Genomic DNA, 142880 nt, shown 5'->3' with positions numbered 1-142880 from the left:
TTGGATACCTTTGTAAGGGAGCACCATTTGGTACCTATAGTACTATAGTTTAGAGGCCAGTCTAGAGTTTTAAAGGCTGTTAATAATAATAATAATATATATATATATATATATATATATATATATATATGTGTGTGTGTGTGTGTGTGTGAGAGAGAGAGAGAGAGAGAGAGAGAGAGAGAGAGAGAGAGAGAGAGAAACTGGAGATAGTGTTGATTTTTTTAAAAAATCTGAATGGTCTGTTACTGTTTTAGCTGTAACTTTAGTTTTCTATATTTTGTCTTTTTATGTTAAATTTTGACTTATATCCATACTGTTAGATACCTTGGGAACATTGTGACTGTGTTGAAAGTCTGGGATATTTCAAGGCGTTTTCAAACAAGCATATTACTTACTTTTAAAATTTATATCCCAAACTTTCAGCATAGTCACTATGTTCCCAAAAAAGACTTTTCAGAACTCTGCTTCTGTCATCTTGTATCACCGCTCTGAGGTCAGCCTTTCCAAATCTGATGCCTTCCAGATATTTTGGACTGCTATCCAATCTCAGCCCCAGTGAACACAACTGATGGGAATTGTAGTCCAGGTGGGCATCAGGTTACGAAAGGCTCTTTTAATCCAACTGCATTTCCAGTCTGGTTTCATGCACAGCCAGGCTAGGAGTTGAAAGAGGTGAAAGAGGGATGCTAGAAAATGGTGGCAATGAACCTGGAAGAGTAAGGATGATGGAGAAACCTGGCTACGAGTTTCTTTGCCTGATGGGAACATAGGCCTTAATTTTGAGTCAGACCATAGGCCCACCTAGTTCAGCATTTGATAGGGAGTTTTGGGTAGTAGCTTTTCGCAGTCCTTCCTGAAGTCTGAACCTGGGACTTTCTAACAGCTCTGCCACAGTACTGCCCTTCCCCATGTTTGTGACAGCATCACAGGAGATATGTCACTGCCATCATGTTACAACTGCCCACCTGTACCACCCGACCAGTAATACTGTTGGGAATCATTTTGCATGAAACTCTGTAGTTTGGCCCTTTGTCTTCCTTCTGGCAGATGCTTTCACCGTCCTTAGTATAGGCCACCTGTGCCATGGCTCCACCTGCAACACCAATTTATCTGCAGGGGTTCCCGCCTTCTGACTTCCCACCTCTGAAAGACTATGGGTGGCTAATTTCCATCCCCTGTGTCAGCTGTGGTTTTTCTTGGGTATTCACCGGCATTCGCTTCATCAGAAGTAAGCCCATTGTCTCAAATGGAACAGGTGTTTGGTTCTTTCCCCCAATGTGAATTTTTGTTTATGATTATATCATCAAACCCAATCAACTGTCAGTGCCAGATGAGAAGACCCTGCTCCTATCAAAGAGGAAAAGAAACCAGGCCTGTGAGCAGTGACAGTTGTTCACAGGTGAAGCATGAACTGCAGCCTCTTGCAACCTGCTCACCCCCTGCAAAAAAGATGGCCCCTTGCCTGTTTTTTTACAGGTGGAAGCTATCTTAGACATCTGTTGCCAGATGACCCCATTTTGTAGGGACATCCCTGATTTAGAGAAGCCATCCCGGTTTCTGATTTGATCCCAGAATGTCCCGTTTTTCCTTAGGATGTCTCTATTTTCATTGGAGAAATGTTGGAGGGTATGGAATTATCCAACCCCCAAGCCATCAGAAGGCAATCCTGTATAGGGAAGGTTTTTTAAATGTTTAATGTTTTATTATGTTTTTCATATATGTTGGAATATCTTACAGGGTTGCCCCAGACAAGTTGTGTGGTGTATAAATAGTAAAATCATCGTTATGGAATGGGACGTCCCTATTTTCATTGAAGAAATGTTGGAGGATATGTGTTGCCAGAGCAGAGAAAATGGAGGGTGGACAAAATAGCCAATCCCATTTAAATATGGACTGTGGAACAGGTGCTTTCCCCAAATCTGGGCAAATATTTAATATTGCATAGTCAAATTCTGGAATTCACTTTAACAAGAAGTCGTGATGGTCACCAACTTGGATGGCTTCAAAGAGAGGATCAGACAAATTCATGGAGGATAAGGCTTTCAATGGCTACTAGCCATAATGGCAGTGTTCTGCTGCCCATGTCAGAGGTAGTATGCCTCTGAATGCTAGTTACTGGGAATTACAAGTGCATACCCCCCAACATTTCTCTGATTAAAATAGGGATGTCCTAAGGAAAATCAGGACATTCTGGTATCAAATCAGAAACTGGGACAGCTTCTGTAAATCTGGGAAGGCCACCGGAAAATAGAGGCACCTGGAGGGTCTTCAAGGGAGGAGAGCGCTGTTGTGCTCAGATCCTGCTTTCAACCTTCCCATTAGCATCTGGTTGGCCAGTGTGAGAATAGAATGCTGGACAAGATGAGCCACTGGTGATTGAGCCTGGGACATTCTGCATGAAAAGAGGTGCTCTATGATAGAGCTATGGCCATTCTGCCAAAACCATGGGGAACTCAAAACAATGCCCATGTTATTACAATCTAAATAGCCAAGACCCTAAGAGCTCTTTGGATCCACCAGCCTTCTGAAGACAAGTCATGATCCAAGATACATGGTGTTGCCTGGTCTTCTGAATGCAAAAAGCTGGGAAGGCAGCACAGAAACCAGACAGAATGCAAAATATAAGACAACTGTTCTGGAAAGTGCCAACTAAGAAGATTTATCTTACAGATCAACATGTTTTGGAATGCAAATTCTTTCTTCAGAAGCAATCTACAAAAAGTTAAAATTATATAAGTCAACTATTTCCTTATTCACACCTGCCTTAGGCAGTAATTTGAATTGTTTTTCAACCTGTCTTTGGTTTTCTTTGTATTCACTTAAAAACTACCTTGAGACACACGTAAAAAAAAATCATGAATTAATGAAGAATGATAATAGTAATACAAACAAAATTATATACAATTGTATTTAGAATACTTCTATATTTTTAATTATTTGCATATTGTTCCTTTTGTGTTCCAAAATATGTTGAGCTGTAATAAATCTTCTTAACTGGCATTTTTGAGAGCAATTACCTCTTTTGCATAGTCTTTCCTGTCTTTGGAATGCCCTCCCCTCCAAAAGACCTGGATTCAAGTTTGTCATCTTTTCAGTGCCAGGTAAAGACCTTTTTATTTGCTCTGGCCATTTAAGGTGTTCTGATGTACATTTTTAACTTACTAGTGTGAATTTCAAGCTGTTTTAACAACTCCTACTGCTGCTAATGTTATAGGTTTTAATGTTTTAATGTGATAATTTGCTGTTTTAAACTGATAATGTGTAGTTGTTACCTGCTCTGCAAACCCTTTTAAAGAGTACCACATAAATATGTACGTAAAGAAATAAAGGTCTCATAGGACTCCTGAGCCACAGCATCTCAAGGTGTATTAGCATTCAATATGTTATCCACTATAATCTTAATCTGTTTTGGCAGGGATGCATTATTTATCCACCCCAGACCTCATTCCCCAGATAATGCTTTATATTTGCCCCCATTGAATTTAATTTTACTGTTTGAAGCTCTTGTTTAGATTGGTAATTTCTTATTTTTCTAACCTTTCCAGAGGATAGGTTTATAGATTAAAAAATGTGTGGCTCATCAGTTACTCAAGAAAGTCAAGATGTTTTCTCTTAAGGAAGGAGTTCTATGTGAGGGACATTTTTCCAGAAAGCTGCAAATATATTGTTAGCAGGGAAATGTGATTCCTTCTCCATCTAGCACTGGTCATTAGGATTTGAAGTGCTCTCTGGAATGCATTGCATAAGCACTGCAGGCTCTTATTGGACAGCACCTGTGACATTGTTGATGTCATACACCTCAACTTCTACCCATACCCATGCAATTGTGTGATCCTAACAGCAGTACTTTAACTGGAGAAAAAACGCTTTCAGAGGGGCAGTACCAGAGGGCTTGTTCGCACATGCATGTACATCACTTGCTTTCTCTGAATTTGATGATGCATCTGGCTCCATGAGGAAGCAGTATTTCTCTATTTATTTCAGGATTTATATAGGCAAGGCCCCCACCCACCCAAAGAAGCTCACACCAATATAAAACATAAAACAAATACTACAAAATGTACCATATGGCTAATTAATTCAGACTATAATAAAAATAGTAATATTAACAATAATTACCACCATCACCTTCTAGTGTTTAAAAAAAGCAGTTTAAAACAATTCAGAGCCCCACACATAGTAATTAAAAACAATTTGAAATATAAACACCTTCCAGGTCCATTTAAAAGCCAATAAAATAGGGGTCATGTGTACTTGGGGAGGGAATTCCACAAATATGTAGTCACCACTGAAAAACCCTGCTCACCAATCTGACAGGTCACAATGGCATGCCCATGATCAGAGACAGGTCCGTATAGGTGCAGGTGGCTCTTTAAATAGCCTGGTGAAATGAGGAGATATGAAGTTCTGTCTGTGGTGTGAGTTTTGGAAGGAAGGGTTCAAGTGCATGCCAGAACTTTAGGACTACATACAGTACCTAGAGCGGATTAAAACACGCTGTCGCTGTAGCACAACAAATCCACTTTTTAAAAACCAGGTATTTTTTGCGATTAGGCAAGTGACAGGGAAATGCACTGAAAAGTGATGGATTGAATGAATGACGAATGGGAAGACACCCTGCAGGCAAATCAGGATGGATGCTTGTTGCTGTGTAACTGCCCTGTAAACCAGTCAGACCGCCAGCTCAATAAAGAGGGGACTTGGTCTAACCACCTTGTAAACTTTGGGCATGCAAATAAGAATGAATGCCAAATAAACAAACCATCCAGAGGAGCCCCCAGGGCTTTTTTCCCCCAGCCAGAACTCATTGGAACACAGTTCTGGCACCTCTCAGGTGGGCACCATTGCCATTCTAAGAGAATGAGGGAGGTGTACATGGTGAATTCCAGCACCTATTTTTCTAGAAGAATAGCACTGAGGAGCTCACATATGCAGAATATTGCTTCAGGGAAGTGCCAGGCTTGTCGGAGAACTCACACACAGAATTTAAACCAAGAAGGAGGGCCCCCTTTTTGGTATTCTGCAGCAAACCCTCCATGCTTGAAGTTACTCCAGAATGTTTATGACACTCAGAGAGAATATGTTTTAATCACCTACTCCCATGCCTCCTTCTTACTTCTCCAGTTGTTAGGAGGAAATGCTTTTGCCTAGCTTTAATGGCAGCATTGCTTTTTATTTAATAAACAGCGGTATGACGCTTCTGAGAAAATTTCTCTGCACAAGCTACTGGCTTTTTGGAGCACCTACCGAAAGGGGTCAGTTAAAAAACAACAATAGGCAGCGGAGCTGGGGGTAGCCAGGCAAATTCAGCAGAGCAGAGACAAGTCTGCAGACAAGTCTACAGGGACCAGCTGACAGGGTCTAAGGAGACAAATATAGACCCAGAGAGGAAGAGCAGGCAATGCGAAGGAGGGAAGGGGGAAGGAAGGGAGATTATATATGTCGGCTGTCCCCAGAGTAGTGAGGGTGAACAGACAGCAGGCAGTGAAGCCTATCAGTGTCTCCCAGCTGGTGCAGATCCCCAGGGATGTCCCACAGGGTGTCTTGACAGCAAGGCTTTATCGGCAACTATTTTTCGGTCTCTCTCAGCTAACTGTACAGCTCCAAAAAGGGTGGGAGATCAGCTGCACAGAACCAGTGGTGTGTCCCCAACAGATGTGGCTGATGGTTCCCTATCTTTGCCCATTACTTGTCTCCCTGCATCCTTTCCCTGCTGTCTATGTATGACAACCTTTCCCACCCAGCAAATAAGCAGATATCTTTTGGTTGCATTTATTCTTGGCTCTCCCTTCCAGCCCACCTCCACATGTATCTTTGTTGTACTTAACTATATTGAATACTTTCCCTCCATTTGCAAATGCTTCTGACCTCATTCTGCATTTTGGGGAAGTGAGACAGACAAAGCACTGCCAGGCCCCTTGCCCATGTTTATTCAGAGCATCTGGCTGCGTATATGCCATACATTTAAAGGACATGGCTTACACCAAAGAATGGTGGGAACTGTAGTTTATAGCTCTTATATATAGCTCTTATATATAGCTCTTATATATAGCTCTTATAGAGCTACAATTCAACCCCCTAACTAACTACATTCCCCAGGATTCTTTGAGGGGGAAGTCATGCATCACTTCAAATGTGCTTTAAGGGTATGGTATATACACAGAGGGTTTTGCAGCCAAGTCACAGAAGGCTCAAGAGAACCACAATTTTTAACTCCCAAGAAGCTCTGTCCTATGGACTGGGATGCCTCCAGTAGCCTGTTGTGGGCCACCTAATAACCCTTGCTTCTTGAGACTTTCTCACCCCGCTTCAGGGCTTTGTTACAAAGGACAGGGTATTTATGAGTAGAAAAACACATGCATTTCATGACAAAAGCTCCACCATCTCCTGTGGAAGGGTCACAGGAAGCAAGGCTGGAAAAGAAGACATGTTGCCAGGCAGAGTAGGCGGGCAATTGTTCCGACTCAGCGCAAGGCTCCTTGTCCCATATGCAGCAAACATGAAGAGAAGCAAGAAACGCACATTTTAAACCATTCACCTTAAGATGTGGGTGTTTAAACATCAAACCCATTTCCAAAGCCATGTTTTAAAATAGCACATTCGATGCTCTGCTTCTGTCTCCTTACTTCAAAGGAGCCAATGGTGCACATGTTGCAGAGCCCCTCAAAACGTTGCAGCAGCACAGCAGCACAGCCAACAACAGGTCCAGTTCCAATGGAAGACCAAGTCAGGCATTGGCCAATGTCCCTAGGAGATCAGATGGGCCCCTCACTGGCCACTACAGATGTGCTGCCACTCAGCACTCTTTCACCTGGCCAAGGGGTGGTGTTTTAGCAGTGCATGGGCAGTGGTGCCACTTTGGAATGAGAGTCCAAGTCTGCATTTCATAAATCTGTTGGCCGGAAAGAGGGGAGGAGTGTGGCACTGGCAGCATTGTTTCAAGGACCCCATGAAGTCTGGTCCTGGCCAAGGATGCAAATTTTCTCTTATACACAAATTTTCTGGCCCAATATCACCAGACAGCTGTCCCACAACAACCTCTTTTGCACTGGTTCTGGTCTGGCCCAGTTTATAGCAGATCTGCTCATTGTTCATCTGCAATCTAACTAAATATTGCAGATGAACAATGAGCAGATCTGCTATAAACTGGGCCAGCAGTCTCCCTCAGGAGACATACATCTAGAGGGTCCCCCAAGTACCCTGTGGGAGTGGGGGGGTTTATTACAGGTTTCCTATTTGGAACCAAAATACTTAACTCATTAACTTATGTTATATTTTATATTGCCATTGCAAAAATTGCTCTAATTGAAAAAAAAAGGGGGAAATGGTTTGGCTGCAAAGACCCCCCCTCTTCTAAACACATATAACCTTCAAGAACTGAACTAATTAAAGGCAATTTATGAATGGAGTGACCACAGGTGAGTGAACAGGAAACAACTAATTAACCACTTTATAATAAAGGGACAAAGTAGAAGCTACTAATTAAAGGGGTACTAGTCCCCTAAACCCTCAACTATACCGAAATTTAACTTGTTTTCAACAATGACATCATCCGGGTTATCTGTAAAAACCAAGTGAACAAAGGACACCCATTTCAGACTAAACAACTAGTGTGTAAGGAATTAAACTTCACAAAATCTCCACTCTTTTAGTGTATAAGTAGAAGAACCTCATGATGTGCCAACTGGGAAGAACACCCTCCCCCTACACAACTCAGAACACACACCCTGCAATTCACCACCCTTCCTGTGGTTTCCTGAAGGCTTTGTAGTTGCTTTGTCGAAGATTATTGTGAGAAACCCTAATGTGGTAAAGTGCGAAGATAAGCGGCCCCTTTTGGGGAAAAGAGATAGATGTCAATGCAGGTCGCAGGGAGCAAAGCTGTCATTGGTGTAACCTTGCAACACCTTTCTCTTTGCAAAGCTTTCAGAAATGCATACAACAGAGGATTGCAGTGTAGCCAGCTAGGCTCTCTGGCTCTCACCTAAACCATGATTATGCAGATGTTACCATCCTTCCCGCCTTTCAGAACTCTAGCTTAAATGTAGTTGCTTCTTTGCATTTAGAAAACAATGCCTAATGTATTCTTTGAGTTTGTGCATGCACAGTTTGCTATAATGGGATACACCATACAGAAGGATTGTATTCGCTTGTCTTTGTAAGTGCTCATCAGTTGCAAATACGCCATTACTTGTGGGCGCAGGATGGGATCCACAGGGTAGCACAGTGGAGACATGGGGCTTCTCTGGTCTGGGGTATCCACGTACAGTTTCAATGAAGGTTTCTTAGACTTTTATTCTATCTAATCTGGGTTGCTAATTTCCCTTTCCAAGCTTGAGTCTTTTAGTTGCCAGTAAATCAGATCTCCTGTGCTCAACTCGTGTTTTTTCAGTAGCCAGCTAAAGTGCTATGCATTTTAATGATGCTGAGGTTTCCAGTACAGTGGTGCCTCGGTTTAAGAACAGCCCTGTTTACAAACTCTTCGGTACATGAACTCTGCAAAAACCAGAAGTAGTGTTCCGGTTAGCGAACTTTACCTCGATTTACAAACAGACGCTGAATGGTGGAAGTGCACCGGCGGCGGGAGGCCTCATTAGGGAAAGCGCACCTTGGTTTAAGAATGGCTTTGGTTTAAGAACGGACTTCTGGAGCAGATTAAGTTCATAAACCGAGGTACCACAGTATCATATTTACACTTCAGATCATAGGCATTGTAAGTCTGAGGAGGACCAGATGATATGGACTCAAGAATCTACAGCTCTGTACATACTTCCAGTTACTGCATATCCAGTCCATTCCTACTGCTGGTTTGGGAAGCGGTGTACATGGTGTTAGCCATAATCCACATATATCCTGTATCCATCCTAGTTTTTTAAAAATTAAATACTATTTTTGATGCATTTCCCCCAACCAGCTTTGATCTAAATTGAAAAAAACCCACGATCTAGATGCATTTTAATCTGATAATGTAAAGAGCCTTAATACTTGCCACATCTATGGTTGTTGACTGCATACTTTCCTGAAGGGATGAGGAACCTGTGGCTCTCCTGATCTTGTTGGACTCCATCTCCCTTCAGCCCCAACCAGGATGGCTAATGGCCAGTGATGATGGGAGCTGTGATTAAACAACATCTGGAGTTGTGCAATGGTTTTGCACCCCTGCCCTTCTGGAATACCAGGTGTGGATTCAGTGAATTCACCAAAGCTGTTTTTGCTGTATCAGCCTTAATTAGACATCAAGGTCCAGTCTGCATTAGTGTGGATTGCACACAAGTGTACACTGTTTAATCATCAACAATATTATTTCCCCTTGATACACGGAGGTCACATATTCAGCTCTTTTGCCTTCCAAATATATTCTGCAACGCTAGTTTGCACATTACTGCAGCCATTATTTTGCCACCTCATCAAGTAAAAGAAGATAAAAGAACCAGAACCTCTTCCCAACCAGATGATTTCATTCATTGTAACCTCCAAATCCCAAAGTTCTTGGCAGAAGAAGAGAGAGGGAAAAGACAGGGCAACCAAATCTTCTGAGTCACCCATCAGACGTGATACAATTACTAAAAATCTCTAGTGGTTCTCGGCAGTCCAGGCTTGGGGCTTTCTGTCAAAGCTGTGGGTCCACATGCTTGTTTGATTAGACATGGGGCTGTGACTCAGAAACTGAGCTGCGTTTTTCTAATTTACCAGGAATATGACTGTGTACTTTTACTCCCAACACATCTCAGAGAGTTTGGTGGCAAAACACATAAAATGTCTCAGACTTCAGAAGCCATTAGGTGAGCAGGATCAAATGTCTGTCTCTGACTATAAGCTGAAGGGTCCTAGCCAAGTTCACAGAAGTGCTGAGTCAAGGAATAAGGAAAACAGTCCAAGGAGAAAAAAAGCATCTGTCCTGAGAAAACTGCACACCAGGTGTGTCCAGATGCTGAGACTTTAGCATATTCACTAGAGAGCATGGCTGGGGAAAAGGTTACATCATCTTTACCCTCACCCCCCCCCCGCTCCCAAGGCAGAAATGCAGAATGGTGTGAACAGCAGTATGTGGGGTGCTGTCTGGTCACTGAGAAAAAAGAAATTAGTCAGCCTAGGAAGCTTTATGAGGTTTGAATACCATAAAAAGGTAGAATGTTAATGCTGTTGCCTGGTGACAACTAATCTGTGGCTCTACAAATGTGCTTGGATTACAACTCCCATCATCTCAAATCGTTGGCCAGTCTGCGTGGGCCTGGTGGGAGTCCAGCAATGTCTGCCCACAGGTTCCCCACCCCTGCATGGTCTTTCAGTGCTAACTGTACAGGTCCCTTATTTTGTTCTGTTGCTCAGAGAACAGGTGCAGATTTACTCTAAAGTTGCTTTGCTCTGCTGGTAAGTGACACATCAGCACCAGGTGGCTATTAAAAATCACATAAGTCAAAGGAGAGCCACTGTGTAGGTTGCAGAGGCTGCTGGATTGTTGGGCTTGGATATGGGAAGTGCAAATTCAAATACCAGCTCTCTCATGCAGCTTGACTGCATGGTGGTCTTGGATAAGTTGCCAGCTCACAGTCTAACAAAAACTGTGAGGGGAGAGAGAGACTGCTTGCTGTCAGGGGGTGGTTGGTTCACCTGTACTGCCCTATCTTCAGCCCAGGAAACCATCAAAAGGGAGTTGCTGCCATGGACATCATATGAAAATGTGTATTTTAATGAATAGCGTGAAAGGTTAGGAATCATGGGGGTGAGGAGAGTATGTGTATGAACTTAACAGTGCTTAGTTTATCTTTTGGTTGCTATTTTGTTAATGTTGTTTTATACAGTGGTACCTCGGGTTAAGTACTTAATTCGTTCCAGAGGTCCGTACTTAACCTGAAACTGTTCTTAACCTGAAGCACCACTTTAGCTAATGGGGCCTCCCGCTGCTGCCACGCCGCTGGAGCACGATTTCTGTTCTCATCCTGAAGCAAAGTTCTTAACCTGAAGCAGTATTTCTGGGTTAGCGGAGTCTGTAACCTGAAGCGTATGTAACCTGAAGTGTATGTAACCCACGGTACCACTGTATATTATAAATAATTCATTGATTTGTTAATCATATAATGTAACTTTTGCTTTAATTGTGATCATAGAATCATAGTGTTGGAAGGAACCAGAAGGATCATCTAGTCCAACCCCGTGCAATGTGTGAATTGTTTGCTCAACATGGGGATCAAACCCAGGACTCTGAGATTAAGAGTCTCATGCTCTACCGACTGAGCTAGGCTTTGTTTACAGTGTTTTATAGATTGTACAGATTAATGGTTGCAATGATTTGTTAATTATTCTATAGGATTTATGCTCTATGTGTGATGTTCTACTATGTTAAATCATAAAAAATTCCTTCCAGTAGCACCTTAGAGACCAACTAAGTTTTGTTATTGGTATGAGCTTTCGTGTGCATGCACACTTCTTCAGATACCAACATGGCTACCTGTTCAATCATGTTATTCTTATTTATTGTTTGTAAGATGCTTTGGAATTCATTGCAATGAAAAGTGGCATAGAAATATAATAAAATTAAATCAGATTTTTACTTGCAAGTGGCAGTAAGCTTTCCTTCTGAGTTGAAATAGGAACAGTTAACTGGTCGAAGTCTGCCCCCTTGTGGCAAAGAAATATTAAAACAGTGGGAAAGACAGTGCTTCCGGACAGGGGCATCTGGATACAGTGGTACCTCGGGTTACATACGCTTCAGGTTACATACGCTTCAGGTTACAGACTCCACTAACCCAGAAATAGTGCTTCAGATTAAGAACTTTGCTTCAGGCTGAGAACAGAAATCGTGCTCCGGCGGCGCGGCAGCAGCAGGAGGCCCCATTAGCTAAAGTGGTGCTTCAGGTTAAGAACAGTTTCAGGTTAAGTACGGACCTCCAGAACTAATTAAGTACTTTACTCGAGGTACCACTGTATTGCAAATGGGTTACTGGCAGCATATTCCTTTTAATTCAATGGATTTTCCACAGAAAAGATAGATACAGATTAAATGAAAAAATACAGGCTGACATTTTGATGGATGCTGCAAAAATATAATATGCATGAGCAGTGCCCATCCCAATATAAACACCTGTCTTGGGGCACCCAGAGAGCACGTAAGCAATCCAAACTTAAAAATGGAAAGTGTAATGCTGGTGGTCAACAAAAGAGGTTTAAAGATTGTCTCAAGGCAAATCTAAAAAAATGTAAAATACACACTGACAGCTGGGAAACACTGGCCTGCGAGTGCTCCAGTTGGAGAAGAGCCTTTACCAAAGGTGTCATGGGCTTGGAAGACACTCGAACTCAGGATGCAAGGGAGAAACATGCTAAGAGGAAAGCTCACTTGGCAAATCCACACTGTGATCAACTCCCGCCTGGAAACCAATGTCCCCACTGTGGAAGGACGTGTGGATCCAGAATTGGGCTCCACAGTCACTCACGGACTCACTGTTAAAACTGTGTTCATGGAAGACAATCTTACTCGGCTACGAGTGATCGCCGAAGAAGAAGATAAGCAAACAGGCCAGTAACCCATTTGCAATACAGTGGTACCTCGGGTTAAGTACTTAATTCGTTCTGGAGGTCCGTTCTTAACCTGAAACTCTTCTTAACCTGAGGTACCACTTTAGCTAATAGGGCCTCCCGCTGCTGCCACGCCGCTGGAGCACGATTTCTGTTCTCATCTTGAAGCAAAGTTCTTAACCTGAAGCACTATTTCTGGGTTAGCGGAGTCTGTAATCTGAAGCGTATGTAACCTGAAGCATATGTAACCCGAGGTACCACTGTATTCTGGAACTGCCATCCTTTGTTCACTCCCTTTTATTCAGATGACACTGTTGCCAGCCTGTTGCAATCCATCATTCTTTTCTGTTGCCCTTCCAACTTTTTTCAGGCCTGCTCTGAGGAGTTCCACCCAAGAGAGCCCCAGTCCATTTAATACAGTGGCAGTGCCAGGCTGTCTAATACAGACAAGCAACATGCTATCAAAACTTTTCGTGGGTCCTGTTTTTTAATTAGAAGCTTCCTCTTTGTGGCTTCTTCCATTAATCAGTACTCAGCTTGGCTGTGGTATTAGTAATGAACGAGTCACACAGTGCAATCCTATATGTGTTTACCCAGAAGTAAATTCTATTAAGTTGAATGGGGCATACTCCCAAACAAGTGGAGATAGGATTTCAACCTCACTTCCTGTCCCAGATGGCATGCTAATCGGCCCAGGGTCCAACATTCTAACTACTACCCCACACTGGCTTTACCAAAAATAAACAATTCATCATCTCAGGCATCCCCAACCTGCGGCCCTCCAGATGTTTTGGCCCACAACTCCCATGATCCCTAGCTAACAGGACCAGTGGTCAGGGATGATGGGAATTGTAGTCCAAAACATCTGGAGGGCCGAAGGTTGGGGATGCCTGATCTAAGGTTTACAGTCTAACAATCAAAATTCAAAACTATGACAGGAAGCAGAAGGAATAGTTCAAACAGTTTTTATATGATAACATACAGGGACGTTGTTGCCAATTACTGAATGCAGAGGCCACTGACAGGAGGGCCTGGCCAAAATTAAGGGGTAAATTTATAGAAGCTTCTAAACAAAGGAGAGTGTAGCAGGATAATCTATATGAGAAGGCAATTGATTCCAACAGGAAGGAGAAATAAAGATGCAAATAGTCAGATGAACTAGAGATTCAAGATTCTCCCAGACCCCTGTACAAATATTAAAAAGGAAAATTACACCTATCTCCCTGGGGCAGGAGAGGTACAGTGTTATTCAGATTATTATTTTTAAATTCGTTTGACAACATCAGATGAGAGATGGAACTGTAGCCCCTCTTTGCAACATTTTCCACAACTTTTTAGCAAAACCCATCTCTAAGCAATGCAACAGTAACCCCTCTTTAAAAACAATGTTAGATGTGTACATATATATGTTTGATCTGGTGTGGCATCAACCAACTGGCCAGGTTTGATATCAGCAATATTCAGGAACTGATTGCAGAACACAATAAACATATATGCACCGTGCCTTTGAGATGGTGCCTGTAAGTATAAATCACAGTCTAAGTTGGCATGCAAAATATATGTGGGTGTGCACACCATACTTTTCAAAATGGTCGCTTATGAAGTTTGCAGGTAAACACCGTGACTGACACAGATGTACCCATGCAATCACACACTTTGAACTCAGGATGTGGCTCCAGGAACCCAAGATGCAAAATATAAAACAGCACCAATATTGGAGGAATAATAGAATAATGAAAGCCAAAAAAGCAACACCAGTGGAAGGAAAAGCAAAACACCACAAACAGTAAAGCCAATAAATGCATGAGAAATTCCTATTTTAAAAGTCACATTTTGCTGTATGTTTAAAAGTCAGTTGATTTAAAAAATAAAACATATCATCTCAGACCAACCAGTAGTCAGATCTGTATTTACTCTTTCAGATCCTGAGTATTACCCACATGACTGTATATATCCCTTTGGATTTCAGCATGAAACCATCTTATTTTAACCACCCCAACTTGTTTATAGCATCTGGAAGGCAAAACGTTAGCAAGCCCTTAGGACATGAATTCTTTTTTTTTTGCTATTTACATTTAAAGAAATGGAATCACTTCCTACCTCATAGCTGGCAACCAAGAACTCTTTTGATACAGATGTACATATATTTAAAAAGTAATCCAGCATTTCCTAAGTTCCAATTTATATTTTCATGGTCATCCTCTTGGCTTCCATCACTACCAGGAAATCAGTGTTGGCTGGAATCGGTGTTGCGCTTTAAATCAACACAGTATAAGACCTTTAATTTTCTGAGTTCTGACAGTTGTTTACATTTCTGCATTTCGGTGACGCCTTTTCTCTGCCACATGCATTGTACTTGAACAGGAAGTGGGGAGAGCAGAGGGGTTGTAGGAGGTGGGTTTCCTGTTGCACAGTCTGTAAAACACATGAGTTTTGATGCTCAGTGGAGTTTTGATCAAAACATCACCACCTTTGAAGAGAAAGTGAAGCTGAAGGGGAGGGGGGACCAAGCAGGAAAATTAATGCTGAAAAACTAAACAACACCACAACATTCCCAGTGTTTGGGAGATCTAACCAAGAGGTGGAAGCTATTTATATACTAATGTTTTAAATATTATACACAGCCGCTGCATAAACTCACAAATGGTGGTTTGAGAGCCACCCATGCAGTCTGACAGCTTAGGAGCAATGGATATTGGAGACAATGCAGCAAAAGAGGTAAATGGATGGATAGACACCACAACGTTGTTTTTTTTGTTGAATAAGTGTGGATGATCAGCTCAAGAATTCAAACAGTTGCTTGCGTCATTGCTCCTGAACATGCATCCTCTTATTGGCAAGTGGTTTAGAGATGTCCAACTGTACAAGCCTAAGGGCCTATGGGAGAGACCGACTGTTCTTGGTGCTTGTTGCTGTTTAGTCGTTTAGTTGTGTCCGACTCTTCGTGACCCCATGGACCAGAGCACGCCAGGCACTCCTGTCTTCCACTGCCTCCCGCAGTTTGGTCAGACTCATGTTTGTAGCTTCGAGAACACTGTCCAACCATCTCGTCCATCCCTTCATGGATCACTGCCTTGCTGTGGCGAAGGGGCTTGAATAACTCGGAGAAGCTATGAGCTATGCCGTGCAGGGCCACCCAAGATGGACAGGTCATAGTGGAGAGTTTTGACCAAACGTGATCCACCTGGAGCAGGAACCGGCAAGCCACTCCAGTATCCCTGCCAAGAAAACTCTTGCCGCTTACATTTATATATAAGTAGCCACTGCCACTTATGTCAAAATTATGTGAGTGAGCCTTTTGCCTGGCACGCTGGAAGCTGGGAGCTGAGGTGGCTCTGGTGCAACAGCATTTTAACTGCTGCACCAATACACATGTCAGGGAATAGCACTAAAAGAGACACAGGAAATTTCAGGTCAGGCTACTGATCCATCCAGCTTGGTATCGCTGACACTGACTGGAAGCAGCTATTATGGGTTTCAGGCAGGAATCTTTCCCAGCCCTACTACAGATGCCAGGTTTTGAGCCTGGGACCTTTTGCATGCAAAGCATTTTCTCTCCACCAAGTTATGATTCTTCCCTTTCTGCTGTCACCTGTGAGTCCTTCTGCTCAGTTCTTTAAACTGATGTTTTCATGCATAAAGATGTGAAGAAAAGAAAACTTCTGGAAGTGCAGCTACTATTTAATCCCAATGTTAAAAGCCGCACATACCAAAATTCTCTGTTCTGTGCAACTATTAAAAGTACAGGAACCATGTCCACCTTTGCCTTGGATCACCCTATAAAGGTGCTCAACCCCAGTCAGACATTTTAATGGTCATGAGAGGTAGGCAGCAGTGTAGTGGCAGGATGATATACAAACATTCACTGCAGTGCTGAAAAGACCCCTGCTCAGACAGCTATACATGTGGAGGGCTTTCTTCCACACATTCAGTAACCTTGCTCTCCTTCCTGCATTTGGGAACCTACATTTCTGTGTTCCCGAACATAGAACGATTCCTTATGCCGCCTTAGACTACAGTGATACCTCGGGTTATAAACTCTTCAGGTTACAAACTCCGCTAACCCAGAAGTAGTACCTCGGGTTAAGAACTTTACCTCAGGATGAGAACAGAAATCGTGTGGCGGTGGCGCAGCGGCAGCAGGAGGCCCCATTAGCTAAAGTGGTACCTCAGGTTAAGAATGGTTTCAGGTTAAGAACGGACCTCTGGAACGAATTAGGTACATAACCAGAGGTGCCACTGTATTGGTAAATCTAGCTCAGCAGTGTCTATAGAAGTTCCCTCAAAATGTGTAGAAAGGGCACCAACAATGAAATTATCACTCATGAACCAAATTAGTCTAGACACTACAGAAGAGATTAATTGCATCTTTATTGTCTCCTAAAATTTTTGCTTCAGGCTCTCAGTAAATAAAAAATTATAAAAACGCAAGTGAACACAGTACATTTGTATCCCACAGTGGCAAAGAAGATGATTTGGGGAAAACTATACTATGAAAGCAGTAGCCCTCTCCTGACATTTGCCTCCTCACAGCACCTCTTGCAACAGATACTTCATCATATACACCCTTTGAACCTGGGCATTCCATTTAGCTATATTGGCTAATAGCCATTAGCAGGCAGGACCTGCAACAAAATGTTGCAATCTGTATCGGCCCTGATCAGAGTTCCACCAAGCCAGACATGATCCCTCATGGGATACTCCGTCCCATTCTCCTCCCCCAACTCATAACTGTTTTTGTGCACTTTACCTCTTCTGCTGTGCTGTGTGCATGGCTCCTAAACCCAACCATGCCTACAATGTTAAGAGTGATAACTTTTACAGGAGTAGCTGCATTAGTTTGTTGCAGAGAAGAATACAGTGAAGTTCTGAGCCTCCTTCAGCACTAGCAGGTTTACTTCACTACTGTCTAATGTTATCCTGAGTTGCACAAAAAAAAACCAGGCCGCACATTTTAGATTTCTCTGCCCCCTTCCACCTACGTTCACAACCCCCCCTTTTTTTTAAAAAAAAAAACATTTTTATTTGATTTTACAGATATAAATTGATAACGATACCAAATACATACCCGTGTATTGAGAATAATCTGAATCTCGAGACTTCCCCTCCATCCCCTCTATGGGTCCTATTGTCAACATTTTCAACTGCATATCATTCCGTACTCTATATTTTATATCCGTCCATATTATCCATAATATTTGTCACATTACAAGTGAAATTAAAATCCTGCTAATGTTTTCATCTACTTACAGTGGTCTCCTAAGTAAATTATTGTTTACGACACCTCTGAAGCGCGGGCACTCGGCCACGTGAGGAGGAAAACACTGCAGGCATCTGAGGCAAAACCCAAAAATTTTTTATGGATGCAAAAGAACCACAAAACCCCCTCTTCGTTGTCATGCCTATTCAGGATCACTTTTGCTTCACCGTCTCAGAAACGTTTCGCTGCTTGAGTTGCGGCCCTTCTTGCCTGTGCCCCCCTCCCCAATTTCTCTGGCCAACTTCGACAGGGCAACCATAACCGCTACCTGCGGGGACGCCTGCTGGACCAGCCCTTAACCCTATCGATCAATAGTAGTACCTGAGGGGAGCGCCACCGTGCCGCCTCACCGCGAACTACAACTCCCACCATGCTGTTCGTAGAGGCGCATGCGCGCATCCTCCCATGGAGCCAAGATGGCGGACACGGGGACCGGCGGCTCTAGTAGCTCGGGCACGGTAAGGCTGGGGCTCCGGAGCCCTTTTGGGGGGGAGGGCACGACCCACCTGCGGGCCCGCTTTGTGGTCACCAGGTGCCCGCCGCAGGCTCTCATGACAGCGCGGGGCGGCGTCAGGACACCGAGGAAGGGGGAGGTGCTGGGTGGAAGGCGGGCGCCTCTTGATTTGCGGGGCGCCGCTGCTTGCTGCCGATCACTTTCAGACCGCTCTGGGTTTCGGGGGGCAGCGCCTTTCCATTCCCTCTTCTGCGATTCTGCGCTTGCAGAAAGCCAGATAACGTTGCAAGCAGGTGGCCACCCAAAACATGCGTGCAAAAACACCGCTTTCTAAGATCACGAGAACTGTGCACAAATCTTGAGGTCACGTCTGAACACACGCGTTCCCCCTATCTTCTTCCGCCTTTCCGGAAGCTGCCTAATACTGAACCATGCCATTTCTTCACCTTGCCTGCCCAGTACTATGTCCCCCTGACTCAACACATCTACCCAAGGCGGGGGTCGCTGGCGGAAGGGAAAGGCAATTCTGAAAGCTGCTGCTTGAGATCCTCTTTAACTGGAGAAATCAGGGATGTTGCTTTTGCACACCTGTTCCCATGAGTAAGCATGAGGCTAATTCCTTGCTAATTTTGTACACTTGGAAAGTAGAGAGAGCACTGTCAGAAGTGGGACATGAGAGCACATGTTGGACTTTGGGAGAAGGACCCATTTAAGACATGTTTAGCAGTAACTGAAAGTGGGATTTACATAATGAACACTGCTGGTGGAAGTGCAAGGGCTTCTACTTGCACATTGGGCCTTCTCTCCCCCCCCCCCCGTGCTCCTGAAATTGGCTTGGGAAGCAGTCAGGAGAACCCCCAGAACAGTGGAGGGAGGATCATTCCATTTGCAAGCTGATACACTTGTGCAAATGGAACATTTATAATAGCACAGTGTTGAATTCCACCCTAAGTGGTGTTGTTGACAACTTCTGCATGCTCCTTATTTATGTGCTCCCTTTACTAATCATGTCCTCCTTGGTTGGGTTTGGTTCCAGCAGCGATCAGGTGGCAAACACTCTTCAACCCCGGCAGATAACTACTATTTGGCTCGAAGGAGGACCCTTCAAGTGGTGGTTAGTTCATTGCTGACAGAGGCTGGGTTTGAGAGCTCTGAGAAGGCTGCTGTGGAGACCATGACAGAGATGCTCCAGAGCTGTGAGTATCCCCAACTGTGTAATACTGAGAAACCTCCACTGCTAGTATTAGGCACATTAGCTTTAACCCTCCCCACTAATGACAATAACAGACACAGGCATTTGCAATTTCTGCAGGAGGAGCTGACTAAAATGGGGGCTCTGCTTCTTCAGGAGCAGTTTGAAAGGGAGATGTTTGGCAGCACTCTCACCTTCTGTGTGGTGCTGCAACAATTTTGGAGCTGCCATTTGATGTGCTTGCCATCAAGTAGACAGCATGACCCTGCATACCAGTTTCACTGCCAAAACTCTGTTTTGAGCAACTGAAGCCCTTTGGCGATTGCTTGACATTATTTAACAAAGTAGGAGAACTGTGATCTTGATTTGCCTGACAGACCACTGGGAAACATAAGCGGTTTGGAATAGGAACGCATGGTGTTGCTTTGCTTTCATGTAGGTGTCCAAGTTTCATGTATTTTTTTCACATTCTTGTTTGTTTGGTGGTGGCAAGTAGCAAATGGCATCAAATATCTTGACCTTCTCCTTTACTCTTGTTCTTAAAAACTAGAACAGGCTTCCTCAACTTCGGCCCTCCAGATGTTTTTGGCCTACAACTCCCATGAACCCTAGCTAGCAGGACCAGTGGTCAGGGATGGTGTGAATTATAGTCTCAAAACATTTGGAGGGCCGAGGTTGAGGAAGAATATGACACACACACCATTACCAATTCTTGTTTTATATATTCCTTACTATTTTCTTGGAGGGAAAGGATTCATTTTCTAAAAAATGCTGAGCACTCCACAGTAGAATACTAGGTTTCTATTCCCCCCACTTCCTCTGCAATCTAAATGCTATGGATGGACGATGGTCTCTAGAGATTCAGCTTCTCTAAATTCAGAATAGTGCTAAAGTGAGCATGTGATGATATATCTTGACTCTCAGTTCTGTGGTGATTTTTGCTTTGCCAGACATTTCAGAAATTGGGAGGAGTGCCAAATCTTTCTGTGAACATACTGCGAGGACTCAGCCGACCCTTTCAGATATTGTCGTCACCTTAGTTGAAATGGGTGAGTGTTAGGATTACATGGTACAGGCATGGCAGTTGCGGAAAGGTCAGAAGGGATTGTGTAAGTGTAGTCATTGAGCAGATACCGCTATTACAGTGGATGTACCATTGATTGGATGCGTGATCCATTGAGCATGAAAGATGGGTTGCCATCCTTTGGGAATCTTTGGGAAGGATGCCAGAGTCCTACTGCCCAACTCCTTTTTCTGCCCAGAGTCCTACTGCCCAACCCCTTTTCCTGCTATTGAAGCTCCATATCACCTCTTTGTACAGAGGAAAGTTCAATCCATCCACCACCTCATCTTCCTCCCTACTGTGGATGGTGTACCTCCATTCGGCCCATTCAGTGTTTTAGGCACTCATTCATTCATTTGAATATATATTCAAGTAAACCTATCTGCTATTCTGTCTGGATCCCTCTAGAATCAGAGAAGGGAGAGCAAATGCTGGTGAATTAATTAATACTTCCCTCCCCACATAGTGTAGCCATAGTGCCAGGGCTTCAGTGGTGGATGAGTGGTGGATTGGCTTGCTAGAATGACTTTTCCTTTCTTTTGTTTTAGGCTTCTTTGCTTTCTTCTGTTTCAGGCTTTAATGTGGAAACGCTCCCTGCATACGCCAAACGGTCCCAGCGGATGGTGATCACTGCCCGTATGTGAGCTCTTGCATGCATTTTATTTCATTCATACTTAACTTTATAAAAGGAACTTTGGCCCAGTAATTGGGACATGTGCTCTGTTGCTTTGGAATTGCGTTGGACCAGTATCTTTTTCCTATGTCATATTCTCAGGAGGGAAAGGCGTGGTTTATGCAACAGACTCATTCAGTTGGAGAAGCAGTTCACTATTTTTCAATTTAGGCTCTGTGGATCCCTTTAAGATGTTCTTGTTGGCTTTTATAACAAACTGAAACTCAGCTTTATTTAGTATTCTGCCAATTGTATGTTGCATGGCTGCTGAAGCTATTGCATGATCATTATTTCATTAAATATTTCTTAAGAAGCACATCTAAGGTGGCAGTTTTAAGCACACTTAGCTGGGGAGTAGGCTCTGTTGAATTATGAGGAACTTGATTCTAAATAAATGTGTTGCATGTGACTTGGGCCTTGAATGAGAACAAAATAACTTAAGGCTTCTTTCTACTTTTGCAGAGTCTTAATATTTTTTAGTTACGCCATATCTGTAGGTAAATATATACTGAAACAGAGTTCCAGTGACTGAAGTGAAATTTTGGCTGCAGTGCTATAAGCACACATATTTGGTGTCAGTGAAATGTTTAAGGCTTTAAGGGCCAGAGACCAAAAGTGAGGGAAGCAATTGATGTCACTCTTACCTTTGTTCAGTAGGCTGCATTCCAGGCACACAGATGCCAGAGGTTTCTACATACACAAACACTTCACACATTTCTCCATATTCCATCCAGGCAAGCAAGAGGCATTCTTGCAGCTCAAGGACACAATCCAGCCAGGCAGAAGCACTTGAGGAGAGTGCAGAGCTGAGCCAGTGAGGGGTGTGGTTTGAGGAGAGTGTGCCTAGCCTGGACTGAGTCCCAAGAGCCTCCTGTACAAACTTGGAGACCTGAAGATCCCCATTCCTGCCTGAGGAGTGCAGGCATAGGCAGAAAAAAGTTTGCCCAGCACTGGCCTAAATAGATTTGTTATATCGGTTGTGCTAAGTTGAACAGAGATTGCCTCCCTCTGAAACTGGGCTGATACCACTGAGGCAGAGGCTGCCATGACCGAAATCCTCTTTCCAATTGCAGCACCTGTAACAAATCAGCCCATGACTCCAAAAGCTCTGACGGCCGGACAGAACAAGCCTCACCCATCCCATATTCCTGGTCACTTCCCAGAGTTTCCGGATCCTCACACTTACATCAAGACACCAGTAAGTAGGCCTGCCTTGCTTAAAAAAACTGACCAGAGATGGTAGACAAGTTGTTGTGAGACACTTTCAGCCTCTGGGGATGACCAGTGTTTTAAGTCCACTGAGCTATTCCTTTTCCGTTATTTCTGAAAATGGTCCTAAATAAGAAGATTTGGTTGTCTACTGGATAGATGTGAACTTAACTGCACAGGAGTAGCTGGATTGCCCCCAGTGACTCTAAGCAATACAGATTCGAAGTCTGTGTATAGTCATTGTCGCCTCCCTCTCTTTGCCTTACAGACGTACCGGGAGCCTGTGTCGGATTATCAGATCCTTCGGGAAAAGGCTGCTTCTCAGAGACGGGATGTTGAAAGAGCTCTGACACGCTTCATGGCAAAGACAGGAGAGACACAAAGTCTTTTCAAGGATGATGTCAGCACCTTCCCTTGTAAGACAATCAATCCAGTGGCAGGGCACATTGTTTCAAGTAAGATGCTGTGTGTCTAGCGCAGCCTTCATCCACCTAGCCCCCTCCAGATGTTTTGGAGGGCCAGCAGGGACATTGTGGTCCAAAACTTCTCACGGGCACCAGATTGGCCTTTGGGCTGTCCTATATTGTAAATGAACCCTCCTCAAATGAGCTGCATTTGCAATAAGGCAAATTACAAATATGAAGTATGACATTGTTGTAACTTTGCCAAAAACTTCTACATAGCTACCACAGATGGTGACATCTTTACTTGTAGGCTGCTGGCGGTGACAGGTTTACGGTATAACTTTTTCCTTGACCTTGAAAGCTTGCATAGAAGGAAATAAATCTCAATAGTCCATGCCTTTCTTTGAGTTTTCTCTCACTTCCAACCTTTTAGGCCGGACACCTGAGAGATGGATCTCAGTATCTGAGATCATGTCGTCTTCCTTCTTTATCCCTAGTGATAGCCGCCAGGCCTTTTTCAATACCCTACCTGACAGCTCTGCTTCCTTCTGAATTGGAGATGCAGCAGATGGAGGAGACGGATTCATCCGAACAAGATGATCAGACAGACACAGAGAACCTCCCCTTGCACGTGAGCACGGTAGAGCCTAGAGACTCGGTTCGATTCAGTGTGACGTTGGCTCCAGATTCCTGGAAACACTGTATTAAATGGTCACTTAAGTGCAAACGAGATGTTGCAAGTGGAATTTGTTGGGCAAATACATTTTATGTACATAGTTCTGGCCGCAGAATATGCTTGGGGCAGAAGGCAAGTGTGGGCTTCTCCTGTGAAATGCACTTGCTTCTCAGCAAATGTTCGCATCCATAGAAGGCTGTGAAACTTTGCAAGGGGTGGTTGCTCGTCGTCGGTGGTAGGAACAGAATGTGGATGGGATAAATATAGTGGGGTGGTGCATGTATCCCCTTGCCCCGAACCCTCGCTGTGATCCCTTGTTCAGGATAACGCCTGAATCTTCAAAGTTTAGGAAAATTCATTTTGAATTCCATAACACATTTTTGTTGCCTCCCAGCAGAGGGCACCCAACTCTTCTACGTGCCAGCATTGATCGCTCGCTGGTTTGTCTCCTGCATGTCCTTGTTGCTTTCTGCCTTGCTTGTTCTTGGGTGTGCTGATTTGCCAGCTGAGACCCTGACATTGTTCACATCTTGTCTTACCTGCCAGGATGACCCGGGAGCTGAGAAGGAGAATGCATCGGTACTACAGCACAACACCTCGCTTTCTGGCAGCCGGAATGGAGATGAGAACTTGATAGACAATCCCTACCTTCGCCCAGTGAAGAAGCCCAAAATCCGCAGGAAGAAGTGATCTGTAGCAAGATGATGGGTGGGATAGGAGGAAGCTTTTGGACCTCCTGTGGTCCTTGCAACTGCTGAGATGTGGCATGGGAAAGGCAGAAAGATGCTGCTGGTTGAGGGCCAAATGGAAAAGCAGTCTCTCTGGTTCAGGTCCTTTTCTCCCCAACAGTTTGTTATATAACTTAAAGTGAAGTCTGAAATGCTCACCTAGAAACATGGAAATCTATCTGTCTCTTCCAGGGAACAGCATGCTGCAGCTTGCAGTACTTACAGCATCTCTTGCCACCCTCAAGTGTACCTTCTTTTTTTGAGGACTGCAGACAGATTAACCGGAAATGCTTCCTCACATTTTGCCAGGTCTCCTGGAACTTCAGAAGGAGAATCATCTCTCATCTCTGCTTGCCTTTCATATGTGCTACTCATCCTGGGATTCATGCCACATCACCTTGCTAAATATGACATGTTTGGATGAGGGGTGGCCAAGGGCATCAGCTGGATATTCACTGTTGTTCCTTTGCAAAAGACGAGGCTGTTCAGAACAACACAATTTCTGTGTGCTTGGAGATGAGGGTTTGGTCTGATCTTATCTCTGGTTTGAATTGTTGGGAGAGCTGAGCAGAGAAATTTGATGGTGGCAGAGCAAGAAGAGAAAGATCCCAGCAGATCTGCAATGCTTGACAGCGCAAGACAACTCACTTTTTACAAGTGCATGTTGATTGCGGATCTTGTTTTCACCTGGATGAGAGAGCTCTTTGTTTAGAATCATATTGCCTTGCCTGCACATTGGCTCAAAGTCTTAGATTTATATTCTCCTTGGCAATACAACAGCAGTTTTTCTACCTTCTTCTTGTATCCAAGTAACGTTGACAAAGGCTGTATTTCTGTCTGTGATAGGAGACAGGGAAAAAGATGCCACCCAGAATGCAATTATAAGTTGTCCACCCTGCTTGATGTTGATGGCTGGGTGTGTGTGTGTGTGTGTGTGTGTGTGTTAGGAATGTGCATGGTTGCCTGTACTTCAGTCTCCCATCAGCAAAAGCATGTGCCAGCAAGGCCTGGGATGTCGCAGTAGATTCTGCATCACTCCCTGACTCCATCTTCAAGTGTCCCTTGCTATTTGTATTATATGCCTATCAGTACACTTTCCTAAAATACTTGATTTAAAAGGAAAAAAGAAAAAGACCACACCTTGCTTTTTCTTCTTCAAAGTTTCTGATTACCTTTTGGGAATTTAGTTTTACATCACCTGCTTCTGGAAGGAAATAAAGAACAGTGAGATTGCCTAAAGAAACCTGGTTCAGATGTCACGTCCTGATTGTCCAAGCTATGGTTTGGAGAGTTGAGAATATGCTGCAGCTCTTACTCTCAGTCCTACCCCCTTAGGTGCCAACTCCCTCTATTTCTTTGTTTCCTCTAGCCATAGTTTGACATGACGTCTCAGTCAGGTAGACTGTGGTTAGCACTAACCTCCAAAACACGATTTGAAACAGTTGTTTGGGTGCACTCCTGGTTAGCTATAGCAGTTGTTTGGAAGATAGTCTTAATTGGTTTGTGGTAGTTGGTTTGTGCTAGTTGGTCTCTGGTGATAACTTTACTATTCTGTTTGGTGAGTAACAATTCAAATTAGCATCAATCCACTTTAACCACAGCAACACTAATAAGAAGGGCTTCCAAAATGTGATGCTGAACATGAACTGCAAGTTATGCCATGTAAAATCAGAATTGTGCTGTAGCTTTGTAGCTTCACAATGGGCCCATTTGGAAATGCCCGGAGTTCAATTAATATCCTGTTATGATTTGTTTGCAGCACCTCTCTAGTGCAAGGGCAAATTACAGCAGCTGCTCTCTAAATCTCTGTATACATCTGCTCTGCATTGCTCATACCTGTGGAAAATACTAGTTTAATAGCACTGTCTCTTCATCTACCCAGTTAAGTTAGCTGGTAACAAAATCCTTTAGATTCCTCTTCACCTATTCCTCTGCTGATTTGCCAGATAATTCACTGCTCTTCTAGCTCATTAAGAGACATTAGAAAGTCATGGTGCCCTTTAAATGTGTAGAGTTGCCCCAGATGATCAGCTATTCATCTATTCAGTGTAGCTTGTGAGCCTAAATGGATTCAGAGATTTTGGCGAGTGCAACACTTGCTGTCTGTTGGTGCTGTCAGTCTTTCTATTGAGGACCACAGATTCTAGAAGATAAGCTGCATTGCTTTTTCCTGCCATTCCAAAAGAAAAAAAAAAAAAAGGGAAGGGAAAGGAAAGGAAAGGAAAGGAAAGGAAAGGAAAGGAAAGGAAAAACAAGTCCTTCACATATCAAATTATTCTGTCCATGGAGATCTTGGGGGAAAAACTTGTTACCCATTTTCATTTGCCAAAAAACGCTTTCACTGTCAAATCTGCTGATATGCTTGTATGTACAAATGTAAATAAAGACAGTTGTATATTTATACATTTATATATTTTTGGTCACTGGTTAGGTTTTTGGGCGATTTAAAATGTTAGCCAGATATACACAAATAGTGAAAATAGTTTATTTTTTCAGTTCATAATAAAATGGTGCCTGCATAAGCCAAACTGAGTCCTTTGTTTTATATGACTGGTCTTGCATGGGAACTGATTGTTCATTCTCCTTGAATCTCATTGACATCTGCTACCTCTCCATAGCATTGAGTAATCCACCACTAGAAGCTTTTAAACTTCTCCTGTGTAGCAGCATCTATATTTGAGCCCTCGGCTTATGTCAGTACTTTTTCACATTCTGTCCTGCCACCCCCCCCCCCCCAAGCATCAGTGTAGCATTTTAAAGCAGCATTTCCTTCAAAGAGTAGGGAGAGGACATAATAGGTTAAAGCCAATGAAATGGTCCAGTAGGAAAGAGATTCTTAGTTGAGTTGCAGAATAACAAGCTCCAGAACTTGTCTTTAACAATGGCAATACAAAGTGGGTGTCTATTACAAAATCAAATAATGTTGGCTATCTAGCTAATATTTTGCTTCAAATAGAGGCAATTAAAGATTAAACTCAAAACAGATTAATTCCTGCCAAAAAAAATTAAATGTGACTGGTTTTAGGTTGTCCCAAATTACTGACACTGAAAGTAGTAGACCTATTGAAATATGTTGCTAGTCATGACTGACTTAACCTGAGATGAAAGAAGGAGCGATGGCAGATTTTGCTTGTAAGCCCAAAACGAAATGGTGCCATAGAAATAATGTAATCACATTTGTCTGCACGTACCTCTTGGTAGCAGGAGGTGTGATCCCAGGGTTTGAGAAGGTGGAGCTCACTGCACCCATTTCTATTGGCGCTGTTGACTTCTAGGTTAAGGTTAATCACTTTGAGACCTTGGGACCTTGACCAACTAAGATAGAGAGTACCAGTAGCTTCAAGGCTGATAAGCTTGCGTTTATGTAACCATTTTGTTGGTTCCCCTCATATCTCAATAGTCAACGTAACACTTGATTTTGAGAAGCAGAAAGAAAATGGACTTTACTGGCATTTTCATCATCACCACCATCATTCTTTATTTAAAGTTCTGTCTTCCAATGGAGCCCAAGGTGTCAAACAACAGAACAGCAAAACAATGCAATAGCAAATTTAAAGCCAAATATCCTCACAGCTGATTTCAAGGATTTCTTGGAACAGTTTATTTTAGCCATCAAATTTCTTGGTAAACAGGAATGTTTTACCCCTCAATATTAGCAGGCATTCCACAAATGGGGACCCACCCGCCATGTCATAGCTAGTAAAGGTAAAGGGACCCCTGACTGTTAAGTCCAGTCACAGACAACTCGGGGGTTGTGGCACTCATCTTGCTTTACTGGCTGAGGAAGCCAGCGTTTGACCGCAGACAGCTTCCGGGTCATGTGGCCAGCATGACTAAGCTGCTTCTGGCGAACCAGAGCAGCGCACGGAAACACCGTTTACCTTCCCGCTGGAGTGGTACCTATTTATCTACTTGCACTTTGGCGTGCTTTTGAACTGCTAGGTTGGCAGGAGCAGGGACCGAGCAACGGGGGCCCACCCCGTCGCGGGAATTCAAACCGCTGACTTTCTGATTGGCAAGCCCTAGGCTCTGTGGTTTAGACCACAGCGCCACCCGCGTCCCTTGCTAGTCTTACTCAAAAGACAAGCTGTGGTTTCTGAAGCTTGGAATAATTGCTCATGAATCCACTGATTCAAAGAAAAGTACTGTAATGAATTAATAGCTCTGTAATATGATGGCTGGTTCCAGCCAGAGAAGGGGATGGGGGGGTTACTTTGCAATTCTGAAGTGTGTTGCAGAGGAAATGCTCAACAGCAAAGTGCCTGGCGAGAAAACGAGAGATTGGTTTGGAGTTTGGTGTCAGCAATATTCTGATGGTACCCAGCTCCAAATCTTGTTTTCATTCAGTCTATGTCATACAGGTAAGTATGCTAGATACATGGCCATGGAGAGTGGATGTTGGCTGACTCAAGTTGACTAATAAATTATAGCGGACAGTGATAAAATGCTTCAGCAAACGTAAGGCTGCAGTCACATTTCCATTTAATGTACACTCACTGTTTCCAGCTCTGCTTTTTAGTGTGTGTTCACAAGGCATTAACCAAAATGGGTATGTATTCTATACTTCGTTATACGGTACAACAGGATACATTGTTTCTCAAACCAGCTTCACACTGACTGGAGTTCTTCAGTCAAAGTGTGAACACCATGGCACAGAGGAAAAGACATTCTGTCAGTGCCCCCTGGCGTGTAGACAAGCAGGAACAAACGGAATCTGCAGGTGTGAGCAGCTGGGCAGGGTGCGAAACAGCTTTGAAAGGCACAAAAAACAACAACCCCTTATCCAGTCCATGGGGGGATGTTGGTGGGAAGGGGGTGTGGACTGCATACATAAAACATCATCTGCAGAATACTTCGACCTGGTTGTGTTTTTCATAAAAAAATGTAGCAAGCAAGGCAATACCCATGTTACCACATTGTGAATCTAGATAGATAAAATAACACAGTATGGCTTAATCCCCACCAAGTCTGAATCCAAAGCATTAGGAGTTTCTTCTTACTGACTTCATTATGATTAATTACTATTTTTTAAAAGTTCAGTAGACTAGTTTTGCTGTGATCCTACCTTCTCAAGAGTCCAGGTGTGCAGGTTCCACGGTGATAAGAAGGCCTTGCCCCCCTATAAAGTGCTGCTCAGAGCTTCACCTGGCGCTCCTTCATGTGAAAGCAAGATGGGGAAGGTGCTGCTGTGGGTCGGTGAGTCATTTATAATATTTTGTAGACTGCCTCTCTTAAGGTTTGTAAGGTGGGATTTCATTTCACAGACACCAAGAATGGTGCTTTGTTAAGCTACATAGCGCAATTTTTCCATTACTTTGGACTCTCTTCTCTGTTCTTTGCAGGTTTGGCTGTTTTGCTGCAGCTGCAAATCAGTAAGTACATATTCCATTCCTTAACTAGGGATGAGCAGTGTGTTTGTGTGCATGTGTGTGTGCAGAAGATGCAAATAATAAATAAATAAATAAATAATACCCTGCCCATCTGGCTGGGTTTCCCCAGCCACTCCCAACAGAATATTAAGGCTCCCAACAGAATATTAATAATAATTTTAAAAAGCGATGAAACATACTCTACCCAGCATGGTGCTGAATTTTGGACTTGAGAAGCTCAGGTTTACTTTCCTTCTACCTTAGCCATCCCAGGTAGACATGTCTCATTACTTTAGAGTCATTTCAAAGGTAAAAAAGGGATAATTTATATGGTAAGCCATCAAGAATCCTGGGAATTCCATGTGAAAGAAATATTTACAAATAATCAGAACTGCTAATTAACTCAAATTAACCAGTGCCCCCCCATATTTTATTCAAGTTGGCACTCCTGGTTGTGTATATATATATACTCAAAGTCTTCCCCCTCACCCCACAATTTATCATCTTGCTTCATGCAAAATTTACCTGTGTGACAAAGATTTTTGGCAAAATGGTACAAATTAAAATAGCCACATCCCATCTTTCCAAAAGTTTGTCCCATAAGGGTTTTGTTTTTGCTTGCTCCACAGTCCTTGCATGCTTACCTGGCATATAACTATATGGTTGGGAAGGGATTTTAATTAAAAAATGAGATGTAATGAGTATTTTAAACAGCTGCTTCATTGTTTCGTCTCTTCTGATCAGGCTCGGCATGCAAACTTGTATGCTATTTCACCAACTGGGCTCAGTATAGGCCAGAGCCAGCCAAATACTTCCCAAACAATGTGGACCCACAACTCTGCACCCACCTGATCTATGCTTTCGCTACAATGAATGAAAATAAGATTGCCCCTTATGAATGGAATGATGAAGACAGGCTCTTCCCAGAGTTTACCACACTGAAACAAAAGTAAGCAGCAACGCAAAACCACAGAGCAACATTTCACATGTGGATGTCTGTTTAGGGCCACGTAACTGTCAATTTATGTGCCAGGGTGATAGAAATTCTTCTGAACGGTGTCCCTTCACATGGCACATTTCAGCTAATGTGGTGATGCCAGCTGTTTCAGTCTTCGCTTGCTGCTGTGCATTACAGCAGCTTTTGCTGTGCCATCACTAGCTAATATTTAGGAACTTTGATTCCAGCTGCAATATAATATTTGCTGTGCACTGCAATTGATATATAATATTAGGCCCACAATTCCTTAACTCTGATTGCATCAACTAGAGCAGGAATAGGCAAACTCCTGCCCTCCAGATGTTTGAGACTACAATTCCCGTCATCCCTGACCACTGGTCCTGTTAGCTAGGGATGATGGGAATTGTAGTCCCAAACAGCTGGAGGGCCGGAGTTTGCCTATGCCTGAACTAGAGAATGGATGTGAATTCATACTAAAATGGTTCTTCGCACACTAATACTAATATACTAACTAGAAGTTTGAAGAGTTTTACTGAAGGGCATTAACAGTCCATGGTAGAGTGAATGAACACGAGCCCCTCTAGAGCAGGTCAAAAGTATACATTCTGTCCTCACATTGACCAACCAGATGCCCGTGGAAAGGACATGCGCACAATAGCATGCTCTCCACTTGTGTTCCCCATCAACTAGTATTTAGAGACATACTGCCACTGATCCTGGAGGCAGCAATGAAACACTGTGACTAGCCTTATTCATCATGAATTTAAAGGTCTCTGGGTTGGTGGCCATCACTGTATCTTGAAGTAGCAACTGTGTGAAGGAGGATTTCCTTTTGTCCATCTTGTGTCTCCCAACACTTAGATTCTTTGGTTCTAGTATTATGAGAAAAGAGGAAAACAACCTCCTTGCCCTCTTTCTCCAATCTATGCAATAATTTTGCACACTCGGGTGTAGTGACTTGCACATGGAAGTTGGTTTGGGTTTAAATATCCACTCAGTCCATGTTACTTACCAATTGGTCTTGGGCAAATCCCCACATTTTAGCTTGACCAACACTGTTGTTAGTAGAATAAAATAGGATAATTCCATGTAAGCTGCTTTGGGCTTCTTGTGAGAAAGGGAAGACACAAATGTGATAAAGAAATAAGCATTGGGTTGGATCCAACTTAAGTTAAACACACTTAGGTCCTATTGAAATAAGTGTGTGAAGGGTTAGTTGGTTTCAGTGGATTCATCCGATTGATGCATGTGCCGCATAAATACATAATTGCACAGGGAATGGTGCTGTTCTGTTGTGTATAATACTGTCTTGAGTGTATAAACCTATATCTGTAAAAAAAGCTTCTCTATTCACTTTAATATATTAATATATTCTGTGCCTTTTAGGAATTCCGAACTGGTTCAGCTGTTGGCTATCGGAGGGTGGAATTTCGGCACTCAGAAGTGAGAATGGCTTTTGTTTATTTACCTCTACACTGACAAAGAGTTCAAATTATGAAGCAACCAGATGGTTAGAAACCACACTAAGCTCTAGCAGATGTTAGAAATTCTGAAACTTCACAGCAATAAAGGGAAATTAAGTAGTCTGTATGAAAAGGCAGGGCTAGAGCTAAGTATTAATTTATTTGCGAACATGTTCTTGCAAGTGTTCATACATTCTCTAAGGGAGGCATTTTTACCTTAAAGTAAGTTTTCCTTAGTACCACAGTAAAAATGGAATACTAAGAATGAGATCTGTTCCTTTTAGATTCACCACAATGGTCGCCACAGCTGCCAACCGAAAGACCTTCATTGATTCAGTGATAGCATATCTCCGCAAATTTAATTTTGATGGGATTGACTTGGACTTTGAATACCCGGGCTCTAGAGGCAGCCCTCCTGAGGATAAGCAACGGTTTACCATCTTGATTCAGGTGAGGTACCAGCCCAGCATTCTCTCACAGATCTAGTATACTTCCATAGCTAGCTTAGCCTACCGAAAGCTTTTAACAAACATAGAAATCTCATAAGTAGAATGGATGATATATGCTGTTGAGTTGTTTCTGCCCCTAAATGGGCTATATACCAAGAACCTCAACTTATATACAAGGTTCCCCCTAAAGTTGCTTATCCAACCCTGTCTTGGAAATAACAGAAACCCAGCATTTTTCGGGATTGTGTTAATCAGCATGTTGCTGATCTTTGCAGATTAAAAACAGATTAATGTTTGGGATATATTGTTACCATTTTCAGAGCTAAAATGTTTTCCTCTCACTATCACAAAGGGGAAAAAATATACATTAGAATCTGGCAATTGCTGAACATGTGAAGAGGAACTTAAAAGTCCTTTGCTGCTAAATGGCACAGATATAAAGCTAGATCAGTATGAGGCAGACCAGATTATAAACTTAGGCTCTGGCCTTTCAGATGGATCTCTTGAGATGAAAGGCAAGACGCTGGACTAGCTCAGCTTTCTGACTTAGTTACTGAGAGAATCCCTGATAAATTGGTACTCTTGACTGAGATCTCTGATACCATGGTCAGTTTTAGAATGGTCATTTAACCTCATGGTCAGAAAGACAAATGACCTTCTAATAGGCATGTCTGACTCCACGTTTAGGGTGCCTAGGCATCCTAATGTTTGGGCACTGTCATTTTAATTTGCATCAGTGCCCCACATTGATGCAATGCATTGTAGGAAATTAAAATGACCACAGCTGCCTAGTTCCAGAAAAAAAATGAGAAGTGTTTGCTCTTGCTCTGCTAATAGGTATTCACTCATAGTTCCTCCTCCCTCTTTAGGAAATGTTGGAGGCCTTTACAGCTGAGGCTGCCAGCACAGGTCGCCCCAGACTGCTAATCACAGCAGCTGTGTCTGCAGGGAAAGGAACCATTGATGCTGGGTACGAAATAGCCGCAATAGGAAAGTAAGTAAATGAAAACATGCATTTTCTTCATAATAGCCCCCTTCTCTGGCTTCTCTTAGATACGCTCCTAGCGGAGTGTATCTCCTGTTAACTCTGCTTCTTGTGCAACTTCCTCCAGGCTCCTGGATTTCATCAGTGTGATGACATATGACTTCCATGGCGGCTGGGACACCTTCACAGGCCACAACAGTCCATTGCATGTGGGATCCAAAGACCAGGGTGACTTAAAGTATTTCAACTGTGTAAGGAGATGGAGAATAGATTTGACCAACTCCCATAGAATAAGACAGATATTAAATCCCACAACCCCCTCCATATCATATTCTTTTTTTTCCAAAACAGGAGTTTGCAATGAAATACTGGAGAGACAACGGTGTTCCAGCTAACAAGCTTCTCATGGGATTTCCCACCTATGGACGCACTTTCAGGCTTACTACTAGTGATACATCTGTGGGTGCTCCTGCCTCTGGGGCTGGCTCTTCTGGACCTTATACTAGAGAAGCTGGGTTCTGGGCCTACTATGAGGTAATGATTTGAGGAAAATTCAGGTTATTTCTTCATTGAATGAGTATTAATGCCCGCCATCATCTATACATCATTTTCATATAGTTTTCTTTCAAAAGAGAACAATCTGTAAATTTCAAATTTATTTTCCACAATTTCCCCCAGTCCTCAAATTGTATATTATGTCCTATATCCTATATCTTCATTGAATGAGTATTAATGCCTGCCATCAACTCCATGCACGAATGCATTCATTCTGGGTAAGTATTAGTGCATGTTCATGACAAAAGGCTGTAGCTCAGTGGTAGAGAATCTGCTTTGCATGCAGATTGTCCCAGATTCAATCCATGGCATCGCCAGATAGGGCTACAGAAGGACACCCCTGTTTGTATTCCCGGAGCTGCTGCTGCCAATTGGTGTAGACGGTACTGAGCTAGATAGATGAATGGTGGGACTTAGAATAATAGAATTGTAGAATTAGAAAGGACCACAAGGGTTGTCTAGTCCAACCCCCTGGAATGCAGGAATCTTTTGCACAAGGTGGGGCTTGAACCCACAACCCTGAGCTTAAGAGTCTCATGCTCTGTCAACTGAGCTATCCCAGAAGGGCACATAAAGCAGCTTCCTGGGTTCTTATGAATGGGTGGCCAGCCCATTGGCCCCTCCCCACACAGTTGAAATGATTGCACAGGAAAGACAGGTACCCTAAAAACAATCCATAAACTGCCCAAATGGAAGGTTCAGATTGCATGTGTAGAGAAGCCTATGCATATTTGGGTACAAGCGTAGGCTCCTATGCAAATTTATTATAGTTGGAGGCTAATCAAATTGAATTGAGTACATTTAAAAGATACAAGTAAATTCACAAAGGAGCCATCTTCTGCAAGTGACAGGCAGGAGCAGCTGCAGGTATGATCCTAAGCCTCTCACCATGTGATAATTTCTAAGCACAATGAGTGTCATTGTTTTCTTGACATGACCATTCTACTTCTTCATTTTGTCCTCTTGCTAATATCATAACATTTTGGCAGATCTGCACATTCATAAGAGATGCCACGGTTAGTTGGATTGAAGACCAGAAGGTGCCGTATGCCTCCAAAGGGAACGAATGGGTTGGCTTTGACAATGCCAAGAGTTATGAGTACAAAGTAAGAACGCTTTTTGCATACAGCTTTCCCCCTTACATTTGGTTTGTCACAGACATCCTTATCAGCATTCTCAACTTTGTGTATTCTGTCACGTTTTGTGCTATCACAATTTGCATGTTGTAATGTAAGTGACTTCTTCCATGCAAGGCTTCCCCTTCTAAAGATTCACTGTGTAGGAAACCAAGGAGTTCCATGTACAAGCAGATACCATTTCTGTGTGTGCATTATTCCATATTGTTTTGTGAAATTGTAATGTTGTATGCTGAAAACTGCCCCGAGTGGTCTTTTTAAGGGTGGGGCATGAATGTTTTAAAAAGCAACTAAATGAAATACAAGTCAGATGATAATATGAATAGCATAAGAAGAGGCCCGATGCAACTGAAGCTTCTTCCTGATGTGAAAATGGCATCATGGGAATGTCATGATGATGATGATTCTCTTGCAGGCCCAGTTTGTGAAGGATAATAAATTTGGGGGTGCCATGGTATGGGCAATTGATTTGGACGACTTCAGTGGTGGATTCTGTGGTGAAGGAGCCTACCCATTAATAAACAAACTGAAGAGTCTCCTTGCAGGAGGTAAGGCATCTAAATGTAGCACCATCTTGTGCTCCACTGTGTGTGAAGCAGGATCCTCCACGGGCTCTCCAAATACAAAGTGGCCCTATTTACAACAGTGTGACATTCCTTCCTTGGGTGGGTGGGTATGCATGTATGGAGCCAGTAGGAAGAATGCCAGCAAATCTGATTCCCTAGCATGTAACAAAGAGACTTCAATGCAGAGTGTGAATGGATGAAGTTCTCCCCCATGTCATTTGATTTGTACCTGGCTATGCTCAGTTGAGGCTCACTGGGGACAAAGTCAGGGACTTTCCTGGGTTGTCAGCTAATCTGGCAACAAATTCCTACCTGGTACCAATTTGTAGGTCCTTAGTCTATACAAATTAAGTTTGCTGTTGCCTCCTGCCCTCTATCTTGTGACCAAGTGCAGATTTTGTAGCTTTCAGCATCATGCCAGCTCAGCAGCCTGATGAAGAGTTCAGAAGAAGTAGAAATTTTGCTCATTGTTTTGTGATCTTTTGGTTGTTCCAAAGTATTGGTCAGTTGTGGATTTTGGTTTCGTTCTTATGGAACAGCAAGCTACATTGGTCTTTTTTAGCAATGAAAATGTAACCTATCACTTGCCCATCTAGTGATGTACACCAGTATGCCTGTTGATGTGAACCTAGATCAGAGGTCTCAGGTGAATCTTGGAGTAATTAGTTTTTAAAGATTAAATGCCATTTCCCATCAAAACAGGAGCTTAAATGTATTTCTCAAAAGCCAGTAGAGCAATAAGATATTACTGACAGATTAAAATACTGAACAAATTCAGAATTGTCAAAGAAGCCACATAAGTCAAAATACGTATTAAATGCACTCGCAATTTCCACATGCCTTTCTGAACATCTGCACTTCTTATTGTTAGGCTGTGGTGATGTTCCAACTGTTGATCCTCCCACCATACCTCCTGATGAAACTACTGCTCTTCCTGATGATGTAACACCACCTCCTGAAGAAACCACTACTCAGGTTCCTGATGAATCAACTCCTAAGCCAAGTGAAAATCCTGATGAGGGTGGTGAGTTTGCTGTGGTCAAAAGTTACAGTTAGCGGTGTAGGAAGATGTAGGGATGGAGCAGCTCATGGGCTGCAACAATTTTTAAGATGGCTTCTGGTGGCCTAGCAAGTGATTGTCAAGATGTGATAAAATATGTCCACAATTTTATTTGTGCGTGCGTGTGTGTGTGTGTGTGTGTGTGTGCATGTGCATGTGTGAAACATGTATAAATGGAGAGACATAAACACTCAAAATGTATTTAATATGATATCTGTATTTTAGTTGTCTAGGTGATGTTCTGGCATAATATTCTGCCAACATTTGCCACTTGTCCTGCACACTTTGGTTTCTGGCTCCACTCTCCGAAAGGTTGACCATAAGTAGGGAAAGGAAGGTTCTCTTTGCTTCTCATTTTTCCTATCTTAAATTCAGTTCCCTACATTTTGCAGCAATTTGCAATAAAAAAAACCACCTCATGAAAATTCACCAGCATTTTCATACAAATTTCTCCTAATAAATGCATTTTTAATAGACAGTTCATAGACACATTTTTGCAAGTCATTTCCCCTAATATAATGCATTTTTAACTAATTTATTTTTATTAATACCTTCATTTTTATGCATATCTTCATTTTATGCATATCTTCATTTTTATATATCTTTCCCAACATATATGCAGTTTTGTAAACATAGGGTTCTCCTATCTTGAATACTGCAGTCGGCAACAGTGTCCAGACAGAAATTTGAAGGAAAAAAAAATACTCAAAAACAGTGATTTTGGCAAAAAAGCTCAACAACTTTGGGCAGAACTGAAAAAAGCTCAACACTGAAATATGGCAACCCTAGTAAGCATCGTTTGATTGGAGAACTGCATCAAAAAACTTGGATAAATGCGAACTTTGAAGGATAGCTGTGCTTGGGTTCATGTATTATCTCAGAAACAATATTGGTTCCCCATCACTGAACTATAGCTTTAAATTGGAAATGGTAGGCTTGGGGAATGATATCTCAAAGTTGTGTGACAAACTAGCTCTGGGATTTTGTGCTGTAGTCCCCATTCCTTCTAGCCCCTGGACTGTCTTTCGAGCTAGGAAAGATTGCATAATTGTTATGTCTGCCGCTTAAAAATCCTCAATCCAGACACGCTCTTAGAGGATAATGACGGAATGAACTCTGAACATGACTTTGTGTCAACAATGGCCCCATCTCCATTTTCTCACCAGGCCATTCCTGCAAAGTTGTGTGCTATTTCACCAATTGGGCTCAGTACCGCCCTGAACCAGCCAAGTACTTTCCAAACAACGTGGACCCACATCTTTGCACTCACCTCATGTATGCGTTTGCAACTATGAACGACAATAAGATTGCCCCTTATGAGTGGAATGATGAGGACAGGCTCTTCCCAGAGTTCCAAGCGCTGAAGCAGAGGTCAGCTTTTTCTTAGAAACAACATTAAGATGTAACTGTGATGTGGTAAAAGAGGTGCTTAACTTTTTGTAAGATGCTTCAGAGATGTTCTAGGAGCTGATACAGAAGCTGGGGTCCACCAGACATTTCTCTAGCATAAACTGTTACAGATATTGCAGATGTACCGTCTGACCTGGTGATAATGCTACATTGGTAGTAGTAGACCTCATAAAGAAAGAACTTGTTCCATAATCTAAACTTGACTTTATATAAGCATTAAGTAGAAGTCAGCGGGAAATTTTGGCAGGCAGAAGATATAAATAGTGAGCAGCTTAGTTTTTACAAGAACAATATCTATAGATTTTCTACATCAAATCTGTTTTCAGTTTTTGTTTATATATTTCCTTTTCACAGAAATTCTGCCTTGGTGACATTGCTGGCTATTGGAGGGTGGAACTTTGGTACACAGAAGTAAGTTTTCTCTATAACTTTGGAAACATGAGTGGTAATCAGCATACAACTGTTGAACATAATAGTATTTGACAACTGACAGACTGTGAGTGGAATCAGACTCCTGTAAGCTAAGCAGTGCCATCTGGGATGCCCTCCCTCAAGATTCCAGGTCTGTTTGACCTCTCTGTACTTTTTGTAACAGGAGAGTAAGAGACTGAGAATGGCAAGTGCAAGGAGAAGGGAGAGCTATTCTCTGACGTGCCTAATTCAGTCACTTCCTTCTTAGATGTGACAGTGCCCACAACTGTATATACATCATACACTTAAAGCACATTTGAAACAAATTCTTTCCCTCAAAGATTTCTGGGCACTGTGGTTTACATCTCTTGCTAAACAGGATGCTAGATCAATATAACTGAGCACCACTAAACTTAGATGACTTTAAGAAAATAAGTGAGATTGAGAAAATATAACTCTTTTTGAGAAGTAGAAGATTATGAAGCATAGAAGGGATATAAGAATGCAAATAAGATAATAAATTGCTGACAAAATGCTATAACGATGAAAGTGGGAGCGGGAGATGTGAGGAAGTCCAAAGAAAATGTGAAATTATGGTAAGATATATGTTACATTGTTTATTATGTTTATTTCTATTGTAAAACCCAATAAATCTTTATAAAAAAAAAAAAATACATCTCATGGAGTGACAATTCCCAGCCACCCTTATCAATTTATGGTACCCAGAGTTCTTTGAGGGAAAGAGCGTTCTTTAAAGGTATAATGTGTACCCAGCTATAGACAGCTGTATATTTACATTCACGGTTTGCTGTTTTCTTATTCCTTCTTTAGGAGATGGAAGGCAGGAATGGAGGCAGATGCCTGGTCTGTATTGGTAGTAAATTGAGGTGGTACAGTCCTGAAGCGTATAGTGGACTGTACCATTTCAGGCTGCAGATCAATAATGCCATTTTTAAAATGTTCCTTTCCATATTAAAAATACATGAGAGACCTTTGTACTTGAAGAAAACTCTTAACACAAAGTGCACTAAAAATTTGAAAGCAACCCTCCACTCCAGACTGAAATGGTACAGCCCATTTTACCACCTCAGGGCTCTTTTCCCCTTCTTTTACTGCATATGTTGACCAGCCCAGACTGGGGATATCCATGGGAGAGGTTAGTCCATTCTTTCCTCAGATGCATTCTGGCCTCTCCTTCCCCACTCTCCACTTTCAGGTAACATGAAGAAATAAGGAAAGTTTGGCCTTCCACCCTCTCTTGCAAGGTGCTGCAGACCATGATGTAGTGCGGGGGCGGGGGGGAACAAACCCAAACACAGATTTATGTAAAGCTAAATGTCATATAACTGAGGGTAGGACTGAGGCTGATAATGGAAGTATCTCAACTGCATAAAGCAAAGAAAGCAAGAAAACAAAGCTGAAGAACAGAAAAAAATAGTCTGTAAAGCAATGTGCAGTTGGTTGGCTGACAGGGAAAAAACGAACAACAAACCAAAAAACAAAACAAAAGGAAAGATACTAGCAACAGATGCAAGAAAAACAGAGGTGCAGAACTGTACCTTGGTATATTGGATGAAGGTAGGCTATACTCTTGCCTAGGAATGCTCTTTTAAGAAGGTGCTGCCAGACTCTGCTGTTGCTTTTGTTTTCCCCAGATTCACTACCATGGTTTCCACCTCAGCCAACCGCAAAACTTTCATAAACTCGGTTATAGCATACCTCCGCAAATTTGGCTTTGATGGGATTGATCTGGACTTCGAATATCCAGGTTCTAGGGGTAGCCCCCCTGAGGACAAGCATCGTTTCACTATCCTGATCCAGGTATGAGATCAGTAGGTTCAGCAACCCGGCTGGTCAGGCTTCGCAGTTGGGGAAGAAAGCTTTGCTGCTCAAAAGAGGTTTGTAGAGACCTGTAGAAATAGGACAGTTTCGTAACAAAAGGCTGGGATAATAGTTCATTCTCTTCCTTTAGGAAATGGTAGCAGCTTTTGACAAAGAGGCCAAAGAGACTGGGAACAACAGGTTGTTGGTGACAGCAGCTGTCTCTGCTGGTAAACCGACCATTGATGCTGGATATGAAATTGCAGAAATAGGAAAGTAAGTGGAGAGGAGAAAAAAAGAGCTTTGTGAAATGCAATTATAGTAATGCTTAATTGATCAAGCCTGCTTGGAATTCCAGTCCTGTGGCCTGTAAACCTTTTCACTCGATGCTAAAGGAAGCTACATACAGAGGTGTACTCCCTTGCCAATTATTGCTTCACATGTTGCCAGAGCTGAGACTGCCAACTGGAAATGAGTACCAAAGGCCAAACGTCCTGCGAGACTTGTTGCATTGTTTGGCCTCACATGGCTGATTTTTTTAAGGCATACTGCCCCCCCCCACCAGATCAAGACCATGAAGTGAAGGCAGGGGGGAATTTTAACAATTTGCAACCACCATAATCCCAATCAGAATCGCCCTCCTTCATCCTTGATGTCAATGGGAGAGCTTTCCTTCCATTGTGAATAGCAAGTGCAGAAGGGGGGCTTTTTACAGTTAGAAGCATGGTCCCCCACCATGGTTCTCACTCTCAGTCCCCACCTCAGCAGCCTCTGGGCAAGGCCAGAAAGGACATAAGCATCACAAAGAGTTTGGCCTTGACTGAATTTTGACTTGCTTTTTACCCCACATTCTGACTGATGGTCTCTCAGACCCATGGTCCCTTGCAGGTGAGGTTGATAAGCTTCTGAATGCACCAGAAAAACATTTTTATTGCAAAAATATGCTGATGTGAAAAGTTTATTTCACTCTGTGGCAGGTGCGGAACCTCCACATAACAAAACCTACCTAGACTTGGTTGTTTGAATCAGCCTAATTTAAACCGCACTTTTCATTTCAGACATCTGGATTTTATTAGCGTGATGACCTATGACTTCCATGGTGGCTGGGACACCTTTACAGGGCACAACAGCCCACTGTACGTTGGTTCAGCTGATATTGGAGACTTCAGATATTTCAACTGTGTAAGAATATAAAGCATGGTTTATTTTCTTTAGCAGGTTGCTTTGTGTTGTAACATGGAGTCCTTGGAGCACCCCACAATTGCCTAACTTTGACTCCCATAGGTTCAGGTCAGGTGTCACAAACATGAGACTTTAGCCAGGAGATAGAAGCAAAACAGTGGCCTGTAGGCCTGATCTTTATTGTTGCAACAAGACTTCCCACTACCACAAAGACGAAGCAGCCAGAAGCCCCGAACAATGGTTACACCAGTATTTTAAAGGTTCCCAAAGTTTCCCATAATACATCTCAGGATGCATCATCAAGACATCATGGATATGTCACAGAAAAGGTGTGGTCTTCAGTAGATTGTGAGATCCAGGCATGCCCATGTCACTCAAATATAGTCTTTCACACTGACTCCATCACAGGACAAAGGAAAGTATTTACAGTTCCCTGGTTGCCAAGTCAAGTCAAATACACCCCTTTGTCTTGTCCGGGCCTCATCCCACTATGGGGTGGGTAGGCATTGTGATTGAGATGGTTATCTGTCTGGCGCTCTTGGGGCAGGATATCACCAGTCAGCACTCCTTGGGAAGGCCCTGCAAACATGACTGTACATCTCTTGGGGATTATGGTTGGCTCATACACCCCTCCCCTTATACCTCACTTTCCTGGGTCCTAAATGCCATTGGAACTGAGAAGATTGATACGAGTGATTTCTTATGAATTTCTAAAGTCTTCCCATTGAGCCAATACATAGATACATTTATCAAGTGAATTGCTACATTTAGTACTGACGCTTCCCCTGTTTTCCTTTGTTGGAGACCTGGGGCTCAGAGGTGAGTCGCAGGCTCCTGCAAATTGAGCTGAGCTTCCCTTGCAGATGCAATGCCTTTGTAGATTGTAGATGTTGTAGATGTTGCTGTGTGGGGCGGGGAGGTCTCTCACCCCCATTCCAATTTCCCGGTAACAGTGTTGGTAAACAACAATTGTGAGGTTAATTCACACTGTCATATTCGCAGGAGTTTGCCATGAAATACTGGAGAGACAATGGTGTTCCTGCTGGGAAGCTTATGATGGGATTTCCCACCTATGGACGTACCTTTAGGCTTACTACCAGTGATACATCAGTGGGCGCTCCTGCTTCTGGGGCTGGCTCTTCTGGACCGTACACCCGTGAGGCTGGTTTCTGGGCTTACTATGAGGTAAGACGTCCTAGGGCATGATGCCTTTTAGGTTACAGTCCTATGTATGCTTACCTGGCTGAGAATAAGTCCTATTGAATTCAGTGGAGCATGCTTCTGAATATAGAATTGCACTCTAATACAGTTACAATCTTATGCCCACTTACTAAGAATTAAGCTGTATCATAACTATACTTTAGGACTGCACTGTGCATGGTTTGCTGCCATTCTCATGTTTTTTTCATAATATAAACCAAATGAGCCAAAATTATTTTATATACAAGTGCCTTCAAAATCTTGAACCTAACACACTGGAATATTTTGACAATATTACGCTACAGGTTTGGCCCAAAATAAATATCATGCTGTCTTTCTACTTGCCTTCTGGATTTGGATAAATTACAATTTTTCTTAGCAGCTGTTATTATGGTTGTGTGAGGTTATTTGCTGAATTTCTAATATTTTGGTATCTGCATATATCAGAGTAGTTTTACCCACACAACAAATCTGTAGGGGAATTCAAACCTCCACTGTTATAATAGCTGCTTAGTCTGCAAAGCAGCTTTTATGGTGCAGTCATATTGTTCCTGTAAGGGCATCTTAGGAGCTCTAGGATGCTGTAGTCCTCCATCTCCAAAAGTCAACAGGGACGTCTGCTGTGTTCCTCTCTTAACTGGGACAGAAAGTTCTGTTTCCGTGGTTTCTATGAATTAGATCATTTAAAACCAAATAACTTCTCTGTTGTGACTTTAATTTCATGTTCCACCAGATTAATCTGATTCAAATCCATTAATCTATTAATACCGTACTGTGCTTGCAGATCTGTACCTTTATAAGGGATGCTACAGTTAAATGGATTGAAGACCAGTGTGTTCCCTATGCTTACAAAGGTTCTGAGTGGGTTGGATTTGACAACAAAAAAAGCTATGGATGCAAAGTAAGGCTGCCTTTGTTGACTATGACCTTTTATTTTATGCCTTCTTATTACCCACAGTGCTGCACTGAATGCCTGTGTTGCATAATTTGAACACACGAGTTGCCATTTCTCATTTACAGATCTAAGTGACCTTTAGATGTTGTCCCAGCCATTTAGGAGCTGGAAAATGTTTTCTCAACTATTTGTTTATTCAGAGTGCTGAATTGAAGTATAATGATTTATTTATATCATAAACTGAAATACACAATAAAACCATAACATAAAATGACTCAACCATGTGGGTAGGGTTTTATTGCATGTGTCTTTCCCATGGAATCTACATTGTGCTGTGGGTGCTGATTGCCTAGAAAAACATTTATACCCCCATATGGTTGGGTCCTTTAAATGTTCTCCCAGCTGTGGGGAAAGGAAGCTGTTTACACATGACTGGCAGAATGTTTAGAGGGCATCAGCAGTGAAGAATGGAGTTGCATATTGCAGACCAGGAATAGCCATTGTGGGTTAGACTCCCATCAACCAGCATGTCACGTGGCCAGGGATTATGGGAATTCATCCATTTACAGCCCTGTGATACCACTTTAAACAGTTATGGCTTCTCCCAAGGAATTCTGGGAACTGTAGTTTGTTAAGGGCATGGAGAGTTGTTAGGAGACCCCTGTTCCTCTCACAGAATTACAATTCCCAGAGTTCCCTGTGAAGAGAGATTGGAGCTCTGGGAGGGGAAGAAGGGTCTCCAAACAATGCTCAGCACCATTAATAAACTACAGCTTCTCTTTGTCGGAAGCCATGACTGTTTAAAGGGGTATCATAGCGCTTTAAAGGTGCAGTGTGAATGTGGCCTTGGTTGGCTACGTAGACCAACCCACAAACATTCAGGATACAAACATCAAGACTAGATTAATGGCTGATGTAATTTTGTCGAGTAGCCTGTTTGGTAGTTTTCCTGCTATCATACTGGTGTTGAATTAGTGGGTTTTTCTCAACAATTTTCACTGCTTGCTTGGGAGCAGAGCTTGTCATAAAGCATTATCCTTTTTGTTTATAGACCCAGTTTGTGAAGGACAACAAATTTGGTGGTGGCATGGTGTGGGCTATTGACCTGGATGACTTCAGTGGCTCATTCTGTGGTGAAGGACCTTACCCTCTCATAAATGAGCTGAAGAACCTACTTTCAGGCAAAGGTAAGATGGTACCAAAGGATCATTGGAGGTAGGGAAGTTATCAAAAGCCAAACAGTTATTTAGATTCCACACCTGACTCTTTGCAGCTATGTTTTAGTAATGGGAAAGATGCACATTCATTGTCCAAACCGCCCAGTGGCAAATGTTTTGGAACCAGCACATGGTGTTTAAAAGCTCATCTCGCCACATGATGTCTTAGTGTGTGCAATTTAAATGAAGAAAGAAGCAGATGAACTTTTTGCAGTGCATGCATTCCTTAAAAGTCAACTGTGTTGACTTTCACCAGGATGTATGGGGGGAAAAGGCACAGTCACTTCATGTCGCATTTGTTTCTATGGACCATCACACCAAATCCTACACAACATAGCACTTCATTTTGAGGAAGATGGCTTTTCCATTTCTAGTTTAGTTTTAAAGTACCAAGCTAGCTGAATGAGAAGCTCCTTTTAGAGCATGCATTATTTTGAATGCCCAGCTGCTGTTGCATGGCTTAAAATAATAGTTAGCAAAATGAATCTCATTGTATACAGAGTTTCTGAATTTTATTAGAAAATAATTTATACAGGATAATAAGCTTTGCCTCCATGATATTTTATACAAACATGTTATATAATGCTCTGACACGCAGTCACTTGCATTAAGTGAGAGTAACAATATTTCCTGTTACGGAAAGTGCAGCTCACTCCCATTCCTCCTTCCTAAAGCAGGTGGTTTTTATACTCGTAGACTATAATGGTTCTAGGAAGACGTTATTGGTGGATGAAAGCAAATGTCTGATTCCTGATTTTGCATGTTTCTTTCAGTTTGTGGTGACCCAGGAAGCACCATAATACCATCAACCACTCCTGAACCTATTACTACTCCGGGGCCTACAACCACACCTGATCCAGATGCTCCCACCACTCCTCCTGGAACAGAATTTTGTGCAAACAAAGCTGATGGCTTGTATGTTAATCCAGTCGATCCCAATAAATTCTACATTTGTGCTGGAACTGCAACATTCCCCATGTCTTGTGCAGCTGGCCTGGTCTTTGATGAAAGTTGTAAGTGTTGCAACTGGCCATTGAATTAAGGACTCTCAAATGCAAGGTGCTAACAACAACAACCTCTTCTTACAATGCCTGTAGCACCTCCCTTTCCCTTCATATGGAGCAATAAAATTTATTCATGGATCTTGGTGCTTTGATGTTTTGTTTATTCTTTTGGGAGGCAGTGGGAGGAAACTGGCCGATTTTGCCCAATTTTAGGTGCACCAACATAACTATTGTATATGGAGAGAAATTCAGTGCAAACATTTCACAACACTTGAAACTGTATGTGTGTATTTGACTGGCACACTTTCTCTGCATGTGAATGGTTTCTGGCCACCAAGAACATTCACCTTCACATTAGATCCCTGAATAATACTTTTTTCAGACCATCTTTTAATGAGAGGAGTTGGGTGGAAGGATGTAAGTTGGAACTTTGGAGAGCTGGCAGCAAAAGTATTTATTTTACAATGTATTTATTAGGAATATTTCTAAACTGCCGTTCATCCAGGGATTCTCAGGCATTGTACAATAATTCATTGTCAGACATGGACGTTACTATTTGCCTAATTTATCCCCTTCCGCAAGGGATCCTCAGATCCCCAACACAGGCCCTTCCCTCTGGTGGATCCTTGACTCCACAGAGACACAAGAACCCTTTGCATCCTAGGGGTTCCTTCTGTGTGCAGCAGCTACCTATCCTTTACCTTGTTTCCAGCTCTCTGAGGACCCTGCATCTTTGCATCTTTGCTTTTCCTTTGCATCTTGAGGATTTATGCATCTTTGCTTTTCCTTTAATCCTTTGTGCCTGAGTCTCTGCTGAAGGAGAGGTTATAGCTTGCTCTGCCTTTACACCTCCTGACCAGGCTTCCTTTCCTGGAGGACCTCTCTCTTTTCTTCTGCCCAGCCATTCCCAATGGTGGTGCTGTGCTCCCAAATGCCCAATGGTAACCTTTTTGTGGGGCCATAGTGAGTGCAGGAGTGTGCTGCCATTGCACGTCAAGGCCCCGAGCTCCCCACCCCCCATTTCTGGATAATAACTCACACGGACACCAAAATTTGGGTTAAAATTTGGCTAAATAAGGCCACAACTTTATTGGTTACAGATTTGAGTGGTATTGGCTTAGGCACTGGACTAGAACTGACTACAGTCATACCTTGGGTTACAGACACTTCAGGTTGCGCGTTTTTGGGTTGCGCACCACGCCGAACCCGGAAGTACCAGAACAGGTTACTTCCGGATTTTGGCGCTCGCGCATGTGCAGAATCACTAAATCGCGCTTTGCGCATGCGCAGCAGACCAAATCTGGGCTGCATCAATAGGAGCATAGCATCTAGATCAAGGGAAGTAATAGTGCCACTGTATTCTGCTCTGGTCAGACCTCACCTGGAGTACTGTGTCCAGTTCTGGGCACCACAATTCAAGAAGGACACTGACAAACTGGAACGTGTCCAGAGGAGGGCAACCAAAATGGTCAAAGGCCTGGAAACAATGCCTTATGAGGAACGGCTAAGGGAGCTGGGCATGTTTAGCCTGGAGAAGAGGAGGTTAAGGGGTGATATGATAGCCATGTTCAAATATATAAAAGGATGTCACATGGAGGAGGGAGAAAGGTTGTTTTCTGCTGCTCCAGAGAAGCGTACACGGAGCAATGGATCCAAACTACAAGAAAGAAGATTCCACCTAAACATTAGGAAGAACTTCCTGACAGTAAGAGCTGTTCGACAGTGGAATTTGCTGCCAAGGAGTGTGGTGGAGTCTCCTTCTTTGGAGGTCTTTAAGCAGAGGCTTGACAACCATATGTCAGGAGTGCTCTGATGGTGTTTCCTGCTTGGCAGGGGGTTGGACTCGATGGCCCATGTGGTCTCTTCCAGCTCTATGATTCTATGATTCTATGATTCTATGATTCTATGAAATCGTGACCCGAGTGTGCGCACACGGCTCTGCAGGTTGTGAATGCTGCGGGTTGCGAACGTGCCTCCCGCATGGATCACGTTCGCAACCTGAGTGTCCACTCTATATCTGACTCCTGCCTGCCATGCAGGTAGTCTAGAAAGGGTCAACCACCAATAGGGGGAGCCCTGTTGATGTACATCAACTGCAAGCTCCCCCAGGGTCCCTGATGGGGTCGTGGCATGGCCCTAGCCCATACCCAGGCTTCGGACAAGATCCACACACCCAGATCCCTTTAACGGAAGACCTTAAAGAAGAGGGGCAGGTGAAAGCCACAACCTCCCCTCCCATAAACCAGGTTTTCCCAATGCCTAACCACCAAACTTTACAAAGTTGTGACGATTGCTACAAGGCAGGCGAAAACCACATGGCTGGTGCCAATTTGCCAAGTGGGAAAATTTCTACCTGGTCCCCTCAACAGGCAACCAACCATGGTCCATAGCAAGGCCAAGATGGTGAACGCATGGAAATAGGGTGGGAGGGTGGGAGATCCGAAGCCCAAGTAGGCAAGAAAGGAGAGCCCCCTGGCCACATGGCTGTTTAAATAGCCCAAGCCACACACCCCCGGTCAACCAGATTGGTTGGCTGGGGCCGTGACGCAGCCAGGGACTCCCTGTAATGCAGGCGGCATCACCACGCCCCCCACTGTGCATAGGTAGAGTGTGAGGCCTGAGTGCAACCCCGCCCCAGGTCAAAGCAAGACACTGTGGAGACCACAACACGGCTGTCTCCTCACATGAATGTACAGCTAGTGATGGAGGAGAATTTAAAGTGAACGAAGTCCATACATGATTCAATTCATGTATGTTATTTTCACTAATTTATGCATTTTGTGCATACTTTCCCTAACCTGTGCACTTCTGTACACTTTTTTTTTTTGGTGGAGCAGTGTGAATATCAAAGGAGGTTTTGAATCACAGATTCTTTTGGGAAATTCAGATCAGGTCTGTTCTCATTAAACTGAGAGATGGACTGAATCCCTAGAGGTGGATTTAAGGGAGTGCGACTGGTTTGGTTGCACTGGGTGCAGAGAGGGGGTGCTGCAGGGGGGCCACAATTATAATGTTGAATGGAAGGGAAGGGGGGGGGACACATCAGATATTGGGAATGCACACGGCATAATTGAATTTTGAGACCCACTGTTCTCCCCCCATCTCTAGCTACAGCAAGATTTTTTGCTCCTCTTCCCCAGCACCCCTGAAAGCCTGTACCCCAAAATTGCCATGCCAGCACTTTTTGTGTATTGTTTATTTCTGGTCAGAGCCAGAAATGTTGAATGTATGGCTATGGTTGTCAGACTGCAACTCAGAGAATGTATGTGGGCCTTTCACAGTTATGTAACTCAAGGAAGGGGATGCAACTGTGGATACCCCTGCTTCCTCTAGCAGGCTGGAAAGAGAGTGGCTAAAAGGGTGGGGGGTGGGGACAGAAGAGGAGCCCAGTTAGAGCTGCAAATTTTCATGGCTGTTGAGCTGTCAAGGCATCATGCATTCTCTACTCTGGTTGCTGGACAACCCTATTAGGACTCTGGGGCTTGCAGCGTTTGCCTGAATTTGCCCTCTTGGCTAGCCGATGGTCTGCTGGCTGCCAACACAAGTGAGAGAAACCTTATGAACCGGCTGAGGGTCTCAAAGGCATTCCAGTTGCTATGCAAAGCTGTTTCTAATAAATGATGCTGGGGCCACAAGACCTTCTTCTCACTAGCAGAAATGAAGTATGAATGTGTAAACCAGAGGAATGGTCTGTGATGACATTACAAAGTGTGAGATCTTTCACTGCTTGTTACTAGCAAGGAGAGATGCAAAACTGCTGGTTTCAGCAATAGCAGCTAAGTATCCCCCCTAACATTCAGCCCTGCCCAGATATTACTTTTTGTATTTTGTCCATTTGCTGATGGAGATGCAATTATGAAAAAGAGTCTTAAAAATATCTAGACAATGGAACAAATTCATCAGGACATTATATGCATTCAGTTCTTTGAAGTCTACTTAACACAAACTTAGTTCTTTTAAATCAATTTCAAACTTTCATGTAGTGGCATCCTTTTAAACCTTGGAGTCTTGTACCACTATCCCTTCTTTCTCACATGCCAAAGTTAATTCATTGTAATGGTCTTATAGCCCAAATGCATCAACATAGATCAGGCCTGCACAACTTGTCACTTGCAAAACCAAGCATAATCTATTATCTTACTGCATTTCTTGGCAATAGAATTTTATGGCAGAATGCCTAATACAAGACTCAGCTATACAACTGCAAATAAAACATGTTAAGTGTGTTTTACGTGCAATATACAACGTGACACTAGATGGTGATTATGAGCCTTAAGGAAAATTCAATGTATTTTAAAAAAACGCTTTAAAAAGCATTTTCAGAACAGTTTTCTATGTATATTCCACCACAGTTGCTAATGAGTTAAAGTAGTTTTGCAGTCCTTAGACTAATAAGAACATAAGAAGTTGTATTGTACAATACCAAGTCACAGCATCAGTCTATCTAGTCTAACACACTATTATCCATATGGACAGGCAGTTCTCCAGGGTTTCAGGCAAGGATCTTTCCCAGGCCCAGTTGGAGATGTCAGGGACTGAACCTGGAGCTTTTATATCCACTACTTTCAGGCATAGCAGTAACCAATGCTGAATGATCACATCAAGGACCAGTCCTGTAGCCAAGATGTGAAATTGGTGCACAGTTGTTGTCTCCCCCACCCTGAGCTGTGCTTTGTCCCCCCTCTGGATTCTTAAAAATTGTCTTTTAAATATGTGACATGACAGGCAAAGACAGCCTCCATTTAAAGCATAACAACTTGTTTTAAGAAGAGGAGAAATTTAAGAATAGGAGCCTCTGAAGTATTCAGCGAATAAGGCAGGGTGAGCACACCGCAAAAGCCTCATTTGGAAGAGCCACCACAAAGTCTGCTCACTCAAGATTTTCCCTAACTAAGGGTGGATTTTTCATTATCACAATCACCCTATAATTACTTAAGTGATCTTGGGTGTGTGGGGTGGGGATGGAGGGTGGGGAAGCCTGCATTGTCACAGCAACAATTGCAGATAACAATGGCTCTCAAAGTGAACCATTCACAGTGGGATCAGGTGTTAAACAGGGTTGTGTTCTTGCCCCAACTCTATTCATTATTTTCATTGCCATGATCCTACACTTTGTTGAAGGTAAACTCCCCACCAGAGTAGAAATCATAAATCAAACAAATGGAAAGCTCTTTAATCTGAGCAGGCTGAAAGCAAAGAGTAAGGTTACCGTAACTTCCATCACAGGGCTTCAGTATGCTGATGACAACGTAGTGTGTGCATGCTCAGAGGATGCCCTCCAAACCTTCCTAAATATCTTTGCAGAAGCTTATGAAATGCTTGGCCTATTGCCCAACATCCAAAAAACCAAAGTGCTGCACCAACAAGTACCAAATAACCCCTCTGCAGCACCACAAATCTACCTCAATGGTGTAACGTTAGAAAATGTTGATCACTTCTCCTACCTGGGCAGTTATCTTTCCATAAGGGCCGACATTGATGCTGAAATCCAGCATTGCCTGAGCTCTGAGAGTGTGGCTTTCTCCTGATTGAAGTGCAGAGTGTTTGAGGACTGAGACATTCACAGGGAAACAAAAATGCTTGTTTACAAAGCTATTGTACTAACAACCTTACTGTATGCTTGTGAAACATGGACCACTTATAAACACCATCTCCAACTCCTTGAAAGATTCCATCAACAGTGTCTCTGAAAATTTTTACACATCATTTGGGAATGTGTAACTGGAACTTCCAGTGTACTGGAAGAAGCAAAGATCACCAGTGCTGAAGCAATGATTCTTCAACATCAACTTCATTGGACTGGTCATGTTGTGCGGATGCCTGATTATCGTCTTCCAAAGCAACTACTCTATTCCAAACTTAAAAATGGAAAGTGTAATGCTGGTGGTCAACAAAAGACTGTCTCAAGGCAAATTTTAAAAAATGTAGTATAAACACCAACAACTGGGAAGCACTGGCTTGCGAGTGCCCAGAAACCTATGTCCCCACTGTGGAAGGACGTCACCTACGGACTCATTGTTAAAACCGTGTTTATGGAAGACAATCTTACTCGGCTACGAGTGATCACCGAAGAAGAAGAAGAAGAAGAAGACCAGGTCAGTCAGGGCCTAGATGGGTTGGTGGCCACTTTTCTAGATGGAGCTTCAGAGATATGAGCTACAGTCTCTCCTGTGCTTCTGAGGAACCAGCTGGGACCTGAAAAGTGGCAACTTTAAAAACACATCTCTTTCTAAAAGACAAAATGGAGACCAAGAGACCAAGAAATAGAGATATTCCATGGTAAATAAATGTAGCTGGAGCATGTGCATCAGTGACAAAATTATTACAATGCAGAGATTGCCAAGGCTGCTCCTTTTTCCAAGGCAGCCCTGTTTTAAGGCGTCATCAGGGACACACCAGGCCTCCTTGGCAACCAAATAGCCAAGATCTGTTTCCAAACAGCTGATCTTTCTCCCTGCAGAATTGGCAGATTCAGAGTGGATTTGGGACAGAGTGAACTGCCTTGGCTGACTTTAGTGATTAGCACGCAGGTGATTTATAGGCCATTCATCATGGTCTGAAGGGCACACTGGCCCTTTTGACACCTGGCAGGCATGGAATTTAACAAGACCAGAAACCTGGACAGCTGATTTGCTCCTATCAATACCCTGTAGGCTTTTCTGCTTTTTATCAATATGGTTGCAACGCAGTTCAGTGGATAACAGCCAAGGAGATCAAGGTTTTTTGTGACTGGCTGAGTTATGTAACTCACAGCTCAATCCTATACTGTACATGTCTCTTCAAAAGTAAGTCCCATTGCCATATTCCCAAAAGTGAAAATCTGGACAAAGTTGTTGAGCTTGCTCTCCCCCCTCAAAGTTCCCCCCAACCCTAAGTTTTCGGCCTTTTTTTGAATTTTAAAATGATTTTTTAAAAATCTTAACCCTCACCTTGCCATATGTCTGGGTTCCCCCAGACATTTTGCATATTTTCTGAAGATATGCCCAGACACCATTTTCCTGTAACCCCGACGTATGGCAGCCCTAGATTACTCCATTCTAGGGTAGAGAATGGCAGCCTTTAGTTTGCTACCTAGCTTTTGTTAGCAAGTTGCCTTAGGCTGCAATCTTATGCATACTTACTTGAATGAAAGCCCCACTGAAGTTTATGAGATTTAGGCTGTGCACACATTCTCATTTACGCTGCATCCAGTACATTCTCAGTGCTGGCACATGTTATATCTGCCACAATTCATAACTATCTGGTCGTTTCATATGAAATTCTAAGTTTTGATGAGCTGCCCCTTCCAAAATCAGCTTTAATCCAAATTGAGAAAAAGAACAACCTTGCTATGTTTTAAGCTGGTAATGTGTACGCAGCCTTACTTTTGATTAAACATGCCTAGGATTTCATTGTGGTCGGGAATCAGGAGCTAGAATTTGTCACAACTTTCATTGCAACTAGTTGGTGACGTAGCTGTTCCATGGGCTATTCAATGCCATTGCAATCTTTAGGGGACTTTGGGAGATGTTATCCTTGTGAAGGCTTCTGAGCAGTTGTTGACCTTGACTAAATGAAATTTTCTACCTGTGATATTTCATCTGAACTTTTTGGAAGTCTTATCTCCCTCATTGCAGGTGCCTGGGTCCCACAATGATAAGAGGGATTTTGCCCTCTACATAAAGCAGATCTTACCATTGGGAGTTGGGCACTCACAGCTGGAAAAACCAGGAAGATGGGGAAGGGTCTGTTGTGCTTTGGTGAGTATACCTTTCAGTTTTCAATCTTCCTACTACAATTGTTAGGAAGGACAGAGGTTTCCTACAGAGTTGGTCTTAAAACCCATAGGGTGAATGTGTTCTAGAAAAGGTTTCACAGTGTTGTCTTCTGAGAATGAGCAATAATGTTCAAAGTGCTGTCACATGCTTTGGAAATCTTTTTATTAGAGTTATGCCAAATTTGTGCCAATGTAAAATGTATGGGGGAAATGTGGAGCTACTGAGAGTGGGATTTCTCCAATATTTTTGAAAGGAGGCATCTTCCTGAGGTGATCCCAGGTAGTCAGAATCTACTTAGAAAACACTTAGATAACACTATTTTATCATGTCATCATTCATTCAATCAAATATAGCTATGTGATGATGCCATGAAGCCAAATCATGGCAATGCTTTTGGTGGACAATTCTGTTCCGCCTTGCGGCAGAATCCCAAAATTAACCCTAAAAATGGGTATAGGGTGGTGCTGGTTCATCACACAGGTGGTGTGTTGTGTGAAGCACGACCCCTCCATTTTGATTCAACTCTATTTCTACATACTGATGAAAATATTTTTATCTGTTTCTAACACGTTCACTTTTCTTTTGCAGGTTTGGCGGTTCTGCTGCAGCTGCAGCTTGGTGAGAAACTTTCCCTATATGGTTAATGAGACTAAAGTAAAGGTGGCTTTCTAGTGAGGCAGAGTGTTTAAACCAGCCATATTCACTATGCTGTTATAGTCCACAAGGGGTCACACAGGGAATATGACTGCTTAAGTAACAAATGACTATTATAGCATTAAGGTGTCTGGAGGGGATAAAGCTCTTTAAAAGTACAGTTTATAGATATTTTGGCATGAGGATGCCATAGGGAAACAACTTTGGAATCTCAGTAGGATCAGTGAGAAGGAGACTAGACTTCCCTGAATGATGGTGGAGTTATTTCAAACTATATGTGATTATTTCGTCCATTTTTTAAAAAATCACGGTACAGTCTTGCATGAGACACATGATGCGAAAAGGGGATGCTTAACCTTTCCACCTGTTCATCTTTGAAAATAGTCGTGCCTAGCTATTTTCCCACCCACTGAGGAAAATATAAAGGCTCCCTGTGCATGTATTTTTCCAACTTTCCAACTTTAAAACCCTCCAATTCTGAAACAAAGTAGCCCTTCTGCCAATCCATGTGTGTGTGTGTGTGTGTGTGTGTGTGTGTGTGTGTGTGTGTGTGTATATACTGGGGGCGGAGACGGATAACTGTAAAGGAGAGCCTGGTATACATGCACAAACTCTCCCTGTTTTGGAACTCTGAGCAGGGAGAGCTAATGCACAAGGAGGTCCCCTTTTACAGACACCTTCCCTGTGTGGGCAGTGGGAGGTGGACGGGGGAGATGCCCAACAAGAGTTAATTTGCAGCGAGTGGCTATTTTACTAGCTAGAATAGTTTTTATAGCATAGTTGTATAAGGCACAATGATATCAAGAATGAAAATGAGCCCTGCAAATGTTGCTCATCTTGGTTTCACCCCTTTTCAGGTTCTGCCTACAAACTAGTGTGCTATTTCACCAACTGGTCTCAGTATAGGCCAGAGCCGGCCAAATACTTCCCAAACAACATTGATCCAAATCTCTGTACTCATTTGATATATGCCTTTGCCACTATGAATCAACATAAGATTGCCCCTTATGAATGGAATGATGAGGACAGGCTCTTCCCTGAATTTCAAGCACTTAAGAACAGGTCAGTATTTTCTTTCTCCAGAATGATGTGAAAACGGGTGATTTTCCAAGCACGATTTTCCATGTATGGAGGCACAAATAGTATTGAAGACGGAATCACATATAACTGTTTTTATGCAAACGTGAGCACAAATAATCATGAATGCACAATAACAAACACATTTGGAGAGGCCTATAGTCTAATTACCATGTAAGCTTTATGCAAGCAAATCAAAATCAAAATCAAATAGGTCATCTGAAGAAGCCCTGTCTATTTGTACAAGCACGTAACATGGATCCTTTTTTAAAGTTTCAGTTTCAAGAAATTGTTGCAAGAGATCTTGAAATAAAATAATAATAATAATAATAATAATAATAATAATAATGAGTTACTTTGTGCCTTGGTTTTTGTTCAGCATCTCAACATTCCTTTAACATTTCACCTTTGACTCTGGAATCACCATGCAAGTTTCTAGACTGATATTCTCTTACATATTTTACAGCAACCCCAATCTTGTCACACTGCTAGCTATTGGAGGCTGGAATTTTGGCACACAGAAGTGAGTATCCTTTCCACATACATACTAAACTGTGACAATATTAAGACTCTGAACCCATAGAGTGTGTTCCTGTTGAGCATTTGAAACGCAAGCAGACATAAGGTTCAGGCCAGAGTGATAGCTATGGACAAGCAATGATCTGAAATTAAATTCTGACACTGGTTGAGGAATAAGGTATGGGTTGTGATAACAAACCACTCCAACAGGGTAAAAGCAGCTTTTGATGAGGGGTTCCAGTGACCTTGTTATCTAGGAATAGGGTCAATAAAAGTGATGTTGATTGGCATGATACCTGCAGAACTGTTTATGCTGTGTTCTAAATAAAAACACAAAAGCAACAAATCACAATTTTGTGCTACAATAATCTAATTCTATGTCAGTAATTCTGAATTCTGTATAAATTATTACAAAATGGACATATTTGCATATATTTCTTTCATTTGCACAACATAATCTGATATGGCTAACCAGAGGAGCTATCCAGGGTACTGGAAACTCCCTCTGCCTGACCTGTCCTACTTACCCTTCCTTCTGGCTTCTGAGCATGAAGCAATGTCCAACTGTCATACTTCTATTGGGTTCCTCTTACATGTTTCCCAAGCCGCTTGCCCATGGGCAGCTTCTGAATGACTAGAGCAACATTTAAAGGACTCAACCCTATGAGTGGGGACTGATTGCACAGACTCCAGTCAAGGAATCAATGCTTTGCCAGGAAGGAATGCCGGTTACATGGAAAAGATCTATATGATCAGACCCCTGACCAGTGGTTGGGCCATTTAAACATTACATGAGCTGTGTGGGAGATATTCTTGGAGAAGTGGCTCCAACATGGTTGTGATAAAGTTTATAAAGTACATAGCAGCATGCATTAAGTAAAGGAAGAAGTTTGCCGCAATTCTTAGGGTGTAAATTGTGCATTCACTACTAATCTTTCACTGTGCAATTGTGTTTTATACATACTCCTAATTATGAGAGTATGTGTGATATCAGTTGCAAAAGAGAGCATACATGCATTAAACAGGATATTGTTTACTAAAAAGGGAATGATATCTAAATGGTATGCAAAGGCATGTGGGAAATTGTCTAAGAATCCCCTCTTCCTAGGTTCACTGAAATGGTTGCCTCAGCTACCAATCGTAAAATCTTCATTGATTCAGTGATTGAATATCTTTGTAAGTTTGGGTTTGATGGGATTGACCTGGACTTTGAATACCCAGGATCGAGGGGAAGTCCTCCCGAAGACAAGCAACGCTTCACAATCCTGATTCGGGTGAGAAACCAACACACTAGTTTTGATAATCCCCCACAATCTGTGCTTCAGAAAATCAGCAGTAATGTTTGATTCCCAAAACCCCTTTGAAACCACACTTTCCTTATGTCTTACAGTTGTACATAAAGTTTATGTGCAGTTATTCACTACGCCAGATTTTTTTTTATAAGATATTTATTGAAATTTTCAAAGTATTACAAAATAAAATAAAAGCGGTAGGAAATACAAAATAAAAATAGATAACAAGGTAGAAAAAGAAAAAAAACAAACCCCTTCCAACCATATGAATACAAATTCAAAAATAAGAAAAAGTGACAAAAGAAAAAATACAAAAATACATCACAAACAATTAAAAACATTTAAAAACAAATTCATTATTTTCAAATCCTCAACTGTCATTACCTTCTTTCTTTGACCTCCTCCTCCTCCCTTTCTTTGTATCCTAGTTATTAATTATCCCAGCAAATCCTTTCCATATTTCATAATATTCTGTCATTACGTTACCCTAAACTGTTTTAATCTTATCTTACTATAATAAAATAAACCTTAAAGCTTAAAACTTAAATCTTATCCTTACCAATTTCTCATAACCATAATATTCTTTCATAATTCTTTAAACATCTTTACTAAAGCCAAGTAATTTCATTCCAACATTTTTCTGACATTCATCAATTTTATAAAACAGTTCTAATGGTAGAAAAAAGAGATACAAACAGATCCAATCTTCATCCAACGTCCTTTCCTCCTGGTTCCGGGTTTTGTCAGTCCTTATTATCCCGTCGATCTAGCCCATTAACCTGGCAGCCTTATATCCGAGGCCCTCAAGTCTCTTCCATTTCCCTTCCGCAGCTCTTCTTCATATTTGTAACTGTATTTTCCCTTGTCTCCTACTCGTGGTAACTCCAGCTTGACAATATTTTTAACCCTTCTTGACAGATCAGCCCCTTTTCCGTGTTCAACACTGAATTCCATATGGTATTTAAAAGCATGTTTCAAAGACCCTCCAGAATTAAAATTAAGAGCCCCCACAATCCCAAACATCTCACGGCCCATTGCCAGATTTGAAAAGTCCAAACATCCCAGCATAGGGGGGTCAATCCAGCCCCCCATTTCCAAGCCAAACCAAACTTTTTCTTTCCAAATCTGGCTTTTTCCAAGTTCATTTGTCAAATCCGAAAACTCATATTCCTGTTGGGCCTGTTCTGTCAGGACACACTCCTGATTTAATTCCTGAGTGGGCTCCACATATTTTCCCACTGTCTGTTCAAAATTTCCCACTGCCTGTTCAAAATTTCTAGTCGAAGTCGCCATCCAATTCACCTTCTCATGTAACTGTTCCAGTAGGGCATTTGTTTTATAGAAAGCACACAACAAAGCTTCTGAATACATCGTCCTGCAAGGTCAGATGCCTGTTCCCACGATTGTAATCTGTAACAGCTGCCAGGTCCCTGGAGTTGGTTACAGTTTCACAGTCTCCCTCTAGGGGGAAAACTTCTATTTGTTCTTGCGACAAAGTTTCCCTTTTTGAGATACTTTGTCAATATTTGTTGCTTAAAGATGCGAAGGGAAGCAGTGGAATCGCTATGTTTCTCTTCCTTTAGCTATCTGTCAAAAACGCTTGTCTCTGGTCAATGAACTTCAAACGTCAGTCCTGACACCCCGCTCCAGGATCAGGACGGAGGAAAGTTACTTTACTTTAAACTCACTTTAAACAGTCCGAAAAAGATCCCCCTCCTTCTCCTGCTGTCAAAGGGGGGTTCCACAATTTTAAATGATGAAATCCAATCCTTTAAAAGCGATTTTCTAAGCTCTAGTTTACGTTGTCTTTGCTTTATTCTGTCTACAAAAGAACGGAAGGCTGACTTCCTGTTTAGACCTTCCCGTTCCGTACCAAATTAAAATAGATATTTAAAATCCAATTCCTTTCTGCTCGCAAGTCCTTATTTGATGTCCAGTTATTCAAAGTCTGAGTACTCACGGGTGCTTATTTTAGAGTCCAAATTGTCCCAGGAAAAAGGCAGCGCTCTCCGGCAACGGCTATGCGGCTTTGCTCCACGGAAATAGCAGTTGACTCACAGCACCGCACCACTTCCCCCTCTTCACTTCGGAGCCCGTTAGTGGGTTCCTTAGCGAGTTGGGGGGGGCGCTAAAGGTGCCCGCCGAGTCCCATGGTCACAGCCTTCATCCGCCTGTGATTTTTAAGAGGGTCCCCGCTTCGCCGTAGCAGAGAAGACCCGTTTCCCGCGGAGCTAGTCCCTCCTGTTCAGAGGGAGTCCGCCATTGCCGATGGCGCCACCCCGGAAGTCCTTCACTACGCCAGATTTATGCACTGCATGAAAGCTTAAATGATTGGGACAAAATATTTTTGGCATAATATTTTGTAGCCTTTCTGGCTTTTGTCACTTTAAACAACACAATTGTTAGATTAGCACTGCTACACCAGAGCTGCACACTGAACAGCAGGTGACACTCTTCCTCCAAGGATTTAAAAGAATAGCAGCAGCAACAGCTGAAATATAAGCAACAGGGCATGACCAATAACTTAGTAATAATAATGACTTAAATGGGGGTAGGCATGTTGGTCACTTGCAGAAAACAATGGAAGAGGGTTGAGTAGCACCACAGGACACTAGTCTGTTAATCTTTAAGGCAGGACTGGGGAACTTCTGACCTCTGAGCTGGCTGTGGCCTGTGATGGGTTCTCAAATGGCCCTAGGCCTTTCCTCCCCAGTCCTGCTAACATAGTGACAGGAGAAGATAGATGGAGGAAGAAAAGTCCCACAAGGCTCTGTCATTTTAAATAACAGCAGCTCTAAAAAAAGTTCAAAAATTGGTTTGGGTGGGTAGTCGTGTTGCTCATCAGTAATCGTGCAAAAAAGTAAATAAATCAATAGGTATGGCTCTTGCACTGTTATGTTTCACTCACAATTTAGAAAAGCAATGGAAGCAAGTCTTGGGAAAAGAAACCCATTCCCACCCCCCACCTCCTGTTACAAAAATATTATGTTTTCACTGCAGGGAAAATGCTTTTAGATAAGAGTTGTGGAATGAAAGCAACTAATGTGCAACAAGCTATAAGTGTGGAATATTCTAACATTTACAAAATGTCTGTAGTGTAGATCAAAGTGCTGTTTGGCAATTTAAAAAAACAGACATACATACCAATAAAGTGGCTGATGAATTAACCATAAATTTATGTAACTTATTAACAAATTTAGAATAAGGGTTTTTTAAAAAACAACAACAACAACATGCAAGAGTTTATGAGGAACATTAGGAAGGGGCAGTTTCAATGTCTCCTATAGAAATGTGTGAGTAACAGATACTCATGAGAAACAACAGTAAGGTTTGAAATGATTCTCAATATCTCTCCATAGGAAATGCTGGCTGCCTTTGAGAACACTAAATGTAACGGGAAAAGGCTTTTGATCACAGCAGCAGTTTCTGCTGGCAAAGGGACCATTGATGCTGGATATGAAATTGCTGCAATAGGACAGTAAGTACCAGGAAGCTCAAATAAGGATTTCAACTCTGCTCCTAAATCAGTGGTAGAATTTCCATTTTGTGCAGTTAACTGTCACTGATGAAAACCTAGGAAGATTATAGAGTCATACCATAGCCTGGTATTGGATTTTCCAGCATTTCTTATGTCATTACTCCATGACAGGGGTTCTCATATTTTTTATCCCAGGGCATCACTTGAGATAACTGAAAACTACCAAGGCCAACCTTGGCTCAGAGCCAGAGCCAGTCGTATATTGGTGGTGGAGCTTGGCCTAGTAAGATGGCAATTATCAACACCATTTTCTGCTGATATCTAATCACTCTCTTGAAATTGCTAAATTCTTCTCCACAATTATTTTCTTGTGGCAAGGAATTCCATAGTTCAGCCTTCTTTGAGCTAAGTACAGACATCAGCTCTGGAGGTTTTGTGACTTGGAGTCCCCATTTCGGGCAGAATCTGCTAATCCAGAAGTGCTGAGTGAAGACAGCTTGTTATTTTATATTTTCCCTTCTGCTTGCCCACATGCTGCTCAAAGTATTTTTTATTACTCTTGTGTTGCCATTTCTTCTCCCACTCTTCTATCACATTTCACTTGTACCCCATTCCTCTCCAAACTGTCAGTTTCTTTCACCTTTCCTCTCTACCCCTTTGACATTGACTTCCTCCTAGAGCAGCTTCCCTCTCTTATCCTCTTCTCTGTTCCTAGTTTATTTTTCTGTAAATATTAGTCTTCTGTCTTCAGCGCCTCCTCTTGCCCTTTCCCCACAGAGGAGGGAGACCTCCTTTTCCTCCTTGCTCCCAAACATCTGTCTCCTGACCACTATGTGAGGAGCTGCAGGTGTTGGCACTGGCCCAGCCAAAAACTACAGCATAGCTAAGGGGGCAGGGGCACAAGGTGGGTAAGTGAGGAGGTACTGTGGCACTGAGGCCCACCTAAAAGTGGTCTGAGGCCCACTGGTAGTCTCCAGCTCAATGCTTAAGACATGGTGGTCTATAAGAAACCATGTAATAGCTATAGCAATGGTTTCGTTTGATTTATTCCAGACTTTTAGATTTCATCAGTGTAATGACATATGACTTCCATGGAGGTTGGGATACCTGCACAGGACACAACAGCCCATTGTATGTGGGATCCAAAGACCAGGGTGATTTAAGGTATTTCAACTGTGTAAGTAAAGCCTCCTAATCCTAGAAATGCTATTATTGTGTATTTCCATGAGACAGATGAATGTACTGAGTCCTAATTCCACCCTTCCCCTTTTCCTCAGGATTATGCCATGCAATACTGGAAGGACAATGGTGTCCCAGCTCAAAAGCTGCTTATGGGATTCCCCACCTATGGGCGCACTTTCAGGCTTACTACATCAGATACAGGTGTTTGTGCACCTGTCTCTGGGGCTGGCTCTGCTGGCCCTTACACCCGCGAGGCAGGCTTCTGGGCCTACTATGAGGTAACTCACTTGCGTAACTCTCTTTCAAGCTCTGCTCCGCTTGTCAGGCTTTTCATGCAGGCTAAATGCAATATGACTGTGTATATGATTAGTTCCTGGGTCAAAGGGGGTGTGCTTGAAGAAGGAGCTTCCTGTAGAGGTGAGTACGAGGAAGAAGCCTGGAGACCTAGGAGTAAGCAAGGCTGTTTGTCTGCTGTAAAACAACTCAATGACCGCTTGCTTTAATAAGCACTTTCTCTGCGTATGTTGGACAACCTGGAACAACAGCATCTTATTAAAAAATTAATTAAATGGCAATTGTAGAGAAAAGGGTGAATGCGGAAGTATCCTTAGTTGGAGCTGAAAGACTTAGCATTCCATGTCCATCTTGTGCTCTTGCAGCATTGCTTAATGGCAACAGGTCTGCAAACCGCTAATAATGTCCCATGCAATATGAGAGGCCTACCACATAGCGCAGTTGGCATGGACTAAGACTGATAAACTAATGGACTGCATGTTCTCACAGTGCTGCCACATGTTCCCAAGTAGTGGCATTGTTGGAAGGCCCCCCCTCCCCACATGCTATACTCAGTCTTAGATTATTTAAACACCTAATTAGAGAACCGGACTACAATAGTTTTGTCATAAATGTTTCTCTCTATAGCTATCATGCTTATGCCAGCATTTTAAACAGTATCAGACATTTACCTTATCAAATGTGATTTCTTGTGCTCAATAATAGTTGCTTAGCTGTGGCTTGCTTTTCTTATCCTCCAGGTCCACACTCTCCTTTTAGATTTGTTCTAGAGGTCCAGTTTGAAATATTAATGATTTACTCTACACAGAGGTTCAGATCAAGGCCTTAGAAACATGTGGCCATTCAGAGATAGATGTGTCAGGGGATGCTCTGATATGAGAGAAAATCCTTCTCAGGAAACCCTAACCCTTATTAGTTTTTAGGTGCCTGAATCAGCACAAAACGGGGGCCAAAGCTGAGCCCACAATGATGTCCTCTGGTATTAAGAATTGCAGAATGATTTTTTGTGTGTGTAATGTTTTCACAGATTTGCACATTTTTAAAAACTGCCACAAAAGAATGGATTGATGACCAGAAAGTTCCATATACCTACAAGGGTAATGAATGGGTTGGATATGATGACATTTGCAGCTACAAATACAAAGTAAGATGAATGTGTTTCATTTTCTTTTTACCATTTTCCTAAAATTAGGACATACGTGGACTGCATGTTTGAACTGACATGGGATTTAGCAAAGATGTGAATTATCGCTGTCCAAATAAGAAGTGGTTTGAGTAACAGATATGAAATGAAAAGGAAAAATGCTGTGGAATTTTTTTATTAAATAGCTTTTTGTTTTGTTTTTTGCCAGGTCAAATACCTGAAAGAGAACAATTTTGGAGGTGCCATGGTTTGGGCAATTGATCTGGATGATTTTCTGGGTACTTTCTGTAATGAAGGAAAATATCCTTTAATAAATGAGCTGAAGAGACTTCTTGAATCAAATGGTAAGCTGTTTCCAGAAGGGTAGCCATGTTAGGATCTTGTGGCATCTTAAAGATGAGCAAATTTCCTATGGCAGAAGTGTTCATGGGATGGATACAGTTGGCATGAGTTGCATGAAGTAGCAAACAGATATACAAACAAAAAGCGTGATGGTGGGAATGTAGAGGACTGAGGTAAGAGGAAAATGAAATGCAGAAAGAACAGACTGTGTTGATTACCTGAAAGCAAGATAGTGACAGTGACAAATTAGCAAGGCAGCAGTGATCGTGATGACACCCTGGCATTAACTTAATCTCAGTTTAAGCTACAAGTGACAGAAATGAATTGCCTGATAAACTATAGTTCAGCGGTTTCCCACTGAAGTTTCCATCTGTAACTCCTTTGTTCAATGATCTAGGACACTTGGAAAAATTATTCCTGCTCAGTTATGTTATTGTTAAGTAAATAGGCATGGTTAAGTAAATAGAATATTTGACTTACTGTTTAAATAATGCTTCCAATATGGCTCCAAGACTAGGAATGGTTATACACTGCTCCTAAATCACCAGAAACAGTGTGAATGCTTAAGGATTCAGTCTCTGGCACATGGTCATAACTGGTGACCTTGCACTGCAGCAATGTCAGGATCTTAGCACAATTGCTACGCCTCTGCTGCTCACACAAGGACACTCACATTGGCAGTGCGGAATGGAGCAAGGTTTCCCTTTATTTCTTTATGTTGCATTCCCTGGGCTTCTCATACTTAGGACATAATATCCTGGGATTATTTTAACCTCAGAATGATTCCACACAGGGCCAGATTTAGGTTTGATGAGGCCCTAAGCTACTGATGGTAATGGGGCCCTTTATATGTCCAGCTGTCCTTTGTCAACAACAAAATGTCGCTTTTTTTGTGTTGAATATATGCTATACAGTGGAACCTCGACTTACATATGCCTTGTCTCATGGACGTTCCAAGTTGCGTCCACGGCAAACCTGGAAGTAAACACTGGGTTTGCTGTGATTTGTGCATGCCCGGAAGCAGCTTCTGCCATCTGCGCATGCGCAGAAGTGCGCTACCGCCAGATTTGTTGATCATTTTAATACTTTATTTATTTGTAATTAAATTCATTAATGGTTTTATTACAATCAAGCAGCATATACCAGTAAATGTTGTGAATCAATCAATCAATCAATCAATCAATCAATCATGAAGCCATTTTCTAAAGTGTGAGAAGAGGACCATGCCTGTAAAAAAACAGTGGAAATAAGCAACACCGAGCTGGGGATTCCCCTTGATATATCCATCATATGATCCCATATAATTATGAACATACAGAATTCCTTTACAGGGTTCTGTATTTGATGGGAGTCACAAATTCCCAAGCCTTAAGCCTGTCTCCCAAGTGAAGTGCAAGTCAGCCCCTAGTTGATCATGTACCTCAATGAAATGAATAGCATTTGCAAGAAGGCAAGTAGACTGGACATCTTTGGTTTACATACGCACACAATGAGCTTTGCCTGGGAGCACTTTCTTATTTATTTATTTGTATCTAAATTGATATGACCTGTTTGCATAAACACACCTTCCCTGGGTGGCTTAGTCCTTTAGTATGATTCAGTAGGAATATGATTTTCTCACCACGTTGTTAAATGTTAATTTTAGAGCCTATTGTGCCAGATTGCCCTGGTGATGTAACTCCAACCCCTTCCACAACTACTACTACCACTAACGGAGATACAGGTCCTACTCTTCCTCCTGCAACAACAACTGTGGGACCCCCAGTGCCTGGTAACTTTTGTGCCAACCAACCGGATGGTATCCATGCGGACCCAGAAGACAAGACCAAATTCTATGTATGCGCTAACCATCAGACTTACAGTTTCAGCTGTGCAGCTGGATTGGTTTTCGATGACAGCTGCAAGTGCTGCAACTACCCTTAAATATTAACAGGTGGTTTCTATCAAGGAGAGATGATTAAAATTATGTAGCCTTGTGGTCCTCAGCAGACCCCTTTGCCTACAAATAAAATCTACCAGGCATGGCTAAAGTATGTTTGTGCTGATGTCTTTTTGGTAAAATACATTGGCTGGGTGTCCTTACTTTCATTCATGATAAATTTAAAGAAGATGTGACTTTTTATGTCCCTGAGCAAGATGTCATGGAGCTGAATGTGGCTCACCCAACATAGGCTTGTGCATAGGAGGGAATCACCAAAGGGACTTGAAAATGGGGAGGGCATAATCCAAAGGCATACGATGCAGCAATTTTGTTAAAGTTAATACTAGCAACAGAGGAAGTTTTCTTTATCTAGCCCAGCATGGTCTACTCTGACTGGCAGAGATTCTTTAGATTTCCAGGCAGATAGTATTTCACAATTCCTGCTACCTGATCTCATTTTGTAGTTTTCTGTTGTGAACTGCCCTCGGATCTTCGGATGAAGGGCAGTATAAAATTCAATAAATAATAATAATAATTGGAGATGCCAAAGATTAAACCTTCAGCATGCTAAGCATCCCTCCCCAGTCCAATCTCAGTGTGGTGATTGCTTAGATGTGAAACTGCCCAGGAATTCCATGTATTCTGCCTCCCATTCCATCACAGAAGAACAAACAAATAATAATGAACAGTATCTTAATTTAGGCTGGATTCTGCCCAAATTAATAGTGTTGCATGTCATCCCAATCTTTGAGTGATGCAAGATTCCAGAGGTTCCAGGTGTGCTTACCCAGGATCCATGTTTCCTTTTGGAAGTGAGGCACAGTGGAGACTGTGGTGTCTTTAGGATATGTGTTTATTTACATAACCTGAGCCTACGATGCAGGGGTTCACAGCATTAACCTCCCCTATGATGGAGGGGTTCACAACATTAACCCCACAGCATTAACAGAAACAAGAGGGTCTTGTTTCTCCCATAGCTGCAGCCTTGGATTCAAATAGACACCAGCCATGGGTCTAACCCTCTCTCCAGCTTGCTGCCTTTACCAGACTGCAGCCTTTTCCCTCCAGGTCACATCCCAGCCAATCCTAAACCCTTTCTTTTGTTCTTCTGAGCAGGAGGGTTCCCAACCACTTGCCATCTAATACAGAGCCTTTGCTGTCTTAACGGCTTTCTTTATGGCTTAGCACCTTCCTTTTGTCCTTCTAATGGCCCATAATCTCAGTTGCTTTTCTGCTCAGAAAATTGGCCTATTTTATATACTGTATTAACAATTGCTTTGATTAAATTCTAACCCCTACTGGACCCAGGAATTTAGAGGAGTCTGGTACCCACAAACTCATAACAATATCACTCTGTTTAGAAATGACAACCCACCTTTTAACTTGCCAAAATACTCTAGCTGAGATCCAGAATAAATTAACAACACAACATGGGCGTGCAATACTGATGAAGCTCTGTGGAGCGGTGGAGTTACCGCTGCATCTGCAATCTGGTTACTCAGCAGAAGGTGGTGGTGGGGAGAGGTAGATTGGGTCTGGAACAGGCTTTTTGCTGGCGCCACCAGTTGGGAGAGTAGCTTGGGCAGACCCCATTTCAGGGCCTTCTGTGGGGCTGCACTGGCAGCGATACCCCTGGCTAGCATCCTGCATGCCTGCAGTGGGTGGGGTGGGCAAGGTCTGTGCTGGTGGGAGGCTGGCTGCACTGGCTGAAACGACCAAAGGAATGACTCCACTCACTGCTTTTTTCTGGGGGGACACAGGGTGCGCATACCCCTAAACATTTTTTGAAGCTGGTCACCTTCCAAGGTGGGCTGGGTTGCAGTCAGGCCTCGGACTCTTCCTGCATCCAGTGGGGGCGTGGCTAGTCTCCTGCACCATCGGGGGAATCCCAGTAGTGTCATGGCCACAGCCGGCCAATCCGGTTGGCTAGGGGGCATGGTTTGTGGCATTTAAACAGCCACGTGGCCGAGAGTTCACCCTTCTGTTCCTGCTTCCTGGAATCTAAGTTTGGCCTCATCGAGGGGCAGTATTTCAATATGAGTACGAAAATGAGAGTACCCCTAATTCTTTTTTAGAAAAAAAGCACCAAATCCAATCCAAACCACATATGTAAGAGGGGTGTGTATGTTGGATTGCATTAAATACAAAATACAAAATACAAAAATACAAAAGTTACAAAAAATAAAATATAAATAGCAGGGCAGCAGTCAAACAAAGAGGCACAATTAAACTCCAAAGCAGCAGTAGAAGATCATGCCACAGTTCAATCAGAAGCACAGGCAAATAAATTATTTTTAATCCCTCTCCTACAATTTAACAAGGATGGCAGCAGATGGACATTTCCAAGGCTGGGTGGCCCAAGAACAGACGACACTTCAGGAGAAGGGTATCTTTGGTGCCCAGGCCCCATTGTTCAACTGCTGATTGCCTTTTGTAAGCTGCCTTGGACCCCATTTTGGAGGGAAGGCATGGGATGTGTTGTGAACATTAGTTCTACTCAGAGTAGATGTATTAAGGGGTTTGACTAACTTAGGTCCCTTAATTTCAGTTGGCTGGATTCAACTACCCGGTTCCACTAGCAGAAGCCAGTGAAATGACTCCCACTAGCACAGAGGGGCTTTTCCAACTCTCTCTTCCCCTTGCATGCCCCCAAGTCTGCTCTGGAGGGTCAGAAAATCCCTAGAACAGCAGTTTGGGAGAATGCTACAATGGGCAAACAGAGATGTTTGCGCTAATGGTACAATCTCCTTAGAGCTATGTTGAATTCCCCCAATGGGTCTACTCTAAGTAGAATTTATTTAAACTTGTCCGGTTGATTCCAAGTAATAATTTATCCCTGTCATATACGGTGGAACATTTGCACACGTAGATATGTAAATCTGTATTCATTTGTGCCATATATAAGCAAATGTAAAACAGTTCATAGCATAAAGGAACCTCTACAATTTAAAAATAATGTGCCCAACATCAAGAAATTGAAGTGTTCACCAACACTGGGTGGGCCACTGCTAAATAGCATTTACAGTAGATGGCAGTCTTGGAATGTTAATCTTAGTCCACTAGCTCAAACCATCACCTCTCTCTCTCTCATCATAATCACCAACAACAACATCCACTGAGTGTGTTGTAAACTAACATGGGCTATAGATAGATGAGTGGAACTTGATTTGTGCAGTGGAGTTTTCTTGGTTTCCTCTCTGCATTACATTATCCTATGCCATCTAAAGTCACTCCTGAGGGCCAAGCAACCCTCTGAATAGCACGTGTGCAGCAGGGCATGGGGATGCTGCAGAGGGATGAAATTTGTAGTTTTGCACACACTTTCAGAAATGTACACTGAAAGCACATGGGGTGGGGCAAACAGGTGTGATTCCCATTTGGCTAGAGATGATACACATGGTCAGTGCCAAGTGGTTACAAGCATACCATTATACTTTACTTCCCTGTCTGGTATAATGTATTCCTTTTGGGAAAGTATCATATTTTCTTCTTAAGGCTGCATTGTTAAGGGCAAACCTCTTGTGATAATGAGGAGCAGCTTATTAGCTATGTGCACGATTTATGCATGATGACTAAGATATTACAGTGGTACCTCGGGTTACAGACACTTCAGGTTACAGACTCCGCTAACCCAGAAATATTACCTCGGGTTAAGAACTTTGCTTCAGGATGAGAACAGAAATCATGCAGCGGCGGCACTGCGGCAGCTGGAGGCCCCATTAGCTAAAGTGATGCTTCAGGTTAAGAACAGTTTCAGGTTAAGAGTGGACCTCCAGAACGAATTAAGTTCTTAACCCGAGATACCACTGTATTGTTAAATACCATGGTGATTTTTTTTTTATAAGATATTTATTAAAGTTTAGACATTACAAAAAAAGAAAGAAAAAGAAAGAAAGATATAAGCAATAAACAATTACAAAGCCTCAAAAACAAAAATGTATACAGTAATACAAAACATCAACAATACAAAAAAGAAAAAGAAAAGAAAACAAAAGCATTTAAAAAAGACCCAAAAGAGAACAAACAAACATACAAAAGAACCCCATATTTTTGTATCCTTATCTTTCATTTGCTTATTTCCTCGACTTCCTCACACCTCCTTTTTTGTATTCTAGTTCAATTAATTATTCCAGCAAGTCCTTTCCCTCTTTCACAAATTTAGTTCCATAATTTAACTTAACGCAATTTTAGACTTAAATTTACATCTTTACCCAATGTCAATCTATTCATACTTAATTCTTTATAATATTTCTACTAAAGTCATATAACTTCTTTCCAGCATCTTTCTAACATTCATTAATTTTAGAATATTTCTGTAAATAAGCTTTAAATTTTTTCCAATCTTCTTCCACCGACTCTTCTCCCTGGTCTCGGATTCTGCCAGTCATTTCCGCCAAATCCATGTAGTCCATCAGCTTCATCTGCCATTCTTCCCTGGTAGGTAGGTCTTGTGTCTTCCAGTGCTTAGCAATGAGTATTCTTGCTGCTGTTGTGGCATACATGAAAAAAACTCTGTCCTTCTTTGGGACCAATTGGCCCACCATGCCCAGGAGAAAGGCCTCTGGTTTCTTTAAAAAGGTATATTTAAATACCTTTTTCATTTCATTATAGATCATCTCCCAGAATGCCTTAATCTTTGGGCATGTCCACCAGAGGTGAAAAAAAGTACCTCCAGTTTCACTGCATTTTCAACATTTATTATCGGGCAAATGATAAATTTTTGCAAGCTTGACTGGTGTTATGTACCACCTGTAAATCATTTTCATTAAATTCTCTTTTAAGGCATTGCATGCCGTAAACTTCATACCAGTGGTCCATAACTGTTCCCAGTCAGCCATCATAATATTATGTCCAACATCCTGTGCCCATTTAATCATAGCAGATTTCACCATTTCATCCTGAGTATTCCATTTCAACAGCAAGTTATACATTCTTGACAAATTCTTAACTTTAGGGTCTAACAATTCTGTTTCCAGCTTTGATTTTTCCACTTGAAAACCTAATTTTTTATCCTGATTATATGCCTCCATTATTTGATAATAATGGAGCCAATCTCGCACTCTGTTTTTTAATTTTTCAAAGCTCTGTAATTTTAATCTGTCACCCTCTTGTTCCAAAATTTCCCAATACTTCGGCCATTTGGCCTCCATATTGAGTTTTTTCTGGGCCTTTGCCTCCATAGGTGACAGCCATCTTGGGGTTTTATTTTCTAACAAATCCTTATATCTTATCCAGACATTAAACAGTGCTTTTCTTACAATATGGTTTTTGAACGCTTTGTGTGCTTTGACCTTATCATACCACAAATATGCATGCCAACCAAATACATTATTGAAACCTTCCAAATCCAGAACATCCGTATTTTCAAGAAGCATCTATTCTCTCAGCCAGCAAAAAGCGGCTGATTCATAGTAAAGTTTTAAGTCTGGCAGGGCAAATCCACCTCTTTCTTTAGCATCAGTTAAAATCTTAAATTTTATACGAGGCTTCTTGCCCTGCCAGACAAATCTGGAAATATCTCTCTGCCACTTCTTGAAACAGTCCATTTTGTCCAAAATTTGCAGTGATTGAAACAGAAATAACATTCTTGGCAATACATTCATTTTTATCACAGCAATTCGGCCTAGCAACGATAGCTTCAAATTTGACCATATTTCTAAATCTTTTTTCACTTCAGTCCAACATTTTTCATAGTTATCCTTAAATAAATTCACATTCTTAGCAGTCATATTGACCCCTAAATATTTCACTTTCTTAACTAGTGTCAGACCTGTCTCCCTCTGAAACTTCTCTCTCTCAATCACGTTCAGATTTTTCTCCAGAACTTTGGTTTTCATCTTATTCAACTTAAAACCTGCTACCTGGCCAAATTCTTGAATCAATTCTAGTACTCTTTTCGTACTTGATTCTGGCTCCTGTAAAGTCAGTACTAAGTCATCTGCAAATGCTTTCAGTTTGTACTGTTTAGCTCCCACTTGTATACCTTTAACCAATTGGTCCCTTCTAATCATATTTAACAGAACCTCCAGGACCGAAATAAAAAGCAATGGAGAGATTGGGCAACCCTGTCGTGTTCCTTTCTCAATCTTACATTCTTCCGTCACTACGTTATTCACAATTAATTTGGCCTTTTGTTCTGAATAAATTGCACCTACACCATTTCCAAAACTTTTACCAACCCCCATCCCCGATAAATTCTTCTTCATAAAACTCCAAGAAATATTGTCAAAGGCTTTCTCCGCGTCCACAAAAATCAGAACTGCTTTGGTATTAATCTTCACTTGTAGCTTTTCTAAAATATTAATTATATTCCTCGTATTATCAGACAAATGCCTGCCCGGGAGAAAGCCTGCTTGGTCTTTATGGATTTCTTCTGCTAACACCTTTTTTAATCTTTTAGCCAAAATATCTGCAAAAATTTTATAATCCACATTAAGCAGTGATATGGGATGGTAGTTTTTGAGTTGCGTCTTTTCGGACTCTGATTTTGGTATAAGTGTAATATATTCTTCTTTCCACGACTCAGGTGCCCTTTTCCCTTCCAATATTTCATTACAGACTTCCTTTAATGGTTGTATTAACCATTCTTTCAAAGTTCTGTAGTATCTAGAAGTCCGTCCATCTTTTAAAAAATGCGTAAAATAACACTGAAAAACTTTTGCAATAGCTGAACTTTGTAAACCTTTTGTGGCCTGGTCAGGCCTGGAACTAGTTCCCATGTCTTGTTCCTCTCTAAGGAATCAAGTTCAGCCTTCATGGCATTTAACCACGGCTCAGCATCCTCTGAGGTTAAACTTTGGACCTCTTGGAAGCTTGAAGGTTCCTAAACCTTCTCTGAGTTACTAACAACAGCTGTATCTACGATGACTGTTTTAGCAAACTCTTCAGCATACCTTTTGGGTGGTTTACCCTATGTGGCCCTTTCAGATCTGCATCCTATACACAACTATGGGCCTGGGCAGGCTGCAGGTGGCAACAGAAAGCAAACTAAAAATGCTTTTGCAGTTCATCAAAACTATCCAGCAATATCAAGTTATAGGAAAACTGGTGCTATTAACAGTAATCCTTCTAGTTGGTTAATTGGTTTGGCAACTTCCATGCGCATGACATGTGATGCTAATTATTTCCCCCAAGAGTTAAATGATAACTAATCAAAGGCAGCTACAGGAGAGTGATGAGATTCAGGTGAGGGTCAGATGCCTTGTCAATCCCAGCAGCTATATAAGAGGAAGACCCGGCCTGCGGCCTGCCCATATGGTGGGTCCATACTTCACATAGCACATATTATTGCTCAGGTATACCAGTGTTCAGTGATGTTTTTTCCAGCAAATGTACCATGTGGGTGGCATGTCTGCATCTTTAATCAGGCTAGGAGCATGATTATATTATCCACAATTTGTTTATTTGCTTCAGAAAGCAGCAGTGTCATCATAGTTTCCATAAAGTGTGGCGTCATAAAGTGAGTGATAAAATGGATTATGTTTACATCACTACTACAAGCCCTAAGTTCACATGCACCATTTCCATTAATTCACTGGGTAGCCCTGGATAAATGGATATACCGTATTTTTCGGACCATAGGACGCACTTTTTCCCCTCCAAAAATGAAGGGGAAATGTGTGTGCGTCCTATGGAGCGAATGCAGACTCCTCGGCTTCAGCGATAGCAATGCGAAGCCTCCGAAGCCTGCGCTCCGGAGGCTTCGCGTTGCTTCCGCTGAAGCCAGGAGAGTCTGCTCTTTGAGGCTGGCGGTGGGGGAAAGCAGCGCTTCCCCCATCGCCAGCCCCAGAGGATGGGGGGCAGCGAGAAGGCGCGCGACGCCTTGCCGCTACCCTCCAACCCGGCTTCGAGGCTGGCGGTGGGGAAAGCAGCGCTTCCCCCATCGCCAGCCCCAGAGGATGGGGGGCAGCGGGAAGGCGCGCGACGCCTTGCCGCTACCCTCCAACCCGGCTTCGAGGCTGGCGGTGGGGAAAGCAGCGCTTCCCCCATCGCCAGCCCCAGAGGATGGGGGGCAGCGGGAAGGCGCGCGACGCCTTGCCGCTACCCTCCAACCCGGCTTCGAGGCTGGCGGTGGGGAAAGCAGCGCTTCCCCCATCGCCAGCCCCAGAGGATGGGGGGCAGCGAGAAGGCGCGCGACGCCTTGCCGCTACCCTCCAACCCGGCTTCGAGGCTGGCGGTGGGGAAAGCAGCGCTTCCCCCATCGCCAGCCCCAGAGGATGGGGGGCAGCGGGAAGGCGCGCGACGCCCTCCCGCTACTCTCCAACCCTCCTTTGGGCTTTTGCGGGAGATGGGGGAATTCCCCCACCTCCCGCAAAAGCAGGCAAAAGCCGCGCGCTCTTTAAAGGGGCTCCGCGGCTTTTCTAGGAGGTGGGGGAATTCCCCCACCTCCTAGAAAAGCCCGCAGGAGCCGCACACCCTTTAAAGAGCAAGCGGCTCTTGGGGGCTTTTCCCCAAGGAGGGAGAAGGGACTGACTGGCCGAGTCAGTCCCTTCTCCCTCCTTTGGGCTTTTGCGGGAGATGGGGGAATTCCCCCACCTCCCGCAAAAGCAGGCAAAAGCCGCGCGCTCTTTAAAGGGGCTCCGCGGCTTTTCTAGGAGGTGGGGGAATTCCCCCACCTCCTAGAAAAGCCCGCAGGAGCCGCACACCCTTTAAAGAGCAAGCGGCTCTTGGGGGCTTTTCCCCAAGGAGGGAGAAGGGACTGACTGGCCGAGTCAGTCCCTTCTCCCTCCTTTGGGCTTTTGCGGGAGATGGGGGAATTCCCCCACCTCCCGCAAAAGCAGGCAAAAGCCGCGCGCTCTTTAAAGGGGCTCCGCGGCTTTTCTAGGAGGTGGGGGAATTCCCCCACCTCCTAGAAAAGCCCGCAGGAGCCGCACACCCTTTAAAGAGCAAGCGGCTCTTGGGGGCTTTTCCCCAAGGAGGGAGAAGGGACTGACTGGCCGAGTCAGTCCCTTCTCCCTCCTTTGGGCTTTTGCGGGAGATGGGGGAATTCCCCCACCTCCCGCAAAAGCAGGCAAAAGCCGCGCGCTCTTTAAAGGGGCTCCGCGGCTTTTCTAGGAGGTGGGGGAATTCCCCCACCTCCTAGAAAAGCCCGCAGGAGCCGCACACCCTTTAAAGAGCAAGCGGCTCTTGGGGGCTTTTCCCCAAGGAGGGAGAAGGGACTGACTGGCCGAGTCAGTCCCTTCTCCCTCCTTTGGGCTTTTGCGGGAGATGGGGGAATTCCCCCATCTCCCGCAAAAGCCCGCAAAAGCCTCGTGCTCTTTAAAGGGGCTCCGCGGCTTCTGCTGGCTTTTCTACGAGGGGGGGAATTCCCCCACCTCCTAGAAAAGCCTGCAGGAGCCGCACACCCTTTAAAGAGCGCGCCGCTCTTGGGGGCTTTTCCCCGAGGAGGGAGAAGGGACTGACTGGCCGTTTCAGTCCCTTCTCCCTCCTGGTCGAAAACCCGCAGGAGTCGCGCGGGGCTCCTGTGGGCTTTTGCGGGAGGTGGGGGAATTCCGCCACCTCCCGCAAAAGCAGGGAGAAGGTCTTGGAGTAGCGGACAGGCTGCGTGCAGCCTGTCCGCTGCTCCCAGAGCTGCGGGGGGGGGGGGGGAAATAATATTTTTTTCCCTTGATTTCCCCCCCTGAAAACTAGGTGCGTCCTATGGGCCGGTGCGTCCTATAGTCCGAAAAATACGGTATCTCAGCATTCGGCTTCAATCCTATGCACACAGCTTTAAGTGCCATTGAATAAAGTGGGTCTTATCTTTTAGTAAACACACACAGAATTGCTCTTTACATTCCCAATCTGTAAGTGTAAAAAGTACTATGGAGTTGGTTCATTCAGTTCAATCCTTTGCCCCAAGAGCATTCATTAAAAGATAGCTATAGCAACTTCTGTAAAAAAGGACCTAATGAGGAAGTCTTCCAACTTCATTAGGTGACAACTCTGTTCCTGGTTGGTTCTATTCATTCGGCTGTTTTTGTAGCCTCTCAACTCTACACATCTATAAAATTGTACTTTTTTTTTTAATCCTTCCAACTAGACCATCATAATCTCCATGGTCATCATCATGTGGTGCTCAGGTATAAAAAATTACTTTCTGGTCTCATCCAAAATATTCTCCAACTTTCCCTATCTTATGCTATGGCTTTTGTGTTGTTCGCTTCAGTTGACCAGAAATAGAAATGTGAGCAATGTAACCTTCATAATAAGTGTATAAAAACATTTCCCTCTGAATAATTGCTGTGGAAGAGTCTAACTTTGGCTTTGCATACGTGAAGGCAAACCAAGGCCGTTGAATAGGAAAGCCAAATGGGTATTTTCAAAACAATAGAAACTGCTTTGCTGTGGATATGGCAGGCTAAGTACAAACAGAGGGAGGTGGCTGGTGAGGCAAGAATAAATAGCCTTGACTTTCTTTCATTATTAGATGAAGTTCAATCAGTCAAGCTACTTGTCACATTCTGAAGGTTAAGTTGACACCATGCCCAGTTAGAACATTTCAAAGAGTTTGCTCTGATTGATCAAATGTTTGCTCCACTCTTGCCAATATTTATCTTTATTCAAGGGGCATTCAGCAGAAAGATGCCAAAAGGGAGGAATACTGAAGAAGTACTGAGTCATTACACTTCTCTTATATCACCCTATCCAAATCAACGAACCTGAGAAACTCAGATGTTGAACATCTGAATTGCTCTATGACTGGCTCAGCAAATAGCATCATCAAAATGGAACCACCTAATTAAACCAGGGCTGTGGAACCTGTGGCCTTCCAGATGTTCTTGAACTACAACTCCTATCATCCCTGATTTCCCCCCATGCTGGTTGGGACTCCAACATCATGGTCCAACACCATCTGGAGGGCCAGAGGTTCCTTGCCACTGTATCAAAACCCTGGGTACTTTGAATATTAGTGCTATGTTTTATTTCCAGCCTGCCATCAACATGGAGAGAGAGCATCACCTGCTGATTCAAAATTGATTATGGAAACTGCCGATGCAGTCCTGGATGTATGATGGATCAACACAAACATTTGACTAGGAGCTGCAACAAAATATATCTGAATATGCATAAAAGCAGAAACCAGTGACATCATGTTCTGCACCATTTTTCAAAAGCATGCAAAAGCTGAGCCTGACTGTATTTGTCATGCAAATTTGTTATGGGGGTATAATTGCAAACAATAAGAGAATTTGTTGTCAGGTGACACACATTTTTGCTGGGCCCACTAGGATAAGACACCTGCAGTTTTATTTGTTATTATTTTATTACATGAATATCCTTCTCTCCCCCTAAGGAGCTCAGGGAACATAGATGGGTTTCTTGCCTATTTTATTCTCACAGCACCCCGTGAGAATAAAGTAGGGTTAGGCAACAGGGGATGGAAATTCAGTTCACATTTAAAACTGAATCTATAAAATTTGCAAAACAATATGCGAACTACAACACAACCATCTTTCAAGATTCGCACTTACCCGAATTTTGCAAGGGAGTTCTCCAACGAAAAAATGTTTACAAAAATGCATATATTTGGAAAAAGTGTGCATCAAAATGAATGCAATCATACCTTGGATCCCGAATGCCCTGGAACTCGGACATTTTGGCTCCTGAATGCCGCAAACCTGGAAGTGGTAGTTCCGGTTTGAGAATGTTCTTTTGGAACCCAAACTTCTGATGGGGCTTCTGTGGCTTCTGATTGGCTGTAGGAGCTTCCTGCAGCCAATCAGAAGCAGTGATTTGGTTTTTGAATGTTTTGGAAGTCGAAGGGACTTCTGGAATAGATTCTGTTCGACTTCCAAGGTACAACTGTATCTTAGTGAAAATAACACACAAGCATGCATTATATTAGGAGAACTTGCTAGCAACAATAAACTTCATCCAAAAATGTGTTTATTAGGAAAAATTCACACTAAAATGCCGAAGAATTTTCACCAGGACAAAAATAAAATAAAAAATTGCTGCAGAAATGTAGAGAACTGAATTGAAGATTGGAAAAATGAGAATCTGAGAGAACCAAAATGGACACACCCCTCCCATCCCTGGTAGTGATTGTTCCAAGGGCAGTTCCCCTAGTCTGACCATTATATCACATGGGTTCTCTTTAGGTCTTTGCCAGGGTAGAGACTTTTGAAGTGATAGTCAGATGCTCAAGTTGCTGTTGCCCTTGAATACATGAGATTTTATTGATTGTTCTATTTGTCTGGGTAGTATGCAATCTGGTGGGTGCACCACAGGTGTGTGGGTTCCACAGTGATAGCTGATATTTCAGCCTCCATATAAAGCCTTGCTCATCTCCTGATCTGGACTTCCATTCGAAGTCAGGAGGAAAGATGGGGAAATTTCTGCTGTGGGTTGGTAAGTCACTCCTGCATTCTCAAGACCTGCCAACTGTTGAAACCAGATTTTTAAAAAAAAACATCCCTGGAAAGCTTTGCATTATGACTTTTTCCCTATTAAGTTTTGCATTAATACAAAAACTTTGCTAAAACATTTGCTTAAGGGCAGATTCAGTGGGTGAACAGTTTCTTTGTGGTCAGGGTCATTTGATGGCCCGATATGAGATCAGGAAGTCTTATTACTGGCAACTCACTTTCCCAAGTGGGAATTTCAGAGGCACTTCTGAGTTTAGGTTTCTTTGGCTCAGAAAGCATCAGTGCTTTGATAGCATTCAATTCGTTCACAAATATATAAGCAGCTCATAGTGGCGCCGACAGGAAAGCTGCTCATCTTGCACCAACCCCTCAAAGACAACAATTGCACTCCAGGGATATCTCCACTTCATCAAACACACAGTCTCCAAATTCAAAAGGCCAAACTGTTTCTCTGTCATCTCCCTTAGCATTGGGGCATGGGGAGGCGGGACACAAGAAGGAGCTTGGCAGCTGATTCAGTGAAGGTTGCCTGGCCAGTGTAAGTAGTAGAGCTGGGAATGTATCACAACTTCAAGTCCTCCTACTGTTGGCCATGGGATAGGTTTTTATTCTTAGATATAATGCACTTTTGGCCTCTGGGTAGCTTTATGGACGCTGGGAAAACATTAACAATGGAATGGAACCCTGCTCATGGTGTTTCTCACTTGCTCTTTTTCTATTATTCTTATTCTGTCATTTTTTTTTGCAGGCCTGGCCATTTTGCTGCACCTGCAGCTGGGTAAGCAGCTTATTCATTTTATTTGTTTGTGTCCATGTGGCTGCATTATGTATGTGAAGATGCATCATGACCTGATTCCCACTAATGGAAGGAACTGGACACTGATAAATAAAGGCACACCAATGAAACATTTACAAGATGCCCCCTCCCCCAATTTCTCTAAAATACAGAAATAGGGGCACAGTAGGGACAATGATTTACTAGGAACAAGCAAGAGTACAGACTGTTCCTGGTACAAGGGAGTACATGGCACTCATGGGGATAACTGAGCTCAAGGTTGCAATGACATGTTGTTGTCACAGGGAGAGGGACTGGAAGATGAGGGAGAGAGAAATACCTCAGTATAAAATACAGTGGTACCTCGGGTTACAGACGCTTCAGGTTACAGACGCTTCAGGTTACAGACTCCGCTAACCCAGAAATAGTACCTTGGGTTAAGAACTTTGCTTCAGGGTGAGAACAGAAATCGTGTGGTGGAGGTGCAGCAGCAGCAGCAGGAGGCCCCATTAGCTAAAGTGGTACCTCAGGTTAAGAACAGTTTCAGGTTAAGAACGGACCTCTGGAACGAATTACGTTCTTAACCCGAGGTACCACTGTACAGAAGTCCAGCTCAACTGATATGTAAAATCTAAAAATCCTTAGTTTAGTCATATTATTGCTGAAGAAAATGCATGTAAGAACAAACCCTGTGTGACTTGAATCAGTCATTGAATGTGTGACATGACTAAGCCACAAGCAGAGGTTTCTTCTGCCTAATTAACTGTGGTTTTCTTTTCTCCATCCAGGCACAGCTTATAAACTTGTGTGCTACTTCACCAACTGGTCTCAGTATAGGCCAAGCCCTATGACGTATTTCCCGGAAAATGTCGACCCACAGCTTTGCACCCACTTGTGTTATGCCTTTGTTACTATGAAAAACAATGAGATAGCACCTTATGAATGGAATGATGAAGAACTCTTCCCTCGGATCCAAGCATTGAAAGAGAGGTCAGAATTATGAAGTTGTGTTAAGGTAGCTTATCTGAATCCTGCTTATAAATACAGGGTGATAAACAATGATAGAGAAGACCAGTTGAGTGATATCCAATGAAGTAGTTTCAATAGTGCTAGGCCTCTGGCTGCTCCCCCCTCTCTTTTCCCCACATGCCCCTTGCTCCCTCCCCATATCAGTTCTGGAGAGTTGGGGGAACCTACAGAACACATTTGAGGCATGCATGGGCAAAGGAGAGGGTGTGGAAGTTCCAAAGTGCAGCCAGAAATTCATGTGCTAATAGAACTACCTTGCTGGAAGCCACTCATTTAAATCAATGGGCGTAAATAAAGTCCATTGATGTCACACTGTAATGACTTAGCTGGATATTACCCATACTTTCCAACAGCTATAAATACAGAATAAACTATCAGCACAGCACCAGTACAGACACATATCTCCTTCTTGTGCCTGCATCTGTGGCACAGAAGAATTTGGTTGCTGTTGATTCTTGTCTCTGAAGGTAGTGGCAGAGTAAATTTTGGATTTCTTTCACTACTTCACTCTATAATTCTGTTGTTCACATGTTGCATGCAACTCATTTTGGTAGAAGAGGAATCTGCTGTTGTGCCTGCATTCATGGGAGTGACATAATGTGTCAAACAAGGGTGAGATCTCATGGATTCCTTCTGGTTTCAGATATTGGGTCATCAGTGCTGCATTGCACATGCTGCATAATTCCATTGTATGGCAAAGGGTGATGTGAGCAAGTGGCTACCAGTGTCAGTGTGGCTGCACAGCCAGATTTTATAGTTCAAAGGTGCAGTGCAAACACTGTCATTTTTCTTTATCATTAAAGAAAATCATGTTGAGGGAGGGGTGTTTAAAAGCAGCAAAATAATTGTGCTGTTTGTACTGTGTCTGCCTTTTCTCACAGGAATTCAGAACTGGTGACACTGCTCTCAATTGGAGGATGGAACTTTGGCACTGAATTGTGAGTCTTTTCCTATTCATTTTATGCTGGCGCCACTGATGGTGAGAAGGTTTCTGATAACACCATACATAGCCTGATTCCACTTCATGGGACATTATGCCTTGTTCTGCTAGGTTCATTGAATTCTGATGAAATATGTAACCCTACTTATGGTAGGTTTTAAAAAAATAATACTCTGCAGTTTTTCAGTGATCATGCCCAAAGGAATGATTGTGAGGCTGGTTGCTGGAAGGTGTTAATTGCTCAACACCAATTCTTGTCACAATGCCTATATTATTTATTGGTGTGCTGTTGTGGAGAGGCCCTCTGTACATGGTCAAAGACTTTTGTCAGCATCTAATAAACAAACCATTTTTTATGCACACAAGGTAAAACTTTGCAGATCCTGTCTCCTGCTAATCTGCATTGAGTAAAGCCAAGCTGATTTGCATTGCACTGAAGTGTGATATTACTTCAAAGATCAGAAACGCTCTTTGTCAAGATTTATAATTTGTATTCAACAGAGAAATAAGCATTAATGTAATAAGGCATGATAATGAGTACAGTGATGATGGCAAAAATGGGTTTTGGAAAATATTGAAATGTTGTGGTTCAGCATGATTATGTTCAGCACATGCTCCAGCTCATATGAAGCACTTCTAAGTCCCAGATATTTGTAAACAAAGAATTAATGAAGAGTGCTTAACTCTGCTGTGTTATGCCCTAAAGTTTGTTTTTGTCTGCACTAGCAGAAAAAAAGAAATCCTATTTAAGAGTGGACTTCTCCACAGGTTCACCATCATGGTTTCTACAGCTGCAAACCGCAAGACCTTCATAAATTCAGTGATTGCATACCTCCGTAAATATGGTTTTGATGGAATTGACCTAGACTTTGAATACCCAGGCTCTAGGGGAAGCCCTTCTGAAGACAAGCAACGCTTTACCACCCTGGTTCAGGTAGGAAAGTCACCTGAATACACCAGTTGCAAATATTTTTGACAATTTTACCTGCTTTACTCAAGACATTAATAAATTCATTTATTCTGTTGAATAAGCATTGCTCACCATTCTTGTATCATAGGAAATGCGGGATGCCTTTACACAGGAAGCTGCAAGAAGTGGGGCGTCTAGTCTACTGATCACAGCGGCAGTGTCTGCTGGTGTGGAAACGATTGATGCTGGATATGAAATTGCTAAGCTAGGGCAGTAAGTAGAATTCTCAAGATACCATGGGTCTAATTCAATGTGATCTTGCACAGTTATTGCATGCAGAAAGTACACCCTCTCCTTTTATAAATACAGGAACAGGTTGAAATCATAATGGCCATCTTTCCTAAATACAACATATTTATTATGAGTATCAGTAAAACAAAAGGCACAATAAATGCACCCTTTGTAAAAACACACATTACTAGGGTCGGTTTTTGACACTGCACATGAGCTCCTCAAATTTACCAGGACTGACAATTCTCTTGAAATGAATGGGATTTCCAAACCAGTGTTTTTAAGATCAGGGTTTTAATAACCCTTGTAAAAGATCCTGGGTGATTCATTAGGTGTGGATGAGTGTTGGGCTGTTGCTGTTAGGATTGCAGTGGCTCCTCAAAGTCTGAGAGATTGCTGAGATGGATGTATTAATGGATAAAGGAAGAATAAATTTTAACTGATTTACAAGAGTAATGGACACTTTTTATTCAGAACGCAGTCTATATTGTAACCATGTAACAATGCAAAAACATGTTTTGGCAATTGCTTTTCTTTCTTAACAAAAATAATAGTAGACAAAAGTAATTAAAAACGGGAGTAGGGTGGTTTGTGCTCCCCCCTCACTCATAGCCATAGGTTGTATCCAGTTGTGACCCTTTGCTGATGGAAGGCTCTTGGGCCTACTACAAGTTTCTGTTGATGGAAAGGAGGAAGACAATTTTTCCTGATTTTCTCTTCTCTCTGCACTTCCCTCAGATCTGCTCAAATGCGTTGGTAGATCTTTTGGAATAACATAGTAGGCTGTGTGAGGGGAAAGAGGGAATTCACAAACCCTTTCCAGTCAAGTGACACCCCCCCCCCCATTGAATCAGAGAACCTTCTGTCAGCCAGGTTGGACTTCTGATCCATAGGACTGAACTGCATATTTTCCATATCTTACAAGGGCAAGGGGAAGTCTATGTATATGGGAGTCAGATTCAGTAAGTGCAAAATGATGCTCCATTTGACTGGTGGCATTTTAGTTCATTTCCCCACAAGAGCAAACCACAATGACACAGTGGTTGAATTCAGTGCTTGGTGAGCCACCGCTTACTAATGGATGATTACTGATTTGCATCAGACTCATGGATTTCATCAGCGTGATGACGTATGACTTCCATGGTGACTGGGATAGTACCACTGGATGCAACAGCCCCCTGTACTCAGGTTCTGACTGGTGTGATGTCGACTATTTCAACTGCGTGAGTAAAGATCCCTTGACGCCCCTTTCTTATCTATCTAGTAAGATTAAAATATATTGTAAAAGATGCACCTCTTTGTGTTTTGGCAGGCGTATGCGATGGAGTATTGGAGGGACCAAGGGGCCCCGGCTGAGAAACTCCTCATGGGATTCCCCACCTATGGGCGTTCTTTCACGCTCAGTAATAGTGGCAGCACAGGTCTCTGTGCTTCAGTCTCTGGTGCTGGCCCCCCAGGGCCGTATACAGAGGAGGCTGGATATTGGGCTTACTTTGAGGTATGAAACCTGAGAACATGATGCTTCGTAATAATGACTTTTATAATTACACATATAAAAGGTTGAGGTTTGTTGCTGTTACTGAGAATATTTACTGTTGCTGTTACTGTGATGCAGTTCATATTTGCATTGGGGGGAAAAGGTCCACAAACCTCCTTCGTCCTTTCATGAGATACCAGAAGAGTTGAAAGACAAACTTACTTGCCCACCATCGTTTCTGCATTACAGTCGTGCCTTGGAAGTCGAATGGAAACCGTTCCAGAAGTCTGTTCGACTTCCAAAATGTTCAGAAACCAAAGCGCGGCTTCTGATTAGCTGTAGGAAGCTCCTGCAGCCAATCAGAAGCTGTGGAAGCCCCATTGGACGTTTGGCTTCCAAAAGAACGTTTGAAAACCAGAACACTCACTTCTGGGTTTTGATTGTTTGGGAGCCGATTTGTCCAGGAGCCAAGGCGTTTGAGATCCAAGGTACGACTGTACATGTCAAGTCCTCAGTGAGTCTAAATCAAGCTGCCTAATTTTCAGCCAGGCATTGTTCAGTTATGTGGATAGCTACCTATCAGGGATGCTAAAGTATTGGATTTCCTGTATCAGCAGGAGCTTAGACTAGATGGCCTTTGACTCAAAGCAAAAAAGCAATAGCTTATTTGTTTCAAGGCAAGTCTGGATAATCTCATTAATTTCCTGTTTTTGATAGGTGTGCGCTTTCCTAAAGGATGCTGAAGTACGATGGCTGGAGGATCAAAAAGTCCCATATGCCTACAAGGGGAATGTATGGGTTACATATGATGATATTTGTAGTTATAGACACAAAGTAAGTCTTTTTGTTTGTTTTAAAACTTTATTTACTAATTCTATCTCTAAAATATTTATTTCTGATGTTGAGACATACATGATTACACTTGTTACTGAAGGGAGAATGATTGAACTTTACCCTCTTTTTCCTTGCCATACAATTTTATAAATGTCTAACATGTCTCCCTGTTGTTAAATTAACTGCAGGGAGAGCAGTAAGTTAAACATTTGTACCATTGTATGATAGTTGGAGGAGATTTTTGTCTGGTCCATACTTTAAATGAACCAAACCAATTTGTACTGCCTGGCCTAAAGCCAGACCAGAACATAATTATCCCTCAGATTCCACACTTCTCCAAATGTTGTGATAAACTTCTTGGCTCAAATAACATATTTGGATGCATGAAAAAAAAAGTATTTTAAGATAGAAATGAGTTTAAGTTTTTAAATCCATATTTTGTGATAAAATACATATTTAGATACAAATGTTCATACGGACTTGTTGTATGCAGATATATCACAGATTAATGTGGAAATGGGATGGAATAAACTTGAATGAACACATGCACAATTGATACAGAATGATTTCTCTATCCTCACCCTTAATCTTATCATTTCTAAATTTAGAAGCCCCTAAACCCTGGAAGGTCTAATGGGTGGGTCAAAGACAGTTCTTTTTAATGAATTAATTCTATGGAGGGTAATGATATACTAACTGTTATATCATCTATTTCTGTCTACCTTTTTTGGGTGATTCCATTGCATCTGTTTACACTTGATGGCAAATCAGAATATATAGTCAATTTTTACATTTCTTAAAATTGTAGGCCAAATATCTGAAAGAGCATAAGTTTGGAGGCGCCATGGTTTGGGCCATAGACTTGGATGACTTCCGTGGTACTGAATGTAATCAGGGAATAAATCCTTTAATAACTGAGCTGAAGCGATTGCTTGAAACAAATGGTAAGAGAGTGTGATGGAGGGCAACTTTTTCATCTTCTCTAGTATTGAGATGGGAATGAAAAGTGCATAACATATTCTGAGCAAGCCTGAATTGTTGGTGTCCCTCTTGCTGGCCTTTCCCAATAGTTACAATAATGACAACCTAGGCGACTGTGTTGGAGCAGAAGTGCCTCTATATTATTACTTGGCTGGTTTGGTGCTTGAGAAGCCTTCTCTTTCACCCACACCAGGGGTTCTCAAAATTTCTAGCTCACTCAAGAAGGCTGGGAACTATGGCCACATGCACTGTAAATGTGCATTCACAAAAGGATGGTGCCGAGGCAGAGCCAGTCACAAATGGTGGAGGATGGAGACAGAGTTTGACATAATCAGTTGGCAATTACCGACATCATATTCTGTTGATATCTAATTCCTCTTCAGAAATGGTTCCTTCTTTTCTTCTCCCTCAGCCCATCTGTCCCTTTTGCCTCCCTCCTTCCCATTTTCTCTTTTCCTTCCCTCAGACTTGGCTAGCCACTCTGCCCATTTCCTTTATTCTATTCTCTTCCTTCCCCCTGCCTCCATCTTAGCATGTTAAAGCCTTGTTCTCTAACCAGCTCCTGCACACACATACACCTCTGCACTGCACATGTTGGGGTCGGTTGCTGTTGGTCCAACCAAAAGCCTATGGTACATCCAGGAAATGGGCAGTGGTGCTGAGGCCCATTACTGGTTCTTAGCCTACAGTTTGACCAGCTTGATATATCTGAAAACTCTGATATCTGAGAGAGAGCTATCATTTCCTTGACTTGGGGAATGGACTTTGGTAGGGAACTGAAAAACTCTGTAGTCTTCTCCCTCAGTTGCATCCACCATGCTCATGCAGTGGAACTGAGGGAGATGAGGAGAACAGGGAAAAGAGAAAAGTGTCTCTGTGTGTATAAATGAGAATATCACAACTGTTAACACTAGCTGTTCAATTTTGTTTCAGATCCCATTGTGCCAAACTGCCCTCTGGTTGATCCTCCAAGTACACCTACGGTTGATCCTTCAGTTACACCCACAGTTGTTCCTGTCGTCACGACGCCAGGGGATTCAGGAGATGAAACTTTTTGTGTTGGGAAAGTTGATGGCATCCATGCAGACCCCAAAGACAAGTCAAAATTCTACATTTGTGCGGGAAACCGGACTTTTCAATTTAATTGTGCAGCTGGCCTGGTCTTCAAAGACAGCTGCAAATGCTGTGACTACCCATAATATGAACACTACCCCAAACAAACAACAAAGATCAGGCTTACTGTGGAAGTCTCCTCTTCTCCTAAATAAAATTGTGAAACAGCCATGGGGTTCCAGTACACAATCAATTCAAAGCCAGTACACAATAATAAGAACCATTATTAATACTATGCATCAAAACAGGATGCGAGTCACTGATTTTATAAGGCAGTTTAGAAACAATTTGCTGCTTTAAAGTAGTGACTTGCATCCTATTTTGGTAGAGCAAACCTTAGCATAACAACTAGAACCATAGGAAATTGCCTTATCTTAGGTCCGTTTTCTTGTCCACATAGCCCAGTATTGGCTGTAGCTCTTCAGAGTCTCAGGGAGAGGTTTTCCCCATCACACACTAGCTGATGCTTTTTTTCAAGTAGAGATGCCTGGGATTGTGAAAAGTCAAAGTTAAAGCAGCAACAGCTTATGTAAGACAACCACAATATGAGAACATTAATTGCCTCTTTGCTGCTTGCTGGCAGACACCTTTCTAGCTCTCCTTACTCAAATTTGCAATCTCCTCCAGCATTGTTCAGATGCAGGCCTTATTCTGATGTGCCTTTCCCTATTTAAGATTGAGTTTCAGTGTGTCTTCCCACCCACATCACCCACCATAGAGTGTTTGCTAGTGCCTAGTTCAACTGGTTGAATAGGGAGAAATGGCTTCACTATCCATCTCATAACTTTGGCAGAATAAGATCTGTTGTCTATTAAGTACGCTCCTATTCAGTGTACTCTGGTATACTGGCTGCTACTGAGATCTGTATCAGCTCATGTGGTCTCCCACTGAGCTACTCGGCTTAATTATACTCTGCTTCCATAAGTTGTCCTCCATCAGCAGGGTTTTGCATAGGATCTATGGGAAAGGTGCTTTCTCTTTGGTGTTTCACAACTCACGCAAGACAGTAAATACTGGGTGCATATCACTTTCCAGAACTCAAGAATCCAAGACTGAATACGAGAAAGTGTATGGTGGTTTACAGTAAGTCAAACTAAGTGAAGATAGGAAGTTGCTCCGTCCTCCAGGCATCTTATGAAAAATATAATTACAGGCTTGAGGCTTGAACCTTCGGACACAACCAAGGCCCATTTCCCACCATAGAGTGACTTTTAGCTCAGTTATTGCAATGGAAATCCACATGGAACCTGATCTGTGAATGAGCTGGCTGCCATCATACTTGTGGCTGGAATACCTTGGGGGCAGCCTGTAGCCACCCACAGCCTTGAATCCATCTATATAAAGAGTAGGATTCTTGACACTGATCCATTAACACAAATCTTTCCCATTTGAGATGGCAGAAACAAATGGAAAAGCAAGTGTGATTTTAATACATCTAAACCGGGGGAGCGTGTCCTATTTCACCATCTGAGGGGAAACAGGATCATGCTGCCATGCTGCGGCACCATGTCACAACTCTTACCTGGGAAGCTGTAGAGGTGGTACTCTCACCAGTGCCCCCGGCAGTGGAGATGATCTCATGAGATCTTGCTGGAAAGTGGTGCTGCTGCTGGCAATGCTTCTTCACTGGTGGTGGAGGTGGTGGGGAGGGACTGATTTGCCCACAGGGGCACTGCCTCTTTCATTTCCACTGCCTGAGGCAGCTGCTTCAGTCTGCCTCATGGGTGGGCTGGCCCTGATCTTAATTATCATTTGATCTGGCCCTGAAGAGCAGATTTATTTTCCAATGGAAAGATTTTTGTGGAAATTCTTGTTGTGTCAATAAGATTTTAAAATTTCAGTGATGAAAAACAGTAATATTTCAATTATCCAGCTGCTGTATAATGGAAATCAACATTGCATTAAGCAATGTTCTTTCAGGGCAAGCATTTCAGCTTTTCTGGTGAATCGTTCTCCCCTCTGCACCCTCCCCTTATTCGCGGGGTTCTTCTGAGGCTCCCAGAGCCAACTAAAGGGGGTGAGGGGGGAGCAAGGGGGAAAGGCAGAGTATGCCCTTCATCATGGCTAGTAGCTATTGATAGACTTGTCCTCCATGAATCCTTCATAGGATCCCTCACAGATCCCATGAAAGACCCTTTGTCTGATATGAACATATTCGTTTACTCAGACATAATACTCCAATAAAAGCTGCTCAATCGCCTACAATTATTTCAAATGACTACTGCTAACAAGAGCTAATATTTGGGTTACAATTGAGCTCATTTTGCTACAGGCAGGAGAATTAACAGTGTATTTGTTTTTTTGCTTCTGAGGCAAACTTTCAAGGTGGGAAACTGTATGTTGGGCAGCATACAGGATATTTGGATGGAACAATGAACAAGTGATAAGATCGTTACAAGGTCAAGGACATCACAAGTTGTCTGTTGTCCTGTGGGTGGTGTAGGAAAAGGAAAGGCAATCTAGCCAAAGTCATTAGCCAGAGGATCAAGGATGCCTGAGGGATTGTACCCTCTACCTCTCAGGATGCAGAAGATTGACCTGACTTAACAATTGTCTAAAGGACCTTAAGCTTCTGGAAGCTTGCTCTGCCTTCCTTTCCTGAAAGAAGTCTGCTACAACAGTTGCCCTTTGGCTGCAGAGGCAAGGCTGAAGGCAATGGTTCCAGCCACTAACCAAGGGCTTTAGGCAGTTGCACTCCTTTTCTTTTAGCAGGACTTATGTTGAAGTCAGAATCACTGCCATAAAACACTACCTGTTTGGGGTGTTCACTGAAGGTTTAAGCAAATCCATTTTAGAGGGAATCTATGTGCTGTGAGAGGGGGACTGGCTATGAAGGAGGCCATGTGATGATAAAGGAGGACTGTAAGGAATAGGGGCCAAGGCTTTAGTGCTTTTAAAATGATGTTACTCAGTGGTAACACTGGATTCACAGTTGCGCCCAAAATTCATGGATGGTGAAATTTGGAGGTATGTGTGTGTATTTGTGCCAGTATGGAGAATTTCTCCAGGGGAAGGTTGAAACTCAGGAGGAGCTCAAAAAGAACATTCTCAAAACTTTACCTTACCTTACGTTGTTGTTCTTTTAAACTCAACCCTAAGAATTTCATTGTAAGAGCTCCAGAAGAGGTGTCTCAATTGGTCTGTGTACCAGGCCAGTCCAGGGCTAATGCAACTTTACAAAGCTGTGCTTCTGGGGCTCATGAGGAGGAGAAATTGGTTATCTTGCTATTCATCAGCTGCTTTATTTGCATTCTGAGTACCAGCTGCTTGTCATTATTGTATTGTGTTCTTGCAGATCCTACACTGTGTCAAACAAGGTGCTTTGTGAGGTAAAGTTTGAGAAGAGGTAGAGATTCCTTGCAAAGCAGTAGGATTCTTTTATACTCGATCAGGTATTGAAGATCTTGTTACCTTTTAACAACTTATGTTGGAAGTCTGAGCTATGCCAGTGTTTGTGTATGTGTGAAAGAGAGAGAGCACTTCTCCACATTTCTATGTGTCACTTATTTTCAGAAGCAGATGTGAAGGAGGATCAGTGTCTTGTACCTTTAAAAGCTTTATGGAAGATGGAACGTTCAGCCTCTTTGCTTTGCTCTGCTCTGCAATACAAGCTGCATGAATCAAAATTCACTCTTCTAGGCAGGGAAGATTAACAAATTAGCAAATTAAATTAAGGTGAACAAATATGATTAACAAATTAAAAATGGGTTCCATGTTTCAGGCTGTAGTTAATATTGTGTGCTCCTGAGTGTGAAAAAGCCGAAGAGCCCTGGACGAGATAATGCTAGAATATATTTGAATAACGCTCTCTCATGGAACAATTTCAGGTCATGGATGCAAACAGATTAATCTTAATTTATTTGTAAATATTGTTGTGGTGGAAATGGACATACCTGTGTGGGATCAAAGGTCTCTTCCTGGACCAGTTGCATAACTGACAGAGAGGGATATCAATATCTCTTTTGGCAGTTACTTCATACCATGTTTCATCACAACATTTCTGTCTTATAACTTCCTTTTCTTTTCAGGTATTGCCTCAGAATATCAAGAATATAGGGCGTGGAGAGTGAGGAAGCAAAATGTATAAAAAGGTGCTTTCTGAGACATGCAGTAGGCAGAGACTGAATGCTACAGAGAATCGTGCTCTTTGAATTGCAGGATTTTGACAGGTCTGTAGTTGCATGAATAACCATCTAAAATTAAAAGGAGTTCTGTGTAGGTGTTTAGGCTTTGTTATGTGGGTTGGATCTCATGCTGAATAGGTGGAAGGTACATTTATGAAAATACAAATTACTTAAAGGGTGTGAACTATTGAATGAGTATTGGCAAAACATATGGAATGATGCTGTCATATAATTTCTAAGTTTTCCATTACTGCAATACGCTACAGAACCCCCTAGACCAGAGGTGGAACATTCCATTTTTCCGCTTGAGGCAAAAGGGAAAGTGCTACCCCGCCTTGCCGCCACCGCCACCACCATACCTGCTGCTGCTGCCACTGCTGCCTCCCACTCTGTCACATTCACCACTGGCGGAAAAGCCCTGCTGCCATTGGTGCCATTTTTGGGCAAGCTGGCCCTGATTTTGCGTGAGATCTCACCCCTGAAGGCTGAAATCAGTACCTGGAGAGCTTCTTCTGCCTGAGGCAGTGGCCTCACCCTGTCTAGTGGCTGGGCTGGCTGGGCCCTAGACTCATTAGAGTTGTTTTGCTGTTACAGTCTAGAGCAGGGGTCAGCAAACTTTTTCAGCAGGGGGCCGGTCCACTGTCCCTCAGACCTTGTTGGGGGCCGGACTATATTTTGAAGGAAAAAAAGAACGAATTCCTATGCCCCACAAATAACTGAGAGATGCATTTTAAACAAAAGCACACATTTTACTCATGTAAAATCAAGCTGATTCCCGGACCATCCGCGGGCCGGATTTTGAAGGCGATTGGGCCAGATCTGGCCCCCGGGCCTTAGTTTGCCTACCCATGGTCTAGGGTTCAGCTGTTTGTCTTGGGTTGCCACCTTCCTTAGAGTTTTATACCCTGTATTCTCCTTGTTATGTTGCAATGTTTTCATTATAAGTAGCATCTTTAAATTGTTGTAAGCTTGCAACCTGTCTCTTTTTAAAGCATGTACAGTACATAATTTTCTGAAGCGCCATATAAATAACTTTTGCTGTTATGGTTGTTGTTGCTGTTTTAAAAATTGTGCTTTGCTAACGTTAACAAACTAGCCAGGCAGCAGTCCTGCTATCTTAATCAAAGCTCCAATGCAGAATGGGTAGCTGATTACTACAGGGGTCACATGTGCTCCATGGGACTATGGAAGGGCTGTAGATTAGTGGTAGAGTACATGCTTTGCATACAAAAGGTCCCAGGTTCAATCCTTGGTAGGACTAGGAAAGACTCTTGCCTGAAAGCCTGTTACCGGGAGCTAGATTGACCAATGACCTGACACAGTGTAAGGCAGATTTCTGTGTTCCTATTTACTGAAGAATTACTAAAACTTTGCTGTGTATATGGAACTACTAAAGATACTGACATTTAAAAAAACCTTTGTATTAATATATTGGCATGCTACAATCTGTTCTGGGGATTTCCCCAACCCTTCCTTGCGCTAGCAGACCTATTTAGTTGGATGCCCCCTATACCATATAGCATAACCAGCTACTTGAAGAATGGTACAGTAACTGCAGATTCAATGAGATACATTCAAATATGCTACAGCATCCATATAATAACCCTCCATGTAATTAGCTAGGGTGATTGCTCCTGGCCCAGGTGAGAGAGCTTTTTTATGTAGATGGAGAACTAGTCATATATATACTAGTCACACACACACACATACAGAGACAGACACAGCACTCAGGGGTGTGTTATTAAGCATGGGCAGATTTTGTATTAAGGCAGATCCATAAATTTTTCTGTATCTCCTTCCCTCTTCCTGCATTTTTGCCTAGGTGCAAGTGTCAGTATGGGGAAGCTACTACTGTGTGCAGGTGAGTGTTGTATTAGTATCTGTGTTTCATGATAACTAATAAATAAATAAAACAATTTCATATAAATGATGTGGGGGAAGAGCTCCTTGTTATATATAATTCCATAATTCTTTCTCCAAGGGTTTAGTTTTATCAGGCAACACCTCCCCACACTACTTTCTTCCCAAGAGAGAAAAAATACAGAGCCCTGTATCCTTTTCTCTTTGGGGGCTAAAATCAGCTGGTACTCCAGAAAATTGAATTGTACTAACACAATTCCTGTCCATGCATGTAGGCCGCTGTGTATCAATATGTGGAGGCCAGATGCATGAGGATTGGAATAAAGGGTAACTGGATCTGGTGGGCGGGCTGTATTTTGACTTCCTCTACCCGCTGTGGACTACCCACCTGTCAATCACTTGATGCCAGTGTAACACTGGATGCAAACCACATCAGCATAGACACAGGGATTTGCAGGCACTGCCAACCAGCTGATAGGCACTGTTCTGTCCCACAGGCCTGAAAGTGGGCCTGGGTGAGTGGTTTATTGCAGGGATTCCAAACAAGGATGACAAAAGCGCCAGAGACACTTACAACGCAATGCAGAGATTCTTGCTGCTCCGTCTTGGAATGGACATTGAAGTAGCAAGCATGTCGTGACTGTCCATGCCCGACCAAGCATTTATGTATTACTTCTACAGAAATTGGACTTCTGGTGCAGTAGTCCAATTAATCCCACCTGCCTGAAGGCCTGTTCCCAACTCTCATCCATCCATCCATCTGACAGGTGAAGGAATAGGTGTCAAGGGTCCAGGTTGCATGGGTAGCTCCTGACTTCCATCTCCCTAGGCCAGCAGCCAAGCACTCAGACAGCAGATAAGCATATCAAAGGAAACAGATACACATATGTGAGAGCAATTTCACAGCAGGTACCAATTAGTCCCAGGGTTATCTTGACTACCAAGATAGCATTTATACGCTTTCTGGGATGTTTGGCTTTACACAGGCATCTCATACATACCTCATGTTTGGCAGGAAGCCACAACTTTATCCGCCCCAAAGCTGATGTCACATATGGCTTCAGATGGATAACAGGTTCATGTGGTTGGGAGAAAACAGCCTAGTGAGGCCAAATAAGGATTCCTGCTGGGCCAGAGACTTCCCACCACCTGCAGCAAAGGAGGACAGCATTAAATCCCCCCAGCCTCCTGTGATCTTATTAATTATGACCTCCTCATCTGATGCAATTTGCATATAGCCCCCACCCCATTCTGGGCAAATGCCAAACCCATTTATTGCCATGTTTTGTTTGCCCCCCTCCCCAAATGCATATTTTGCCAAGCTTCATGGAAACCTGCTTGCCATCTGCCTACATTTTGAGTGGAATGGATAAGAATTACAATGCCTTCTTAACACCCACATCTAATGTTGGACATTCTTGTTTCTTTTGCTTTGCAGGTTTCATCCTTCTGCTGAATCTGCAGCTTGGTAAGGCTAACTTCCCTTCTGCTTGTTTGCTAGGGACTAGTTCTAAAAATTTGACAGATCTGCTGTGTGCATAGCATGTGTGCATTGCTCCCAGTTGAGGCAAAGCAGGAACACTTATTGTTGGGTAAGATCACAGCTCCATATAAGGGGCTCCTTATTTCAAAATGCTAAAGCCCTGCAAAGCTCCTTTATTTAGAGTACCACTATTTCATCAAGAGCCCAATCAAGTTAATGCAGGATTTTTTTTAACTGCTCAAAACAGTTTGTCTTATGCACACAGACATGTGATGAGGAAATGGCTTGATATAAGTCTGGGTAACTGAGGTTGAAACTCACCTTGATGGCTTCTCCAACAGCTGCTGCTCCTAGCCAAGTAAACTTGCATCAGCTCTTCTATTGTGTTTTCTGGGGTGGTGGAAGTTTCCACAACAATCACTTCCCACATGTCTAGACCTGGAAAGTTGCTGGCTCTATAGCTTTCGTTTTGTGTCTGTGGAGCTGGTGGTTCTGCCCTGCAAGAGGGTCAAACTCATGATGAGGATTTGAAGGAAACTGTAGAAAACAGCATGGGTTGAATTCTACAAAGTCATTGTGTGAGGGAAATGGAACTCCTATCCCTTCTGCTCCCCGTTGTGCCGCTCACACCCTCCCCAAAAATCCAAAAAATAGGGAGAACCGCTAGAGCAGACATGGGAGACTCAGAAAGGCAAGGAGGAGAGAGAGGTTTCATTTCACAAACAGGAGTCATTCTACTTGTGCGCTGACTTCACTGCGTAGGACCCTGCATTACAAACTGCATGCAGTATGATCTTTTCTAAATATAACCTTTCACCTTCTCTTTCCAGGTTCTGCCTACAAGCTTGTGTGTTATGTCACTAACTGGGAACAGTACAGGGACCCGCCAGCCAAGTTCACACCAGATAATATAGACCCACATCTGTGTACTCATGTGATTTATGCTTTTGCTGGCATGGACAACAACCGACTTACCACTATAGAATGGAATGACGTGGAACTCTACAAGAAACTTAATGCCTTAAAGCAAAGGCAAGCAGCTCTCACAATGAATGTATTCACATGATGTTTGTTTAATGGCTGCTTCTAGACACTGTCTGACAATAGCAGCAGATGTAGAAGCAAAAGAAGGAAGAGTCTCATGGGGTCCCTTCATGAATTATATGTTTAATAAATTAATTAAAGTACCGTATTTTTCGCTCTATAGGACACACTTTTTCCCCTTCAAAAATGAAGGGAAAATGTGTGTGCGTCCTATGGAGCGAAGACGCCATAGCCCCGCGACCCTCTCCCGGCTGGAGAGGTGATGCGCGGCTATGGCAGGAGCCTCTAAAGCCCCGTGTCACCTCTCCAGCTGGGAGAGCGTGCGCGGGGCTAAAGAAGCACCCCGTGACCCTCTCCTGGCTGGAGAGGTGACGCGTGGCTATAGAGGCTCCTGCCATAGCCGCGCGTCACCTCTTCAGCCGGGAGAGCGCATGTGGGGCTAAAGCAGCCCCCCGCGACCCTCTCCCGGCTGGAGAGGTGACGCACGGCTATGGCAGGAGCCTCTCCGCTGCGCCTTTCCGCTGCTCCCTGACCTGCTCTTTGGGGCTGGTGGTGGGCTTCCCCCCGCCAACCCCAAAGAGCAGGTCGAAAGGAACCTGAAGCCTGGAGAGCAAGAGGGGTCAGTGCACACCGACCCCTCTCGCTCTCCAGGCTTCCAAGGTAGCCGCCTGAATGCACCTTAAACGGCACCTTGTTTTAGAGCGGGAAAACAAGAGGGGGAAAGTTCTCCCCCTCTCTGCACAGCGCCTCCTGCCACTTCGCTGAAGGGGCACTGGGCAGAGAGGGGGAGATTTTTTTTTTCTTGTTCTCCCCCCTCTAAAACAAAGTGCGTCCTATTGTCCGGTGCGTCCTATGGTGCGAAAAATACAGTACTTTTAACCCACACCTCACCACATGATTTCAGAGCAAGGTACAATACAAGTTAAAATACAGCCAACACAATTCCAGTATATGTAGTTGAAAGAGCAGGCAAGAACACAACACATCTTAAAAATTACAGTACATAAACTCTCAAGGAAACCACCCACAGGTTCCTTCATTGCAGAAACAGTACATTAATATTGTTCTCAATATCACACAAAAGCACAGGTAAACCGGCAAGTTTTTACCTCACAGAGATAAAAGTGTCTCTGCCAATCATGCTTTCAGGGGGAGAGCATTTTTTAATTAAGGTGCCACCATAGAAAGGTCCCCATCCTATGTCACCATATAGTGTCTCCCCCTTGGAGGCGCAACAATAAGAAGAGTCTCCCTCTAAGATCCGCAGACATGGGGAAGTGTTCCTTTAGAACTAAGACTTTTAAAATATTCCTCTAAAAATATAAAGGTTGGAAGTGCCAGACAAGAGTTTGAAAGTATGTGTTTCCTAGAGATACTTGTCCAAGAGCTAGGATTGGTTATGGCTCCTATGGAGCATACACATGGTGGTAAATCTGTACTTTTTGCTATGTAATGTGAAAAAAGTAATTTGGAGATGCCTGACATTCAGGGGGATGGGGTTGGTTGGAGTGATGGCTGATGTTTCCCTGTGATAATTTTTTGCATAGTAGGATTCTGTAACTATGTTTCTGAAGACACTTGAGAGTGGAATGATAGTCATCAGGACACATATTCGTTTTGTTCTGCCCTGCCTTAATCTCTGATCAAAGAGCTTTTGCAGGTTTTTGAAGCACCAGGTTGGGAAAGACTGCCTTGCAGGAATGCAAAAGACAGTTATGAAGGGCTGCATGCTTGTTCCTTTCACTGTAATAGCATCTGCTTGGCCAGCCTTCTGTGTCCTTGCTTGGCACTGCCAGTAATCTCAAGAACAACAGCAAGCTTTTAAGTTCTGTCTCACTTTGGGCTCTGTCCCTGGGAGTTGCTTTAATTTCCCCAATGGCCCTGACAGAATAACTTTTGGAATTCTGCCCACACCCCTGAAAATGAGCTAGAGGAGCTCTCAAAACCTGTTTGGTTCTGAAATTCTGCAATTATAAGGAGCAACTGGTGATGGAAGTCTTGGATATTTTGAGGTGGGGAGGGTAAAATTCCTTTTTAATTGTCACAAAATATTTGTGAAATGTTAATTCCACTATATCTTTTTCTTGCTTTCTAGGAATAATAAGCTGCTCACATTGCTAGCTGTTGGAGGGGGAAGCTTTGACAACCAGAAGTAAGACCCTTCTCCTTCTTATACTCATAGAAAGAGCAGAGGGTGTTCATGAGATATAGCTTCCTAAGAAATCTGTGATTTGGGACACCCGACTTAAGGCATTTTGGAGAGCTTGAGTCTGACATGGAGAGCATTTCCTCTTTTGAGAAATGATTGTCCTTCAAAGATCAAGGAACATTTTCTGTCTTTTGTTTCTGTGTACACGATTATTCAGTGCGAGCCTCCTTCCCAGAGATGCAGTAATGGCAGGTAATGATTTTAATAAGAGGGTCTTTTTAATATTAAAAAAGGGATTAAAGAAGAGGGGGAAAAGGAAGAACCCACCCCACCAACAAATGCAAGCTCTTTCTCCTCGTTGAATCAGTTCACTCCCCTCATTTCATTTCATTTCATTTCATTTCATTTCATTTCATTGGGGAGGTGTGGTTGAAAAGTCCCCCTAAATTTGGCCAAACCCCCAAAGAGAGCAAAAGGGGACTAATCCTAATTAGTAGAAAGGGTGGGAGGGCACTGTGGTGTAAACTGGCCTCACTTCACTGATGGTGGGGGAGTAATTTGATTCAGTTTATATTTAAAGATGAACTTACCAGCCGAATGGCCTGGTAGACGGTCTTTTATCCTTGTCCTGGGGGTGGGGCCAAGTGCCACCAATGACCAGTTGATCCCACACTCAGAAGAACACCCAAAAGCCCCTGCCGCCAGTGGCCAATTTGGTGGCAGGCAGATGATCCGGCCTGCCATTCGCCGGTTCACGGGAGCGGGCCTGGGGCCCCGCCCACAAAGCCGTAAGGGGCAAACGGACTAACCAAATTCATACTTTTTGGAAAATTATATAAACTGAAACCTTCAGAATTCATACTTCTTCAAATTTTCCAGTGCGATTCCCCAGGTTATGTGTCCAACAATGCACATAGTAGCCTAAAATGTGCATAAAAATGCCTTATATTGGTGAAAATTACATCCAAAACTGCATTAGGTTAGGGAAAATTTCTTGCAAAAATGTGTATAAAACTGCATATAAAATATGTTTATTATGAGAAATTCACACTAAAATATTGAAGAATCTTCATGAGGAGTTTCAATTTATTTATTCATTTTTGTGGATTGTTGCAGAAATAGAAGCGAATTTAAGATTTTAAAAATGAGAAACTTGGAGAACCAGTATCGACAAATTGGTCCATCCTTAGTCCCTACTGATATCAGAGCTCTTCCATTTTATAGCAGCTGTTCATGATGCCCAGCAAAAAAATAAGAGTGAAATATAGGGTGATGCAAGTTGTAAAAGGCAGCTGTCAAAAAATAACACATTTCTTTCAGGTTCACTTCCATGATATCCTCTCCAGCAAATCGGCAGACATTTGCCACCACATCAATCGATTTTCTCCGCAAACATGGGTTTGATGGTATGGACCTTGATTGGGAATATCCAGGTTCCAAAGGCAGCCCTGCAGAGGATAAGCATCGCTTCACCATCTTGACTCAGGTATGAAAATAAAATAATATAGATGTTCATCCCAGCTTCAGCAAAGGGTACTGGAAGCCCCTAGGGAGATAGCATGGATCATACTTACTTTGACAAAAAATGGTCAAAACCTTTCTTAAAAACAACAGTGAATGATTGTAACAGGGTTACTTTATTTTAAAATGGTATTTAAAATTAATTTCCTGGAATGTATACTGTAGTGATAAAACATATGAGTACCTCTGAGCATGTATAGAGTGCTTTTGTAATCACAACCAGCCTCCATATATTTATTCTTCTGCATCAAGAACAATGGTCGGTTTGAGTCCCAGTGACAAATTGTGTAATGCTATGCGTATCTACTCAGAAGCAAGTTCCATTAAATTCAATGGGGCCTAAGTGACCATACCTGAGAGAAACACTATTAAACTTAATGGAATTTTCTTCTCAGTACACTTGTATAGGATAGCACTGTGAATTACTAAATATGACAAAGAAGACTCAACCATCAAGAAGAAGAATTGCTCAGATTCAATCAAATAAATAAAAATAAATAGGCATGCCCAACTTGTGTGTGGATATTTATCTTTATTTATTGATTAAGTTTATATACCATCCTTCATCTGAAGATATTTCTCATCATGATCTGTATGGGTGGAATTTTCCAGCCTGCAAAAGGCCAGCTGTTCCTTGAAATGTGTTCTGTTCAGTTGCACATGAGCAACACCCAACTGCTCCTGCTGTTTCTCTCTGAAGGAACTGATAGCTGCTTTTGAGGAAGAGGGCAAAAGAACAGGACGCCCACGGCTGTTGCTTTCTGCTGCGGTATCTGCTAGCAAAAACACCATGGATGCTGGATATGAAGTTGCTGCCCTGGGGAAGTGAGTCAGATGGTTTCTGCTAAGCGACATACCCTGCGTCAGAATCTCTGTTAACACCAGCTCTGAATGCTCCAAATTCTAGGTCTAGGACAAATTGCTAAAGAACTCAGGAGAAAGCCGTTCAAATGAAAAGCCTCTGTTTTTCCTCCCTTCTCTTTCTGCTTTATTACTATTATTATTACTTATTAAATTTGTGCTGCTGCTGAACCTGTACACAGTACACTACACTGGCTCTCCCAAAGACCCAGCCCACTTCAATAATTTTGAACCTCCTCTGGGGTTGGATGTCCTGGTTTTATAGGCTCTCATAAAGAGTGTTTTGTAGGGTGGTATTTATTAACCATTGTGTCTATGCAGCCACACTGTGCTGTAGGCTTTATATAAATAAATCTGGGCCTCATTCTACAGTGCCTCTGGAAATATTTCTGAGGGCTCCTTGATCCTTGCCCATCCTGGCTTATAAAAGCTAGCCGGGAAGGGCTGGGCGATGGGCTTCGTGGGGTGGTGAATGCTTCCCTCCGTGAGGGAGCCTTCCCAGACCCGCTGAAAGAGGCAGTTATTAAACCGCTTCTTAAAAAACCATCTTTAGATGCGGCCACGATGGCCAACTATCGCCCAGTCTCAAATCTTCCATTCTTGGGCAAGGTGATTGAGCGAGTGGTTGCTGAACAACTCCAGGCACGCCTGGAAGAAGCGGACCATTTGGATCCCTTCCAATCGGGATTCAGGCCTCATCACGGGACTGAAACTGCCTTGGTCGCACTGGTTGATGATCTCCGGCGGGCTAGGGACAAAGGTGAGAGCTGTTTCCTAGTTCTGCTGGATCTCTCAGCGGCGTTTGATACCATCGACCATAACATCCTTCTGGACCGTCTTGAGGGGCTGGGAGCTGGGGGCACTGTCATACAGTGGTTCCGCTCCTTCCTCCTGGGCCGTGTTCAGAAAGTGGTGGCGGGGGATGAGTGTTCAGACCCCTGGGCTCTCACTTGTGGGGTGCCTCAGGGTTCTGTCCTCTCCCCCATGCTTTTCAACATCTACATGCAGCCGCTGGGAGAGATCATCAGGGGGTTTGGGCTGGGTGTTCATCAGTATGCGGATGATACCCAACTCTACCTCTCTTTCAAATCAGAACCAGTGAAGGCGGTGACGGTCCTGTGTGAGTGTCTGGAGGCGGTTGGAGGATGGATGGCGGCAAACAGATTGAGATTGAATCCTGACAAGACAGAAGTACTGTTTCTGGGGGACAGGAGGCGGGCAGGTGTGGGGGATTCCCTGGTCCTGAATGGGGTAACCGTGCCCCTGAAGGACCAGGTGCGCAGCCTGGGAGTCATTTTGGACTCACAGCTGTCCATGGAGGCACAGGTTAAATCCGTGTCCAGGGCAGCTGTGTACCAGCTCCATCTGGTACGTAGGCTGAGACCCTATCTGCCCGCGGACTGCCTTGCCAGAGTGGTGCATGCTCTGGTTATCTCCCGCTTGGACTACTGCAATGCGCTCTACGTGGGGCTACCTTTGAAGGTGACCCGGAAACTACAACTAATCCAGAATGCAGCAGCCAGACTGGTGACTGGGAACGGCCGCCGAGACCATATAACACCGGTCTTGAAAGACCTACATTGGCTCCCAGTACGTTTCCGAGCACAATTCAAAGTGTTGGTGCTGACCTTTAAAGCCCTAAACGGCCTCGGTCCAGTATACCTGAAGGAGCGTCTCCACCTCCATCGTTCTACCCGGACACTGAGGTCCAGCACCGAGGGCCTTCTGGCAGTTCCCTCACTACGAGAAGCCAAGTTACAGGGAACCAGGCAGAGGGCCTTCTCGGTAGTGGCGCCCTCCCTGTGGAACGCCCTCCCACCAGATGTCAAAGAGAACAACAACTACCAGACTTTTAGAAGACATCTGAAGGCAGCCCTGTTTAGGGAAGCTTTTAATGTTTGATGTACCATTGTATTTTAATATTCTTTTGGAAGCTGCCCAGAGTGGCTGGGGAAACCCAGCCAGATGGGCGGGGTATAAATAATTAAAAAAAAAAAAAAAAAGGAGCTACTACATCATGCTTATGTAATCACAGGTTGTTGTTTTTTAAATTATTTGTCTGTGAATCAAAATAACTGTCTTATTATTATCACTAACAGTGTGGCTGTTAGATCATAGATTATTTAATGTTTGAAGAAATTGTTCCTTCATCTTGCCATTCCTTTCTGTGTGCATCCAGAAGTCTTGATTTAATCAACGTGATGACCTATGATTTCCATGGAAGTTGGGCACCTCAAACAGGACACAACAGCCCCCTGCACAGAGGTGCACCTTCCTATGACTCAACGCCCTTCTTCAACAGTGTAAGAACAAACAACACATAGCCCAATCTTAAACTCATAGCTAAATTCCAGTGACAATTTCCCCCACTCAATGCAGTAAAAACTGAATCAAGCCTAAGCATTAGGGTGGCCACTTGTACACCACCAGAAAGGAGGAGATGCATCATGAAAAAGACCTGAACAGATTTTCATGTCCTAATTTATATGTCTAGATGCAAATTTAGAACCAATGCCTATAAATTCAAATAGAAATAGAAAACAATTTACCATAGTGGGGAAGATGGTACCAAGTGACCTGTGTGCTAGCTCAGTCTGCTGTCTAGGAGCTGTTACTGGGTGACTTCAAGGCCCCTGCTCTCCCTTTGCATGATTCCTTATCTTTAAACCGGGCCTGGACTGGACAACTCTTTAAAAAGAGGACTTCCTCAAAGAGTGGACTGTTCTCTGTTCAGTGGGACACATGGCCAACCTAGCAAACATGGGTGGGTGAGTGATTGATGATGAGGCTCAAAATACATGTTTTGTGTAGTTGCATGAAGAATTCCTCTTTTAAAAAAAGAAAATTCAAAGGCAGACTATATCTGAGTGATTTTCAGCTCAAAAATCACCTTCCCCAAGCTTCTTTTTCATTTACAAATATTTTTGAAGACACGGAGACCCTGACTTCCCACAGATGACAAAGCAGCTTGAGGAGGTTGATCCAAAGCGGGAAAGGGTTAAGCAGCCCCTCTCTGCCTGCCCTTTCTCTCAGCTCCTCCCAAATACTTTTGTCTTTTTAAAAAGTAAACTCACTGAGGAAAGAATGACAGAAGTCTGCATAATTTGTCTGTGCTTCAGGAATATGCCATGAAATACTGGAAGGACAATGGAGCACCAGCTGAGAAACTCATGATGGGCTTTCCAACATATGGACAGTCTTTCAAACTTGCTAGTTCACAAACCGACGTTGGTGCTCCAGCCAGTGGTGGAGGTTCTCCTGGACAGTACACCAAAACTTCTGGGATCTTGGCATATTACGAGGTAAATGGGTCTTTGGCATTTTATTACAGAACATTGACGATTGAGAGCTACTATAATGTAGCTGATCATGTTGGGGAGGCAGAGTCAAATTCCCACAGCTGTAAAGCTCAAAGGGTGGGCTTGGGCAAAGCATTTTCTCTTAACACATCTTATTTTGACAGGGTTTTTGTGAGGATAAAGTGGGATGATTCTGTGGAAGGTGCCTAACCAAAGTCTTACGCAGCAATCCCATGAATATTTATTTGGGAGCCATGCCATGGGTACAGCCCTGTTCAGGCCTTCGCCTGAATAAATGTGGACTAAAACCAGGGAAGGGACAGAAGTGTCCATGTATGTTTTTCTGTTTCAGACCTTCCTGAACTGAGAGGGAAGATCTGAAAGCTGACTCTTAAGTGCCTTCAGCAGAATGTGTTTGGCATCTTCACTGTGCTTGGGCTCCTTGCCTTATCAGGGTTCCTGGTGGGGAGGAGTCTAAGCACCTGTGGGAACATTTGGGATGGCCCTTGGGTATGCATTTCTGCTCTCTGCTTTCCATTTTCAGTCCACAAGCACTTAGAGGAATGCCTGAATGGGGGCTTCAGTGTTCCGTCAATAATGCATAGGACCAGCTTGTAGAGCTGCAATCCATTGCTAGGGAGCACCTGTTATTCAATGCAGTGGGATGTACTTCTGAGTTGACAAGTGTAGGCTCACACTTTTAATGAAAACCAGAACAATTTGGTTACCATATACTGGAGTGGGGAGTCTTGTCCAGCCCAAGGGCCACAGGCAAATATTGGTAGAGTGATGGATGTGACTTAACTTAGTAAAGTAGTTTACCTTCCGGCCACACAAAATCCATAGGTTTCTATGCCTCCATCCAGATAAGCGTAAGGTGTGATCACATGCCAAGAGCACATTCTAGCCAAGCAAAGGCACTCATGGAGAGTGTGGTGCAGGGCCATTGAGGCGTGTGCCCTGGGGAGAGTCCTGAAGGTCAGAGGGAGAGGCTGTGGGAGGTCTCATTTGGCTGCTGTATACAGTAAATTAAAGCTGCAGACCACCAAACACTGTACTCTTCTAGCTATAAAATAACCAATGATTCTGATGGGGGAAACTTGGAATGATTAACTTTTAGGAATATAGACTTTGTTTTTATTTTTGTCCATACCCCCTTGAGTTTCTGCTCTTTATCTAAACAGGGATTCTATCATTTTGACAGGTGTGCCCATTTTTAAAGGGAGCTACCAAGGGATGGATCGAAGAACAGAAGGTTCCTTACGCTTTCAAAGCTGGAAACTGGGTTGGATATGACGACGAGAAGAGTTTTCAGTTTAAAGTGTGTCACTGCCTTGTGATAATTGCTACATCCTATGAGAATGAAAATCCTTTAGGCCCTCTAGCTGCTATCCAAATTTACAGTCACATTCTCACAGAGTCATGGGCTGTATCCTATGCCATTTTCCCACTAGCGCAGCAGACTCATGCAATGGAACTTCCCCTCTTTTCCTATCCTTTGCGGCCCCTGACATGAAAAGTTTACAGCATCCCCTGGAGCAGATTTTGAGGGCACACAGGGAGAGGAGAGGAAGTGGAACTGGAAGTCCAGTTGCATGGGTGGACCTCTACGTACACATGTTCTTTAAGGCTCCATGTTATTTAAAATCTTCTTTTCCCATGCTACACCGTGCTGTTCCTCAACTCCATTCTTCCCTCTCTAACAGACAATTAGAATTCTGGGGCCTCTGAACATTTTTATTTTTATTTTTTAGGGTTCAACTCAAATATTTTTTTTGTATTCTGCAAACCCTGGGATCCCCCACAACATGCTGATACCCACTTTTATTTATAAGTAGCATTGGTTGAGTACCATCCTGTTGGCTGGCACACAACATTTTGGAAGCAGAAGGAGTGTACAATATTAAGAATTGTCTGCCTCATTCTTATTTCACCCTGGGAGTAAGCAGAAATAAAATTCTGCTTCTTCCCCTATGCAAAATCAATGTTAGCAGCTCCAAGTGCTCTTTAGCCACCCTCTGTGGTTACCTCACAGAAAGAAGGAGCGTCTTATTTATGTCACCACAGAGTGGCACGCTCTCGATTCACAGAAAATGGGTTACTGAGCCACTGTATGTTAGTTCAATTTCCTTTGAATGCTATGCTTAAATGTAAATTGTATCTTTTTGTAGACTGCTTTGAGGTTGTTAGTTTTTTCTTCTTAAATCAAGTGGTATATAAAGTGTCACCTAGTCCAACCCCCTGCTGTGCAGGAATCACAACTAAAGCACATATGACAGGTGGCCATCCAATCGCTGCTTAAAAGCTTTCACAGAAGGAGAGTCTACCACCTACTGAGGGAGTCCATCCACTGCTAAACAACTCTTACTGCCAGAAAGTTCTTCCTGGTGTAAAGCCAGAATTTCCTTACGTATATTGTAAATGTGCTGCAGTGTCCAGAAGGAATTTGTAGTTGCCTGTTATTAGCAAATGGTAGAAGATGCATGTTATCTGACAACTATTATGGAATGGGTACATAAGCACTAGTCTGTGGATTATTTACAAATGTTTTCCCCCTAAACTTCTCCTTTGCAGGCTGAGTTTCTGAAGAGGGAGAATTATGGAGGAGCCATGGTTTGGACTCTGGGGATGGATGACTTCTCTGGCAAATTCTGTGGCCAAGGAGCCAATGTCCTTGTGAATAAGCTTAAGGGTCTCCTAGGAAACTGAGGTAATGACAAATTAGGCTGTAAGGCGCATGTTTCATTAAGCTACCAATCTAATGTCCAGTGAAGTTTGAATTAGGCATACTAATTGCATCAGAGTTTCAACCCTTATTTTCTAACCTCTCTTTTTAGATTTGAATGTTTGGAATAGTCTCAAGGGGATTCCTGTGATAAACCCTGCAATATTAAAGCATTTTAAATATTACACACACACACACACACACACACACACACACACACACAGTATATGATCTCTCAGCTGTAGTCTTCTAAGTGGCTCACAACATGAATACAAGCCACACAACAAATAAAGGTGCTAAAATTGAAATTAAATTGAGACAAGACGAGAAACCCACTTTGAAAGGGCAGCAAAAGATCAAATAGAAAGTTAAGCAAAGCTTGTGCATTGCCTGCTTACCTGGAAGTAAAGGCCACTAAACTCAATGGGACTTGAGTTACTCTCATGTGGCCCCAAACTATATGCACCCCATGGATGCTATTTAGTAAACAACAACCAAGCATGCAGAGGCCTATGGAATGCACAGTGTCATGTCTGAGTTGGTCTAGAGTCTGAGGAAGTGTTGCAATACAGGGTTAAATGTTTCAGGGTTGTTTTTGCTCTGCTATGCTCTTGATAAATAGGAAGTCTTGCAAATATCTGATGTGCTTCTGACATGCATTTGTTCTCCTATGACAGAACATGAAGTATCACACCAAGCAAATAGAGGAACGCAACGTGTTGTGGAACAAAGATGGATCCATGTTATATCTCTCACCTCCTTGAACCTTTGCAAGCAAAAAGATACTTCAAGATATTCGCTGCCTATTAGCATGTGATCATCCAGACTTGAGCAACCTGTTGTGGAATCTTCCATTACAAACTTCTGTTTGAGTCTGCTGCGTGTCTCGTTTTTCATCCTTTACTGTTAATCAGATTTTGAATATCGTGAGATTTATGCAGAATTGGAATGCACATGCTCTTTTTAGGCAACCTTGATTTTCTATTTCACTGTGCAATCTAATAAAAAAAATTATTGCATTTACTTGTACTTTAAATCATTTTAAATTGTGACACAATGGTGATGACATTTTGCAATTAAGACATTTCTTTCAGGCATCTGATATTTATAACTTAAAAGAAAACCTGACCAACATAACTAGGTGCCTCTCCCTTAGCTACTTGTCTCTACCTGTCTTTAAAAGAGAAAGTTTATAAAAATCAAAGACACAGGGAGCTTCACCTAATTCTAGTTTCCAGGAAGGTGTTTGTTGCTTAGTGAGTACCTGAGTCTTGCTGTCAAGGTCTAAAAGAGGATCAGATGGCTTTTTGCTCAGTTAAAAGGCAGAGACAGCAGTGCTTAAACGAGGAGAGATTATTATTTAACCAACCTGAAATGTAAGAAATTGTATTTATTTTGAGAAAAAAATCTAATCATCACTCCCTCAATTTTTTTTAATGAACCCCAAAGTGTATAACTCTACTCCCTGCAAGAAAGATCAAGGACTGCTATGGGAGCCAGAAATTCAACTAAATTCTGCTGCCCTTCTGATTGGCTAAGAGACAGAAAGTTAGAATAGTGTTATGACTTTGCAAGACACTAATCTAGACGAAAAATGGGAACACTTGCCCTTGAGGTTTGAGATTGTTACTTAGAAGACAATGTCAGAGTTTTTGTTAGGAGGAAGTTTTAGGATTTAAGTTGGCTGTGGGGTGATCAAGGGGAAAAAGTGTCAGTCTGTTAAATGCAGCAAGTTGGAAACGGGGGGGGGGGGGGCAGGGCAGAACTCAAGTTGAGCTGCCTGTTTTGAATAAGAGATTGTAGCCATGGGAAAGACAGGACCCCCTTGGAGTGTAATGCTTTGAACCCCTGCATTGTAGGCTCAGGTTTTATATATGTGTGAATAAGCCATACATAATAAAGACACCACAGTCTTCACTGTGCCTCATTTCCAAAGAAAACCCTGGGTAAGCATCTGGAACCCCTAGAATCTTGCACCACTGGGAAATAGGGGTGGTGTGTAACAATAGTGTCTATAAGTGAAGCTGGGGAGCAGGAGGAGGAAGAAAGACATGGAAACTAGAAGAAAAAGCTGGAATAGAGAGTGCTGCAGAAGATCTGGACTCCAGGGACAAGTTGTTGGACAATAAGTCCTATCATCACTGACTGTTGGCTATGCTGGTCGGGGTTCATGGGAGCTGGAGTGCAACAACATCTAAAGGGTTACAGATTCTCCATTCCTGATTTAGCTTATGTTCTGTTTCCAACAATGGTCAGATTCAACTGGAGGCTCGCAAGCAGGACCTGAAGGCTTAGTAAATCATCCCCATAGTACTTAGAGGACAAGAAGTTCTGTGCAAGTTCGTTTTAGCTTTCACAGCTCCGCTCTGTCAGTTTGACTACATTGATTATTGTTGTTTAGAGGCTTCTCAAAGTCTCATTTCCAGCATCATCAGCAATGGTTTTAGATTGCAGTAGCAAAACTAGAGGAAACTCCTAGCTATGTTGCTGTTATTCAGCTCCACTTTGGCTCCCACTTCTCTGCTATATTACATTCCCCTATTTTCAACATGAAGTTCAAGACCAGCATTAGTAAAGAGTCTTATCTTGCACTGATATAGTGCCATGGAGGTGTGCCTTGCAGAAACAGCCTTGGGGATTTAGAGATAATCTCAAAGTGACTTTTTGTGGGGGGCTGAAGGCCAGTTGCATAAATTTTTGGCATGGTGTATGGCTGCAAGTCACAAACTAATGTTCACCTAGAGTTTTTTGTTTTTTAAGCTGTCATTTAATGATAACCGCATGTTGGGCATGAAGAATGGCAAATGGTGCAGGAATACTTTGGCCCCATTTGGACACAAATATCATTGCTTATTTATCTAACATCTGCATGTTGAGCCATGTGCCTTGCATGCTATAAATAGTTGTCTAGAAAGGCTACTAGAGTCTCTTCACATATGATTACTCAACACTTGAGCAAGTTCAGACTAGGAATGGACAAATCCGTCCATTCTGCTTTTATCTTAGTTTTCTGATCTTAAGCTCACTTTCCACATTTCTGCATTGGGTTGCAGGGTTATTTTCTTTAAAAATTTCTCCTGAAAATATCATTTTAATGTTATGTTTTAATGCTGGGACCTTAGAGTGAAGAGTGGGTTGTTGTTGTTGTTGTTGTTGTTGTCCTTTGCCTACACACTCAGAGGCTGACAACACTAGGATTTGTTTTCAGCTTAACCACATATGTAATTGAGTTGTAAGATTTCTACAATTCAAAATTAAGTGAATAACTGAACATTCATTAAAATCATTGGGACATTTGCTGTCAACATCAGGGCTTTGCTGACATCCAAATCTGTCAAAAATCAGAAAAAGATAGGCCTTTGTGGTTCTCTTCATACACACAATGTAATTTTTCATAAAGTCAACACTTTTTCCATCCTTGAAGTTAGATCTGTTTTCTGTCCCGGGATTTATTCTTCAGCCACCTGTGCACTTTAGCTGCCAGATGTATACCCCTTTAGCAGGTGTGTGGCTCCCATACTGATAAGTGAGCAGTTTATAAGGCTGTGCTGGATTTCCCCAGATGGGCCATTTCCTCTGAAAAACAGATGGGGAAGATGCTGCTGTGGGCAAGTGAGTGATCCTGTGTGTAATTTTACATCTTGAGAAACATAAAGAGACATTTCTTCCTAGAAACAAGGGAGGTGAACTTTGAGCTTAGACTTGGGAATGAGAACACCATCAGGCTTGCTTATGAGACAAATAACCCTGGAAATGAGGTGTTTAGCAAACTGAGCCAGATGGTTTTATGCATACTGTAATGGTGTTGTTGTTTTTTTTAATCTTTTGTAGGTCTGGCCATTTTGCTGAACTTGCAGCTTGGTAAGCAGAATTCTTTATTGCTCATAAATTTATTCCTCAAAAATAGATAGAATATCTGAGACAAATTGAGGGTGGGGGAGATGCTTTCAGGTTTGATATTGCCCTTTTCATTTCTGCCCCCTCCTGATCTGGGAGCTTGCAATACTAAGGGTGTGATTATGAGTAGCAGCAACCAGCACAAAGGAATGTAACATTAAGAATGAGAGACTATATCTTTGCATTATATAAATCCACAGATTTCTGTAAAGGAAATATATGGTTCCTCATTCTGGGGGTGATAGGAGTTGTAGTCGAAAACATCTGGAGAACGCCAGCAAAGGCTGGGCTAGAGACTATAACTTTCTAATTGAGCATTGTGCATGTATCTTAATCACAACGAGTTTCCTAAATCAAGAGGTGTTATGTACTGAGTTGAATAGGATCCAAACTGCAGCAGTCTGATTGGTCCTAGAACAATAGGATCCAAATTGCAGCAGTCTGATTGGTCCTAGAACAATAGGATTCAGAATGCAGCAGTCTGATTGGTCCTAGAACAATGCAGCAGTATGATTGGTTGGCAGGAACCACCCAGTCATGCTCCAGATATAAGTGAATCCACAACCTGATTGGCTTACAGTAGAATTCCAGAATTAGCCAATCATGTGCAGCCCATTGTGTAAATAATGTATATAAAGCAGATACTTTGAGGGGACTTTCATTCATTCCTCCTCACCACTATGAGCTGAATAAAGAGCATGAAATCACTCTGCGACTCTGAGTATATTTCACTGGCGACGAAGGTGGGATCCCGCTGAGCTGACTGCCACACACAGCACCGCAGCACCGCCACCTGCCGCACCGCTGCCTCGCACCGTGTATCAAGGCTTCAGCTCCGGGACACAAGGAACTCAGAATGGCAACCGACAGCAGCTTCTCGCCGTTCAACCCAGCATCTGGAGACTGGGAAGCGTACGCCTCCCGTTTCACCTTCCTCCTAGAAGCCAAAGGGGTCACCGACGAAGAAGACGCCAAGAAGAGGGCGATATTCTTCAGCGTCTGCGGAGAGGAGACGTTTGAAATTGCCCGGGCTCTCCTTGCACCTGAAGACGTCGCTACTGTTCCATACAAAATAATAATGGAACAGCTGAAGGGGCACTTTTCGCCGCAGCCCTCAGTGGTGGCTCGTCGAAATGCCTTCTACGCAAAGCGGCAAGCCCCTGGGGAAACCATAACTGGGTTTGTGACCTCTCTCCGCCAAGCCGCCCGGTTCTGCAACTTCTCAGAGCTGGAGAACATGCTTCGTGACCGCCTCGTCGGTGGCCTGAAGGATGAGAAGCTGCAACGATGCCTCTACGCTAAGAAGGACCTAACGTTCCAGGTCGCTCTGGAGGAGGCCCTGGCAACGGAAGCTGCCAAGAGGTCGACGCAAGAGGCACGGCCGAGCCTGCCATCCCAACCGAGGGTCCACCACGAAGACCTCACCGACGACTCAGGATCTGACAGGGAGGAGGTGCACAGAGTACAGCAGCGCACTCAAGCAGCCCACATACCACAGCTGCCTCGGCGAGAAGGAGGGAACTGCGCAAGCTGCGGGGAAAGTCACGAGAGGAGGACCTGCCGTTTCCGCAACGCAGAGTGCAGGCAGTGCAGAAAATCGGGACACATCGCCCGGGTGTGTCGAGCTCGGCCCACCCGACGCCAGGCATCAGATGACCAATCCAAGAGCCCCAGGTCCCGGGGCCCAACACACCAAGGCAACTCGACGGAGCTCACGGACTTCCAGGTATACCAGTTGCCCCACCCTAACGTAGAGAAAATTTATGTAGAGGTACAGATAGAGGGGGCCCCATGCCGCATGGAGCTTGACACGGGTTCAACTCTATCCATAATCTCGGCAAGGACCTTAAGGAAACTGTGTCCTACTGGGGGTCCCAAACTCAGGCCGGCCCCATTCACCCTCCGGGACTTCCAGAAACGTAAGGTCCCCACAATGGGGGTGGGGACCTTCAGGGTGCAATACCGAGGGCGGACGCGGCAACTGGACTTGCTTGTGGTCAAGGGCCCCTACATTAGCTTACTGGGATTGGCATGGTTTGGACCACTGGGGCTAGCCATCACTGGGGTGAACCACACTACCTTACAAGTGGACGTGGACGCCATATGCAAGGAATTTCCAGGGGTTTTCGATGGGAAATTGGGACAGTATACGGGCCCCCCCATTGCTCTACAGCTTGACCCCGCAGTACGACCGGTCAGGCTCAAGGCCCGCCGGGTCCCGTTCGCCCTGAAACCCCGTATAGACGAGGAATTGGACCGGCTTGTGGAGCAAGGAGTGCTGGAGCCGGTGCCTAATGCCCCCTGAGAAACCCCAATCATCACAGCCGTCAAGCCTAATGGTTCGGTCCGCATCTGCGCAGACTGCAAATGTACCATAAACAAGGCCCTCACGGCCCATGCATACCCAGTGCCAGTGGTCAGCCATGTCCTTGCCACCCTGGCTGGGTCGAAAATTTTTGGCAAGCTGGACTTGGCCCAAGCATATCAACAGCTGCCAGTAGATGAGGCCACAGCAGAGGCACAGACGATTGTGACACACAGAGGAGCGTTCAGGGTAAAGTGGCTGCAATTCGGTGTCAGTGTGGCACCAGGCATATTCCAGAAACTAATGGACTCGCTCCTTAAAGGGATTCCTGGCGTCACCCCCTTCTTCGATGATGTGCTGATCGCCGGGACCACACCAGAGGAGTTTGAGGACCGCCTCCGCACCGTTCTGCACCGTTTCCAGACGGTGGGTCTCAAGGTGAAGCGGGAAAAATGTCTACTAGGAGTGCCTCAGGTGGACTTTCTGGGATTTATGGTGGATGCAGAAGGGGTCCACCTGACTGGGGACAAGGTACGGGCCATTTGTGATGCCCCAGCGCCCAAGAGCAAGACTGAACTTCAGGCCTTCTTGGGACTATTGAACTTTTACCATTCCTTCCTTCCCCACAAGGCGGCGGTAGCAGAGCCCCTACACAGACTCCTGGACAAGCGGGCCCCTTGGGGGTGGGGCCAGCGCCAGGAGGCCGCATTCCAGGCAGTCAAGGACTTGCTTGTCTCAAACTCGGTCTTGGCACACTTCGACGAGAGGCTGCCGGTGGTGCTAGCATGCGACGCCTCGCCCTATGGTATTGGCGCTGTCCTGGGACACCAACTCCCGGATGGAAGAGAGGTACTGGTAGCATACTTTTCCCAGACACTCAACGCAACCGAGCGGAACTACTCGCAAATAGACAAGGAGGGGCTGGCAATCGTGAAGGGAGTAAAAAAATTCCATGATTTCTTGTACGGGAGGCCCTTCACTGTGGTGACTGACCACAAGCCATTGCTTGGCTTGTTTGCCCCTGAAAAGCAGACCCCCCAAGTGCTGTCTCCTCGCGTCCTCAGGTGGTCAATTTTCCTTGCCGGCTACTAGTATGCACTGATTCACCGCCCGGGGAAAGCAATGGGCCATGCGGACGCCCTCAGCAGGCTACCACTACCGGAAACAGGCCCCGACCCAGCACCTGCACAAGAGGTTATGAGCCTGGAGCTGCTTCCTGACCGCCCCATTCAGGCACAAGAAGTTGCACACCATTCCAAGAAAGATAGGGTCATCTCCCGGGTCCTGGACTGGGTGTGGAGGGGATGGCCCAGCAGCAGCCCTGGGCCAGAATTCGCTGGCTACACAACCCGCAAACATGAACTGTCGGCCCACAAGGGGTGCCTGTTATGGGGAAGCAGGGTCGTTGTTCCCCAGCCCCTCCACAAAAGGGTCCTCACAGCCCTACACGAGACACACCCAGGGGTAGTAAGAATGAAGGCCCTTGCCAGGAGTTATGTGTGGTGGCCAGGGATCGACGGAGAGATAGAGGTCAAACACTGCCAGGCCTGCCAAGAATCCCGCCCAGATCCCCCAAGGGCCCCAGTCTAGTCCTGGGAGTCTGCCCGAGCACCATGGTCACGCCTGCATGTGGACTTCGCTGGCCCCTTTCAGGGGAAAACATTCTTCATAGTGGTGGACTCCTACACCAAATGGCTGGAAGTCGCACTGGTACCGTCCACTTCCACGTCCGCAGCCATCCGGGTACTACGCAGGCTGTTTGCAACCCACGGGCTCCCTGACACTCTCGTCTCAGACAACGGGACTGCATTTACGTCAGGAGAATTCCAAACCTTCACAGCGCAGAACGCCATCCGCCACATCCGTTCGGCGCCGTTCCACCCTGCCACCAATGGCCAAGCAGAACGCATGGTGCGGACCACCAAGGACACCCTTCGCCGCATGACGCAAGGGGACTGGGAGTACCGCCTTGCCACATTCCTTCTAGCACAGCACAGCACCCCCAGCTCAACGACTGGCCGGAGCCCCGCTGAACTACTAATGGGTCGGCGCCTTGCAATCAGATTGGACCGCCTTCACCCCGATAGAGCTCAGGATGAGGTAGTGGTGGGGGAAGGCAGGAACCCCCGGACCTTCGAGGCCCAGGACCCAGTGTACGCAAAGAATTTTGGGGCAGGCCCAGCATGGGTACCCGCCACAGTCACCAGGGTCACTGGCCCCGTGTCGTACGAGGTGCTAACGGATGGGGGGCAATGCTGGCGCTGCCACTGCAACCAGATACGGCGACGATTCCCGGGAGAAAACCAGGAGGAGGAAAGGTCAAAGGAGTCCCAAGGGAACAGAGGGGCAGTGAGGCCCATAGAGCAGGAGGGGCCAGCAGGAGAGGCAGAATCAGTAAATACAGAGAGGACCCGCGAGGCCGAAAGGACACCGGAACCAGAACCACGACTGAGCGAGCCGGTTGTGCCAGACCAAACAGGCCCATCACAGCCAGCATCCTTGGAACACGAGCCAGAACCTGAACCCCGGACCAGGGAACACCACAGGCCACAACGCACACGTAGGCCGCCGGCGTACCTCGAGGACTATGAATGCGACCTCCCGGGCAGGACTGGAACTTAGAGGGGAGGGGTGTTATGTACTGAGTTGAATAGGATCCAAACTGCAGCAGTCTGATTGGTCCTAGAACAATAGGATCCAAATTGCAGCAGTCTGATTGGTCCTAGAACAATAGGATTCAGAATGCAGCAGTCTGATTGGTCCTAGAACAATGCAGCAGTATGATTGGTTGGCAGGAACCACCCAATCATGCTCCAGATATAAGTGAATCCACAACCTGATTGGCTTACAGTAGAATTCCAGAATTAGCCAATCATGTGCAGCCCATTGTGTAAATAATGTATATAAAGCAGATACTTTGAGGGGACTTTCATTCATTCCTCCTCACCACTATGAGCTGAATAAAGAGCATGAAATCACTCTGCGACTCTGAGTATATTTCAAGAGGTAAGCGCACAGGGCCAGATTGAACTAAGTTGTTGCACGAGCAGAATGAGATCAGCTTGTGCAATGGGACTTTGCTCTGGAAGGCTGAAGGAAAACTTAGAACAGGTTTAAGAGGTGGGAGGAGAGGGGCAAAATTCCTTTTGCGTGAGCTGACCTCATTCCATTAACACATAAAGTATGCCGGTTTTAGAGTCAGTTGCTTTGATTTCTATGTTGTTCTTGCCTATGATATTCACATCACAATGTTCTTTCTTACCTCAGGATCTTCCTACAAGCTGGTCTGTTATTTCACGAACTGGTCCCAGTACAGGCCTGATCCTGCCAGATATAAACCAGCAAATGTGGACCCCTGCCTGTGCACACATGTCATCTATGCCTTTGCTACTATGAGCAATAACAAGATCGCCCCCTATGAATGGAATGATGACGTCCTCTATCCACAGTTCAATGGTCTAAAAGAATAGTTAGTAAATTCTTTAAGCACTTGGTAATTACTAAGAATGAGCACAGATTGGTTAATCTCAAAATAATAAGGCTTGTTTGGACCTGATCTGATTTTCTAAGCCCCCTAGTTGTAAATGTTTGATTCAGTTTTTTGGAAAAAACAAAACAAAACCCTGGAAGGTTAATATTAGCTGCTGCAGAGCTGCAAAGTACTCTCTACCCTCTGCTCACTAGGCCAATGGCCAGAAGAGAGAAGGGCAGAAAAGTCAGTTCTGGGCACTGCTACAACAGCCCAGAGTCTCCCTAGTGCTAAAGAATCTATCCTGTGCTATTGTCTAATATAGGGATCTCAGATCTGCAGGAGTCTTAGTCCAGGCAACCCATCACTGTTGAAACCCGCTTTAAAAAGGTAAAGGTAAAGGACCCCGGACAGTTAAGTCCAGTTGCGAATGACTCTGGGGTTGCGGCACTCATCTCACTTTACTGGCCGAGAGAGCTGACGTTTGTCCCCAGACTGTTTTTCTGGATCATGTGGCCAGCATGACTAAGCCGCTTCTGGCGAAACCAGAGCAGCGCACAGAAACGCTGCTTACCTTTCCGCCAGAGTGGTACCTATTTATCTACTTTCACTTGACATGCTTCCCCTCAAAAATATGAGACTGACTTATACTGTGTGAGAGCATTAGTTCTGTTGTCAAACACTATTCACACTGATTGGCAGCTGCTGTCAGGCAGTGGGCTCTTCCTCATCCTGAGATCCTTCCATTGGAATGGCCACTGGCTGATTATTATTATTATTTTGCATACAGTACATGCTCTCTACTCACTGAACTGACTGTTCTATGCCTTTTGCCTGCCAGTTCCTTCTTGTATCTGTGTCCCAGAACATGCCACCTCTCCAGGACTCAGGGAAAACTTAACGTGACATTAAGCACATTATTTAGTATAGGAGAGTCCCAACCAGAGAGTCTCAAGGGAGATCCTAGCATGGGCAGAGAAGCTGTCACAACATTAACAATCTGGAAATGCTGTGGGGACAATGGCTTGATGTACCTGTCTGCATGGCTATTGTTTGCACTGGGAGGTAATCTCTTCTTAGTACCAGTGACAGCCTTCCTCCCAGGGCAGAAATAGGGGTTGTGGGAAGGCTGCTGCTCGATATCAATGGATCAAAGTCCCTTCCCATGATTCTGTGGCCCCAACCCAGATCACTCCTCATGGCTATTTAGTAAAAAAAAAAAAGAACAAGCACACAGTCCTATGATCAACACAGTATCTAGTTTGGTCCTCAGACCATGCTTAATGGCAGTTCACAAAACAATAAACGATGATGGGGAAAGCAACAATTGCATATTATAAATTTATTTCCTAATTTTTCCAATCCCTTCCTTAGCAATGAGAAAATGGTTACCCTTTTGGCGATCGGAGGATGGAATTTCGGCACCCAGAAGTGAGAACTTTTCTTTCACATGTATAATGAACAAGATGGGGGTGGGGTAGTTTGTGGCTACTGCTGCTGGCCTGCTGAGGAAGAGGCAATGAATGGATAAAAGGGATGTGGAGGATTTTCAGGAACCTCTGGTGGATAGAAAGATAAGACCACTGTGGAGTTAAAGGAGGAGAGTTGGGTTTTTTTTTGAAGAGTCAGAGGGAAGTATGGGATAAACAAGTACAGTAGAAACATTTTGTGGGGAAGGAAGTGGTAAGATAAGCTGAAACAAGCTAGCATTGCTTAATTTTGTGGTTCACATAGTGTATATCCTCATACTTTCAGTAACTTAAAAACAAATCCGGTTTTGTTAGGTTCACCACAATGGTTGCTACAGCTGATAACCGCAAGACTTTCATCGATTCAGTGATTACGTACCTTCGTCAGTATGGGTTTGATGGGATTGATCTGGACTTTGAATACCCAGGTTCTCGGGGCAGCCCTGCTGAGGATAAGCATCGTTTCACTCTTTTAGTCCAGGTGAGGAAGCTTTGCCCAGCATCCTGTGAACATCGTGCCTCACTCTCTTTGCATAAACAAATGTAATACAGTATGTGAATGAGTCGATTATTTTGTAAATAATGGCAGCACTTCCTCAGATCCTGAAATCACAAAGCAGATGCTGATTGATATGGTTGCTTGGTCACACATTACCTTTTCTCATGTGATGGGAGTTATCCTCAGCCAGGATGGCTCTCATCAACAACAGACACGCTTGTCGAAATAAAGCACTAATTCCAACTAAATGTTGCTAGAAATGAGGTGCCACTGCCAATTACACAATCACATAATAGAATATCCTTTCCTAGGAAAAGGAATATATTTCACTCCTCTTCCAGGTTTATAAGAATGTTAAAATAATTTGAAATTTCTTCATATTTAGCTGTTTAAATGACAATCAGCTGATTGTACTACTTAATTAGATAAAGACGCAATCTCAGAAATGACTGAGCTTTCTAAATTCCTCCTTATATGTACATAATGGCACTTTGGTTCATATACCAAAGAAGTGGAATTTCTTCATATTAAAATAATAAAAGATGTTGTTGCATACCACCAATTTTTGAAACCCTGCACACAATGAATTAGCTAGAACTGAATGCAGCTGTTAACTTTACTCACCCATGCCCTTCTCAAGGAAATGCTGGCTGCTTTCTCAAGTGAAGCCACCAGGAGCGGGCAACCCAGACTGTTGATCACAGCAGCTGTATCTGCTGGCAAAGCAACCATTGATGCCGGATATGAAATTGCAGAGATAGGAAAGTAAGTGACAATGTGCTAAATCGGGGACTTGTGAAAATAGGACAAAGCAAGGCAAAATTCATTATTCATTTGGAGGGAATTATTTATTATATTGAGGAAAAGGTGCAAATATATACATGTCAACAATATGAGACAATATATTTGTGCAGTCTTGCCAAAGATTTAAACTTGGTTGTTTGACATCCAGGAATTTAGATGTAGCATTTTGAAATCTTTCTGAGTGACCAGTAAAGGTCTAGTTCAATATAAGTGGCTGCAATACCCACTTGCCTGGGAGTAAGTCCTGTTTAACTTTATTAAGTTTACAGAGAGATATGCATAGGATTGCAATGCTGGACCCATATGACACTAAGCTTTAGCTTTCTAGTCAATGTCCTCTTTAGCTTGTTCTGTGATAAAAATGAACAGTGTAGTCACCTTGAACTTCATTTGTTGGAAAGGTTGGATGCGAATTTAACAACTGGGCAAATATCCTTGCAGAAAAGGGGAGCGGGAGCTGAGGATCATATAGCTAACTGTTTAGAAAACTACAAGTCAGATGTACACCATATTGTTCAAATGCATACAGTTTTTGTATGGTTTCATGCAATCTTCAAAAGCTAATGTGAAAGAGAACAGGGTTCAGCCCACCAGTATCAAGAGGATCTTTATTTCAGCGTATGGATCCATTAGGCAAGTTGTTATTGCTCTGCTTTTTTTTTATTTATTTGCACAAGGGTTCTAGATTTCATCAGTGTGATGACCTACGATTTCCATGGAGGATGGGACACCTTCACAGGTCACAATAGCCCCCTGCATGTGGGATCTGCAGATAAAGGCGATTTTGTGTACTTCAACTGCGTAAGGAAATGCTAACAAAACTATTGTTTGCTCAGAGCCGGTACAAAAATGGTCAGTTCATACCTATATTTATTATGTTCATATTGAAAGGAATTTGCCATGAAATACTGGCTAGAAAATGGGGTTCCTGCTCAGAAGCTTATGATGGGGTTTCCTACTTACGGCCGTACCTTTAGGCTTACCACAGCTGACACATCGGTTGGCGCTCCCGCGTCTGGTGCCGGATCCATTGGACCTTACACAAGGGAAGCTGGTTTCTGGGCTCATTATGAGGTAAATGAAACATTTAAAAAGGACCAAAGTTTAAAAGCATGCAGTACTTAAAAATCTCTAAGCAAAGTGCATTTTGTCACTCAGCAGTTATAATCCTGTTCTACAGTACTAATGTCTTGCCGTTCACCCATCCAGGTTGCTTATAATCAAGATTACATACAATTGTGTTTTATAATTCCATCACATCCATTTTCATCCTCTTTAACAGGTTCCTTAATATGTTCTGATATTTTTTCTTGAACTTCAAAAACTGCTGTGGACTTCACGTATGGGAAATCAGTTTTTGCCATAGACTAGAAAAGGTTTCCAGTCCTCCTAAAAAGATTCTAAATTTGTCTCTCTCATCAGTGCCATCTGTGCAACCCATGATTTTCACCAGCTGTTCTTCCTTTGAGGGCATTCCTTCCTCCTTCCACTTCTGTGCATAAAGATTCCTTGTCACTATGGGTACATACATAAATACAATTGAAGCTTTCTTTGGAATTTCAGTGTCCAGTATCCCCAGCAGGAAGGCTTCTGGCCTTTTGGGAAAAGTCACTTAAAAAAAATAATCATTATTTATCAGGTGCATGGTTTTTCCTCTTTGGTATAATTACAGGAAATGCTGCTAGGAATATTACATTAGCCACAGAAGTGCACCTCAAAGGATAGAATATATTTCTCTGATAAAACACCAAGTGCCTGTACCAGCCCAAGGGATACTTGTAACTCTACAGATAAGACTGGTAAACAGTTTAATTCAGACAGATGAGTCAGCCTGATTGAGATTTGTATATACAGTTGTTTGCTGCTGTTTGCTAACATGAATGTTCCTTGACAGATTTGTACGTTCTTACCAGAAGCGACAACCGTCTGGATTGAAGATCAGAAAGTCCCTTATGCCTTCCTGGGGAATGAGTGGGTTGGGTTTGATGATTTAACCAGCTACAAGTACAAGGTATGTTATTTTTTTCTAGTGCGTGTAACAGGTTGATCTGTACCCACACTCATAGTACCTTGCAAGATTTATCAGTGCAATGTTTGAGCTTTGTAACAATGCTTGGTGCATATGTGCGTGTGTATTACCGAAACTGATCTTGGGATATTTTTTTGCGAGTCAGCTGCTGGCATCATTGAATCAACTTAGTTAACATTGACTTTTAGGAATGTAGCCAAGCCCTTAGATGCATTGATCTAGTCCAGTGTTTGTCTTTCCCAAACCCCATGAGTCTAAAGAACAGCACCCCAACAATTCATGTCATGTTAGTGCGTGCAACTGACATCAAATGTGGTGGGAATATCTTGTACTTGCTTTCTGCGCAGGTTGAATTTTTGAAAGCAAACAACTTTGGAGGAGCCATGGTTTGGGCCATTGACCTTGATGATTTCCTAGGCACTTTCTGCAACACAGGGGCATATCCTCTGATATCACATTTGAAGACACTCCTTGACATACAAACTCCAGGTAGGTCAATTTATTGAGAAGAATTCTGCACTAAGACGTGTATATGCATGTGCGCACATGCGCAGAGCGCCATGCTGCAATTTGGAGGTGCAAGGAAACAAGTAGCCAATGATAAACAAATTATGTGATGTGCAAAGACACTTCCCAATATGTTTTAGTAAAAGGGGGGCAATTTAATGCACACCCAATCCCTTTTGAAACCTCTGTGGGGATGTTCCCTCTGACTGGCTTTGCTCTTTAGTACAACTGCAATGTATTAAACAACTTCTCTCAAGTGTCTTCTCTGATTATATTCTTCACCCTTAGGTTGTGTAGCTCCACCCCCTCCAACAGTCCCACCTCCTCTTATTTTCTGTGAAGATAAAGCTGATGGTATCTATGCCAATCCGGATGACAAATCAAAATTCTATGAATGCTCTGGGGGCAATACTGTTTCCAAGAGTTGCGGAGAAAGTCTGGTGTTTGATGAGAGCTGCAAGTGTTGTAACTGGCCTTGAGCCTGTGGCTACCAACAGTCACTAAATAAAGAGATGGAATGGCATGCAAGTCTTCTCAGTGAATGTATAAACCAAATGGGCAGTTCCTAATGATAAGAAAAAATTGATGGGAGCAAAATGAGCAGAGGAAATAAGTGAGAAATGGACCTTAACAGGTGATGGGAAACATTTTCCAAAGTGCTGGAGTGCCTCCCGGGTCTGATGTCAGTGGTATTTGCATATATAAAGTTGGCATAAAGCTTCTTACAAAATCTACCTGAGAAGTTTAAGCAACTTGCAAACACCTAGGAGCTGCTGCAGGACAAACTGTGTTGCTGCTAACAAACCTCTTTCATCAGAGTACTAGACATAGTGGCTTTCTTTAGCAACAGGTGAATTGTATCCCAGAAAATGGGAACTGACAGATTTGAACTCTAGTCTGCAGGTTATTGCTTCCAGATAAAATTGTGTATAGCCAAGGCAACACTAGGCCATACTCTGATGGCTTGCAGTAAACTGTGGTGCGACCAACATGAAGTCATGAAAACCTGAAGGGGAAAGATTTGTCTAGGAATATTCTATACTCTCTGGCAAGGAGTAAAAAGAGCCTATGATGCTGGACAGAATGGAGTTACACATTCTGTATCAGATTAACTGCCAATGAAATTCATACTACTTGAGCGATATGCTAATCCCTTGAAAATGAAAAATATACACAATGACCACATAGAATAGTTTTCTGAATTTTATTATGCAGTAAAACAAATACATTTGGCTATTAATGATACACTACTAATTATAATAAAAAGCAAGGGACTGGATGGGTGGTAGAACATCAAGCACCATATGGCATTATTTCAGTTTGAATGTTTCTCTGTCAACTGTAAATATTTCTTCTTTCCTGTAAGGCACATGGTTTTACGGACTGTCTAATCTGAACCCTCTAGCTTGCAAGATGTATAAGGGAAGTCGTACTTAGGAACTGTAGGAAATGATATATCAGCATGTGGCTCCACTGGAATCACAAGGCTCCCACGTGAAACAGTTAAGTGTAAACAATGTTTAGATAAATCGGGAGTTCCCAAAGGAAACTGTAAGTTCCACAAATAGGGAGGGTTATATAGATATATTGGGTTATATCCAACACTGCCATTCTGCACATGCAACAGAGTTTTGTTTGTGCAATGGCATTTTCTCTCTCAGAGCACCCCCTGAACCTGCTAGGGAGGGGGATGAGTAAAGGAGAGGAAGAGGAAGTCCCACTGTGCAAGTGGGCCACTGCTTGTGCAGTGTTTGATATAACCCACTTTATCGTGATGCCATAGATAAGACAAGAACAGCAACAAATAGCAGGTTGTGGGCTAGCTATATACTATCTACCAATGCTGAGTGAGAAAGCTGCAGTAGTCTATCAACATGTTTCTTATCAAGTATATATTTCCTCCCATGTTGTAGAACAGATCAAGGAACAGATTGTATGGATGAGCCTACAGTTGTTCACAATGAAATATCCATATACCATGATTACAAGTTTATAACGTATTGCAAACATATGTTCCTAAGTAAAGTACCTGTGCCTCAGTTCAGACATAACAGGAAACCATGGTTTTTCACTTTGAGAACAAGTTAAAGAGTCTTAAGCTCACATGCTCCTTCCCATCCCTCCTCTTTCATGCAAGTCAAGGAGAAGATCAAAAGCTTCCACAATTGAATTAAAGGAACAATAGTTCCTCATGATGCCAGAATTTTTGAAACTGTGGTTTGTTTAAACTCTGAATAGTGAAAACTAGCAAAGTTAGAACTGTGGTTCCTGATCTCATTTTATTAATCCAAGTTTGGACATCTCAATAAACTGGTTAGTTTAAAATATAAAGGTCTCCTCTCCACAGGCATGAAAGTAGAGAAGGAAGGAGAGATTGCACAAACCTGAGGTTCATCTAGGGAAACCATGGTTTGCTGCTTGGTATGAACCAAGCCTCTCTTTCCCCCAGCAGAGGGTCTCTTTGTGTGTGGGGTGAACTTTTCAGTGGTAAAGCAGCAAGAGTGAACAGCATTAAGAATCACCTCTCCCCTGTTGCCTACTTCAAATTTCAGCCTCTGTAACTGCATTATGCAAAAGAAGAGAACATTGCATTAAAGAAAAATGAAACTACACATACAGCCACATGCAGAGATAGAAAGCAGGCACTGTTGTGCTTGGAAATACATGCCAGACCACCTATCATCATATCAGACACAATAACAGCAGATAAATGAGCCACATGCTTCCAGGGCCTCTTGTGGTGCAAGTAGCATGGGGAGAGCCGAGAAGTAAAAGGTACAGGAGATTCTGGATCTGGGAATTTCACCAGGATGTGCTGCTGCAGGCAGTAGCGACTCACATTTGACATGGCTTTTGTGGGCACTGTGACCTCGTAACTCAAAATGTTGGCAAGATTTTCCAAAGTTGGTCTACAAATAAAAGTGAGTTAGTGGCAATCTGTGCTTCTCTTACAAATTCTCCAAGCCTAACTGACTACAAACTGGGAGGACTGGCACATGCAGCAAGGAAGGAAAACTGAAGGGCTGGAATAGCTGTTGTCAACAAGCAAGAGTCAAAATACCTATATTTGAAGATACTTTTTGGCTTCACAGTTATGAGTTCTTCACATAAAATCAACAGTTTTGAACTAGGCAATAAAACTAGGAAGGTAAGAGGCATAACAAGACAGCTGTTTATGAAGCAATCTGGTAACTGAATCAGAGTAACAAACAACTAACAAAGTCTAAATTTCCCTTAACAAAAAAAAAACAAAGGCAAATTAGTAGTCCAAGTACACAGAAGAGGAACGACTCCAACCAGAGTAATTAATCACTGTAGTATATGCTCAGGTAGGCCACTAGGTTCCGGTGCTTCCTAAACTCTTTGTCCGAAAGCAGCTAAAACAAATACAAATATAAAATATATTCAGTGTTCAAAAACTCAATAAGCACAATAAAGAAGCAAATGTTTTAGTGCAGATTTCTATCTATAGCTCCATGTCCAGAAAACAAACCATGTGAGACAAAGGAATTCCACAGAAAGAAATGTATGTTATTGTCTTCTGAAAGATCTCTAAGTATATTCCTTCCCGGGTCCTTCCCAAGCAGTCTGAGACTCCAACACCTTGTCTCTGCTCTGCCCTCTTTATACCTCAGAGGGTTCTAGGAGACCAGGGGGCGGGGAGCTGGTCACAACAGGAGAGAGACCCCTTGGCTTCTTCAGCAGATTGCCTCATCTCTGCTTCTTGGCCCCCAGCCTCTCCAGCCTCCACTTCTGCCTCTGATTCTGTACTGCTGCCTGCCACAGCCTCTTCCTGCTCACTAAACCCTGTTACTTCATCAACTCCTGGCACCTACTCCTCCCATTCTGCTCCCTCTTCTCCCTCTGACCACTCATTGTTGTCCACCACCAATCCGCTGGTTCTGAGCCTTCACCCTTTAGGGGGTTCTGTTGGGGGTTCCCCAGCTGGTGCCTCCCACCATTCTTCTGTACCCAGCCAGTTCGTGGCAGATACAGCCCTGAAAAAAATGTCTCTCCCTTGCTGAAATCAAGTCTGTCTGAGATTCTAACATTCTTAATCCCCAAATAGTCACAATGATCATTTAGAAAACTGTATCTGATTTTCATACCTCACTTCTCAGCGTTCTTTTCGCTGGCATTGGTATTAAAGACCAGTCTGGAGCCCCAAACTTCCCTGGCCAGGTGACATGCCTGTGTGGCATGCCGTATGGGTCATATGTTCCAGGTCTAGAGAGAAAAGTCCTTGCATCATTTCTTCAATGAGCTAATATGGTCCATTATGCTGTGCACTTTACATAGTCCACATTAATACACTGAGATAATGTCTTCATATATTGTGCTTTATTCCATCATGGTTATACTAGACTGGTAAATTTAAGAGTTATTTTTTAAAGAAGACTGTAGCTACATCTCAACAGTGATTTGGGTAAATTGCAAAAAGCAACTAAGAATAGGCAAGAGATTAGGGATCCCTGTAATTTTACATTTCAGGGTTTTACTTTTTGTTTTTAAAAAATGAACTTTGGCTCTCAGTGCCCATACAAAACCATGTAGGAAATGATGTCTCATGAAAATAATGTAAAATAGAGTCTGTATTAGCTGCAGCTTTTGTACCAGGGCAGTCCAACTTTCCATACCAAGTGGGCTGCAAGAGTACTTTTACCTATGAACCTATGGGCCACACACTGAATTAAATTTCTATATTGTAAATTAAAGTGTTCACAATATTTTTAATATTATTTAATATACACAATTGATATATTTAATTAAATATATATAATTAAATACAAGATTTAAAGATTTAACATATTTAGTTACTAAACAAATTCAGTACACAAACAAATGTATGCGCTTTTGTTTAACAACGCATGATGCAAAAAAATTTTTTTAAGGCTTTAAGATGGCTTTTCTTGACTGTTGCCAAGGACTGCATGCAGCTTGTGGGCTGTGGGCTGGACCACCCTGGTTTGGTTAGTAAACAAGTATAGTCCCATGTAGAGTGTATTGCAGTCATCTAATATAGAGGGCATCAAAGCATGATTATAGCCAGGTTATTCTGGTCCAGGATTAGATGGTGAATCAGCTAGAGCTGGAAGTAGCCACTCTTTGCCTTTGAAGCCACCTGGGCCTCAAGTGACAATGCTGGACCAAGGAGTACCCAAAGCTCTGATCTTGCTGTTTCAGGAGGATTGCAACCCTATCTAGAACAGCCACCTCATCAATTTCAGGGCATGGAATCACCCACCAAAAGCACCTCCATCTTGTCAGGATTCTGCATTACATTATCAGTTTGGGTGACTATAATCCTTGGACCCGCTTGAGCTTTTGTTAAGACCTTGCTGCTCTCATCATAAGGGGAAGCTTTGTAATTCAAGAAATGAAAAATGGTACCCAGGATAAAAGTCTTTGTCCAGAAGCTTCTCAGAAAATCGTGGCATATTGCTGCAAAAAGAGACATGTGTCGGCTGGCGTCTGTGGTGGTCTCTGATCCATATAGACTGGTATGCAGTAGGATCAGGCGTCACATGCTATAAATGGAGCATATAAAATTAAGTTACAAGACAAATCCTCTATTAAAATATTGTTATAGTACTGGCGAGAGGGTTGTCCTGCTAAACACTAGAAACGAATAAATACTAGGATTTTGATTAACTGGGATATTAAGGTTCAGAACGGTGCCAGACAGGGAATTCTGGGAATTCCTGGGCTGGCTTATGCAAATTCTCCTGGCTGGCCATGGGGAAGAAGAGCAGACCTGTTAGCATTATAAAAAAAGGTGTTGATGGGCCATAGGAGGATCCTTTGGGCTGGGGAGAGAGAGGTCAAAGGTTGTCAGGGTAACTATGTGTTTGAGGGAGCAGGAAAAGTGAGTTTGGAAGCAGGGATTCCTGAGAAGAAGAAAGAGGAAGTAGGGCAGAGATCCATCTTGGAGAGGGAGGTGAAAGGGTCTCCTGCACTGCTGTGAACCATGCTGTAATTCACACACTACAGATTCATTTTGACTTGACAATCCAGGAAAAAGGTGGAGTTACACACTCATTAAATTCCACTCAGTTCATTGAGGTTTACAGCATAGTCCTAACCAGGTCTATTCAGAATAAATCCTACTGAACTCAATGGGTCTTACTCACTAATGTGTGTCAAAGACTGCAGCCCTAATTTCCTTTCCTGGGCAAAGGAAAGTTCAGCAAGTATTGTAATTTAATGGCAATACTAAATTTCTGACGTTGAAGCTGCCCTATCTTGGGTCAGTGAACTGGTGAGTGCACTGGTCCATAGTACTGTCTACTCTAACTGGCAATGGTTATCCAAGGTCTGAGCTAGAGTTCTTTTGCTCTCAGCCCTCATTCTGCATGCAAAGCATGTGCTCCGCCACCTTGAACCCTGCATGATGGAGAACAGAGAATACCTCTTCTAAGAGGATGCTTGCTGCAATATCTCTATTTATCACTTAAAGCAAAGAATTACTGCTTTTTTCATCATATTTAATTAATTGCTCAATCAGCTACAACTCATACTATTTATCAATTAAGATTTCATTAGTGGCACAATACTTGTAACAAATAAAGATTGCAGTTTAAGAACTGGCAAAAGCAGAGCCTTGTAGCACCTAAAGAGCATGGCTCAGGACATTTTTAAAAACCTGCTGACATCTAATTCCATAAACAGCTTACTTCAGGACAGACATGCTGAGGCCTGACTGAAATCAATGGAATTATTCCAGGACTATTGCAGAGGAAGTATAATAGACTATATAAAACACAGTTACAGATAGGTAGCCGTGTTGGTCTGCCATAGTCAAAATAAAAAAAATCCTTCCAGTAGCACCTTTAAGACAAACTAAGTTAGTTCTTGGTATGAGCTTTCGTGTGCAAGCACACTTCTTCAGATACACTGAAACAGAAGTTGCCAGATCCTTCTATATAGTGAGAAGGTGGGGAGGGGTATTACTCAGAAGGGTGGTGGGAATGGGAGATTGGCAGATAGCTGGGATGAGCCTGCTGACGACTCTTAACGACTGTAATGGGTCTTACAGGAAAAGGCAAGGGGTGAGAAGGTGAGAAATGGCTTAGTCATGTATAACGGGATAAGAATCCAATGTCTTTGTTCAAACCAGGTTTCTCCATGGTTTTAAGTTTGGTAATGAGTTGCAATTCAGCAGCTTCTCTTTCCAGTCTATTTCTGAAATTCCTTTGTAGTAAAACAGCTACTTTGAGATCTTGTATAGAATGTCCTGGGAGATTAAAGTGTTCTCCTACTGGTTTCTCTGTTTTGTGATTCTTGATGTCAGATTTATGTCCATTTATTCTTTGGCGTAAGGTTTGGCCTGTTTGTCCAATATAGAGAGCTGAAGGACACTGTTGGCATTTGATGCCATACACAATGTTAGATGATGAGCAATTGAATAGTCCCGAGATGGTATGTGTGATGTTGTTGGGGCCAGTAATGGTGTTGTCCGGGTGTATGTGGCAGCAAAGTTGGCATCTGGGTTTATTGCAGGCTCTGGTGCCAGTGTCCGTGTTAAGTCTGGTTGTAGTATTATTGTGGGTTAGGAGTTGTTTAAGATTGGGTGGCTGTCTGTAGGCAATGAAAGGTCTTCCTCCCAGAGCTTGAGAAAGAGAACTGTCATTGTCCAGGAGAGGTTGTAGATCTCTGATGATGCGTTGTACTGTTTTAACTTGGGAGCTGTATGTGATGACTAGAGGTGTTCTGTTATTTTCTTTTTTGGGTCTGTCTTGCAGCAAGTTCTCTCTGGGTATAAGTCTGGCTCTGTTGATCTGTTGTCTAACTTCATCTGCTGGGTATTTTAGTTCTGAAAAGGTTTGCTGTAGATCTCTTAGGTGAGAGTCTCTGTCTTTGCTGCCACATACACCCGGACAACTTTGCTGCCACATACACCCGGACAACACCATTACTGGCCCCAACAACATCACACATACCATCTCGGGACTATTCAATTGCTCATCATCTAACATTGTGTATGGCATCAAATGCCAACAGTGTCCTTCAGCTCTCTATATTGGACAAACAGGCCAAACCTTACGCCAAAGAATAAATGGACATAAATCTGACATCAAGAATCACAAAACAGAGAAACCAGTAGGAGAACACTTTAATCTCCCAGGACATTCTATACAAGATCTCAAAGTAGCTGTTTTACTACAAAGGAATTTCAGAAATAGACTGGAAAGAGAAGCTGCTGAATTGCAACTCATTGCCAAACTTAAAACCATGGAGAAACCTGGTTTGAACAAAGACATTGGATTCTTATCCCATTATACATGACTAAGCCATTTCTCACCTTCTCACCCCTTGCATTTTCCTGTAAGACCCATTACAGTCGTTAAGAGTCGTCAGCAGGCTCATCCCAGCTATCTGCCAATCTCCCATTCCCACCACCCTTCTGAGTAATACCCCTCCCCACCTTCTCACTATATAGAAGGATCTGGCAACTTCTGTTTCAGTGTATCTGAAGAAGTGTGCTTGCACACGAAAGCTCATACCAAGAACTAACTTAGTTGGTCTTAAAGGTGCTACTGGAAGGATTTTTTTTATATAAAACACAGTACAGTAACAACTGAAAGCGGTCTTTACCTTACTGAGTAGTCCAAAACGTGGGGTTGTTCTTGCTCCCATGGTGTAACCTTTAGTACTCTCTGGTCTGCGAGCCAATTGGTATAGAAGGTTGTCCTTCTATTAATTTTTATTTAGAAAAAAAGCACTTTGGTTATTACAATGCTACACATTTTATATACTTTACTATTTGTTATATTCATACATCACCCTTCTTCCAAGGAGAAGTGTACATAGTTCCTGAAACATTTCATCCTTAAAATCCTGTGATATAGGGGCATAGGCGCCAACTTGAACAAAATATTGGGGGACAATGCAAAGGGCAGCCCATTTTTAGACGCAGTTCCACCAAGAGTATAGGTACCAAATTTCCTTTCTTTACTTCAAAGTGAAGATACATAAAGAGAAAAGACAGCCAAATCAAAGGCAGTATAGTTTACCTCTGCATAGTTATAAGCTCCAGGTCCACGATCAGGATCACCTTTAATTGGCACATTCTCATTGCCTAGCCGATCTGGAGGGTAAAAAACGGGGAATATTCTTCTCTCCTGACACGATCCAAATGAATTTCGTTGCTGTGCAGCTGCAAAAACCAGGAATAGTTATGAGTGTCGTTTAGAAAGAATACCATCCGACTTGCAGCATGTACTGCTACTACCAACAAATGAAGGGATACAAAAATAAATAAAGTTATGGCGTGTTTTTCTGCCAAGTGTACTGTCATCAGCAGTGACTTGTGAGGGGGAGCAGAAGCTACAGTGTTCTGCTAGCAGCGATGCTGCCATCATTAGGGAGGGGATGTGGCAGCAAGACTGGGGAAGCCCCAGGGTAGTGGTGGTGACCCTGCAGATGTGCACTTCCCCTGAAATGCCCCATGTACTGAATTCAGGCTGGGAGCTAACTGCAGTCAAAGCATATTGGAACAATGGCGGTCATCAAACTTCAAATGAACAATGAAATTCCATTATCATACACAGTGGTGGAAATGTTTGAACAACTAGTAATCAATAAGAATTAAAATGGGATGTTTTATACGTAGGGATGGAAATAAACAGAAATGATAAGTGAACAGAAATGACTTCTTCAGCTCCAGGACTGATAATTATTTTTTGTGTGATCTCTCTTCATTGTTAAATGTTAAAACATACAAGCAAGAACCACTCTGACCTTGGGGTCCTACTGAATTCCACTGGACTCACTCCCAGTAAAGTGTGTAAAAGAGGTGGACAGCTCAGCTGGTTAGAGTACAGTGCTGATAATGCCAAGGTTGCAGGTTTGATCCCTGTATGGGACAACTGCATATTCCTGCAATGCAGGGGGCTGGACTAGATGATCCTCAGAGTCCCTTTCAACTCTACGATTCTATGATTGCTACCCTACATTGCGTAGAGTTAAACATGAAAAATTTGCTGTGGCTCCACTCATGACGAAGATTGTTCTGCATGGTCTGCTAGCATGCCCCAGAATCCTTTGCAACATGCCACTGATTCCTGGGCAGACAACTGCAAGTTTTACAGTCTCACCAGAGGATTAAAAAAAACTAATGGTTTACTGCTGCCCTTGGCGTGTACTTCTCATTTGGGGACTCTAAATGGCCATATGCTTAAGTTGTGTACACACTCGAAAGCACGTTCTGTAGAATTCAAATAATTCTGTGTAACCCCACACAAGAGTTACATTTCCCAACAACGCTAAACACACTACAGTGCCCGGAATTGTTTGAGGGAAATTATGTGCTTTCAATGTATGTGGTGTGTAACTACGGCGAAAGAAAGGGGTGGGCTCAACTGTCTCAGGGAAAGATCCCGCTTCAGCTCAGCAAAAGCTCCCTTTTCAGCAGATGCCCATTCCCCGGACGGGGGAGAAGGGAGACGTGAGCTCGCCTGGCGCACCTGGGCGACCTGCTCGCCTCACACTCGTTCTGGCCAATCCGTGCCCGCCTCACCTGAGAGCTCCCACGTCAGCTGGCGTTGTCCCATGACCAAGCTGAGGGCGCTCCTCTTGTGTGCCGAGTCTCCCTGTTGCCATGGAAATACACCGAGGTGGAATCTATTCGCAACGCCCGGAAGACCTGAGCGGTAGTACGTCATTTCGTCCGAGCTATTGACAAAAGCCGCTGCAGGGAGAGAGGACCAGGAAAAGCACACACGTGTGTTTACCCGCAGGGCGCTGGGGAGGTTCAATCACGTGTTCCAAATAAATTATCTGTCTATCTATCTAAGTGTAACTAGTGCTTATTTTATTGTAGCCACCCTAGTTCTTCTCCCATTTGCGTGCGTTTTTAATTCCTAAATTGGCCGATTTGGCTCAAGTCTTCTTCTTCTGACTTGAGAGCAGAGCGAGAAAGAGAGTATACACACGTGCTGTTCTTAACAATGGTGGTGATGAGGGAGGATTCATCTTAGGGTAGGAGGCTCCAGTCTCGGACCTGCATTCAGTTACAGGGCTTAGCCCCGGAGCATGGGAAGTAGTGCTGAAAAGTAGAAGGACTATGACTCCTATCATCCCTGAGCATTGGCTAAGCTGTGTGGGAATGATGAGAGTTGTAGTCCTACAATAGCGAGTGACCCAAGGTTGTAGAGAGGTGCAGCCAGAACGAACCTGTTCTCCTTGGTCAAAACAAATCAGTGATGGAGGGGGCAGTACCACCTTATGCACCATAGAGGAAAGGTATAATAAACAAGTTATGATGCTTGTTGAACTAGAGCTTAATCAAGTGGAGTCTGTAACCTGAAGCATCTGTAACCTGAAGCATCTGTAAGCTGAGGTACCACTGTAGTCTAGCCTGCCATTATGTTGCTTGCCACAAAACTGCCAGCTGACTCTCCCTTGTCCTACTATTCCTAGTCATTTGCCAATCCCTGACTCATCTTTGCACCATTCTCTTGCAGATCCTTTGTTCGGGACTGCTTAACTTTTATGTATAGCACCCAGGACACTGTTGGCACTTGATGAATGTCACATTGAGATAGGTGGGCCTGAGCATGAACTCTGAAATATTAAGTGGTATGAACTCACACAGATGATAAATTCTAAATAGATTATACTAACTAACAGCATGTACCCAGCAAACCCCCACAAAAACTGGCTTACCTGGCCATATATTTGAACCTGACTTCAGTGGCATGGTAGAGCATAAAACTAACAGGGACAGATAAGAGTAGCTGATCTCTTTCCCCCTCTCAAATAACAGAACTGTGGTTCTTTTCAGGGACAGCCAAGCCTGACATCATACATACTATAGAACTGTAACCCTTGGATCGCTTTGGTCTAATTATGACATAACAGTCTACATCAGCAACCTTTTTCAGCCGTGGGCCGGTCCACCGTCCCTCAGACCATGTGGTGGCCTGGACTATATTTTTTGGAGGGAAATGAACAAATTCCTATGCCCCACAAATAACCCAGAGATGCATTTTAAATAAAAGCACACATTCTACTCATGTAAAAACATGCTGATTCCCGGACCATCTGCGGGCCGGATTGAGAAGGCGATTGGGCTGCATCCGGGCCACGGGCCTTAGGTTGCCTACCCCTGGTCTGCATCATTTTTATAAAACAGTGGAGGGGTAGTGTCATCAGGGCACAACTTCTCTATGGAAGAAGCTATTTCTTTTATAGTCATGAGACATATTTGGCATGATGTGGAGTCTCTGTTTTCTAGAGCATTGATCTTCAGTTGTGGGTTGGACCCAATATTGCATCCCAAGGTGTTTTAATATGGGACTTATCAGCAGTGCTACCACCAGACAAATATATGGTATTAAATAAATGATTCCGCAAATGCATGTCTGGGTTATAGGTGAGCCTGAAAAAGTAGAAGACTACAGTTCTAGAGTATGAGTTACAGCACAGTGTTCCTCACTTGAGTTTGAGGGGCCTTACCAGTTGAATCAATCTTATACTCAGCTGAGCAGGAGATTGATGCCAAAACATTTCCTCCATTGCTGCACGCTTTTGGGGAATGACCACAGTTTCCAGTTTCCATCATTCCTGGAGAAGCAGGTTTCCCCTTCAGATGCCATGTGTCATCCAAGATGACTCAACTTTCAGACCTCTGCTCTTGGATCATGTTGGTAAGTGTAAAGGATGATGAGCATAAACTGTATATAAGCAGAATTGCTGCAGAATGTTTTTCCACAGCTTAATTCTGTGCTGGCCATGATGTTCACAAAGGCACCAAACTGGGCAAATGACAGGCTATGCTTTGGATGCTGCTGAAGCAATGTATTAATTATATTTAAGTGTCCTTTTCATTAAACACGAAATTAACAGTTTGTTAATAATGAAATCTAAAGAAATAACTGGGACGCAGGTGGCGCTGTGGGTTAAACCACAGAGCCAAGGACTTGTCGATCAGGAGGTCGGCGGTTTGAATCCCCGTGACGGGGTGAGCTCCCGTTGCTGGGTCCCTGCTCCTGCCAACCTAGCAGTTCAAAAGCACATCAAAGTGCAAGTAGATAAATAGGTACCGCTCCAGCGGGAAGGTAAACAGCGTTTCAGTGCGCTGCTCTGGTTCGACAGAAGCAGCTTAGTCATGCTGGCCACATGACCCGGAAGCTATATGCTGGCTCCCTCGGTCAGTAAAGTGAGATGAGTGCCGCAACCTCAGAGTCGGCCACAACTGGACCTAACAGTCAGGGGTCCCTTTACCTTTACCTAAAGAAATAACTAGGTAATACCAAAACATTATAATGAAGGAGATGAACACACTAGGGTTTAACTTGCACGCTTTTATTTCTTAATTTTCTGCCATGAGTTTAAATTGAAAAGCCTAGGTAAGAGCTGGATAATCTGGTTTTATGCCCAGTTGCAGCATTCACAGCTTGTATCAAAGACCAAGCCAGCCTGGCAATTCTGCTCATAGGTGACTCCATTCAGACAGTGCCAGAAAGCATTTCTGTTGTTGGCCACGGGGTACAGACCATTGGCTTTGCCAGCACAGAAACCGCTACCACCACTGCTGCCACTGCCAGAACTTCCACTGCCAGAGCTTCCACTGCCACTTCCTCCACCGCTAGGAGCAGCTGTGATTGGAGGATTGGGTTGGGCAGGAGCGGTACAGCCTGAAATAGAAAAAAAGCATCACACACTTAGATGTACAGGATCAGTACAGGATCAGAAGCAATGATTCTTCAACATCAACTTCATTGGACTGGTCATGTTATGCGGATGCCTGATTATTGTCTTCCAAAGCAACTACTCTATTCCGAACTTAAAAATGGAAAGCGTAATGCTGGTGGTCAACAAAAGAGGTTTAAAGACTGTCTCAAGGCAAATCTAAAAAAAGTAGTATAAACACAGACAACTGGGAAACACTGGCCTGCGAGCGCTCCAGTTGGAGAACAGCCTTTACCAAAGGTGTCATGGGCTTTGAAGACACTCAAACTCAAGATGCAAGGGAGAAACGTGCTAAGAGGAAGGCACACTTGGAAAATCCACATCGCGATCAACTCCCACCTGGAAACCAATGTCCCCACTGTGGAAGGACGTGTGGGTCCAGAATTGGCCTCCACAGTCACTTTCGGACTCATTGTTAAAACCGTATTTATGGAAGACAATCTTACTCGGCTACGAGTGATAGCCAAAGAAGAAGAAGACAGGATCAGTATTGTATGTATTCTTCCTTTGTCCCTAATTAGTCGTTATTTAATTTAATTATAGTCAGAACCTCTTGAAATGGTAAAAGCTTGGTGGAACAAAAATGCCTTTACTAAAAGGTCTAAAAACAATGGGTAGGATGACTACTAAACTTGACTTCTGTGCTAGGCTATAGTTTCCAAGATCAGTTTCACAAAAGCAGAAGGTATTGTTGTTTGTCATTGCTCTAGTCTTTTCTCTCTTGCTGCCTTGTTTGCTTGAAAACTGCATGATGCCACCTCTCCCATCTCCCTCCAAAACCTCCTTCAAAGCTCACCTTTTTTGTGAAGCCTTTGGCTGAACCCCTTAGTTCCCATGCTCTGCTGAATTAGGGGATCTGCCAGTTTCTGTTCTCTTAGTTTCTCATTTTTCTAATCTTAATCCAGAATGTATCCTATGATGTGCATGATGCTCCATGCTCGAACCATTTTTATGTGTTTTAAGAAAAGTGGTGTTTTTTTATTATTATTAGCATTACTGAGACATGACTGTATTGCCATTTATCCAAATGTTAATTTGAGAAAGCGTCTTGTTGCTGGTACTTACTGGTGCTTTGAAGACCAAGGGCATTCTTCAGGGCAGTGATCAAGGGGTATTTGCCTTGGTTGCAGAAAGTTCCAGTGAAGTCATCCAAGTCAATGGCCCAAACCATGGCACCTCCAAAGTTGTTCTTCATCAGCCATTCAGCCTTTGAAGAAAGAAACAAAAAAACCAGTCCTGAACCTACCAGGACATTCTAATGCACCAGAATGAATGTATGCTTTTGTGAGATGGATACCGTACCTTGATCTGGAAGCTCTTGATGTTGTCATAGCCCACCCATTCATTGCCTTTGTAAGCATAAGGGACATCTTGAGGACCATCCCAAGCTTGAGTGGCTCCATTCTTCAGGAAGGTGCAGATCTGGAAGGGAGCAGACACACAATATTACCAGCTTACATGCTTGAAAAATAGCTTGCCACAGGGCTGGGGGAGGAGATGCTTTGTGCTATAACTGACTTATTAGTTTTTAAACATGATTTTAAAGCTGTTTATCTTTGTCAGAAGATTCCTCTGATCTTATGTCTCCATTGCTTGAATCTGTAATGCACATTAAGGAGAGTGTCAAGAACAAAGCTAGTCAGGTTTTATCTCCCAGGAAAGAAATTTAAAACAATTTTAGCACGAACTCAGATTTCATATGTTGCCTTCAAACAGAAAAACTATGGGTTATTTGGAAATGTTTGTTTGACCCAGTTCTTCTTGCACCTAATGCTGCAATAAGCACTGTATAAATTAAAAAATAAACACAGTTACTGCCAGTAACCTACAGCAATCTTATATTTAATTTGAGTTTATCTTGTACTGCTGTTTTTGTAGATTTGAGTTATGAAATATTTTTTGTCTGTGTTCTGCTGTTTTTAAAAATATAGTTGCTTGAGAAGTTGGCTATTAACACTTTTGGAATGCATAATTCCAGAACAGTAACCTTGTGCTATCATAGCAGTTAACTAGTTTATTCTTGCATGAAATCATATAACAATAGCAATAGCTAATTTCATGAAATGACTATAAAATAATAATAAAATTATTTGCAGTACTATTTCATGCTAAGAAATGGTCCAACAATTGACCCATAATAAATTGAGACTTTTCTAAGTGTTCCTCCCACCCTAGCCTCTGCTGAACCATAAGCTTTTTATCCCCTAGAAAAAAGGGAAGCTCAGGACAGGCATTCACTGCATGATGTTTTACTTTATTTTATATCTTTCTTGCCCTCCCCCATAGATCATAGTTCATTGGTGGGTCTCTGGGAGAAGATGCTCCTCCAGGTATCTAGGTCCTGAGATGTATAGGGCCATGTATGTCAAGGTAGGCACCTTTAACTTGCTTATATAGCATAGTGGAGTTCTTTTGCAATAGGCAGCCCCTAATTGCAGCTTCCAAACCAACATCAAAGGCAGCCCCACTTACAACACATTACAGTAAAAATCCAGTCTTGAGTTTTTCAGCCCATGGGTTACTGTGACCAAGAATAGCTATAGCTGACATACTAGATGAAGCTGGCCTAAGACATTTCTTGCCATGGAGGCAATTGTGATAGATCTAGGAGCACCCCATGCTACATACCTTTTCCTTCAGACTGAGTACAATGATCTCCAAAACAGACGCTTGCTTAATCCTCATCTCATCCCCTATCTTGTTGAGATAACAAAATCTGCCCCTAATTTCTCATGGACATAACTTTGTGGCACATACCTCATAGTAAGCCCAGAAGCCAGCTTGTCTTGTATATGGTCCAGCAGGTCCAGCCCCAGATGTTGGAGCACCAACAGCTGTGTTGGATGGGTTGCTAAGGATGAAGGTATGTCCATAAGTTGGGAATCCAACAATGAGCTTCTCAGCTGGGGCACCGTTGTTCTTCCAATAGTTCATGGCATATTCCTATAAGGAAAACACAGTGCTAAAATGTCTCTAAAGACATAGTTGGAAGTTTCCTTGAGCGAAGTTCCTTATTTAAAGCCAATCTCTTTGTTTCTGGTTCCCTTGCCCTCTAATCAGAACATTTTGGATCAGCTTTATTTCCTTTGTTGAGGAAAGCTGATTTAGCTATTAGTGACAAAGCTTCTGAAATATACTTACAACATTGAAATAGATGTTACCGCCAGTGTCTGCAGGACCTCTGTAAAGAGGGCTGTTCTCTCCAGTGTATCCCTCCCAGGAGCCATGGAAGTCATAGGTCATCACATGGAAATAGTCCAGGTACCTGTTCGGAAGGTAGGTACATAGGTATTCAGAGATGGGTTCATTTGTGGCCAATTTGCTATCTTACCAGGTTGACAATTAGAATTGTGATATTGATAAGGATAATCTATAGCTGGTCTTCTAAATTCTGTGCAGAAAAAGCCCAAAATCCATAAGTAGGGCAATACCTTTATTGGGTCAGCCAAAATGTCACAAAATAGTGAGCAAGCTTTTGAGTTCTCTAGAACTCTTCATCAAGCTGAGAGCAAAGCAAAGATCTGTGTTAAGATGGAGTTTAGGAAGAGAGAGCAGACCTACCCAGCTACCCTTTTGCTTTATTGAGGTAGAAAAGGGTGATATCTCTTTATCCATTGCTCACTCAGTATGCACCTGCCAGGCACCTCTAAGCAGTAGCTCAAGTACATCTGCAGTACAGTATACTTACTGGCCCAGCTGAGGAATTTCATAGCCTGACTCAATGTTGGAAAGTCCACCAGCCACAGCAGCAGTGACCATGAGCCTGGGCTTGTTGGATTGTTGGGCTTCCTGCTCAAAGGCTTCCCGCATTTCCTATGAAAGAGAAGAAGAGCTATAGCAATTACTTCTGCATCATGCTGTATATTACCCTCCCACTCTAAGGAGGAAACCCCTGTTTCATATGATAAGCACAGACATTGAGAGAGTCAATAGCAAAGTGGCAGCTGAAACATCTGAGGGGCTGCAGGTAGGTAGTCACTAGGACATGGTGGGTCAGTACTCTTATTTTTCCTGCAACATAAAATAGGAAGCTAGAGTGCAGCAGTCCTGTGTCCCATGCAGTCATATTCATAACATTCAATTTATTCAGGGAGTCTTTTCTGCCCATCTTCCTTGGTATATATAAAACTGAAAAATTGCAGGTACATCTATGTATTTGATGGGCAGTTTTACCCTTAGATATGTAAAATTTCCAGGTGTCCAGCTTTCTTCCTAGGTGACTTAAATATCTCATGCTTGTGTACGGGAATTGCTTAATTGTCCACAGTACCTTTTGCAAGGGAGGGGGATAGAGAGAAAACCAGAGTACATTGACTCCGTCTATAGTGACCTGGCTCTGCCTCCCGTTAGCTGCCCTACCCATAGCACCATCTCTAGCTTACCTTAACCAGAACAGTAAAGAGGGCCTTATCCTGAGCAGTGCTGCCTCGAGAGCCAGGGTACTCCCAGTCAAAGTCCAGCCCATCAAATTCATACTGGCGCAGGAATTTGATGACTGAGTTGATGAAAGTCTGACGAGTTGCGGAAGTGGCAACCATTGCATTGAATCTAAGTAAGAACCAGAGAAGTGGAGAATTAGGGGAAATAACTATAACCAGCACTCACTCCACTCAGCAAGAAAAGACTTGATAAAAAGTTGCAATGGACTACCCAATCCAACCCCAAACCTCAAGACACTGCAACCCATCCATCCCAAAGCAGCTGTCACAATTGTGAAAATGGTGCACCAAATTTATACACCAGGGATTCCATAGTCAGGTACCAAAAATCAAATAATTGTAAATGGTTCAAATAAGTGAGCCAAATCCAATCTGCAGGGGAGATAAAAACCTCCCGTATCATCAGTTGACTTGTGAGCCAATTCCTTTCAGATCTCAAATTAAGGTTATGATAATTCAGACTTCGAGTCCTTGAGTCAAACCCCATCACTGAATTGTCCCAAGAAAAATGTTATGGTGCTTACGGAGCTGTTCCAAAGTTCCAGCCTCCAATAGCCAGGAGAGTCTTGAGTTGTCCATTCCTTGAAAAAAGGAGTAAGAGAGATTAAGTTCAGTTCTGTATTTTTTTAATTCAGCATCCCCTGATGATTACTTTTCCTCGGGCAGAAGGGACACTATTGTGCTATAAAATATTGACTGTGACACATCTCATATAAGGCTATTCAAATAACCATTTTTGTTTGTTTGTTTGTTTTGCTCCTTTTTCCTGGAGCAGTGAGAAATCATTCTGCTTTCAAGAAAGCTGATTATTTAGACCCATTTCAGTCTAGTTTCCACTGAAATAGCCTTGGCCACCCTGTCTGATTATATTAGGTGATAGACAAGGAGAATTGCAACCCTATTGATTCTATGTGGCATTTGATATCATTGACTCCTAGATCAGTTCTGTTAATACGTTGTCTAGTTCATAGAGTTCTACTCTGTCTCCCATGCTTTTTGACATCTGTATGGGATTTGGAGGACAGTGTTATTGGCATGTTAACATAAACATAACGAAGAATGAATCCTGATAAGATAGAGGTACTGATGGTGGGTGGTTTCTGGGTCTGGGAATTGTGTAGATGGCCTGTTCTGAATGAAGTTCCACTTCCCGAAGGAACAGGTGCATAGCTGGGGGGTGCTCCTAGAGCCATCATTTTGATTAGAGGCTCAAGTGGCCTCAGTGGGTAGGAGGACGTATTCCCAGCTATGGTTGGTCTGCCAGATACAGCATTTCCTAGACCAGGATAGCTACCTGACTACAATAGTACACGTTGTGCTAACCTCACATTTAGAATACTGCAATGTACTCCACACAGGACTGCTCTATGTGGGTCTTTCAGATAACAAAGTTGCATTTCAAAAAAGAAAAGGAAAAAAAGATATACAACAACTTTCACTGGAATTTGTATATAAATGTGTTTGTACCTGAAACAGGTCTTGTGCTGCTTGATACATTCTAGATTTGTTGTATCTTACTGCAACAACTTCACAAGAGAAGCCCTGTGGTTTCCTGCCTTATACTGTATAATATCAGGCATTTGCTATCAATCATGCAGATGCTTTCAGAGAGGCACTCTGCAGAAAATGATCTGCACGCAATTTAAGAAAATAAACTAGAACCAACTTGTCATCAGGCAACTTACTGGTTTTTCAGCCCGTTGAAAGATTGGTAAAGGGTCACATCATTCCACTCAATGGTAGCGATCTCGTTGTTCTTCATGCCAGCAAATGCATAGATCAGCTGGGTACACAGGCATGGGTCAATGTTGTCAGGTTTGAATTTTCCCAGGCCTGGTCTGTACTGGGCCCAGTTGGTAAAGTAGCATGTCAGCTGGTAGGCAGAGCCTATGGTTAAGAGAAAAGTTGTGATAGTAGTAGGATATGTTCCACAATGAACCCAGAGTGGCTGGGGAAATCCAGCTAGATGGGCGGGGTATAATAATAATAATAATAATAATAATAACAGACCAGGATTTGGGACAGAGTCTTGGGCCTCATTCAGAAGAATAAGTAAGAACTCCTCACCCAAAACCCCCCAACAGGGTGTTTTGAAATAAATGAAGGAATGCACATTACCATGTAAAGGGAGAGGGCATGAATTCAACTCAGAAATTATCTCGTTATCTTAATGCTATTCCTTAGGAACAGGCAGATCCATTTTTTAAACATTTTATTTATTTGGTGTATTTTTGTTTATTTCCCAAAATAAGCTCCTGAAAGTGCCACTAGTGGCATAGGAGATGCTCAACACAGCTCAATTGCTTTCCCTCTACCTGTTTATTACTTACCCAGCTGAGCATTCAGCAAAAGCGCCAGACCTACGAAGGAAATAAAGAGTAAAGAAATAAGCCATTGAGGTAGATATGTGTGTGTAAGAGAGCCCAGTCATATGGACTTAAAAATAAAAAGCATTCAAATAAATGATGAACCCAAGAATGTTTTGCATTTAATAATGGCTCTGAGATTTTTCCCTCCCAAGGAAAAACAAGCAATTTCCCTTAATATGCAGTTTTGGATGTTAGTTTCACTAATATATGTGGTCTTATGCACATTTCCCCTTAATATATGCATTTTTGTTTGGTTGGCAAACTGCATCACAAAATTTGGAGAAGAGTGCATTTCGAAGCATAGCCATGTTTCAGTTTGTATATTGGTTTGAGAAATGCAGACTAGGTAGTCAATAAACTGCAAACAAAATTGAATTTCCCCTCCATCCCTACTCAGAAGTAGGTCTCATTAATGCAGCTTTCTCCCAATTAACTCTTGATAGGATTGCAGCCTCAGTCACATTTCAGACTGGCCCATTCATTACAGTGTTTAAGAATAAAACTCAGTAACACAATGTATAGACATAAAGTGGTCATTATAGACTTACCGGTAAGGAGAATCAACTTGGCCATGGTTGATCTGTGTACCACTTTTCCATAATTCTCAGCTGCCTTTTATAGACGACATCCTTATTTAATCACATGGCTCCTTATCAGAAAAGATAACCAAATCGACTTTTTGACAAAGCTAATTGGTAGTTAATGGATTAATAAATAGATATTTCCATCTCACCTCTGCAGTTTGCCGTTATTTTCCTACAGCGGATTATGTAAACCTGCTGCCATTATGGAAATGACAAAGCTACAATAATAGCCTCATAGACATAAAGCCTGTTTGGGAACATGTTTGCTCTAATCTGTATGGAGTTGATAGTGGCTATTAATGCTTCTAATTGTTATAACAGTGTTTGGTTTGCTGTTGTCAGAGCTGTGTAAACAGTGTTTCAAGGAATATGACTGTGGAATGTTAGTGGAGAGAATGACGATAGATAAAATTATTTCAAAGTGAACTGTAAGGCAGGGAGACCCAACAAGGTTTTGCGTATCTATCTGGTTTGCTGGCACTGCCAGCTTTTGTGGAGTCACAGTTTTGATGTCCTTGCTCTATTCAGCCACTGATTTTCTTGTGATCAGTTGGCCTTTGCCTCTACAAAGACTCAGAGCTTGGTTCCTCTGCTCTTAAGGGACAAAAACTTCTACAATGACTCTGGTCAAACTCTTTAAGGGAAAAGTTAATAGTGAAATGGCATTTACAATTAGTGGATGGATTTCAAGCACTTGTTTTTACTATAATCAGTCTGGGGCCCTGTTGTAATAAAATATTTGGATTTATGTTCACTCATACTGAAATCCTAAATTTGGGTGGGATCCAGAGGACTTCATCATACTTAAGTCCAATTTATCTCAGTTAGCAATTAACAGCAATCAGTTTAAAGACACAAACTGGTATGATGATATTTGGAAAGTTAGAAAACCAGTCTAGGTCATCTGCGTAGAAATCTTTACTTTTATTTCTTGCATATATGCTACTGGAAATTATTCCAAAGTTAATTTTGGTTTATGTGAATCTTTAAGTGTTATTTCCTTGTAATATCATTTGACGCACATGCAGAAAGTGTTCAGTGATTTGCTGTCTTTTATTTAAGAATATTTATGAATGTGGAGTCCTGGAAAGAAATTAAAATTCCTGAACTTTAGAGTCACCCAGTGAAATCAATCCAATGTCCTGTATTCATTTGGTGCAATGTCATGACATTGCAGCGCAGTGTTCCGTGCTGCTACACCAAAGCCACTATCAAAATGTCAACAAGACGTTTATTAATAACCTTTATTGGAGATATCCACCAGCATCATAGCTTACATTTGAAACCCTTTTATCAAGTTTGCACTTGTGACACCCCTTAGAAGGTTACCAGAGGCTCCAGCTTTTGTTTTTTTTTTTTAAAGCAATTTATTAGGTTTTACAATAAAAATAAACATAATAAGCAATATAACATTGATCTTAACATATTTTCACATTTTCTTTGGACTTCCTCACATCTCCCGCTCCCACTTTCATCGTTGTAACATTTGGTCAGCAATTTATCATCTTATTTAAATTCTTATATCCCTTCTA

The 142880-nt window shown here is 43.0% G+C and overlaps 8 protein-coding genes across 12 annotated transcripts in view; 5 read left to right on the top strand and 3 right to left on the bottom strand.

Annotated features, from left to right (window-relative positions):
- CCND3 (cyclin D3) overlaps positions 1-14917 on the bottom strand; it is a 75913-nt gene extending 60996 nt beyond the window's left edge. Inside the window, exon 1 of the mRNA XM_081010157.1 lies at positions 14617-14917. Within this exon, the coding sequence (XP_080866283.1) occupies positions 14617-14682 (66 nt within the window). The 5' untranslated portion in view covers positions 14683-14917. The remainder of the gene's footprint in view (positions 1-14616) is intronic.
- A 3248-nt stretch (positions 14918-18165) lies between these two features.
- On the top strand, positions 18166-24466 carry TAF8 (TATA-box binding protein associated factor 8; the record flags this gene model as incomplete). Of its 4 annotated transcripts, none has more annotated exons than XM_081010151.1 (8): positions 18166-18234; positions 19270-19426; positions 20373-20471; positions 21059-21121; positions 22232-22356; positions 22636-22783; positions 23269-23402; positions 23994-24466. In XM_081010151.1, the coding sequence occupies 8 exons, from the start codon at positions 18166-18168 to the stop codon at positions 24135-24137; spliced, it is 939 nt and encodes a 312-aa protein (XP_080866277.1). In that variant the 3' UTR covers positions 24138-24466. The 4 variants fall into 4 exon arrangements, with proteins under 4 accessions (XP_080866277.1, XP_080866276.1, XP_080866275.1 ...); XM_081010150.1 differs by having other exon boundaries at positions 23269-23411; XM_081010149.1 differs by having other exon boundaries at positions 19267-19426; positions 23269-23411.
- Positions 24467-29320: 4854 nt separating this feature from the next.
- Positions 29321-45994, top strand: LOC308479382 (acidic mammalian chitinase-like). The gene is made up of 20 exons (XM_081010050.1): positions 29321-29371; positions 29518-29547; positions 30289-30493; positions 31889-31945; positions 32250-32415; positions 33284-33408; positions 33527-33650; positions 33751-33933; positions 34944-35060; positions 35506-35638; positions 36528-36680; positions 37883-38087; positions 38481-38537; positions 40193-40358; positions 40510-40634; positions 41417-41540; positions 42543-42725; positions 43525-43641; positions 44687-44822; positions 45626-45994. Exons 1-20 carry the CDS (start codon positions 29347-29349, stop codon positions 45892-45894), a joined length of 2700 nt encoding a protein of 899 aa, XP_080866176.1. The 5' UTR covers positions 29321-29346; the 3' UTR covers positions 45895-45994.
- Positions 45995-53570: 7576 nt separating this feature from the next.
- On the top strand, positions 53571-65597 carry LOC308479410 (acidic mammalian chitinase-like; the record flags this gene model as incomplete). Its single annotated transcript, XM_081010107.1, has 11 exons — positions 53571-53595; positions 54202-54231; positions 55125-55329; positions 55811-55867; positions 56972-57137; positions 60515-60633; positions 61687-61810; positions 61911-62093; positions 63137-63253; positions 63462-63597; positions 65241-65597. The coding sequence occupies 11 exons, from the start codon at positions 53571-53573 to the stop codon at positions 65516-65518; spliced, it is 1440 nt and encodes a 479-aa protein (XP_080866233.1). The 3' UTR covers positions 65519-65597.
- Positions 65598-79457: 13860 nt separating this feature from the next.
- LOC308479429 (acidic mammalian chitinase-like) lies at positions 79458-86372 on the top strand. 2 transcript variants are annotated; one of them, XM_081010133.1, is made up of 9 exons: positions 79458-79631; positions 80552-80608; positions 81379-81544; positions 81669-81793; positions 82914-83034; positions 83124-83309; positions 84006-84122; positions 84931-85066; positions 86037-86372. In XM_081010133.1, exons 1-9 carry the CDS (start codon positions 79489-79491, stop codon positions 86300-86302), a joined length of 1317 nt encoding a protein of 438 aa, XP_080866259.1. In that variant the 5' UTR covers positions 79458-79488; the 3' UTR covers positions 86303-86372. The 2 variants fall into 2 exon arrangements, with proteins under 2 accessions (XP_080866259.1, XP_080866258.1); XM_081010132.1 differs by lacking the exon at positions 79458-79631 and adding an exon at positions 80363-80434.
- Positions 86373-89564: 3192 nt separating this feature from the next.
- LOC308479530 (acidic mammalian chitinase-like) lies at positions 89565-120740 on the top strand (the record flags this gene model as incomplete). Its single annotated transcript, XM_081010237.1, has 21 exons — positions 89565-89608; positions 90245-90385; positions 92163-92201; positions 93639-93668; positions 94514-94715; positions 96823-96879; positions 98197-98362; positions 99098-99222; positions 101438-101561; positions 102378-102560; positions 103762-103878; positions 105132-105261; positions 114752-114953; positions 116328-116384; positions 116738-116903; positions 117562-117686; positions 118403-118526; positions 118617-118799; positions 119620-119736; positions 120102-120243; positions 120550-120740. The coding sequence occupies exons 3-21, from the start codon at positions 92177-92179 to the stop codon at positions 120738-120740; spliced, it is 2466 nt and encodes an 821-aa protein (XP_080866363.1). The 5' UTR covers positions 89565-89608; positions 90245-90385; positions 92163-92176.
- Positions 120741-121451: 711 nt separating this feature from the next.
- CIMAP3 (ciliary microtubule associated protein 3) lies at positions 121452-132065 on the bottom strand. The gene is made up of 7 exons (XM_081010159.1): positions 131929-132065; positions 130781-130951; positions 129276-129418; positions 128857-128955; positions 125653-125789; positions 124371-124488; positions 121452-123638 (listed from the first exon to the last, which is right to left on the bottom strand). Exons 1-7 carry the CDS (start codon positions 131960-131962, stop codon positions 123567-123569), a joined length of 774 nt encoding a protein of 257 aa, XP_080866285.1. The 5' UTR covers positions 131963-132065; the 3' UTR covers positions 121452-123566.
- A 1488-nt stretch (positions 132066-133553) lies between these two features.
- LOC308479404 (acidic mammalian chitinase-like) lies at positions 133554-141420 on the bottom strand. Its single transcript, XM_081010096.1, has 11 exons — positions 141313-141420; positions 140726-140755; positions 140081-140282; positions 138920-138976; positions 138339-138504; positions 137645-137769; positions 137098-137221; positions 136714-136899; positions 135259-135378; positions 135022-135163; positions 133554-133901 (listed from the first exon to the last, which is right to left on the bottom strand). Exons 1-11 carry the CDS (start codon positions 141335-141337, stop codon positions 133636-133638), a joined length of 1443 nt encoding a protein of 480 aa, XP_080866222.1. The 5' UTR covers positions 141338-141420; the 3' UTR covers positions 133554-133635.
- Positions 141421-142880: the final 1460 nt, after the last annotated feature.

Source organism: Podarcis pityusensis, assembly GCF_964106645.2.
Source record: "Podarcis pityusensis genome assembly, chromosome: 6".
Classification (NCBI taxonomy): Eukaryota; Metazoa; Chordata; class Lepidosauria; order Squamata; family Lacertidae; genus Podarcis; species Podarcis pityusensis.
Note: the sequence above shows the minus strand (reverse complement) of the source record. Positions and strands in the feature narration are given on the sequence as shown.

Bases quoted from the DNA above. Each gene is read 5' to 3' on its own strand.
- LOC308479404 (XM_081010096.1), bottom strand. From the start codon at position 141,337: ATGGCCAAGTTGATTCTCCTTACCG. The intron at 140,756-141,312 runs GTAAGTCTATAA...TTTCCTTCGTAG, and splicing joins CAAGTTGATTCTCCTTACCG to GTCTGGCGCTTTTGCTGAAT. The intron at 137,222-137,644 runs GTAAGTATACTG...CCTTCCGAACAG, and splicing joins GAAATTCCTCAGCTGGGCCA to GTACCTGGACTATTTCCATG.
- LOC308479429 (XM_081010133.1), top strand. From the start codon at position 79,489: ATGACGTATTTCCCGGAAAATGTCGACCCACAGCTTTGCACCCACTTG. The intron at 80,609-81,378 runs GTGAGTCTTTTC...ACTTCTCCACAG, and splicing joins TGGAACTTTGGCACTGAATT to GTTCACCATCATGGTTTCTA. The intron at 83,035-83,123 runs GTGAGTAAAGAT...GTGTTTTGGCAG, and splicing joins ATGTCGACTATTTCAACTGC to GCGTATGCGATGGAGTATTG.
- LOC308479382 (XM_081010050.1), top strand. From the start codon at position 29,347: ATGGGGAAGGTGCTGCTGTGGGTCG. The intron at 29,372-29,517 runs GTGAGTCATTTA...TGTTCTTTGCAG, and splicing joins GAAGGTGCTGCTGTGGGTCG to GTTTGGCTGTTTTGCTGCAG. The intron at 44,823-45,625 runs GTAAGATGGTAC...TGTTTCTTTCAG, and splicing joins GAACCTACTTTCAGGCAAAG to TTTGTGGTGACCCAGGAAGC.
- CIMAP3 (XM_081010159.1), bottom strand. From the start codon at position 131,962: ATGCCACTGAAGTCAGGTTCAAATATATGGCCAG. The intron at 129,419-130,780 runs GTGAGGCGGGCA...TGGTTTTTGCAG, and splicing joins GCTGACGTGGGAGCTCTCAG to CTGCACAGCAACGAAATTCA. The intron at 128,956-129,275 runs GTAAACTATACT...AAAAATTAATAG, and splicing joins GAGCTTATAACTATGCAGAG to AAGGACAACCTTCTATACCA.